Below are 127706 nucleotides of genomic sequence, written 5' to 3' on the forward strand. Positions count from 1 at the left end.
TACTGGGGTGGCATAGGGTGGCAACTGCCACCCCTAGAAGATGCCTTGCCACCCCGGCTGCCACCCCAGTTCTGAACGATCTAATTCAAAAATATGTATATGAAAGGTTGTAGCCGGCCGTAATGAGCGAAAGTCCAGGAAAGACGAATAACGAGTGAAATTCCGATGTCCGAGTGCTTTCGAATGCACCATGTAGACGTAACGTCCGGTACAGTCTATGCTGCTACAGATACGAGGTGACACGCCCCCCCGAGGGAGCTGCTTTTAGACCTCACTCATGTGGATGACAGCTGGACTTCGGTGTGGCCGGCAAAACGTGACAGTGTGGTGATTTAGGTCATAATTCACCCAATGACAGTGGGTCAGGGCAGGGGGGAACCTTTGTGTGTCATGGGGACAGTCTATGAGGTTACACAGTTGTGTTACATGTTAATTGGCCGGTTTTGTTCGCTGGATTAATGGAGAATAAAGTTTGGGCTTCTGTGTTAAACACGCCACCTCCGACTCCCATTCTTCGGCTCTACAACAGTAAGACACTAGTTAGACTGGGTTAGACTACATGCTAATATAACTGTTCACAATGTATTTAATGCTAATAGTGTCTAAATTCACATAAAGTGTTTGCTTGTGTGACCGGCTGATGAGCCATCATGCCATACAGCTGTGAGGGAACTAATGATTGGTATGGCCGTTGCAGCAGGGGGTTCAAATTGATTGACGGACATAGCTCCAGTATACGCCTGAACACTCTTGGACAGGTACGTGCTGTGCAGCACGCGAAACACTGGTAAGCTTTAGATTTTGTGTTAATATTATTTCTTCTTTTAAGACCAGTCTTCTGTGGCTGCAGTGCAGAGTCCGCCGACGGTGTCTCGGTTTAGCGGCGGCGTCATGCGCGTGTAGGGTCGGACAGCCGAGGTTTGTTTGTTTATTTATGCTTGTTATCGTTCTGTTGCTTGATTGTTGTTAAACATTTCTTTGTTTCATTACAGTTTTGCCTCTGTTGCCTTGTCTTTTTGCTTGTTTATTTTGTTGTTTCTTTCTTTTAGTTTGTAGTTGTTTTGCCTAGTTCTGTATTTGTTTGGTTTGAGTTTAGTTTCGTTTCTCCCTGTGTGTGTGTTTATCTTTAGGTTGTTGTGGCTGTGTTCTCTGGCTCAGTAATCAGGTTTCTCCCCTCCATAGCTGCATAGGGCCTGTGTGACTGTCAGTTTTAATAACTGCATTTATAGTAACATTAGTGTGTGTGTGCTGAACATATTTTTGTACCAGAATAAAAATTGTATTAATATTTTCCATACACGCCTCTGTATTCATTTGTGCACGTACCTGTGTTTAGTAGGGGAAGCCCTCTGTTGAGAGGCAGGATTTTTATTTTTTTTCCCCTTCTTTATTGAGTTTATTGAGTTAAACATAAGCATATAAAATCAATACATTGTTTCTCAAAGAGAGCGAAATAAAAGTTCAAAGAACTTATCGAGTCCACTCCCCAGTAATTGAAGATACAATTATTCCTTACATTTTAACTCGGTAATGCTAGTTATATTCACATAATCATAGTCAGCATTGTTAGGGTGAAAGTCCCTAGGTGGCATTGTTGGTTCTGTGTTAAAAGAAACCAGAAGACCCTCACCAGTCCTAACTTGGTTACACTTGCGAGACGAGCCACGGTTTCCAGTGAGTCTGGGCCTTGCTAATTTTTACTTCTGTAGCTCGCTAATGTTGGACAACAGCCACAGAAGGATGGTGGGGGATTGTCTGTGGAAGTTTTTCTTTTCTTATTGATGATTACAACCTGTGGTTCAGACTGTAAGTCAAAAGAAATCACACATTTACTCAGACTTTACATGACATTAAAGTGTAATCAAACCCCCAGTCACAGCAGGTTTTCATGCACTTTCTGAAAACTACATCCTGCTTGTTTAATGCTGTTTTTTTTTTTTTTTTTTTAAATAATTTTGGTATCACGGTCATAATAACACCAACATTGATGTGTTTCATCATAGTACAATCGTATCATTTAGTTCACAGCTGAAAAAACGTTAACATGTTAAGTATCTCTTTAAAGGTTTAAATTGTACAAATCAGATTGTATCATAGTTAATAATGAAAATTATTAAAGGAAAAACATAGTTCAGTCAGTGTGATTCTTGTAGGAGACGGTAAAGAATGAAGAGGAAGGGAACCACCAGCAGCTTTTCCCAGCTTAAAAGAAGAGAGGAGGAAGAGCATCCCAGAGAGGAGATGGAGGAGGAAGAGTTCAGAGAGAGAGAAAGAAATGAAGGCATGGAGAGCTCAGACAGCGAAAGGTAAATCAGACTATCTCTGGTCCAGCTGGTCCACATGCTATGAATATTGCTTTCGTATTATATGTCTGAATAAGAGGTACACCTGTCACAATAATTACCTTTTTGGAGAAATTATCTGATGAAGTTAGTCTTTTAATTTTAAGATAAGTAGATCCTTAATTCTTAAGAATATCCAAATATTGGAATTATAGAATTATTGTAAGAAATGTCTCAAATAAAGAGCATCAAAAAAATAAAACCACAAATCTAAGACAATAAATAAAATTATCTGGACTCTGACTCTGTTCAGGATGAATTGATAATGTAATCATTATGGCAGGTCTAACATAAGCATAGATCACACAAATGCAGATTTCCCAAAACAGTGCATAAGAGAGACATTGTCTAGTCTCAATCTAATTTGTTGCTAAATTTAAGAAACATTTTTTTAACATATCTAGCATTTGGTTTCTTCAAAGTGTATAAGGTTGACTTTATTTCAGTTTAAATCTTTTCCCCTTTCTGCTAGACATATCAAATCACATATTGTGATTGACAGCTAATAAGAACAACTCATATTTAGGATTGGCTGACAAATACAAATGATATTTACTCATTTAACAAACTTATTTCAGCAGTATTTGTGTCAATTTGATAATTCCTGCTGGTTGGTTTCATCCAAATCTGTCATTCCATTTTTGAGTGATGTTGCTAACAGACAGACGGACAAACCAATGCCAATCATCACATAACTCTACCAAGGCTCCGCCTCCTTGGCAGAGTGTATATATATATATATATATATATATATATATATATATATATATATATATATATATATATATATATATATATAAAAACCCTCATATATATATACACATATATATGTATATATATATGTGTGTGTGTGTGTGTGTGTATATATATATATATATATATATATATATATATATATATATATATATATATATATATATATATATATATATGCCACCCCCTAAAATGTATCTGCAACCCCTTTGTCACCCTATTAATTTTTCTAGATCTGCCCCTGTGCGTTAGTGAACACAAAAGGAACTGCAGCTTCAGCTCATGGCACAGTATAACTTGCTACTAGCATAAACTAAACATTTTTCCACTCCTGTATGTGCTGTTGATTTCCCAAGACTCCCTTGCTTGCCCCTGAGCATCATGGGTAGTGAAGTCCCAAAGTTCAACTGCCTCATTACTTCTGTGAAATACTCAAATGAAAATGCACTCTTCTTTAACTTATGCGTTTCTCACATTAACTGTGTTATATGAATTATCAGCTCTGTAAATAAACATAACTTTATCAAATAAAGTCACAACGGATGCCTCCAGAAAGTTTGCATAGGGATGGCAAGATGGCAACACAAAAAGTCTTGGGATGGCACATCAAAACCAAAACCAAAAGACAGTGGACTTGTGGCAATTCTTTAATGCTGTTGAAGTATAAATGCTAGCTGAAATTGTTAGAAATACCCGAACATGAAACACACATCTAGTATATTTATGATTGACCAAGTCCCCCATTTGCCACCCACTTTGAGGCACCTCTGCTTTAAGATGTATTACAACACTACATGTCAGACAGCGCCCTACTGGAGCTACTGAAGGTTCGTGACCGCCTACATAACATTAAAATACAGCTTGGATGCAATTTTTGTCTTAATTGCAGAGCTATTCAGTTGTCAAGCATATACGCTGGATCGATTTTAATAACTTTAATGTACTTGAAGTGTGTTGTATCTGGAGAAGTGGTATTGTGTTGGAATTAGGTATCAACAGATACTAAATAATAAATGACTTGGATCAGATCAGGGCTAAAAAAATTTGATCGAGACTCTTCCTGTTTTTCAGCTTTTAGTGTTTTATGGTTAAAAACTGAAGGTGATTGTCAAATGGATATATTGTTCTGTTTCTTTGGAGTGGACTATAAGTGTACCTATCTGTAGAAGGCCTTCAGCACGACCACATCAATCATCTAACACCTACAACAACATGTTGCCATCAGAAAATATTTTCAATAATGAAAATATTGAAGGGAATAAAATATTTCTTTTAAAAAATAATGAAATGCCTGTCCTTCTCCAATTCAAATGTATTCAACCAATCTGTGTCTGACTGATTGAAATGACAAAGTTACTAGAAAACTTTTTATCTGAGGAGAGTTTTGTCATATATTTCCACAAAGTCCTTGAAATAAATCATTCTCTGTGAGAGCAAAAAGAGAGAAGAAGCACTTTGAAGGATACAAAGCTTATTTAAGCCTCAGATCAACAGAAATAAAACCATAATTCTTTCTTGCGTATGTGGATACGTATTACTCATGTTGGGGGGGATCTAAAGCTATTAGCTTAGTCACATTTTCGCAAGTATAAACAGCAAGTCCCCGTAAAGTAAATGAGTGAATATTAAGATGAACACGTGTTTTAAGTCTGGAGTCCAGCTAGGTTTAGGGAAGTAGAAGCCATTTCATGTCTTACGGACATGAAAATAAGTCACTGTAATGTCCTCTGAAGTCATGGATCCACAATTGTGTGTGTGCTTATGTTGTCACCAGTGACCACTTCTTTTCATCCAATGGCCACCCGGTCCACACAAGCCTAACCATATCTTTATCTGTATCAGCTAAACAGGAAGGAGCTACCTGTGCATGTGCATGTATAGTGACCACCCAAACCTTTAAAACCACTGGGAGATGAAGTAAATACCATTAATTGTCTCATTATAAGGATATTTGTCAAGGGCTTGGACATATCAGGCAACAAGCGAACAGTTAGTTTGAGAAGTTGGTGCTTCGGAAGAAGGAAGATTCTGAGTAAGTTTGACAAGGACCAAATTGTGATGACTCGATGACTAGATCTGAGCATGTTTAAAACAGCAGGTGTTGTGGGGTGTTCCCAATATGCAGTGGTTGAAACCGACCAAGTGAACCAAGGAAGGATCACTGGTGAACCAGCCATGGATGGCTTAGACTCAATGTTTCTGGGAAACCAGGGAATCTGGTGAAAACCTTAATGCTGGCAGACATAGAATGCCAAAACAGACAAACATCAGGCCACGCAGAGTGAAGTTCTATGCTAAACCCTGTCCACCTCTGAAAGCCCCTACACTTAACACATGAGCATCCGAACTGTACCATGAAGCAAAGAAAGAAGGTGGCCTGGTCTGATGATCCACATTTTGGTTGGCCAGGTATGTGTGCTGTTTACCTGGACAAGATATTGCAGCAGAGTGCACTATGGAAAGAAGACGAGCTGGTGGAACAAGTGTGAAACTGTGGGCAATGTTTTTCTGGGAAACCTTGGGTCCTGTCATTCATGTGGATGTAGTACCTAACTAAAGAGTGCTATAGACTTCCTATACCCTTTTGTGGCTATTACCTGATAAGACTGGTCTCTGTCAGCTGGATATTGCTATCTGTCACACAGCAGACATGGTTCAGGAATGGTTTGAGGAACATGACAAAGAGATCAAGGTGTTGATTCTGCCTCCAAATTTCTCAGATCTCAAACTGATTGAACATCTGTGTTCGATCCATAAAGGTCACACCTCACAGTTTCTCAAAATTTAAGGGTCTGCTGCTAACGTCTTAGAGCCTGAAACCACAGGACACCTTCAGGGGTCTGTGGAGTCCAAGTCCGGCTGCGTCAGAGCTGTTTTGATAGGTACATGTTGACCTACACAATATCAAGCAGATAATTTTAATGTCCTATTTCTATACACATTTTCCAACATGGCACTTTACACTTTATTGTTCTTTCACATGGCACACTATCTTTGTTCTTTAGTGGTGTCATATCAGATTACTCTTTTGAAAAAACCTATTGTGACAGATTAAAATTTGAAGTCTAATTATTGTAGTTTGAAATGTGGGATTTCATAAATCTACTCACTATTTTAAATTATCTTATGATCTTCTACTTGTGCTACAAGTAACTCTGACTTTGCAGTTCAATTTCAGATGTACTGCAGTAGATACAAGACTTCCTATATAACAGAATAATTTCATTGTATGAACATAATTACAACTGCTTTTTCTTTTTAAACTTCTGCAGTAAATTGGAGCACAGACAGTGCTATGTGATCAGTGGTAGGACTGTCCTTCTTCCTTACTTATTAGATATTAATATTATTAAATATTATTAAATCTCCAGCTGATTGTGGTCTTTTTCTGAATGTGAGCTCAAAATGTGACTCAAGAAATGTCAAAACATGGATGGCCACAAGATAAAATGGCTAACGAAAGGGCTCTAAATACAGCTTGGGGGCACTGTATGTATTTTCGTTGCTACAAATAGCAAACTTACTTGAACCAGATTTCTTAATGTCACTAGAAGCTGAGTTACGATAAAAGGCCACAATTCAGTAACCAGTCTACTGACTATGTATGTACCCATTCTTATGATGGTCTTTGCAAACAACAGCAAGCCTGTTCACAGATTGTACAGAACAAGATGATGCTTTATATGATTGATTATAATGAAATCACCTAAGGACATTTTAAATTCCAGCGTTGCTAACAGGACACAGTAAGAGAAGCATCTTGTGAATGAATTCATAATTGGTGACCAGACTATGCACAATGATTTGAATGTACATGAAACTAGCCTAGATGATGTTGTTGAGCACTGACACACACACACACACACACACACACACACACACACACACACACACACACACATACATATCTGACACACACCAAAGGCCTTTATAGTTATATTGGAAGGTCAGAGGGATAATTGTGCCATTGACTTGAGTTTTTCACACACACACACACACACACACACACACACACACACACACACACACATACATATCTGACACACACCAAAGGCCTTTATAGTTATATTGGAAGGTCAGAGGGATAATTGTGCCATTGACTTGAGTTTTTGGTTTCTGAATTTGCTTTATTTTTGTATTTTTTTCCAGTGTTTTTCCTCTGTGTTTCCTGTGTCTCTGTTTTTTGTCCATCTATGCATAGATTTCATGTCTCTTCTAACTTTCCTTCCTGTTTTATTTTGAAACTGCCTTTTCTCATGTGTCACTTGTGTTTTTACTTCTCTTCTTTGTCCCTCTTTTCCCTCCCTTTTGATTGCCCTGATTAATTTCAACTGTGTCTTGTCTCCCCAGTCAGTTCTCAGCGTTTAAACAGTCTTGTCTGTGCCTTTGTTTTTCTCAGTTTGTCCTGTTTACCTCCCTCATGTCAGACCTCCTGCTCCCCTTTCTGAATTCTTCCCTGTCTTCACCTGGCTCTGGTTTGTACTTTCAGTTTTTGGAACCATTTTGTGCTTCTGTATTGCTACTGACTTTTTTGCTTCTGTTCATGCCATGCTATTGCTACTGTTTTAGATTTATGATTATTTTTTGCCAGCTCCTCTACTTTGATTTATTTTGGACTGTGGTTTGTTTTTTGTTGCAGCTTTTTGATTAAAGTTCATTTTGGTTCCTTTGTGTCATTACTGTCTGGATTTGAGTCCTTAGACACTGTGACATTCCAAGTTCCCCTTCAAAGACTACATTAATCAGGCACAACATTAAAAAAAACTCTTGGTTGGGGGGTCCCTCATGCCTCCAGGACACCTCTAAACCATCAGAGGCCTGGACACAGGACTTCTGGGAGTAACCTGTGATGTTGGGTTTTGGGATTTTGGCAGCTGAACCTGTGGGACCTCTGTGGACTGGGGTTGTTGTCTCGTGGATGCTTGATAAACTGAGATTTGGGGTGTGGGTGCTCACACAAGGTGTGTGTCAAAGCAACAGGACCCAAGCCTACCAAGCACCATCATGAAATGACCAATGTTATACAGCCGTGTAACATAAACACAGTTGTTTGTGACATAAATGTAACAAAGAAAAAACCTGCTGCAGCTAAAATTGCTAAGCTTTTAACTTGTGTTTGCATTCTGTTGCAGCTGCCGATACACAAAGATAACATGATAACTAATTGATAGGTCTGCAACGGGCTATAGTTAAATGGACTGATTCTGTTGATGTCTGCCTCTCATCCAACCCAGAGTCTTCCTGGCTAACTATAGCACACTTTTAGACCAATCAATTATTTATTTCATGTTTTTATTTTGCGTATCTTTGGACTTTTATAGTTGTTTTGATACTGCAAAAGTGGACTATGTCTGGCCCTGATCTCGCTGTGCCATTTGAGAAACAGCAATTCAAATAATTTTACCACAAGATGGACTTGTGAATTTCAGATATTTAAAATAGATCGTACGATATGTAAATGTAGTAACTATAGAAGTCAGCTTCTTCTAAAAGTGGTCTACCTAGCGTACCTAATGATGTAAGCTGTTTTGGAGCTTTACAGTTTCTGAAAACAACTCTAACATTAATATAAACGTACAAATTATATATTTTGAGCAATACTGGACCTATTATCATGAATTGTGCATAACTTTCAGTACATAATGGGGCAGGGGCACAATAAGTTTTTGTTGTTAATATGTTGGGAAGGCCAAGACCCCTGGGGAAACTTAACTGTATGCTCCTGCAGATTGGAGATGCCGTTGGAGGCGGTGCTGCTGCTGTGATGACCAGATGCGAGCAGGGGTCGAGAGGTACAGGATGCCACGGTTGGTTTCCTGTGCAGCTGCAAAGGAGCTGTGCTGCTGTGTGCAATCATCGGAGCTGTCCAGATACACATGCATAGTGAAGCATGACAGGCGAGTTCCCCACTGACCCATGATGCTAAACAGACAAATGTAGGGTGAGGCTACAAATGACACAAGATATAAAAGATGCAGCCAAAATAAATAGAAAATGAACACTTGGGTTATTTCAGTGTTGCCTAGATAATTGATTGAAAATAGGAACACCCCAAATGGTTTAGACATGGCATTCCAAGGTTAGATGTTCATTTTATTAAAAATCAAATGCCTTTTAGGTTTGTTTAAAATGTCTGATAGTCTTTTTTGTTATCTATGGAATACAGAGTGTCTGTTATGTGGTGTTATCATTCTTATCAGCCAAACACTTCTGTTGAAGGTGTAAAAAAAAATCTAATTTGTTTGAATGTTATGCCATCAATCATTTTGCCAAAGCACCAGTGTCACCTTCCTTTGTTGAATACTGGAAGCCTTTCAAACCCGTACAAGCATAAAAGCCTCCGACAAGAAATTCTTGACAAAAACGAAACAATTTGTCGACACATGGTCCCAATAAATGACTTGTTTGTTCTTCTTCTTCCATTTTCATGTGACAGATTGCACTTGAAACTTAACCTTTTAAGTTTTAGCCACAGTAAACAGTCACATGCAGAAAAGGTCATGTGGTGGTGGAACAAATGAAGAGAAGGAAATGTCCGTGTCCTGGCCAACAGATAGCAGGGGAGGATGGCGAGGAAAAAGGATCAGACAGAGAAGAGACAGGATGCTGCAGGTCTCCTCTGAGTCTCTTCAAAAACACTGTAAATCACTTAGACGGGCCCACTTTATCATTTCACGCCAGACTTTGTCACATTGGGAGGAAAATTGTTTGGGATGTGACTGGTTTACATAAACAGATGGACTACATGGTAGCAATGAGAACAATGGATAAAATAGAATATTTTCGCAGGTACTGTGAAAAACAGCTCTTTTATGGGCTGCATTACTGAATACTTACTGTTGAAGTGGAGTTAATATACTTTAGAGATAATGCTTGTCTAGTGAGGCATGAAGGCTCAGAAGGGAAAGTACAGAATCTTGGTCTGTGTGAGCTCTTTATGAAGAGAAATTTGCCTTTGGGAAGATTGCAGTGACTTCAGGAAAGCACAGAATTATTACTTTCTTTATTGTTTTGACATCATCTGCAGACAAGAAAGACTTAAAATGGCATTAAAAAGATGTTCCATTAGTTTCAACAGAGGTGTCCAGAGGTGTATTAAGCTATGCAAGCAAACTTAAAAATTACGAGCCAGCTGCCTCAAAATAACAAGCTCAAAAATTGTTGGATTTAGTCAGTAAGCCCTTGCTTGCTAAAGCAACAGCAGTGTCAAACTAGATGACTTCTAAAGACGTTTAAAGTGTGCCAATACAGCAGCTGCCCTTTGATAAGTGCGGCTATATTTACATCGAACGTGTATTTAGATCTTATTCACAAAAGCCTGCTTATGCCACACACTGCGAGTTCCTTTAAACTTGTCTGAGCTTTCGTTTTGAAAGAGTAGTATACATCACAGAATCCTGGGGATTTCCTGTAGCTACCTAGGGATATTTATTTTAAAAATCTGTCCAACTGAGCTTCTTCCAAAAACCCACCCAGGTATGTAATGAAATTACACGTATTATATGTATATATATGTGTATGTATTAATACACACATACACCGATCAGGCATAATATTATGACCAAATGCCTAATATTGTGGTGGCCCACCTTTTGCTGCCAAAATAGCCCTGATCCATCAAGGCAAGGACTGCACTAGACCCCTGAAGGTGTGCTGTGGTATCTGGCACCAAGATGTTAGCAGCAGATCCTTTAAGTCCTGGAAGTTGTGAGGTGGGGCCTCCATGGATCGGACTTGTTTGTGCAGCATGTCCCACAGATACCTGATTGGATTGAGATGTGGAGAGTTTGGAGGCCAAGTCAACACCTCAAACTAGTTGTTGTGCTCTTCAAGCCATTCCTGAACAATTTTTGCTATGTGGTGCATTATCCTGCTGAAAGAGGTCAGAGCCATCAGGGAATATTGTTTCCATGAAAGTTTGTAACAGTGCTTAGGTAGGTGGTACGTGCCACAGTTAGATTCACATGGATGGCAGGAACCAAGGTTTCCCAGCAGAACATTGCCCAAAGCATCACACTGCCTCTGCCAGCTTGCCTTCTTCCCATAGTGCATCCTGGTGCCATGTGTTCCCCAGGTAACACACGTGCACATGGCCATTCACGTGATGTAAAAGAAAACATGATTCATCAGACCAGGCAACCTTCTTCCATTCCTCTGTGGTTCAGTTCTGATGCTCACACACCCATCGTTGTTGCTTTCAGCGGCGCACAGGGGTCAGCATGGACACCCTGACTGGTCTGCGGCCATGGAGTCCCATACGCAACAAACTGCGATGCACTGTGTATTCTGACACCTTTCTATCAGAACCAGCATTAACTTCTTCAGCAATCTGAACAACAGCAGCTCATCTGTTGAGCCTTGGCCTCCCATTACCCTGTCGCTGGTTCACCACTGTTCCTTCCTTGGACCACTTTTGATAGATACTGACCACTTCAGACCAGGAACACCCCACATGAGCTGCAGTTATGGAGATGCTCTGATATCTTGGCCATTGTCAAACTCGCTGAAATCCTTCCTCTTGCCCATTTATCTGCTTCTCACACATCAACTTTGAGAACAAAATGTTCACTTGCTGTCTAATATATCCAACCAACTAACAGGTGCCATGATGAAGAGATAATTAGTGTTATTCACTTCACCTGTCAGTGGTCATAATGTTATGCCTGGTTGGTGTATACATTCCCAAATCCTGGCAATTTTCCCTTAACATCTCTGAGATTTCCTTCTGTATTATATCGTACCTCAAGAAACCGTGGTAACTCACTGTATCTGTTATGATTGAGACTTGACAATGACTTTATAAAATCTTTAATGTGTGAGAGGAATAGATTTTTTTTTCTGTCAGCTTTGTGATGCAGTTGAGCTGTACAATGTTATATTGAGAAGTGTTTTTTAATATTTCGTCCATTCTCATGTAAAACAGCAGAGGGACAAACAAGATGACATCAAACAAACCCAACCTTGCCAAGGGTAACATGTAATACAGAGCTGTTATAGGAAACTACATTCAGTTTATCTAAATCTACTTCACAAACTGGGAAGTACAAATAGGGCTAAGTATTATTGATATTAAAATGGATTTGCCTACATTTAGCATACATACCTGCTGTTTGTATTCAAATGACAATGTTTTCATGGTCACTTTATTCATTGGAGAGGTCACATTCATATGTAGAATAAAGTCACTGCTACAAAGGTTCTGCTGTAGAAGTGAAAAAAAAAAATGAAATAATAATGTTGATATATTTAGACATTTAGTGAATGCATCAAATCTTCACAGTAAAATATTATGGAGCTTTGCTGAGCTCAAGACTCAGCTGCGTAACTAATAATTTAACTGCAGCTGATGAGCCGTGACTGTGACAGCTCACCTGTCTGAGGCGAAGAAAAGAGCACGGTGTCATTTACTATTAGATCCTGACTTGATGTCAGTTATGATTTATTATAAGTACTTAATGAAGTTACCGCTGTGTTGAGATGTGTGCTTAAAAGCGTGCACCACTCCCTCTTTAGAGACGTTCTGTCCTGATGCTACAGGTACTTATTAAACTCAGAGGAAAGACAAACGGAACTAAACTTTTACTGGTAACATGCAACCAGTCAGATTGTGCTGTGGGCAGGACATTGCTTGAGACCACAAAGTGTGTCCAGACAGGGAGAGCCTGCTATATCAGAGCTAAAGTATCACATTTTTAAAAATTTAATTTGTTCCTAAAATTACCAATATTGAGGAAAAATGCCAAATATCAGCCTCAATAATTGGTTAGGCCCCTATTGCATCCCTATTTCATATACACCCTGCTTGCTGTTATCAGAGCAGTACTATGTGGAAAAGCAGTGTGAGTGACAGAGACAGAGATTAAGTGTGCTTGCGTCCTGCCCCAGTTCTGCAGTGGGTGTTCTGAATGTGTTTGAAGATCCATATTTTCTGTTTTTTTTTACTGCATGCCCTCAGTGATACAAATGGGCTGCTGATGTGTGTGGGCGCTGCGGCGGAAACATTTCATCACTTGACGATCATCCCTCCTCCTGTTTCAAAACATTCCTCTTAGCTATCTTAGATTTTTAGTTTTTTTTTTAACATTCATTTGCTTGTCTAGTTGTTACTATTCTTCTACATACTGTATATCTTCTGCCGTCCATCCCTTTGTCTTTTCTCTCTATATTGTCCAAAGTGTTGTCTATATTGAAAGCTACAACGGTTTGCTAAAAGTGTGTCAAGTTCTCCTCTTAAACAGGGTGTAACTTTTCTAGTACATTCAGACAGTTATTACAACTATTTTGCAAAACTGCAACAAAGCACAAATGGCACAGAAGCATATTTCATACACAGGATTTAACGTCAAAGCTGGTTGAAACAGAAAATACAGTCCCAATGCTAACTCACAGCTAAGCTTGCTATCAACTGATGAGTTTTTCTAAATGTCTGTCATCAAATAGAAATATAGCAACCACATTTCTCCAATTTATAAAAAGACAATAAACAAAATACTTAGCGACAAATTTTCTTGAAAGCAACAACGCTGTTACACAAATTGCAACAAGAGAAGCAGCAGTTTATATAAATGATATGAATCTATGAATGATAGATCTTTAGGGCTAGCTCAGATGTTTAATAACTGTATGTGAGTGCATAATCAGCATAAATCATGCTTGTGGAAACTTTTGTAAAGTATTCCATAAAACATACAAAGTTAACCTCAGGTTGAGCTTTGAGTTCTACGTCTATAAGCCACATTTACAATGCTCCTTGGTCTTCGAATTAAAATTTAATCATCCGACCGGCATAAGAGGCTTTTAATATTCAATAGTTGCTTGGTAATTTTGAGGGAAGCATTGTTGTCACAACAAAATTAGGTGACTAACCTGGAAGAAGAGAATCAAACTGTATTTTTTTTGTGGTAATAGAACAATATAATACCATAAAGCTGTTGTTACTCCAGTAAGGAACGCCAGAGTTTGTGACGACTGGTGTACATTTGTCTCTCTCCTAGCAACATTGCTCAAAAACGGACTTGGATGAAATTTTCAGGGAAGGTCAGAAATGACGCAAGGACCAACTGATTAGATTTTGGCAATGATGTGGCTTATAGTCTGGCTCCACGGATTTGTTAAAGATTTCCGTATCATAGCGAGATAGCAGCACGGTGTCACTGTAACTATGACAAGTGAACACTACGTCAGCTGCCTGCTGACAATCACATGATTGCAGTCCTACTACGAATCAACCAGTGCGGACTTATTGGGATTTATCCATTGGAAATCATACAAGGAACAATTGATTAAATTGTGGGGTTGTTTCCGAGTCCCATCAGTTCCTGCCACCTGCTACATATGTAGCTCATGCAATTCAGTATCCATACATAATGTACAACACATGCCTGTGTTTAGCGCAAGGACATTTTGTTTGTGGGTGCATCTATATTAAATGGATACATTCTATAGTGCCGTGATTTCTGCCACAAATTTTTTCAAGATTTCAGCCATCAGAAATAATATGACTGAGCAGCCTTGGCAGAGTACTGCGCTCTGGGAGTGCTTTTCTTTTTAGATATGTCTTGGTGGTTGAGCACACAATGACATTATACGTAATCCATGTCTGTTAGTTGACTGAAGAAGCACCCAATTAGCCAATTATGTGCTGAGTCACTGATTGCTATGATTCCTGCTTTTTAGTGGAGTACTGGGGTCGGGGGAGTATGCACACAGTTTGAGACCAGTTAAAAGGGTGAAGAGAAGAAGTGGTGATCATCAGATAATAAAATGTTTCCGCCACAACACACACACATCAGCATCCCATTTGTTTCAGCATGTAGGACAAGTTTGTGAACAAAGAGTTATCACTGTGAAGGTCTCAGCCAAAGGCGTGACATCTTCCTAAACCTAACCACATAGTTTTGGAGCCTAAACCTAGTTTGATTTGCTAGATGTTGACTTCAGTTATAAGCCTGTCATTTTGCATGTCCTCTTCCTTCCCCTTCGCTACAGAAAACATTACCAGCAACCTCCGAGCAACAACCTACGCACTTGGACTTGGAGAGTGCAACTCTGCAGCTCTGCTTGGCTCTTTCAGTAGACTGTTATGATTTATAAAGTTTACAACATTTCTTGTCTAATGGGGACATTTGCCTACCAGTTTTGGATAAAGTTTCATTTTCCAAGCATGGCTGATTGTCTGGGTAGACTAAGACAGGTGGGATAGTAGCGTCTCCATTGGTAAACACCTAGCTGAAAACATGTCTGCAGCATAGATCCATACAACTGTTCCACCAAAACAGGTTCCACCCTGACACTATTTTGAAGGGGTATGTTGCTACCTCCTGACCTCTTACACCCTGCAAAGACAATTGTGATTAGTTAACAAGCCAGAGCATTTTTCTACCTGTACCAGGGTGATAATGAGGCACAGTCAGACCATTCTTCAGTGCTGACAGTGTTTTGGAGAAAGATCTGGTAATTAAAGACGAGGCTAAACCTAAGTGAACAATAGTTTTCAAACTACATAAATCAGAAATGAACTGTTTAAGATGCAGGTGAGGTCTGGGCTACTTAGATTCATTCATGTCTGTGGTTGAAGGGTTTTTGCACAAGGGTTTTTAATAATCCTCTCAGCTGACCCTCGCACTGGGTGCTCCTGAAGGACTTAAAGATAAGTTACCAGGCAGTAGATGTGGACTTTTCTACACTACCTAATTAAAATCTGATTCTTCTCAGATACAAAAACTCTTTCACCCTCTCATATACAGTTGCCATACCCTGCATATAAAAAATGGATGTGGGCCTGAAACGATAAGCCAGCTGGGAAGTGCCTTATACCTGCAATATTTCTGTAGTCTATGGTTGACTCCACAGGTTACAAATAGATTGAGAAAATACCCCTGCTTCTCACTTGATTTGTAACCTCAGTAAAGATTTTTTTTTTTTTTTAAGACTTCCACATCTGAAATATGAAAAAAAAATGTGTTTTAATTAAAGTTATGCACTTGGTCGATTAAAAACTTCTCCTGTCAGGCATGCTCTTTTAGTTTGATGGCCTTTAAACTTAATTTCTATTTCATAGAGTGTGTTTCTGACACTCTTTTAAGCCAATTTGAAGACTCTGCAGTGCCCTTAAGTATGAATGTGAGCGTGTGTCTATTTGGTTAGTTGTTGAGTGGACTACCTGTCTGTGTTTCCCTGCCTTCCACCTAGAGCGTGCTGGGATAAAAAGCTTTGCCCGTGGGAAGGGAGAAGAAGTGAATGAAATAATTATGATCTTTCCTATTTAAAAACATCACTGGAAGCAGCATATTCCAGAAACCATGCAGCATCCCTTGCTTCACATCAAGTATTCCTCTTGTCTTTGATTAGCAACCTGCAGCTACCAGCAGATGCCAATAGAATTCTTAAAAGCCCATCTGACGGATCTGCCATAAATTATCCATCAGCTCTAATTTTCGGAAACCTTGACCAAAACTGACCAGGAGCCGAGACGAGGAAAAGAGATTAAAAGTGGAATAACACAGCGGATGATTTGTGACCGGGATTTGTGTAGTTTCAGCTGTTTCTGTTGTCCGCAGTGCGTACGCTGTCCTGCCAAGTGGATGTTTGCCTGGAGCCAAAGAAATCCTGCTTCCACAGAGTCATAAACAGATAGCTAGTTTACCCAACAGTATTGTTTAGATGCAGTAATTGCTCTCTGCTTGGACAAAAGAACTGAACTTCTGTGGGTTTCAGTAACGTTTTAATGGTTAATCCTTTCAAAGAGAGTTAGAAAAACATGTTCAGTACATTCCTATTCTCTCAACTGGTCAGTCACAGCATTAAATGAGGGACTGTATTGGAAAGTTGCTGATAATGGGAGACTATCCAATGTCAAAAAGGTGTTGAGGCAAGGGTTATAGATGCTATCCGACCTGCAGTTTGGACAAAATCCACTTTAGGTTGTTATGTAAAGACTTAAACACTTCAGACTTTAAAAGTCACAGTGGGTACCTTGACATTTCCAGACCTTGTGTCTCTCAGAGGTTAGAATCCAAAAAAGGTCACCGTGGTGGGCATCTGATCTGATCTGGATACTCTGAGATGAATGAGCCTAAAGCAACAAATAGACCGTATCAGTATTCACCAGAATTGACCTTTTTTTTCCTGCAAGCAAAGCCTCACTCTTTCAGAATAGTTGAAGTAAACTGAGTCTAAAATACATCATTCATCCTTGAAGGGGCAATTTGAGGTGAGCAAGTTAACAAACATACAAGTCATTCACACACAAAACAATATCTGTGTAGCTGGCAACACTAAAAGGTCACAGTATGTAAAAAGTATGAAGCGTGTAAGTGCATTTATTAAACTATACAGATCACTTCATGTACTGACAGTATGCAGACACAGATAAATGAAATATACAAAATCAGATGGTATAAATCATCCGAAAGTACATTCATCTGTTTGCTCTACCTGCTTTATCCTGCAGAGGGTTGCAGGGGGCTGGAGCCTGGACAAGACGTAGCAGGCACAGGGAGACCAGGAAACATTTCAGCAGCTTCTACATAAAGTAACCCTCCTGTTGTCCTCATTTATGGGCTCTAAAAAAATATTGTTTCATTGTCTGAAAAACAATCAAAAATTCCACAAAAAATTCCACAAATTTTTGAAAATTTGCAAAATCTTCAGGAAGAAAATTCCAATAATTCCTTCAAAGTTTCCCTTAAAGTTTTATTTTTAAAAAAAATCCCCCAAATTTGGCAAGAAAATTCCTGTAAATATTTTCAAAAAATGAGTAAAAATCTTCCAAAAAAATCCTAAAAATATCTAAAGTGATTACGTATATATATCAGTAAAACTTCAAATATTTTCTCTATTTTTAACATTTCTTTTTTCCACGAAAAAATGTTCAAAGATTTCCCAAAAATGTTAAAAATGTGGACACTGTGAATATATATATATATATATATATATATATATATATATATATATATATATATATATATATATATATATATATATATATATATATATATATATATATATATATATATATAAAAATTAATTAATTAATTAATTAATTAATTAATTAATTTTTTTTTCCCTCCATATTTTCAAACTTTAAATTGGGTCAATTTTGACCCACAGGACAACCCGAGCGTTAAGAGTTTCTCTAATATAGATTGTGATGAAAAGCAGATCACTGTGTAAATGCACACAATCACAGACTAATTGTGTTATGGGGCGCAATTTGGGATTCAGTGTCTTTCATAATATCCCTTCAGCATGTAAAAGTACTGGAAGTGGAACTGCTAATCTACACACTGTAAAATATAAATAAATTTATTGATTTTTTTATGCTTTCTTAAAATACACATCACACCTGGTGAAATCACTGAGAAAAAGTATTGATTTAAAAGCTAACCCTAAAAAAATTAACAAAAACAGGCAAAAAATGTAATTTAATGCCCACTTCAAACGTTTTTGTCACATTTAAATCATCATCATCATTATTTTATAGATATTTGTTGTAATTAGAAATAAAAATATGTATGTTAAGGAGTGGAAAATGGTAAATAATTTTCTAAGTGTTTAACAATTGTGCAGACTTTCAGTATTTTCTGAAATCACAGATAATGCCTAGTAAAATCACAAAAACATACTATTTTACATGTTGACTGCAAACCCCCCAAAACAAAACAAAAGCAAAAATAATAGACCAAAGCTGTACATAATGTCATGTTTTTACAAATAGTAATTCAGCTTTCTACAGTGTGTGACCATTAACTCAGCAGTTTTATTGTATTTAAATCAGCTAAAAATACGATTATTTTCTAGATATTTTTTGTCATTTTCACAATTTTACATTTATTTACATATAATTTTAATTTTTAGCATGTTTTTTCATTGTCGTGCAGTGGATTAGTACATCCCGTTCTGATACCTGAGTCCAGCTGCCCCAGATAATAAAAAAGAATAATTATAATATCACATCTCAAAAGGCATCCAGGATACACTCTATAAAAAGGAAGTTTGAGTCGTTGCTATTTTAACCAGCAGCACTTCGTCATGTGTGTGTGCTTACTCAGCCTGTTTGGATGATTAAATTGTGAACAGAGAACTGGCGCCCAGCATCATCCTATTTGAATCCTGACATCTGATTGGTCATGAATATGCATCACTGCTGTGCTTTCTGCATTTATTTAACATCCATGTGTCTGATTTCCTTTCCTCCAAGGCCAGTCATCATCTCTTTACAACCGAGCCCATCATTTGTCAGCCTTCTGAAGAGCCATTGTTGTTTCCCACTGCTGAAGATGGAGATATTTCATTATTAAACAGACTCCGTGGCTTTGAAGTAGTTCTGATTGATTTGTCCACTTGCAACTGAAACAATCCTATGTGTGTTAAGAAGAGGTTCAAAGCAGACATCAATAGATGAATACATGACGCATCGTGCACGCGGACCAGATCAGCTTCGACGACTTAAATCACTCTTAACCTTGGAGTTTTTCCACATGTTTGTCTGAAAACCTCAACAACACTTTTATGTTTCGCGGACAATCAGACTCCAGCAGCATCTCATGCAATTCTCTCAGTGAAGATGTCTTAATGATGCAACCATGGGAAAAAATACGAATTATACAGACGAGTTACCAGTGACTCCTGAATCAAGGAGTCCAAAAACCCAACAAGATTGTATTAGTATGAAAGTGAAGTGGATTGTGAGTCTTACAGTACAGAAATCTCAATCTCTAGGCCACCAACATGCTTACTAACACTATATGTTGTTTTTTTCCCTTAATATATGCATATAAAAATTCTACAGAGCAATTAACAAGGTGTTGTTAAGCTGCTAGGCCCCTTCAAACCCACATTTCCTGCCCCTTTCTGTGCAAAGACTGTACAGTTTGTCTAAGTTTTACCTGACCCCAAACTGAAAAAGTTATTACTTCTTGCAATTAATTTCATGTCACTGTATAGAAATGAGAACTACTTGTATAACTAATTACATCACTTTCCAAATTGTATCCATCACAAAGCATTTCTGTGAATATTTCGGATTTACAAACCAAAAGTAACTAATCAAGTTATTGTAAGGGGTCACTAAAGAGCCGGATGATTTTGTTTTTTTTTTTTTAGATTTTTTGCCAAACCTATTGTGACAGTGGTCACTAACTGTGGACACTTTGGTGGATTGGAAACACTGGTTTCACCTCGAAATTAATGTAACATCATAATTAGTGTAAAAAGTCAAACTATTTGCTTTTATTGTAATGCTTTCCATTAAAATGAACTGCTTGCTGGCGCTGCTAAATCACAATGCTTAAAAGATGCTAAAGTGGGAATTTAATGACATGGAAATCACAAAACAGAAATATATGATTATCTTACATCTAGATTTTGACACAGAGACCCACAACGGCATGTCGGGATTAGACAACAGGATGAATTAAAATGTTTGGTTTTGTGCTTTAAAACCTTTAGGTGTGGTGGAGTATGACTTGCTGCATGTTTAAAAAAAGTTGTATGAAACACTTTGTGAGTCCTGCAGTTGGATACATTTTCACAAGTGATGTTACTTAAGTTGTTTGGTGCAAATGGCAAGAAACGTGGATTGTGGAGTCAGAACCAAGTGAGCTTAGGAATCTCCTCGTCTCTGCTTTGGTCTAGCAGATAGAAGCATCGGTGGTTAAGTTGTGGGGAATGTAGGCACCAGGTTTTGACAAGGACACATCATGAAAGCCAGTAGTCTAATATTTTATGTGTCACCCTTGTGCCGCCAAAACCACTCTGACCTTTTGAACCATTGACATGTGACCTCTGACTTTTGAAGGTGACCTGAACCAGGACACTGGCAGAGGATCCTTTGGGTCTCTGGGTAGGTCCTCCATTGATCAGGCTTGTTCTGACATATCCTGCAGATGCTTGATCAAACGGTTTTGAGGACTTTGTAGGCCGCCTTGGGCTTTTTGTTGTGCACGTTGAGCCCTTGAACATTTTATTCCATTTCTCATTGTCCTTCCATGCAGGGGCTGTTGGGGTGTCCTTGGTGTGCAACAATGCTTAGGTGGGTGGTATGTGTCAAAGTAGCATCCATGTGAATGCGGGGACCCAAGGTTTCCCAGCAGAACATTGTATTGTAACAAGAAGATCAATGTTATTCACTTCACCTGTCAGTTTTTTCCATGTTCAGGCTGATTAATGGATTACAGGATGCCTCTGTTTCTGCTAAATCGATCATTTGTGCAATGCCAGTTCAAAGCACTGAGGTAGAGCCGCTATTTGAATGACGCAATAATATCACATGATACTGCACTTTATCGGAATAAAATATCTCAAACCTGCCGACAAAAATCGGCTTTTTGGGCCACTTCTGATCTTCTCCCGCCTTGGAACTACATTACAGCTAGAGTGCTTAAGGCGCCTGGCTGGTTGCAGTGACCTTGTATGTTCATCAAGTCTTCTGGCAATGTTACACTAATGCTGCAATAAGCAGCTACATTCTCCTTCTGAACATATTACAGCACTAAAGCCCCGCTTTTGTAAGAAACTGACAGCGATTAATCAAATCAGTAACAGCAAACCTCTCATCAGTGATTAATTATATCAAACTCAGCTTGCCTCTCAAAATAATACCTTGTTAATTTAGCAGGCACAATGGGGGAACTGATACCTCCTTATTATTGCTTTTCACGGGCGAGCTCCCATTAATTTTTTTCTTTGTTTACAACAGTGGGTGGCTCAGTATGGAGGACTAAAAGTGCCAAAATTAAATAAATAAATACATCATTAAATAATTAATTAAATATGTCATTAATTAATTAAAATTGGAATTAAATATTTCATTAATTAATTAAAATTGGAATTAAATATGTCATTAATTAATTAAAATTGGAATTAAATACTTAAATGTGTTATTAAATAAATATATCATTAAATAATTAAATATGTCATTAATTAGTTAAAATTGGAATTAAATATGTCATTAATTAATTAAAATTGGAATTAAATACATAAATGTGTTATTAAATATGTCATTAATTTATTAAAATAACAATTAATTTAAGTAAAAAACATATTTCATTATTTCACGATTTAATTAATTATTTCATGGTCCTTGTGTTGCAGTGGATCATGAATTAAATTTTATCTGTCAACCTCGCCCGTCAAAGTCCTGTGGGCGGGACTAACGTGAATCTAGTCTAATCCACTGCTTTTGTCTGCCTTGAAACCGGAAGTAGAAGTCTTTCTAAACATGGAGGCAGTGTAGAGGGAGAGTCGCTGTGAACTTTCTAGAGAGTTGGTGAGAGATATTTTTAGGACCTTGCAGAGTATGTGGAAGCAGGACCTGCTGACCGCGAGCATGTAGCGTGTAAAGCAGAGGAATTTATTGAAGTTGTTGAAGTTATTTCCGCACTTTCCGACCAAGATGTTGACCGTAGAGTGACTGCAAATTTAGAGGAAGTACTCCGCCGGTTTTCTGGTACCAGGGTGCAACAGGAGCACACACAGGGACCAGGGCGTTTGGCATACCGAGGGAAGTTCTGGAACATCACGTTCTTTGTGGATTACCAGCCTGTCAAATTGCAGCGATGCTCGGGAGTGTCGAGCGCTTTTCCTTTAGGACCTACTCGGCGCGGCACGGCTCCGCTCGTCTTTGTTTAGCCGCGATTCCACAAGCATCTACTCGGCACGGTACGGCTCGTCTCATCTTTGTTAGCGAGCGTTTCCATACGGACTAATTTTCAGCACCTTCTCGGCTGAGGTTCCCAGCGAGCTGAGATGAGCCGATAATGTGGCGTTTACATAGTGCAGGCCACTGATTGGGCAGGGAGTGACGACACAGAACAACTTCAGCACGAAAACAAAATCCTGCATTAAAAAATGACTGTAAACAGCGACGGTGTGCATTGCTCTTCACGAAACTCTCTGTTCTTCATAATTTTAATGTGACAGCCAGACCTGTACCGTGGGTGAATGAAGAGGTCGAGACTTTGTCTTTGGTGGTGGACCAAAGAATACAGAGAGAGCTGGACGGAGAAAGTTTATCAGGAGGGTCTCTGAGCGGATGGCCCGCTCACATATACAGTAGACTGTATATAAAGAGGACAGAAGCAGTGTAGGGAGAAGCTGAAAAAGCTCAAAAGTGACTATCGGTCCACCCAGGACCACAACGGCCCGGCGTGGGTCAACCAGGAGGTGTTGGAAGAGGTTTAATGGACGCTATTTACTGGCACCGCACCGGCGAGCAACAGGAGGGAGACTCAGCCGCTGCATTGTTGGAGACGTTCGAGACGGTGAGTGTTTTGTGACTTCAAGAAACTTATACATCATTTATTCCATTGGTGGCAAGCTTCTTTTAAGCAAACAAGTATTTTTAGAAAGTAACGTCGTTGTCTCCTGGACTGATAGCACAGACAATAAGATAGCTAGTTAGCCATCGGCGCTAACTCCGTGCTCTGCTTGTATTTCGTGCTGCTGTTTCTAACGTTTAGCTCTCAGAAGCTAATACTTCAGTCAGCATGCCGTGTTTTTCTTGTACTTAGAGTGAGTGTTTATTTCTGTTCAAGAATCCCTTTCCACATGCGAAGCCTACTCCACCTCCGTCGCGGAGCCCCCTGCCCTGTCTCCTCTCCACCACCAGCAGCAGCTCCTCGCACACCGACACCTGTCAACAGCACGTCTTATCACCGGTAAGACACGGTAAACAGAGAGCATGGTTGATTTTCGCATTATTATTATTACTACAGGTGTAAATGCCTGCAAGCATGATCAGAACAGTGAGACCACGACCAGAATTGAGGCAGGTGTAAATGCAAACTGTGCAAGCATGCCCAGCTCCAGACACGCCCTCTGATGAAAGGCTACATGTAGATGCAGGAGTGCAGATGACACATAAACAGAACCACATGGCAAGCTGCATTTATTTTCCATTGAGCTTAACCAAGTAAGTCCACTCTAATTAATCTTACTTCTACTGGTGCAGTGTAGTATTGCAAACCATTCTTCTTATAGTCACTAGGTAGCTGTGAAACTGAATGAAATATACATAAAAATGAGAAAACACAGCTCTTCTTAGCAACTCCAAAATGTGCACAGGATGAAATGAAGTTCCACACCACGTCGTTTTTGTTTGTGGTGGAGGAGTTACTCGCTTGTGCTTTTGGTTAAAGCGAAGAGTGCCCAGAAGTTTATTAAAGTATCAAAGACATGATCATGATTGAAAATGGATGAGGCGGGTGGCCTAAACACATCACATCATAGCTGTGGAGTCCTTCCAGCTCCTGGGGAACTACAATCTCTCAGGTACCTCCTGAAAAAGGCTCAGCAGAGGATGTATTTCCTACAACAGCTGAGGAGACATGGCCTGCCACATGAGCTGTTGATCCAGTTCTACACTGCAGTCATCCGATAATCTGTCCTGTGCACCTCTGGATTCAACCACACAGCAGGAAAGAAACAGACTACAGCCCATAGTAACGGACTGCAGAAAACATCACAGAGACCCCACTCACCCTGGACAATTTGGACTACAGAGCCCTGTACACAAAAATCACCACTACTGTGTTCTATAGCAATTACCATTTTGCTAATGTGTTAATACATTCCAGTCTAGCTGTACATTTCTGTTTATATTGTGTTCTATTTTACTATTTCTTTTTCCTCCCTGTTCCTTTCTATTGTTTATTTTTTATTATTCTCTTCCATATTCCTAGGATGACACCAACAGCCGAAACCAAATTCCGTGTATATTGTGTACTTACTTGGCCATTAAAGCTGACTCTGATCACTTTTCTGTCTTTGGTCTAGGCAAGAGGAAAGAGGGCCACAGAAAACTGGACCTTCCTAGCGTACTTGTGGAGATGCAGGCTGAGGAGGAGTGGAGTCATGCCCAGCATGATGAGAACATCTGGTTGCTCCTCAGCGAGGCAAGAGAGAATGAAGCGGCCTTGCAGCGGGAGGAGATGGCCCAGAATACTGCCTTCAACCAGTCATTCCTGGGTGTGCTGGGGTAGCTGGGTAGGCAGTGGGCAGCCGGCGAGTGTGAGCGAGTCCACCTCCCATAGACTTGAGATTTACAAGTGCTGGTCATATAATTAGAATATCATGAAAAAGCTCGTCTTTTGGACAACTGTCAGGTCAGCAGTCTTCCCCATGATTGTGTAGCCTACAGAACTAGGCTGAGAGACCATATAAAGGCCTTTGCAGGTGTTTTGAGTTTATTAGCTGATTAGAGGTGTCTTCAATATTGAACCTTTCTACAATATTCTAATTTTCAGAGATACCAAATTTGAGATTTTTGTTAGTATTCAGGTATAATCATCAAAGTTAAGAGAAATAAACATTTGAAATATATCAGTCTGTGTAATGAATGAGTATAATATACAAGTTTCACTTTTTGAATGGAATTACTGAAATAATAAACAACTTTTTTCATGATATTCTAATTATATGACCAGCACCTGTAGTTGTATATAGTTTTACTTTTAGTCCTCCACTGTAGGAGAGGCCCACCACAGTTTGTACTTTGCACATTGTAAATAGTTTTGATTTTGCTGCTGACTAATAAACTATTTTGTGACTTATGTGACTGCATCATAACTTCTCATTTTGTCTGTTAAGACACTGGTAGAAAAAGAGTCAACAGTCTGAACCAAACAATTCTATATTCCCTAATAATGTATTTGTGTTTAATGGGATTTAACATGTTTTAACACAAATTCCTTTATGGTTCATAATTCTGGTGACTGAATTACACCAAAGCAATACTGATTTATCAAACTGGAATTTTCTTAAAACAGCTGTTTTAATGTTTTGGCGTTTAATTTTTTATTTAATCTTGCTAACCTTCACAAACAAACAATAGTATAGACACATCTACAAAAGTTTATTGTCAGAATTGCATTAAAGAAAACAATAGCGGTCCGGGGACCGAAAAACAGAAGTATAACAAGAAGAATGTCTAACTTCTGCATGACACGTAGTGCATCAGTGCATCCTGTACATCTCTGCCCTCCTCCTCTACACCTTGTGCCACTGCAGGCTCATGTGCTGCTGCTTCAGGTAAATCCCATGAAGTCTCATCAGAGAGCATCTGAAACACATACACAGCATACATATTTTAATACCTAATAGCGACAAACTGCAGCCATTACAGGGTCGTTCACAGGACTGATACACGATAGCTAGCGAACTAGCATTAGCTTACCCTCATATGTCGTCTAGTTCATATCCTCTTGTCTTCGGCTTGATACTGCTGCATCGCCTCCCAAACTCTCCTGTGTGTCTCCTCAGTGTTTCGACTCGTCGCTCTCAGCTTTCTCCGACTCTTCTATTACTCTGAATCTGACAGAAAGCCACAGACCGAGCAGCAGGCGTACTATCGCCTCCATGTACATTGTTGCATTGCGTTTGTGTCGCACAGAAATGACGGTAAGGGACTTTCGGACCGCCGTGCTATGACGACTCCACCCACGATGAGGTGGTTCTCAATGTAATGGAAAAACAACTAAACCGAGACGAGCCGTGGCGCGCCGAGTAGATGCTAAAGGAAACGCTAAAGGAAAATTTGTCTTGCACCGCATGTATCAACATTTGGGAAAGAGGACCGAGTCTTTAGCGGTTGCTAATAAAGTTTTGTTTTATTGAGTATCCAAACCAACGTAGAGGTGAATAGCGCCACCCAGTGTATCGGAATGTGTTCACAAGCTCTGCGTCAATCCATTATCTGGAATCGATTTGCCTTGACTTGATGTGCAGGGTAACCAATCAGGTGTTAGGATCCGCCCACCGACTTTGACGGGCGAGGTTGACAGATAAAATTAATTCATGATCCACTGCAACACAAGGACCATGAAATAATTAATTAAATCGTGAAATAATGAAATATGTTTTTTACTTAAAATAATTGTTATTTTAATAAATTAATGACATATTTAATAACACATTTATGTATTTAATTCCAATTTTAATTAATTAATGACATATTTAATTCCAATTTTAACTAATTAATGACATATTTAATTATTTAATGATATATTTATTTAATAACACATTTAAGTATTTAATTCCAATTTTAATTAATTAATGACATATTTAATTCCAATTTTAATTAATTAATGAAATATTTAATTCCAATTTTAATTAATTAATGACATATTTAATTAATTATTTAATGATGTATTTATTTATTTAATTTTGGCACTTTTAGTCCTCCATAGCTCAGGGGCACGCTGCCCTTTGCGCTAATAAATCCCATCATCTCTGTATGTAAAGGTGAGGGACGTTAAGGCTGCGAGCAGCTGACTAAATGATGAAATCAAAGGGTTTGTGCCATCCTGACGACACTGCGAGAAAGAAGAGCAACTCCTCAGATGTAGCTGCTTGGGGGCTTTAAATATTTTATTAAAGGAGGGAAATGTGCCTCAGAATGAAACATCTTCACCAACAAACACATGTCGGTGGGTGTGTATGTGTCACATTTTTGCATGACACACATGAATGCGGCTGCTGGTGGAAACAATAAAGGATTATGTCACCCTGTTGGCATCTTTTCCTGCATGCTTATTTAGACGTGAGTACTTGTTGACAGAGAGGGACGTGCTTCTGTTTCTTTTTCTTCTTTACAGGACTGACACGAGCGCTGATTGGTTTTACGCATTCCCCGCTGAACGCACGGACAGTACGCGTGTGTGTGTGCGCGCGTCTTCCACCCTCCTGCCTTCTCTGCATCTGACAGTGTCCCTCCCTCTTTCTCTCTCTCTCCTCCTCGCTCTCTCATTAGGCTTTACACCGGCAAAACACCGACGCACTCTCTTTCCCTTAACCCGGAGAATAAACACGGAGCGGCGGCTGGAGCAGTATTGACCTCCCCCCCCCCCCTCCTCCCGGTGCGCACCATCCATGGTCCTCCACTGGATGTCTGTCTGTCTGACAGGACGGTATGTTGAAATATTCATTATTTCCTCTGCTAGGTTGCTCATACAGCACAGTCGTGTGCGTTTTTATTTCACTATCGGGCTTGATTTCCTTGTATTTGTCCCCCTTTTTACGTGTAATTCGCCAACGATTACGCCGCTTTGTTCCAGTCTCGCAGTGCTGCAGTGGGGGGAAAAAGGCATTTATTCAAGCTGCAGCTGCTCCATAGAGCAGATCATTTCAGAACGAGCATGGACTTTACCCGCTTGCTTTGCTGTTCTCTGCCTTGGGATGAATAACATTGTGGGAACGAAGCAGAAGCTGGGGCAAGTTCTAGCGTCGTTTTGTGCCCACTGGCCCAGTCAGTGTTGATATGACAGCTGCAAAACCCCCTCCTTCACCCTTTCACCCTCCACCACTTTCTACTGATGTTCTCATCCACAGCTCAGCTTTGATTTTCTCCGTGGATCCTTTAAAGTTGTTGCTTTGAAAGCTTCAAGAAATCAGCTGTTCAGTTTGGCCCATCAGGACAAACTGGATCTGCTGTTGGTTCAGCCTGTGTATGCTCCAACACACCCAGCACCAATTATGCAACAGCCACTTTGACACATACACACTGATGTTTCCATTGTCACACCCTGTCATCACCACCCCTGGTTTGAATGTACAAAGTGGTTCTGTTCCGCTTCTAAAAAAAAAAAAAAAAAAAAGTAAAGTGCATTTGTAGTTCATGGGTTTGTTCTGCTTTAGCTCACAATGAATGAATGAATGAATCTGTCAGTGATGTGATGTGACTTCAGCTGAGTACTGTGGAGCCTGTAGGCTACAGCTGTGAAGCAACACTGTGCCTGCCTGCATGCTGAGGCAGGTCCATGTGAGGAAATAGCTTCACCTTTGCCCCTATGGCTTTCACCTGTTTTGTGGAATCACATGCAGCATTGAAGAAACAAGCCTTCCGGATGCTTTAGGAGGTCTGTTTTGTTTTACTGTATTTCTACATTCAGTGCATCTATGTCTCTGTCGTTTCATTATTAATTTTGGACTCTATTGCAATGCTAGTGAGGCAAAATGACATTTCCAGATGTTAAGGTTGAAACCTCTCCGGGCTGTTAAAAGTGCTTATGTCTTGCCCTTGCAATTTTTGCAAGTCAGACCGATTGGGTGGCTCCGTTTCCTCTGCAGTGTTCTGGTCTGCTCCCTGCTGCTGTACAGGTGGGCTCAAAATACTTCGTCAAACTCTTCCTCCGGGCCACACAGGCGCTGTCAGCCTCAGCTGGCAGACCTGCTGTCACACCGCATCCATGTCGTTAACATCAGACACACTCCTGCGCCTGCTGTGTCAGCCTTGCCTAGTCAGCCTGCCAGGCAGCCTCCCTTTGAGGCATCACCTGATGCTTCTTCTTCTTCTCACCCCCCCTCGTCTAACTGCTGGCGAGCCATTACCTCATCTCAGCACCCGTTTCCACACCGTTTGTTTGTCAGCACGTTCACATGAATTTGTGATGATATGAAGTTTAGAAACAGTGAATCAAGCTCAAAGATTCTCTATGGCTTCTTCTCCTTCTTCTTCTTTTTTTTTTTTTTTTACTGTAGCATGCGTGTACAAAAAGTCTTGCTACCAGTGTGTAGATGTCAGTGTTTGTGTGAGTTCAGATGCCCAAGGGTGCTGCTGGGATTTCACAGCCCAGCATGCTGCCTAACACCATTTGCAATTCAAATGAGCATGTATGAGGCATCTGAAGCAGCCCTCTTCTCCTCTGTGTCTCTTTGGAGGCAATCATTCCACGCACTTGCAAGTTAACTCAACCATTTCTTACTTCAGCGTTAACCTGCATCTCTGCTGGAAAACGGGGGCAGTTTGTGGTTTCTCAGGAATATTTTCATGTGGCCACCTTGCTTGAGCCATAGTTTATTTTATATGACCTGTAGTGTTTGGTGCAGACAAGGAATGCTGCATAATTGTGTTTGGGTCACCCTGATGTTACCAACAGTGATGACAAGGCGTGCCACAGATTATGTTTGTGTGTGTGTGTGTTTTCTGCACTTGGCTGTCATTGCTGTTGGCCCACCTGAATGTTCTGTGACCCGTCCTGTTTTTGTAGCTTGGTGAGTGTGGTCACGTCTCTTCCTGCCTCCTGAACTCCAGTGACCAATCAGACACACACTAACACACACATGCGTTTATACTTTTGTGTTTGTGAGGACTCTACTACCTTCAACCCTCAAATCCATTTGTAACCCTCTGTGTTATAATCACTCCAATTGTGAATCTATATTGAACACCAATGTGATATTATTTATATTTATGGGTGGCATTTTCTATTTGTTGTGTTTGCGTTCTCTAGCTGTTCCTCTGTGGAGTTGTTTTCACTGATAATGTGGCTGCATTCCAATTGCATGCCTACACACAGAGGGAAACAGTGCATGTATGTACAAGACGTGATGTGGAAGGCAAAAGCTGGTGTATCCATATATTGCGGATTTAATCAAAACGTATAGATAACATGATTTTCTTCTCATAAACCAAAATTAAAATGTAAAAGGGCATCTCCTGTGATATAATGTTACAAAACCATAAAGCATGGGAAAAAATGTTCAAACATGGCTCAGACTTATAGCTGGGTTGCCTGCAAGTCAAACTTTAAAAACCTTGGCTCCTACTTTTCCCATAATGCAACCCAACAGCATTTTTTTTTTTTTACACCTACCATGCCTCCTGAACCAGCCTCATTTTACAGACTCCATGCCAACAGTGTGTCACACAGGTTTTCTGCTAAATATCTGAACTTGGCGTGTTCTGATAACATCATCAGGGTTATTATCTCAGAAATAAGAAACCTCCTCCACAGATCCAGGAGACTTAATATAGATGTTTTCACAGCTGAGTAGCACTATCTCCACTACACCAACCTTTATGTGTTAAGTCAGTGGAATACTCCTTTATGAAATACCGTTTTAACCCTAAAAAGTCTTTATTCTTGGTCTCACTCCAGGACTGACTACACATACTGCAAGTGGATGATGTCTGCATGTGCAATCGCATTCCACACATGCACATTAGAAAACATGATGATGACTTGATAGCTAGAGAAAGCAGCTACTGTATTTCCACTGGCTGAACATCAGGAAAAAAAAAAACAACAAAAAACAAGAGAGACAATATTACGTGCGACTGCTTAAACAGAACAAGTACAATACAAACATGCAGTGCATGAAAAGCTGACTTTTCCAGAGCGTGCACAGGTGATACGAACAAACAAGAGCTAATTTACATCATGCAGACATGTGAAAACAATGACTCAGCCTCGAAAAGTCAAAGCTGGAATGTCCTCATTATCCTCGAATGTCTTCGTATTAGTCTGAAAGCGTTCAATAAATACATGTTGAGAGGTTTTATCAGGGACAACATGTTGAAGAAGAACAGACTCTTTAGATGGATAAAATGTGTTAAAGGTATACTGTATATAAAGATGGACGATGCTTCACCACTTTCTTTCAGTGTGCAAAAATGAAGCCAATATATTGCAGAAATGTACGCTGCCTTGTTGCTGCTGACATCATTTGCAGCCAGTCTGAGCAGTTGTGTCCAGGAGTGGAGATGCGATTCTGACTGCCAAGCAGAAATTTAAGCACACCCTTTTGTACTTGGTGTAGCCCAGATGTCACAATCTTTTTTTGTCTTGGATGCTCACTGTACGCTGCTGGTTTGAATTATTTATCCAGAAAAACTCCGTCATGTAGTAGTTGCTTCTCCCCTCCATAGATTGGTTGTGCTCTTTGCTGACTAACAATAGCATCAACTCAGCTTTCTAGCATACTAATAAGGTAGCATAATTTCCTCCAGATCCCTCAGAATATCTGTTAGTACCGTTACCTGCAGAGCAACTCTTTTTGTGGATCTTCTTTTGCACAATTCCTGAACATTACATACGTACATAATTTTCATCATCTACTCAGACACTGACTCAACATGCATCAACGTGCTAACAGGTCCTTAGAATGACAGAAGCCTTGTTAAAAAATACATGATTTGTGGTGCAGTTTTTTCAGTTTGGCTCATGTGTCCGCTAACATGAAGGAGGCGGAGTGAGGCTAGCAGGAGCCGATCCAGGTGATTTGACTTCTATCATGCCGTTCATTCTCAAATACAGTCTAAAGTTGAAGTAAATATTTACTACATTTATCTGCAAATCAAACATTGTTTACACGCCATGTCAGTGATACCTGATAAGAGATGAGTAGCTCTGTGTTATTGATTGTCAGCTGATACAGCAGCTGGATCTGTAGTACCACTGTACAGCAGCTCTGTGTTTGTTTACACAATATGCACAGAGACTTAATCTTTTTCTGATTTACATGCTCTTTTGTCAGCTTTATATGGAACAAGCAAAAGAGGATAACAGGACATTACCGCCGCTGAGTCCGGCAGCACAATCGCAGCGGTTGTGTGCTTTTGTTTTATGCGAATTGAATTAAGCCTCATCAGAATGCTGCATCCACTGCAGTCCTGTTGAAATCTTGTTAGGGGGCAGACTCTAACATCGCATTGTTGAAAAGTGTCTCTGGGGGTTGCCAGCAGCAGTGTCCGCACTTATTCTGTCCTCCCTATTGTGTCTTTTGAGGGTCTTTCTTTTCTCCCACCTGCCAGTTGTGTTGCTGTTTGTCTGATCAGAGCTTTATTTTTAGTTTTCGGTCACACGGCTCGCTTTGGGTGAGTTATTGCCTTTTTCAGATTGCATCATTCCATCTGCACTCAGATGTGAGAATAGAGAAAGAGGAGCTATTTCATGCTATGAGACAGTTTTATTTCACCATTCTGTTTCCCACCTTGGGTCATATGGCTCTTCACAGCGGCCGAGAAGCATCACTTTGTCCTTCTGAAGGAGAAGCAGGAAGCTTTACCCTGAGCAGCAGCGGCTCGGCTCGCTTGATTACAGTGAGTCAGCAGGTTCTCTGTTTTTTTTTTTCCTTTTTCCTTTGCATACCTACACTTGTCTCCCTTGTTCCCTCTTCATCGCCGCTGTCTTTGAACAAATCCCCATCCGCTCAAGGATGAGACTCATCATGTTGTTGTGTGACTTTGATGTGGTGCACCAGTACTGGTAATGCTGCTCTTTTTATTCGCCTCTCCACAATAAAACACAATTCATATTTCTGGCAAAGTTGTTTCTTGTGGGGAAAGGGAGCAGCTGCCATTTCTTTATAGGCAGTTTATTCTTTCCCTTTATGAGGTCTTACTGTAGAAATACTTTTTCTCCAGCTATTTTGGCCTCTTCCAACAAACCAAGCCAGCAGCCATTGTTTTCTTTTGGCCACTTCACACTTGGCAGTCAATGATTAGAGTATTTGCATTCAACAGCTGTGGTGGAAGGCTTAATTCTATTGTTCGTCTGTGTTCATTTCTGCGCCGTGTGATTGCCTGAGTGAATCGAGGAAGTTCTAAGGTCGATCTCGGTGCAAAATATTTAAAAAAAACACATAAAAACAAGACATGAAAAACAGGATTAGGTGAGGTTAGAGTTGCAAAAAATCAAAACAATGCCCTGCTTACTGCTGCTGAGGAAAACACAGGTGACTTGACTATTATTACAGCATTGATTAAGTTGCATGTTGCAGGAAAAATCGAGCTGAATTTGGCCCATCTTAGCTGCTCGGTGATTAAAATTTGCTTCTGCGTAGTTAACGAGATGTGCGGCTCAGCTAAGGACCGTAGGTACACTCTGACCTCTACATTATATTTCACTGGTAATTAGACTGAGAGATGATTGCGTACCAAATGCCCAGCGAAGCTGGTGGGTGTAGTCGACATGCAGGCTGGCTGGAGAGCATTCAGTGTTTTCTCATTGATGAGAAACGTGTTTGTGAAGAGTTGTGCTGCCTGTTTGTTGCAGTGGTCTGTAGTAGATCCACAGACTTCTCCCAGTGACTCTGGGCCCCGTCGTCTAAACTGGTCGGACAGGTTGGAAGGCAGAGCCACAGTCATTACTCCACAGTTTGTACACTCACAGTCAGAGAATGTGCATTTACACCACGTCTTGTGTGTTTTTCTCTGTTTACTGCACCAACTTGCTGTATTTTCAGCCTTGTGAAGGATCAACTGTACGGTACACACACACACACACACACACACACACACACACACACACACACGCAGGCAATCTGGACTTAGCTGCAAAACATACAAGTTGTGTACACACTCATTCTTCCATTAAATCTCCTTCAAGACTTAATGTTATTAGGGCATCTGTGAGGAATATCTTCAGATCCTCTTTATGTGGTGCCTTCTGTCAGAAGTCAAGCAGTCATGTTGACCCTTTCATACTTGGCTGTAGTGTGTCATGCTGTGGTTCACCATAAGACCCATCTAACAGCTATTTGGACTGAGCCACATGATCCTATTTCCAAATGGTGTTATGGGGAGATTTTTTGCGACAACTTCTTTTTGAACTTTCAGTCAAAACATTCAACTTTAAACCAACATGGACAGAAAAATTCCTGAGAATAATCTAAATGTAACAACTAAGAATGCTGTGTGATATAATGCAACAGCTCCTAAACAACTAAACAGACCTTCTGATGATTGTTTTCTGGCATTATTTGGCACTTTATTTGACATAAATAAATGGACATCTCTAGTTATTTACATATTACTAATTTCACAGTTCTTATTTGATTTATATTTTTCTGCCTACTTGCACACCATCTACAGTTTTTAGCTTTAGTATATACACTACCAGTCAAATGCTTGGACACACTTTCTCATTCAAATGAATAAGAAAGTATGTCCAAATGTTTGACTGGTAGTGTACATTCTGCACATAATTATGCCTTTATCTTTTTTTATATCTCTATATCCCCTGTCCCTCTGCTCTTATATCTTAAATCTGTATATTCTATGTGTTTAATATGCTGCTGGTTTCTTGAATTTCACTCAGGACCAGTAAAGTTCCTACCTATATACCTTATTTAGTGACTTTACTACAATATACTGTACATTTATATTTCATATACAGTGTTTTAACTAACCGAATGTAAAAGTCACATCTTCCAGGCAGCCCCGAGCCTTACAGTTATGTATGCACAGAATAAAATCAGCTTGTCTTGACTAAAAACCTTTGTCCAGATAGATGATCCATCACAGTGAATATTGCAAATATGTGCAATTTTGTCATGGTTACTAAAAGTATGACTGCATCATTTCCTGCAGTGGGAATAAATCATCACATTATTGCAATACTGGCCGCATTGTGAAGATGTATTAATGTATGAGGCTGACAGGTAGTAGTGATAAAAGACAAGTGTGCTATTGCAGTTAGTTGGCTATTAGAAAAGTCATTTTTCAGATTTGATGCTGCATTTATGCATAATGGGGAAGCCTTCAAATTAGAGTCTGTAAAGATGCATTTTTAATGGAACAATCTGTCAACACAAAACAGAGCATGTCAAAAATTCAGTAGATATCTCATTCAAGAGGACTTCATCAGGCTTTTCATGCAGCTACTGAGAATTAGTATGCAGTCATGTGAAACTGTTTTCAACATATCTGAATAAGCAAGCTTTAGATCCTCTTAGTAAAGGTTAAATATGCAAACAAATGATATCTAAAATGAACACATTTTCATATTTTAAAGAAACAGATCAGCCACAAGAAAAAATGTATTGCACCTTCATATTGACACCCTCTTAAATTAATGACCTAAGTCATTTTTGCTGTTTTTTTCAGAAAACACAAATATCATATTATATAATATTATATTACAGAGGTAGAATCACATGATCTGTTCAACTGAGGATGTAGGTGAGTTTATCAGAGGTGGCCAGCATCATGAGGAGATGATTTAGGCAAAAAAAAAAAAATCATTTTTGTCAAAAAATGACATGCTATTATTTTAGGAATGAGACGATATTGAAGGTGAAAATTAGAATCTGCAGTTCCAGATTAGGTGCCAATGATTAGAATGTCCTTCAGCTGTAACAAGGTTGGAGTTTATTTAAACCTCTGCTGTTCTCTTTGCTACTGAAATCTGTGGTGCCATCATGCCAAGATCTAAAGAGCTCTCTAAGTCCTCAGAAAAAGAAAAAAATGTTGCGGATGTCTGCGAGTCTGGCAAGGGTTTTAAAAGATCTCCAAATGATCTCAAATAAATCATTTTTATTGTGAGGACAGTCATCTACGAGTGGCACAGATTTCAAGCCAGTTTGTCCAAGACTGGCCACTCAATTAAATTCAGCCCAAGAGCAGAGTGAGTGTTTGATGCAAAAAGACCCTCAGCATTTGCAGCTGTTGGTGTCAAAATGTTGAATCTACAATCAGAAAGAGATGCACAAATGTGACCTGCATGGGAGGCGTGCTAATAAAAAATCCTTTCCTGCCCATCGGGTATATTAGAGCGAAACTACAGTTTGCAAATGAACCCAGAAGCAAACACGAGGCCTCTTGTGCCCCGGACAGATGAATCAGAGATGGAGTTGTTTGTCGAGGTGGGCGACCAGACGATCTCATATCATGATGATCTTAATTTGATCTGTTTTTCAGAGGAATTATACAGATTGCATAGTTAAATAAACAAACAGCAGCTCATCAAACCTTCCTACTTTGCCTAAACTCAGCAAAATCCTGACTGGTTGCGACACGATTACCACTCACTGCTTGTTTTGGAGACGTAACTTATTTTGTAAACAGAAGGCAGCATTTCCAATGAAGAATAGTGGCACATGGACCAACACCCTGAATTCTTCTTATCAGATACTGTGAATGTAAATAGTTACTGTTTACATTTGAGTAGATTAATAACGTAACCTCTGTGTCCTTTGATTCACTCTATTTGGCAGTTGACTGTGCAAAAATCTGACATTATGTGCTCTTTTTAAACTGTTTCTCTGGTTAGTAATGGTCTGTTTTAAGGTTTTTTTCACTTCATCTGTTGCTAAAGTTGATAACTAATTTAACTCGCTGTACAATGTAATACATTTTATGCCGTTTTCCTTGCTAGTCTATTATTATAGCAGTGTGTGGGGTTGGTTGAGGCTGCATATTTGAAGGTAGTAATTTAGTAATTGAGTAATTTACTGCTCTGGCAGCAGGCTGTCAGAGATTTTATGTATATCCATAAATGTTGTAACGTAAGCTCAGGCAGTTCTCATGCTCTCATAAGCACGTCCGGTTTTAATTTTCAGGATAAAAACGGAGCAAAAACAGGTCGCAGAGATTATGAGACTAGCATTAAGTCAAATAAACAGGCTCTGTATCCAGATAGCCAAATGGCTTCATCTAAATCTAAGGGGAAAATTGTAATTCAGGCTATAGATTGTGATTCTGCACCAAAAGATCATCATATAATCTTGATCAGATCGTACACCTCAGTATTGTTTGTCCCCAGTAACAGTTTGGGGATCTGAAATGGGCAGCACTTGCAAGGAAACTCTCATAACATCAGCTGCTGAAGGGATTTTGCCATAAATGTTGTAACTTAACCTAACACAGTTCTCATGTTCCTTTTATAAGCATCTACACGGTGCAGATAACCACCTCCAGTTATAATTTTCAGGATAAAATCAGAGCAAAAACAGGTGACAGGGATTATGAGACTTGCTTTAAGTCAAATTAACAGGCTCTGTATCCAGACAGCCAAACGGGTTCAACTAAATCTGAGAGGAGAATTGAAATTAAGGACCTGGATTGTGATTCTATCCCAGAAGATCATCATATAATCTTTTGGGCAGATTGTCCAACCCCTCGTTGTTTGGACCCAGTAAAAGTTTGGGGATCTAAAACAGGCAATACTTGCAAAAACCCCTCAAACATCAGCAACAGAAGGAGTTTTGCAGGAACAGTGGTCAAAAATATTCAGCAAACCAATGTCAAACACCGGTGGACAGTCATGCAAAAGGCTACAAGAGTTTATTTCTGATAAACACAAACTTTCAAAGTCAACCATGTACTTATTCTATCCACAGAGGAATCTTAGATTTTATACTTTTGCTGAATAAATAATTCAAAAGGCAATTTTTCCTTCCAGTGTTGTTAAAGTACACCACTTTTTTCTGAGGAACAAATGTTTGATTTTCCAAATATGACAAAAAAGCTTACAGTTTCTATGAGATATTCCTATTTTTTACTCAACTATATGCAGCCGTATTTGCAGTCATTGTGCGAAAGGCCAGATGAAGGTCATTTGAGTGAAATGTAGCTGCTGAATAAATCCATTGTAAGTGTTGATGGGGTTCACTTTGAACCATTGTTTGTTCTCCTACGCACCAGCCTGTATAGGTGTGGAAAATACAGCTTTTCTACCCATTATGTGCAAATCTGTTCACAGCATCCTTTGTATAACCACCATCTTTACTTGTTTTCTGTTTTATATTCTCAACACGCTGCTTAGTTGTTGCTTAATTCAGTCCTGATGTTGGGACTTACCACCTTTTGCAGCGAACTTTACACTGGATTGTTATGCAACCAAAGCAGAAATAGGATTTTAGTATAAAGCTGAAGCCTTCAAAATGGAAAAAAAACCCTCACTTTTGTTGTACTTAAAACTGTAGAAATACACATTTAGTTATAAATAGGCACAAAAATGACACAGGCATCCGTGTGATTTTTAGTATTTAAGAACATAGAGCCATTTTTAGCTCACAGTGAGTTAACTGTAAATACTCTACTACTATGTATATCCATCATAGCTGAATCAGCTGCATGCTCTGCTGTTCCTCTTTACTATCTTGTTCCTCAGTGTGCCAATATGAGTCTTCTCGCTTCATTAATGAGGCTGTTGATTTATAATCAGCAGGTGCTCTCGTCTGCAGCAGGCTTGCCTGTGAAAATATTCAGCGAGTTCGCAGCAGAAATGTGAGGTGTCCTTGTGTGTTAATACTAAACCCACAGTACAGCTGACAACAATATCCCAGAGTCATTGTGTTCAGCAGACTGCACCGGCGTAGGGAGGTATTTTAAGGTGGTCCGACCTGCTTAAAATTGTGTTGCTTTTATTGATCATACTTGTGTTTTTGTTGTTATCTTGCCCCACACTTACCCTTTTTCCCCAGTCTGCACTCAAAAAGTTGTAAGGTTTCTCTCGGTGACGGAAACCACTCATTGTTTTGGTATCAGCTGCTCCCTCTGTGATAGTCCAATGTTTTCTTTTTTCTTTTTTAAAAAAAAAACAAAAACTGAAGGCTTTCTCTAATTGTTCCATGGTTTTTATAGCCTCCTTTGCTGGCCGACATAAAGTGTTTCACTCCACACATACTGATCGTTCATGGATTCTCTGACATGCATTGATTTTATTTTTTTTTTTCCTTCTCTCTTTTGTTTTTATGTTGGCAGTGATAATGAGAGGCTCCTTTATAATTCATGCCATGATTGATGTCCCTCTGGTAGCAGTTTTCATGCTGCAATCTCACCAGACACTTTTATGCCAACAACAGATGTACCACTGCCAAAAACTCCGGTTTCCAGATTAAGACGATCGGTGTTGGCTTTCAGCTGCCATTTAGCAAAACCACACTCTGTTGTCTGCGCAATTGTAGCGCTTGGCAAATGAATGATTCTGCCCACAAAAGTTTAAAAGACGACTCTAAAATGCCTCGGTCTCTGTGCCTGTCCCTGCCTATACGTAAACAAATAGCACTGAGTGCCTTGTTCAGCATCTTTGCAAATCCTCTGACACTGACACCAATAACACAGAGAGCTCCTGTAGCTTCCTTTCAGCCCCAGCACTGATCCTAATAAGGAGATGAATGGCTCTGTACAAACAGTGGAGTTGAGCTGGGGACTGGAGGCGTGCCCACTGCCTCTCTCTTTGTGCTCTCAGGGTGAAATGCCTGTTTCAGTCCCCTATGATCTGCTTTTGATCCTCCGTCGAACTGGACGCTGGTCAGTTCAAGTGTAGAAAGAAGAGAACAGCTCCCACAGCTCCTGCACTGGGCAAAGGTAATAGTTTGGTTAAATGGACAGGCTGAAAGGTGCACGTGGTATGTGGAGTGTCACCTCAGATGACCTTATTGCAATGTCATCACTGTGAATAGGCTAGTTCAGGTATGATTAGAGATGAGGCTGGTTTTGTTCAGTGATCCTCTTCTTCATTCACAGGCCAAACACAAGACAACAACTTGTTTTCTGATTCTATAACAGGCTTGTTAAGTTCAGTTCAATTGAATTTAGTTCAGTTCAATTCATTTTCGTTCAGTTAAATTCAGTTCATTCAATTCACTTCAATCCAGTTCAATTCAGATCAGTTCAGTTCCATTGAGGTCATTGTAACTTAGCGTCTGGTTTCCCAAATATGGCAAATTTCCATGCAGCGTGTCATTTCAAAATATCAGATTGTTCAAATTGTTAGACCATGATCTTCTGAAATTGTTTTGCCCGCTGATATCAATACAACTCTGGCTCACAGCAAGCTTCTGTGACCTACAATGTAATGGGGTCGTCAAGTGTGATTGTAGATGGTGAATGAGGTCAACAGGTTTTCCCAAATATCTGAAACATATATGCAGGAAGAGCCACTAATATGTTGACATAAGAAAGGGATGCTGAGACAAGAACACATGAGAATAAACATCTAACAGATATACAGCTTGTAAAAAGCCTGAAGAACACAGACGATTCTGAGAGCTCATGTTTTATTTGCTATGGCTGTTCACACAGATTTCCAAGCGGTTTTGTCCATGTCAGACCGAACATGACCATTTATAGAGTATGTAGTGGCTTTGATATGATGACTGCACAAAGAAGTACTATTGAGGCACTTTTGTAAACAACCAAGATGGCTGCTACAAATGTTGAATGGTCTGTTCAATCTGCAGGTCAGTATTAAAAGAAGAGCATCGCAGATTTTCTCCAAAAGACGAACAAACATCCGGGCTTCAAACTTGTTTCCATTTTTGCACCACTTAGCATGATAGCAGGGGCTGGAACTAAACTATTAGCAACCATTATTGGGATTTGATGTGTATTTGATGCAAAATTGGAAATACTGCTGTTTAGAATAGCACAAACTGTACATTACATTTTAATGACATTTATATTCAATTAAAAGGGAACACTTTCACATTTATTCTTTAGTGCTGATTGGCTGTTACTTGTAACATTTAACCAGTCAGGTAGTGCTGTGGGCGGGACATTGGTCCAGACTAAAGAGGGGTGAGTATAGAGGGAGCCAAAATAGCACATTTTAAAATGTATTTAAGAGTGTCAGGTGTGTTGTGTGATAAAAGAGTATCAGCAAGAATGAAAAGACAAGTAAAAAAAACCAGTGGTGAATACAGAGATGTTGTATGATTTAGAGACAGTGGCATTGAGGAAAAGACAGGAGGCAGAGCTGAAGGTAGCAGAGATTAAAATGTTGAGGTTCACTTTGGGAGTGACCAGGATAGATAGGATCAGGAATGAGTACATCAGAGGGACAGCACATGTTAGATACTTTGGAGATACAGCCAGAGAGGTCAGACTGAGATGGTTTGGACATGTACAGAGGAGGGGTAGTGAATATATCGGTAGAAGGATGCTGAGTTGTGGATTGTCAGGCAGGAAGCCTAGAAGAAGACCAAAGAGGAGATTTATGGATGCAGTGAAAGAGGACATGAAGGTAGTTGGCGTGAGAAAAGAGGATGCAGAGAATAGGGTTAGATGGAAGTAGAGGATTCACTGTGGCGACCCCTGAAGGGAAAAGCCAAAATGAAAAGAACAAGAAGAAGTAAAAATGGTGAACATTGGGTCTGATAATTGGCCAGGCCCAAAATCACATTTGATTGGTTGTGGGTCTGTTCAGCTGCGTCCCGAGCCATTTTGTTCTGCGCCTGTTGATAACGCTCACTGGAAATTGACCTGAGAGAAATTAACTGAGAGGTTCCAGACTAATTTGTTTGGTGATGCCAGGCTAGGACAGAGGTGAACCATCTGGATTTGGCATTTGGGGCTTTGTGCACCAGTATTGGATTGGTGCTATAAAATTGCTGTCGAAATGATGGTCACATAACGCGGAGGAAGGCGAAACTGGAAAGAAAAACAAAGGTTTAACACTGGGAAATGAGGGCTTTTACACCCACAGTGTCAGTTTGATGTTAGCATGGCTGTCCTCAAGTTGATTTCAGTGCTATTTTAGGAACCACTATTATTTTAGAAATGGATGAAAAATGCCATTAAATATTGCCAGAAAGTCTAAAAGCATTTATGTCATTCAGTAATGAAACAGATATGTTGATTTTATGGAAATTATTCCATCCTTTTATCTGCATTCTATAAAAAGAGACAGTGAGAGAAACCACAGTGCTGGATTCTTCGACTAAATTCTGTGATACTCCTTTGGATTTAAGTTGCATTGGGCAGAAAAAGAACAGTGTTTTCCAGTTAGCATAGTGAGACATGTTTTTTGCAAAGGTTGGCTGGTGTTGCATTCAGAGTTTGTACTTGCTTGGAAATATAAAAGATGAGAAGAGCATTGTTGGAAATTATTTCTGTAGAGGAAAATGAAATCCATAAACAATGAAAGCCTCAAGAAATCTTCAAGTTATTGTCTCTGCTCTTATTTATTTCTCTTGTGTTCTCACCATAAAAGCCTCCCTTGTAAAGTGGTTTGCATTTGCCCATGTTGCGTAACAGATGTGGGAGTGCACTGTCACAACATCGCTGTGGATTATATATATTTCTGTTGTTTTTTGGTAGCAGGCAGTAGTGCTTTTTAACCGGCATATCCACACATTCAGCCCTTTAGTTGCACGCAAAAAAGGATAAATCACGCCTGACTTTTTTTTCCCCACAAAATATTAAATAACTCTTTCCCACAGGGCAGGGTTTAACACAGAATGAAACTCCTGGGAGCTGGATTGGGATATACCAGTGACAAAACTAAATCAAGTGTTTTAATTCAATTAGACCCTCCTATTAACTGCGGCTTTCACACTTAACAAAGCAGCCGGACTAGTGTTTGTTTAGAGATTTGGACTGCGTTTAAGGATGGATAAGTCGGTGCTTCAGGCCACTTGCTGCTTAGTCTAAGAGCAAACTGGATGAAAGAAATTTTCCTTTGCTTGTTAGAAGTGTCTTATTGTAGCCACTAAGATGGTGGATTGTACCTTTAATGTTGTTTCCCAAGAAGCCAACCATGAATTTCTGGTAGAGGTTGCCCCAAACTCTGGAATGAGATTGAAGAGCCGCCCCCTGGATTTTTTCAACAGTTTGACATATTGGGAAGTAACCTTATCTGCTTTCCTTCCACCCACATGACATGCACTCCTTTCTGGTAATCTGAGGGCATCTCAACATGTTGGCTTGTTGTCTGAACCGGTCTGCTGGCTTTCCTGTTAAAGTTGTGATGGCAATCTTAGTAGATTGGACATAGTAGACATTTGCATACCTGCAGCATCCAGGAGTAATTTCAGAAATTACTCATAATTATTATGAAAAAATCCCAACATGGAGACAGGATAGATTAGGATCTAATGGCACATCATACTGTGTACTTTTCCTCATCTACCTCGGAGTATACACTGCAGTTAAATCATCTGTTACATAGCTTAATATACTGTCCAGTCTCATGTCATGTCTTCATGTATGACAAATATCTTGGCTTTCTTCAGGGTTCTGTCTAAATGAAGCAGGAACATCAACATTAAACGTACCTGTCTAAGTGACAGAAAGTTCTTACCTTAACAGATAGATGAAGACAGTAATGTTACATATCCCATGTATGAAAAGAGCTTTTTTTGTCATTCAGTTTCCTGTTTTACTGCAGAGAGGAGAAGTAGCATCAGACAAAAACATCAGATGCGCCTATCAGGCTTTTGTATGGAGCAACATGGAAACTCAATTTAATGCAAGAAACCAACAGAAATGCCAGACATCCGTCATGTTTTCCATGTGGTTATTGCAGCAGCCGGAGTGGGAGGAATGCTCTGCTGTGATTGGTCAAATTTAGCACCAACAATTCATCGTTTCCATTCGGTGATCTTCAATTAGATCATCTTGTTCTTCTTTCACTGTGGACGAATGGCACTCGCTGGAGAATTAACACCACCAGCTGTTCATCTTAATCGTGTCAGTGAATGCAAATCTGCATTATTTTGCATTTTGTTTGGATTTTCTGGAAATTTGGTAAAACTTTGTATCACATTTGGATGGAAATGCGATGACTTGTGTTAAAAGACTGATAGGAAGTCTCACTTTTCATGTTTCCATTTGTTTTGTGCTATGCTAAGCTAAGGGTTTTTGTGAACAGGTGGTATCAGTCTCAGTCTTGGAACAAATAAACATACTTTACAAACTGAAATAGTCACATCACTTTAAAAATATTGTGTCCAGGAGCATGGGAGCCATCTATTTTAACAACATGCTAAGCAGTGTCTATCACATACTTTTATTGAAACAAAGACTGCACTTGTAGTTGGGCTTTTAGAATGCTTGGTAAACAAGACAGATGTGTTTATTAGATGCAGTTTTAGACTGTGAATGGATAAATGCTTGTTATTGCAAAATGTAATCAGCAGTGCAGACTTTGTCCAGTTGCTCTTCCGTCCACCTCCACATAACTTCAGCTGAGGTGACATGCTCGATGCCATTACAGTTTTCCAATAGATAAAAAGTACAAAAACATAGAAAACTAGAACTGTCTTCATGACATTTGACATTTCCTTGAGATCGATACGCCCTCACTGTGGTTACATCCCCATGAGCACAATAACAAACGTCCATGGTTAGCTGGTTCAGGCTAGGACCAGCATCATTCATTTCTCTGCGTTGTTTTGTGCCATTACTTAATCCCTCAACACTCTGCTAGACAACCATATTCATAATTCATACTTATTACGTTCACATTTTTAATATTTCATGTTGGAGCGGCCAAAATTGAAGCAATCCTTCTCTGTTTGAAGTGTTCATGTTTAATTTCTCTGTGTTGTGAGGCATCAAGCAGAATGTACCCATGGAGAAGCTGGGTAAAACAGAGACGGAACTCATCAGGAAGTCCCACGATTCAAGGATCAATGTTTATGTAACCCTAATTCATATTCACATCCAATTTTTAGACTGGCCTGTAGACTGGAAATAGACACACTTCTGCAGAGCATGAGCAGCAAGCAAACTACCAATCGAACATTCAGTGTGGCCACAGTGATCTTGTACTGTGTGCTTGTCTTCACCTCCCACAAATCGTCCTATTCTCTAGTGCTGCTGGTTGCCTGTGGGTACCTTTTTTAGATTCACAACTTCGGCAGTGGTGTGAAAGGTTAATAGAGCTGCACCCCTGTAACTCCAGTCCATTGTCCTGCACCATCATTCGAGCTCTCTTCCCTCCAGGAAACAAGACATTGCTCCACCTGGTGTTACCCACTCTCTTCTTTTTCCCTTTTTACAGGCCAAACCACTGTGGCATTGCTCTCTATTAAAGTTCATTAAAGGTGCAGGCGAATTTGCACTGCACATTTCATTAAACTGCGCAACCTGTATGTGTTTAGCTCGTAATTCACCAGCAGCAGCTCATTACACAGTCAGTACCTGGGACTGTGCTTCAAGACTAAATCTCTGCGTGAAGGACAGAACAGCAGCAGCCCCGGTTCAGAGATAGGATTTGTCTGTGATTAACGAGCTCAGAAAAGTAATGATAATGCAGAGGAGGCACGCTGATGAAGTAATGAGATTCGAGGGAGAAACACCGCTGCCGGTTCAGCAGAAGAAGGAGCTCGGAGCAGGGCAGGGCAGGTGGAGGGTGGAGGTGATGTTCATACGGCTGATATCTCACTGGAACACTGAGTTAAATGCATTCAAATGAAAAACTGTGAATGTCTCGCCAAAAGGGAGCATTTGCAAACCTATATAGTGGCTTCAACCAAGTTAAAGGTCCAGTGTGTAAGATTTGAGGACTTAATTAGCAGACAGAGGATATTTTTTTCTTCTGGGTGCCATTTAGTTTAAGTTTAAGCATGTTCTTTACAAAAAGTTGATGACCCTAAGTTGAGTGGTTTTCCTTGACAGTGTGGGTAGGTAATAAAATAATGCATTTTATTTTCTTCTGTTCCCATTTGCAAGCTAGCTTGTTTATGCCCATCATGTTCCTTTTATCTCTGTTTTGATCTCAAGCAACGTGTGAGGAAAATATCGAGCTGCTAAATGCATCATTGTGTTCACCATCTTGTCTCTAACCGGTGGGCAGGTAGTGCACAGTAGGCCATTCAGAGCTTTTTCATTAGAACTAATTGGAAACGGTGATGAGCGCAGTGAGACTCGATCACAATAGTAAAGGGCTCTGAGCCAAAACAATGAGTTAAATGGTGCTAACTTAAAGGCTGATATAACTGTGACAGACCAGTCCTGGCAGATAATATTAGTAAGACTCTCGACTGTAGTATATAGAGGATTCCATTGGACTAGAAAGGCGGGAGTTAGGAGAAATTGCCGCTGAATGAAGGAGACCAAATAGGATTTTATAACATTTGATTATTTCTTAGTGTGGTTGAGAGTAGAGCTGTTGTAATTCTATTAATTCTTGGCAGAGATATGGCCCTATGCATGCAGATTGCACTTCACACACCAGGCAGTCTAACCTTTTGGGCTGACAATTAGCGCGTAGGAACTCAGGCTCAGTGAAGTGTCAGAAATGGGGTGCAAAATAATAGATATTCAGTTTTCCCTCACTCTCTCCTCTCGCCTGCTTTTTCCACTGTAGTGTAGCAAAACTCAATGTGCCATCACTTCTAAAAAGTTTGCAGAAGTTACACTTACCTCAATCGTTTTTAAATGATCTGCTTCTCCTTAATGAGACGCAACTCTCCATGCCAAATCAATTGTCATTGCCTTAATGGAATTAAAATATTTTTCAGTTTAATGCTGATCTATGCTTATGCACTTAGTTTGGCTGTCTGTGGAGAACAAATGGACACTCTGTGACTTGGACAGACCCAACAAGCTTTGTGCTGATGGCTCTCTGTAGCCTTTGGCTGATAATTTACTGTATAACTGCCACATAGTCGCGGCCTCATTCAAGATGGCAACATCATGTCATCGGGATTTTGAACAACAAATGAAATGGCTCCCAGTCTAATATTTATAGGCTCTGTGGCATTTCACTTGGATTAATGCAGCCTTACTGGAGCCACATGACTGGTGACTCTTTTCAATGTGGAAGATGAATGAGCTCAGCAGGGCATCCACCTCTCTGTGTGCTGGCTCATGTACATCATGTATTCCTTTATCATTGCTCGTCATGCCAACATGAATAATTCACTCACATTATACTTTCAGATTTTTCATATTTGATGGTTAAGGGCGATTATCCATTTTTCAACAACTGCTGTCCAGTGCAGGTTTGTTGTGCTTGCATGAATATTTAATGTCTGAAGATGGAAACAACATGGCTCCAGCACATTAAATGTTGTCATTCAAATGATTGGTGATAGTGAAGAAACTGCAGCAGTTTATTAGTGATGATGTGTTCTGTTCCTGCCTTTGAGCAGTCGTCAGTGCAAAATTAAGGACGAACCATTCATCTAATTCAAATAATTATATCTGTGAATTTGTTGCTTCAGAAGTTCGGCAGATTGCTGCAGTGTGTGTGAGTGTGTGTGTTGTGTGTGTGTTGCTGCAAGCATGGACTGTCAAAGGCTATTGTTCCCCAAAATTGTTTTTCTTTCCCAATTTTGGAAGAACCAAAATTGCCTTGCTTTCAGATTGACAACTCTGCAAATGAAAAAATATAGAATTGATTTAAAAGTCATTTTCTAAAACGTAAGAGCAAGTAATGGGCCATGCAAGCTTTTCAATTCTGTTAATAAGTCAAGTGTAAAACGGAATACGCTCGAGTTTGAGTTACTAGGTTTCCATGCGGCAACAGAACAGATGCGCTACAGTGACAGGAGGACAAGATTTGCATGTTTTAATAACTCATAAATCAACCCTTACAAAAGCACACTCATTTTCTATTAATGGAGTAGTGTCCAGCATTGGTGGACCAACAGTGCTCCTTATGCCTATAATTCTGTCTTGCAGTATGCATCCTGTCTGACAGGTTTGCAGAAAAGGAAAGGTGACTGAAACTGAACTTGACAGACCTTGACAGACTGTGAACCTCCCCAATACTCAATATAACGTATATTTTTTGGACACATTCACACCATGACACTTTATGTGAAAATGTTACATTTACAGTAAATGCTCTACTTAAAAATTAGATTACTTGCATTAAAGGTACACTTTGGTCATAACATGTTGCATTGGGAAAGTCAAGGCACTACAATGTACACAATACATATTTTCAGTCAAAAACATTTCTGGATACATTGGTTGTCTTGAGACAAGATTCAGTTAAACAACAAAACACATCATTACTAACTGCCCAATGAAATGTCATATTCAAGATTTTACTTATCGGTTTATTGCCTCTTATCTGATCAGCTAGAGGCTACTGTTTATCTGTGCCTTCAAATCACTGTAGAAAAGAAACCAACTTTATAATGTGACAGCACTGCGATTAAGATTTGGTTTGCTGCAGGCACAAAAACGTGATTTGGGCTAAAATGACTGTTTATATATACTATATATACTATATATGTATACTATTAAAGTTATGGGGCACCCTCAATGTCATAATTGGGACGATAAATACTTAGATTCAGCAAGACCATTGTTGTAATTTGAAAAAAACAAAACAATGCTGAATATCTGTCCGAAACAGGAAACAGATGCTTTTCTTCCCTATACAAGTCTGAAGTCTTGTTGACCCATCGTTCGACCCAGACCTCCTCCCTGCAATGACTTTGAAGCTTTGTGCTGTAATAGTGTAACCTTACTTGCCCTGTCATTACTATTGCTGCTATAGAGGACTTTGTCATTTGAACAGGCACTTGGTGAAACAGTGCTGTTATTTTTCCTGGAAATTCTCTTAAAATAATTATTGTGATTCTAGATGGCAGCTAGCTCTGGTTATCTTGTAATGTACCAAACAGCCGTATCCATTTTATAGCTATAGTGGCAAATCAAAAGTCATGTTGGGCAACAGTGGGGAGAATAAACTGGCATAATAATTTATGGAGAGGTGAAAGTAGAGGAGAGGTGCATTGAGGGAGGTCCCTGAGCTGTGCAGGCCTATAGCTGCATAAATAAGGGATGGTTCAGGGTCAACTGAGCCAGCCTTAACTGTATGGTCTATGAAAAGTTTTATGAAAAAGTTTTTGGTAAAGAGAGTGCATCTGCCTCCTGAACACAGACTGGAAGCTGGATGGAGAATAGAGTAGAGGAGCCTGATAGCTGAAGGTTCTGCCTCTCGTTCAGCTTTGTGAAACTTTAGAAGCCACAAGTAAGCCTGCACTCTGAGAGCAAGGTGCTCTGTTGGAAGCAAATGATACTATGAGGCCTTCAAGACAGGATGGAGCTTGGCCATTAAGAGCTTTGCATGTAATGAGAAGGATTTTAAACTTGATTCCGGATTTTACTGGAACTAGTGAAGAGAAGCTAATGTGGGAGAAATGAAATGTGATCTCTTTTGATAGTCCCTGTCAGGACTTTACTGCAGCTGAAGAATCATCATTGACCATGAACAAACTGTAATCTATCTGATAAAGATGATTTAAACCAGCCTTGTGTGCTTCCTTTGATCCCGATGACATGCTCCAGGCTTTGTAGCAAGATGCCAATGAGAAGGTCACACAGATCGTGTCTGATTTGATTTAAGGTGAACCCAAGTACGCAGACTAAAGTAGTGTGCAAGCTGTATTTCACTGTGTCCTTATCTGCTCTGTCGCTAACGTTAGCCTGCTAGTTGTCTGCAGAAATCAGGTTGGTGAAATCCAAACAGATGAACTAGTGAGCTGACTCCTTAAAATAGTTGTGGAAGTAAATGAATTTCACCATTTTGAAACATTTCATAATGGTACTCGGTATAAACAGTGGACAAATCAAACACTCAGTCCTTGTCAGCTTTCCATGGTAGCGCATTTTGGTTTACAGTTTTGTAAGTGGCAAATGTGTACTTGCAATTTCATAATCTAAATAAAGCAGCAGTTCTGCTTCCTCGTGGTGGAAGAAGAAATTCAAGTTCCCAGGTTAAAGTAAGTTATGCAGAATTGCAGTCAATTGAATCACCAAAAATCACGTTAAAGAATTCAGTACATCAATGTCAATATCCAGCTCTACAATATATGAAAAATGAATTTTAAAAGAGCCCTTAAAGTGAAGATTTTTCCCTTAAATAAGGGCTACCACCCTTTGGACACTTGCTGTATTTGAAGCAGTCCAAGCGAGTTGCACTTGATTTGTCTCGAGAATGCTCCATCCAGCCACTTTCTCTCTCTCAGTATTCATCCAGCCCCTCTCATTTTTCCACCTTATGCCCTCCCGGGGCAGCATTCCACTTCAGTCACCCCTCCAACCTTCACTGATTCTTGTATTGATGTAACGTGGGTATCTTGGCCAGACTTAGAGGGAACATTGATTAAACAGGGCGACAGGTTATTAGCCATCTCTTTTGTTTACCCAACTGAACAGTCTTCGGCAGAAGTCGAGAGCAGGAAGCGGAGCGCAGATCAATGTCAGATTTGGAGTGAGTCTGTTTGATCACGCTGCATCAATCAGAGGTGTCTGCCACTGAGTCATCCTTCATACTTTTTTGATAGAATCTCAATTTAGCCATCTTCTCAGAGTTATTACAATAGCTCTTCAACAGCCCGGGGGTGGGGCGGAATTCGAGTCAAAATCTAAAAACTGCAGCGGTGCCATCTTTCATGTCAACGCAGGTTTGTTGAGGTCGGGCAGAGTGAACTGAAATCGTCAGTTGTTATTTGCAACTCGGAAAAAGTTAACTTACATTAAGTGACCCCGTGGGTGAATTTGCCCTTTGCATTTGGCCCATTCTGACTTCATAGGAGCACAGGTCAGCCGTTCCGCTCTGCCAGGCAGTCGAGCCGAAGTCAGAGAAAACCCACAAAGATATCTCAAGATCGTGTCGATTCCTCATGGGAGCAGGTCTGAAATTTTAACCTAGGTCTCTCTCTAACAAGTAACCACTCCACCAACGTGCTGCCAAGTTAATACATCTATTCTCATTTTCTCTACATCTTACAATTTCCACACCGCAAAGATGACAGGAATGATGCAAGGAGATGTAATATCATCATTTCAACACTGATAACAGCAGAAACTCTAAGGTCTAAAATGTGGTTTTCTGTGGAACAACATCACAAAGCAGCAAGGAAATTTTGCATTATAAATTCGGTCTCAGCGCCGGCCTCACCTTGAAAGTTATAGAGCGGCTAATACTGAAGCTGCTCAATTAATTTAATATTAATCAGGATTTTGGCTGCCCACAGTGAAATTACCATAATCAACTGTGGTATTCAGCAAATATAGAAAACTTTGGTAAATCTGACACCTTATTTCAGTCTTTTCAAAGAGGTTTTAGTCCACACACTTGTCAGAGTTGCTGCAGAGTGGGGACTAGAGGCTTCTCTGTGCACAGCTGCCCAGCTAGCTTCTTCTGTAACCTGCATGTGAGGTGTTCAGGGCCCATTGATAAATTGTTGAGTCTATCATTACAGTTTTATTTAATATTTTGTGCTTATGAGGTGCACTGAATTCAGCTGTAGAAAATTGTATTATGATGCAGATTTGTACATATGCACGAATGTAGCACAACATGGAAGTGAAAGCAGCCCTCAGTCTAAATGTAAAAGTGTCACAAAATGATTTTGGCCCTAAATTCAATAACAAATATTGACGTGATTCTTGTGGAAAATCTGTTTGCTGTATTTCTAAGAGAGGAGCCGAGAGTTTTTCAGTTAATTTCAGTGCAGTTAGGGTGTTTTTGCTTCAACACTGCTTGATGGTTGTTAACATTTGTGCTAACAAGGGAGCAAATAAATGAACACAAGTGGATCACACTTACCTATCAGACTGTCTCCATTAAACCTCTCAGTTTCTCTGATATTCGAACTGGTTGTTCACAGTTGTTGACTTTGTATACAGTGAAATGCATACAGTACTTTGCATCTCTAATCCGTTTGTTAACCAGTTTTGAATTGGACTTTAGTTCACGCTTTGGTGGACAATTATTGAGGCTTGTTTTCAGCTCCTTGCCTTTCTTTGCACTCAGCATCTTCTTGAAATCCTTCATGACATCTTCTTTAACTCTTCCAGTCTGCACACATTTCTCATAAGGCCTTGAGGTGTGGCAGTGAAATTAAACTTAAGCTTGCCAAGCACTATTTGGTACCAGATTAAACGTGAAAGTCAATACTGCAATGGGTTTTTCACTTTGCTGCTTAAGTAGTATTGAAATCGTGGTAGTTGCTTAATGAGGATTCTGGGTTTTAATCCAATTATTATTCTTACTGGTAAAATTTTTAGACCATTATGTGGAGCTACAACTAATAGAACCTAATTCCTTTAATAGTTTGGCAGCCCTTTAAGTTGGACCTGGAAAGGTTTCTTTGCACATTTGACAGACTTCTAGCCTTTCAGCCAGATGGAATCCCTTCATATAGAATTATAATAATGTCTCTGATCAGTCAGAGTGATACTGGATATAACATAAACATAATATTTGGGTATAAATTTGAGCTAATCGTTCATTAGTGCATTGAATTGACTGAAGATTGATTGTATTAGCTCAGCAAGAAAAAGCTGACATGATAAGAGATTTAATTTTGAAAGGAAAACAGCAGCTCTGCGCTGGCACACTGTTGTGTTTAACACTAATTCATATCCCAGTCATGCAGCTTAGACTCTTATTAATCACTGTGGCAGACATAGCCGGAAGAAAGGTCTGTTAAAATACATGGTTTACTGGAAAATGTCCACTTAGGTTATTATACTTCTCTTAGGTAATATTATTTCTCTCAGCCAGCCACTGCAAATGCTCAAGGACTTCTGTGTTGTTTTGTCTGTACTGGAGTTTGTGATTGTGTGTGTCAGAAAGAGTGAGAGTGTCCACTAGCATTCAATCCCTCCACGGACAAGGCTGACAGGACAGATAGCCATTTACCTGCAGAGTGCTGGTTCAGCACATCCAGCCTCTCTTATTTCAGGGTGGCAGCCTGCCAGCTTTCCCATGAAAGGTAGAAGGAGAGGACTGAAAGGTGTTTTTGTTTTGGTGTGCTGCTGCCTTTTCCTCCCTGTATGAGTTCTGCTACGTCCAGCTGACTTACACTCAGCTGTTGTTCACTGATGTCCTGCCTGCTGTATGTTTGAGTGGCTGATAGAGATGAGTCCTTAAAACTGAACACTGAACACATGTCCACAGACTGACCCAGAATTCACGTGTTCTCCTCCAGGTAGCACGTTGTCCTCTGATTCTGCTTGTTGGACATATTTTCATCAGCATGTCATAAATGTTTTCAATACTGTATGTGCAATCGGGCCGACTTTCATGCACCACTTTACCCCTGCTAGTGCAATATTAATAAGAACATTGGCTGACAATGGAGCCTGGGGGTGAGTGGTATTGATGACGTCAGAAATCCAATCGCCTGCAAATGAATCTTGTCCCTGACTGCTGACAAAGCCTCCAACACAAACCTGTTATTCCCACAATGAACGAAGTGAAATTTCTGGACTTGCTTTGAAAAGCAGCCTCTCATTTCTGATTACACACAGCACGTTGCCGAGGTCTTTTATCCTATTCTCTGTGAAGAATAAAGGTTTTTTTTTTTCAATTCTTGGACTTGGACCCTTGTGTTTAAATGTGGACAGTTGTCAGTTTTGTGACTACAGTGAACCTTCAGTTTTACCTGAAAGACACAGGGTTGGCTGTTATTTGTCCCCCAAAATGGCCTTGGGATCCAGCAAATCTTACCATTAAACCTCTAATCCTGTAGAAAACTGCTGCACGGTGCTTATTAGCATTTCCATCGATAGTCGTCCATCTCCAATGACTTTTTTAATATTTAATTTATATTTATGAATGATATTACTGATGTCTTATTTGAAAGAGAGAAAGTTATTCTGTATTAATGTTACCTAAACTTATGTTAATACAGTCAGGAAAAAGTATAAAAATGGCTTGTGTGCCTGTTTTAGATTACTTAGATTTGTGTTGTTGCTGTGTTCATTTGGAAGCAGCTTTTTACTGTTGTAGGTGATTGAGATGGACTTTTTGTGAAAAACTCAGTTTTATATCAGGCTACAACTAATTATTTTCATTATAGATTAACCAGTTAACCTCCTGATTACATTCTAGATGGACTGTTTACATTTTTTGCATGAAAAATGGCTTAATTTAAATTGATTTTGAATAACTGATGCAGCTTACTGTTGGGTAGTTTAATCTACAACAAATATACACTCTTAACTGCAGTGGAGTAGTGCACAGAAACTAAAGCTTACTACTCAAAGTACCTGAAATTTAAGCATAATAACTGAGTACATGAGCTTAGTTGCTTGTGAGCAAAATCAATACAAGCATGCATTTGACCTTTTTGCTGTTGTTACTTCATGCGTGCTGCGCATCAGATATGATTTATGTTTCGTTCTAAAGATCATCCGTCGCCCAAGCAATCAGAAACGATTGAGAGTTCTTTAAAAGCTATATCTGCTGTGTGTCTGCAGGCGGTTGTGAAATGTAAGTCATAAAAGTGTAGCATTAGTTGAATTTCTTCCTCGAGAGGTGTCACAGGGCAGCTCGTCAAGCCTTAAAGACGCCACAGAAGTTGCCTTTAAGTAGAGAAATGCATTATTCAAGATGGTGCACGCGAGAATTCGGAGGGGAATCATAACCCGCTATGAAGCTGCTGATGTGAATATCCTCTGATAGCTCCTAATAAACAGAGGCCAACACCAGCATGAATGTAGGACATCGCTGCACACATAAGGGATTATACCATGGACAAGTCACATCCCATGATAAGTAGCTGCTTGTGCCGTCGAGTATTCTCGTAGATAATTTAGAGGGTTTGATGATCGGGAGGAATTATGGGTAGCTCGAGGCTCTCAGACCCCCACCACTCCTCTCAAATTATTCATCCACTCAGGTTTTCAGGTCAGCCCTTGTTTAGCACAGATTGATAGATTTTATAACTGGCAGGTTTTTACTAAAGGTTCCAATTATGCCCCCCGGCTCAAGACAAGCATATTAAACAGGAGATTATGTGTAATGCTTTCTGCTATTGATCTGTGAAGGTCTCTGATGTGACAAACAGCGTCGCAGAGGAACAGTAAGAAACACACAGGAACATACATGCAATGATGTCAGGCTAAGATTTAGATGGAGGGTGTTGGTTTGTGGTAAAATAAAGGCAGAGCAACAATTCAGCAGCAGCCATAGCCGGAGGTAATGTTTTCAGGTTGTCCCTTCCATTCACGTGGATGTGAGATGTCTTCAGTGCCTGGAGGGAATCTCTTCAAATGTGGTCCAAATGTTCACTTGGACTTAATAATGAAGTGGTTAGAAGCACAACTTTATAAAGCATTTGTTTGATCACAATTCAAGAATTCATACAAATTTTCTCCCTTATTAAATGTTGAAGATATCCAAAAGGTCAAAGGTCAACCTCAGTTTCATCATAATGTTCCAAAGAACAAACAAATAAACAACAACAACAAAAAAAAAACACTGAACATTGAACATTATTCAACACTGTACGGAAGAAGAGAAGGAGAGATTGTGACCACATTTCACATTTGATGAAATACTGAACTGGTGACCCTAATCTTTGGTCTCCAGCTTTAAACTGTGGTGATTGTATAGTGGCAATAGACCGGATATTTGGCACTTTTTATTGTCATCAGTATTTTTGTTGACCAATTACTGATAAATTAAAAACTTCAGGTCTGATGCAGACTCCTCTCTCTGTCTGTCGTCACTCTGTGGACTCAGAAATGTCTCACAAGCAGAAACTGAACAAGAAACGGAAGTCGTCACAAACCAGGCGATTAGTTATTCCCACAGTGGATAAGGCTGTGCTAACAGCTAGCGGCTAAGTTAGAACGCAGCCACAGATTAACCTGAAACAGTCTGGAGAACAGTAATTAATGAAGCTTTAAGATCCGGACCTTAGTAGGTAATAAAAGTGATAAAACAATGGAAGATTAAGAAAACAAAAGAACAGCAGACGTAACTGCAGGAGGCAAACTGATCATAAACAGCAGAGAGTGTGAAAATTTAATCACTTCTGTTTCTATTTTACATATTCCGTTGTAGTCACCCGTATTAATGAAGAAGCCTAGTTATGAATGACAGGTTCTCTGCTATCACACGCTGTTAAAGATTGCATTTAATGCGTATTGGCTCCAGATATCGGCCTTTCTTGATCACTAATAATCAGCATTGATATCAGCCCTGAAAATCAAAACAAAGCAATCCCTCAATCAAATTTTATTTCTATAGCCCTTTACAACAATCCAAAGGGTGACCAAAGTGCTTCACAGTGAAAAACAAGAGAATACCTTAAAAACAATATAGTAACTTAAAAGAAAACAAAAAAAAAAGGTAATGGTTGATCTGTATTGTATAGATCTTCTTTGCTGACAATTTGAAGATATGCTTGAAACATCCACATTTTTTATTTGTGGCTTTTTTGCATCAACATTTATATTTAAGGCATTGCCTTTTGACATGGCTACAACTTTCAATTCTAACAGAATTGACTTTACTGGCCAAACAAAACTATTTTAATGACTTTTATAAACAAGATAAGTTGGAGATTATGCTTGGGACAGACTTATGACTTATCCTAATTATGTTGACGGGGGTTTAATTTACAGAAAATAATTGCAGTTCAGATTGATTTCAGTTTGATTTATGCAGCACCAGTTCACAACATAAGTCACCTCAGGGCACTTCACTTCAGTAAGGTGAAGATTTTGCAGTATTATGTTATAGAGAGAAAACCAAATTTGAGCAAACAGTTAGTGACAATCACAGTATTAGTTGAGACAATCACAATGACAAATTTCCCTCAAAGTCTTCGCTCTTATTACGTCTGTCGCCGCAGTTTTATGACATTTGGTTAATGTGCTTTAAGGTTTGTCGGGTTTTATACGCCGGGTTTCTCTGAGTTTATTTCATTACAAGCTTTGATATCACACTTGTCACTCGTTGCTTGGCACATCAGGGAGGAAGACGGGGCTGTTTTACAAGAAACACACACTGCTGCCCCACTCCCCTCCAACACAGACACACTCAGGCTGATGCTTCCTGTGCCGCAGTGGCTCCTGGCATGAACTTAGTGGGAGGATATCAGAGGCTGGATGAGCATTCGTGCCTTCATATAAACACCGTGCGGTAGCTGATGTGTGAGTTTCTGTTTGGCTGTGTGCATAATCTGCAGCAACAAGGTCGAGTCGGTCCAAATGTGTAGGCCAACACTCGTGTGCGTTTGTTTCCCAGGTTGCTACAGCTTCTTACCCTGCTTGAGCTGGATATGTTTTATTTTGTGTAACTCCCTCATGTCATTCCCCACTAGCATGTTCACAGAAGCAGTAAAGACTCTGCCGGGCGTCCCAGCATGAACTCCAGTCAGATTCTGGAGTAACTTCACATTGCATAACTGTGTCAGCACACACACTGTTTCTCCCCCCCGGGTTTAAACTTGGAATGTTGTTTATCTCCCTCCTGAGACTTCAGAGTGTGTCACAATAGAGCTCCAAAGCATACGCATAATGACACATGGCAGGAGGAGAGTGAAATATGGTTTAAATAGGACAAGATTATTTGGAAAGAGGCTTGCTGGCACTTTGGCAAAAGTATGCGCTGGGCCCGTCTCAGCAGCGAATGCAGAAAAGAGACTTAAGGCGGCTCTGAGATCATTCATAAAGGGATTGGTATGTGAATTCGAGAGGAATTTTGCCCGTTCCGTCTTAACTTGTCAGACTGTAACACTTGCTGTGTGAACACTACAGATCATAAGAGTCAACAAAAGAGGGACTCACTTATCTTACTAAACGTCTCCGGCTTGCCGAAGGATGCCTCTCTCAACTGGAACTGCTGCAACAAACGGAAGGTTTATTTGTGGAATTCAAGGATGCTTTGGGCCTGAAGCAAAACAAAATAAGACTCAAGTGCCAGCCAAAAAGTGTTTTCATTGATTCCTCAATTGAATTCGGGTGCAGTGTTGTATTTCATTTGCCGGGGTGAAATTGGCGCATGAACCTTTTAAATATATTTTAAGATGTTTTGAGCCACAGGTTGTTTGATTTTAATATTTTAAGTCGGAAAGCAAATTCACCCACTGGAACAATATCAAATCAAAATGGCAAAGTGCGGACATTTTTTTTTCTTTTGAGAGGTTTAGATTTTCAGACTCAATAAAGTAGAAGAAAACCGTTTGTTTTTTCACAAGCATTGGCACATTTTGTGTTTACTTCCAGGTCATTTAAGGCAATATTCCCTATTGTGTTGTGTATCTTTCTCTACTTTGATTCCAACATTTATGAATATTGGCTCTGATAATGGTCCGTCTTCATAGTCCACATACCTGACTAGCTTTTGTCAAAAATGAACTTTTAACTGCAAGTAACCGCTTTTTTTATGAGTGAAATCCTGTTTGAAATCTGCTCTGAGGTCAGTGTAGTCGTAAATCTGAAGCCGAGATATGAAAATATTAACTCTAGAAACTGCAGGAAGTCTGTTTATTAGGAAGGAGCGAAAACACTTCTTCACTGTCATAACAACAGCCCTGCCTTGCCTTTTCCCTTCCCATCCCCTCTATTAGCCACACGTCTCTTGTACTGTATATATTTAACACATGCCTGATAAATACCATCTAAATGTGCAAGCTGGAAGAGGTGGATTTGTGTGTAAGCAGACTGTCTTAAAATATGAAACCCTGTTATAAATCCCTCTTCAAAAGACTTTAACAAGACAAAAAAATCCTCCTTATCAGTGCACTTTGCTGTCTGTTTGTCTTAATGTAAATAAGCTCTTTGAGTATTTTAGACTTTGTTTAAGTCTTAATTTGGGCACTTGCAGCTAAGTGAGACTCCAGCTTTCACATCTTGATTAAGATACATCAAGTCAGTAGAAGGCTGACTGCAGTGATAGTGGCTTTAATTTGTATTTGAGAGGAAACAAAACAGCCTCGGTCCTTCTCCTTTTACATCCAGGCTGAATATTTGGAGAGGAAAATAAATGAATTTTCTTGTCAATCTCATCTTCAATTTGTATTTTTGACTGGTGAAGCAAAAATGATGAGATGTGAGGAAGCATCTTAATGAGATGTGGAACCGTCTTCTGGGTGCCCTTCTATACAATACCCATTGTTTTGTACCTAAGAGGTGGTGCAGAGAAAATCCCAAAATATGCAGGTCAGTCAGCCATGAAACACAACAAGAACCACATTTGCTGTTTGTCTGCTGCAGGACAAAATGAACTGAGTGAAAATTTTGCTAATCGATTAATTGTTTCAGTCGTTCATCAAGCAAAAAATACCAAATATTTGCGTCTTGACTGCTTCTTACAAATGAGGATTTTCAGCTTTCCTTTTCTTTTGTCGTTGTTTTCGAAGTCGATTTTGGAAATAATACAGGATTAGCAGCTAATAGCCATATAATGGGACATGTTTGCTTCCTTCGAAATAATGTATTTATGTTTTTCTTAGCTTCTGTTCTTTGTCTGCTCCAAATGACTCATGTCAGCCAAATCTTGTCACCTCCTCTATGTTTGCTCACAATGATTATACTCCCAAATGTAAAAATGCAGATTAAATGTCACTTTATAAAAGTCAAACAGATCATTTTACATTTGTCATAAAGAGAGAATTCTTGAGAGGGAGAGTGTCCTCTGATTTTGGTGTAACCTTGTGGCGTAAATGTTCAGCCCCCGCTTGCAGATTGTGCTACACATGTTGACCAGGGCTGCGAGTCGCCCAGAGCCCAACTCTGTGCGTTGCTTTTTGAGCAGCAGAGGACATTTCGAGGAGGACAGATCGATGGCAACGAGGCGCGTGCTGTGGCAAATCTCATATCAGAGACGGTAAACAGAAAGTCAGCCCGTCAGCCATCCGTGCAGGAGCAAACACATGGAAACACGTCTTTGCAAAAGCTGTCAATTTATCTGAATTCATCTGCATGTCATCACATCTACTAGTCCCTCTTCTTCTGCTGTGTGTTTGCTGAAGAACCATATGTTTCTGGATGAAGTTTGATTAGAGTTTGGATGCAACTTTCTCATTTTTACTTATCCTGGATGACTCTTACACAGCAGAATTCAGCAGATGATAAGATGCTTTCATGTTGGCCAGCTGCTTCATGTTTCAGTGGGATTTGCAGGGTTGGCAACAACAAAGCAGGGCTGAATAAAAAGTTGTACTATACATCAACTTTTTACTGATGCATATTTTGTAAATGCAGATGATGGGTTAAAATTTACTTTGCATCTACATTTTTAAGTCTCTGTTTCCAAAATCTACTGAATTTCCCTGCTATACCAATGAACGAATATATAATAACCATCATTCTGATTGTTCAGGACAGTTTAGAAGATTTAAAGACAACACAGAGAGAGATGGATGCAAAAGCCCCATAAATTTATAGAATCTGTCTGTTTTGGTATATCTTAAGTGTTTTAAGATGGCGATCCCTAAGTTATTAGACTTTAGCAACACCTTGCTTTGCAGTTTAATGTTTTTCAGTGTAAAACAGCAGTAGTAGGAAGTCCTGTTGACACTGGAAACTGTTTAATCCAGCTCTGATAGTGTCTTTGACAGTGAAGCTGATGATTGTAAGCAGTAAAACTGGATTACATGTAGCTTTTGCATCTTTTGTCCCCCATATTTACTATGAGTGGTAGACTTTGCACCAATGGAAACTACTACATAGAAGTCACTGACTGTAAACACACTGATTGGCTATTGCAGGAGAATGCTGATCATAAATAATATCTGTAATGAATGATCGTAAAAATCTTCAAAAAGACAAAATAAAAAAACATACGAATGATCTAACAGCCACCACGGCTGGGCTCCCAGCAGAGCAGGTGGAGCGTGGAGATGTTGTTGATACGGAGAACGTTTCACTAAATGCAGCCCGATTCAAACTGTAAAGGTCTTATCTTTCGAGTGCAGTCATAGTTTGTAGTGATTTCACAGTTCACTGAGCCTTAGGATTAATTTTCATGAACACAAACAAGAATAGCCTGGCCCCTGTTTGTTTGCTTTTGTGAAATTTTCAGACATTGAGTAGCCACTTTGCTGTAATTATTAATTTTTAGTTTACTGATTCAGTGCAGCTCTCTATCGTTTGTCTGCTGACAGTAAAATTTCCATGAAAGATCTGGAAATTAAATGCGAAACATCTGTGCTTGAAAACTTTGGAAAACACTTTGCACATCTGATGAGTTTGCAGTTAAAATTATATATTTAAAAATCTGCTACAACTTTGTGTAAAGCGGCAATAAATACGTGTTCTGAATTTGTTGCCCAAGAAAAAAGGGTGTTACTAACCACCTAGCCAAATTTAAATGATTTAAAAAAAATCACCACAAATGTAAAATTACGTTTTAAAATTGTGGGGAAAAAAAGCAATATTTGCTAGTCGTGGTGAAACCAGAACAAATCACAGGTTTGGTGCAGCCTTTCTTGGTTTTCAAGTACCACAAAGTACTGAGAAATAGATGCTTCAGCCTGCTGCTTAATTGGACTTAAGCATGTTGGTGAAAGCAAACCAACAGCATCAGAGTCAAGACACGCTTTCTGAGGCCATCCTGCTTTGTTTGTTTGGCCTGCAGCAGGGTTCGATTGACCGCTTTCACACCAGCCTAGAGGGCCTAAGTTTGTTTTAACCAAACAGTTTAAGTATAAAATCCCAGTGTGCACTATAGATACAGAGGATTTTCCCCACTTTATGGCTGTTGCTCTGGTAACATCTTTTTTTTTTTTAACGAAACCCTTTCAAAAGCTACTTGTCAGTACACAACAAGAACTGTTTCCCTGCTGCAGGACAAAATGAACTAAGTGACAATTTTGCTAATCGATTAATTCTTTCAGGCGTTCATCAAGCAAAAACTGCCAAACATTTGCATCTTGACTGCTTCTCACAAGTGAGGATTTTTTAACTTTCCTCGTCTTTTGTTATTGTTTTCGAAGTCAATTTTTGGGAATAATGCAGGATTAGCAGCTAATAGCCACATAATGGGGCATTACTGATTCCTTCAAAATAATGTATTTATGTTGTTTCAGTCGTTTCTGTTCTTTGTCTGCTCAAAATGACTCATGTCAGCCAAATCTTGCAACCTCCACTATGTTTGCTCACAATGATTATACTAATAAATGTAAAAATACATCTTTAAATATCATTTCATGAAACTCATAAACAGATCATTTTACATGTGTCATAAATTGAGAATGTTACTCCTGTAACATCATTTTTTTGTATTTTTACAAAACCTTCTCAAAAGCTACTTGCCAGTGTGGCTGGAAGGTTTGTTAATTCTAACGTTACATGTCAAGCTAAACATTTTTTGGTGATATATTAATTTGACGCCGTCCTGGGAAGGTGAGGCATCTCTCGGTCTATATTTGCCATTACCCACGAATGTGGAATCCCTGTTTTCATACAATTCATTGCCACATTTGTATCAACCCACATAAACGATTACGTAAGAGTTTGCTGTGCATTTTCCAGCGATTCATCTCAGGCAATGTGGTCAATACAATGGAAATGATGCAAGGCTACACCATGCACAATCCCATTTACAAAACTTAGTAGAGTTAGTGTGGCATTGGTGGTCATGTTGGGTTGATAATGTTGGTGAAATGGGAAGATAAATACAACATAGCCAGCTTCATTCTTCATTAAGCTTCTTATCCTTCAATCTCAGTTGTCTCTGAAGGAACTTGTGTTGTGTCAGTGTTGGTCCTCGGCTCTTCGATAGCGAGGCGTTTCACAAAATCAGTCTTCCTCTTCTTCATGTCGCCTTTCTTTGGAAATGCGAATGAGGAGACTGAGCTGCTCTGCAAAATCTAGCATTCAAGGAACATGGATGAAGGCAAAGCTAGCCAGCAAATTGTAGGTTGTATTATACATCGTAAGTGGGAGAAACACTGATGCTAATCTGCTATGTTTGTATAATGTTATAGTGTTAGGGGTAGAGATCATGCAAAGTGTTCCTCCAGACTACAAAAATGATGAAAAATTGTTCAATAGCCAAACTTCGTATTTCAGTGCTACATAATTTACAGTTTTTTTTCTCATTTCATGCAGTTATTTTCTATTATCTATAATGTGTTTAGAAACAAGTGTTTTTTTTTTTACACAGATTTTAACATTGTTTTAAACATAAAATTTGCCAGATACGTTTATCTTTTCATTTTTAATTGGGAAATGATCATAGCTTGCGCTGTATGTGTGTTTGTAAAGCCTTATGTAAACCCTTAAAAAATGATTGCACCTATTGCACTTTGCCTCACAGCTTCATTCATGGTTTGTTTTATTACATAACGATATACAAAGTGGAATTCATGTCCTTAAGTCAATCTGTGGCTGTGTGTGTGTGTGTGTGTGTGTGTGTGTGTGTGTGTGTGTGTGTGTGTGTGTGTGTGTGTGTGTGTGTGTGTGAGTGTGTGAGTGTGTGAGTGTGTGTGAGGGTAAATGGCATCCAGTTGGACCGGATGACAACACAGCCACCCACCATCTAGTGAATGCCTTATCAGTGCAGCCTTAGTATCAGTGCTAAGCACACTGGAGCTAATTTCAGGACCTGACGTTCTGATTTCATTTTTTTCCCAAAAGCTCGTCTCACATGATAATTACGTGTCACTGTGATGCCTTCTGCCGTTATTGCAGTGCACTGTGGCTGGGTTGCACCTGCTGAGATCTATGCGGCTTTATCTGCATGCCGTAATGGAGCTGTTAGCAGATAACACACTAACTGCTTATTATTCCAGGCCCATCAGATCACAAAGGGCATCAGGGGAGAAACAGGAAGAGAGAGAGAAATGGAGATGCCTCCAACACGCCTCCTTCCAGACCCTGTGTCTTAATCTGCATTCAAGATCATGAGTCACCATCTGTTCTGCATGTAATGTGGGCTGCAGTTTTGCTCGTTTGAGTGGCCTGGCAAAGGTTTTTTGTGGTGAAGGGTCACTGGCCTGGTTATGAAGAAAATCTCCTGGATCACAAAGACCTTAATTAGTCCAGTGAACAGTATCCCTACTTTCACAGCTCAGCTCTCCTGCAGAGTGCTGCACTCGCCACATAGGATACCATATGGCATGGCCTTGTTCCACCTTCTCCATAGGCACCGGGTACAAGGCTTCAAATGGGCCATGACAGGGACAGTGGGTGATGCTGCAGGCTCTGTAGCTACAATGGTTTGTGTGAAACACTCTTTGGTTATGGATCTGTTTGGTTATTTGCTATAGAGGCTCCGCACACATCGTCTTCTCTCCCTTTTTTCCTGTATGTCCTCTCCTCACACTGTCGGAGCACTGCGGCATTTTGCACGCATGTGGAAGAGCCTTAGATAGCCATGCCATTGCTTCATTCTCTGCATCCTGGCATGGAAAATGTGAATCGGCCTGCAGCCAAGATATTTTGGAGTGTGCGCTGCTCTCAGATGATGGAAAAGCTCGGGCCCAGGATGCGTATGTCCGTGTGTGTGTAGAAACAGTGGGGAGGAACGTAGGCAAGCAAACAAACACTCACACACTGACTCATGCACTCCAGCCGCTGCCTCTTTGTGTGGCGACGGTCTGCACCTGCAGCATGCCAGCCATGCTGATGGACAGGCCCACAGTCGCTCTGCCCCCTCGCACTTTAAGCAGCCCATAAGCCAGCAGCAGCTGAGTGCTGCTCTTGCTAGCAGGATGTGTTCAGCTGGCAGTGAGTGCTGCCACTGGAGGCTGGTGGGAGGCCCATTTGTGCCAAAATAGCATGCATCCAGCAACCCTCTTAAGTTTTGTAAACTGTTCCCGTCGGACCACTCTGCACTGTTGCTGTGATGAGGTTTTTTTTTTTGTTTGTTTTTTTACGTAAGTCTGCTGCCATTATGGAAATGGCGTAGAGAAACTTTCCAAAGATGAAAATAGTAACTTTTATCTTTCTAGTGCAGCAAAGTTGAGATGCTTCCTTGCAATAATTCATTTACCTGTGAAAGGGCCACATAAAATGAATTCAACATGTCTGTGAAAAATGATTAAAGACTCTGCATGTGGAATACAGTGTAGTTTTAGGAAATTCCAGAAATCGGAATCCCAAATTGAGTGTGATTGAAAAAAACACTCCAGACTTCCCTCATTGGAATCCCTACAATGCCTCCTGTGTATTGCCTGGTGATCCATGTTGATCCCCTGGGATAAATACAGTAAAAGTGCACGACTATAATTCAAGGTGACCTGTGAAGAGATGAGTCCTGCTGTGAGGGCTCCTGACACCCACCATTTTCCTGTTGATTTATGGCCTTCTTGATGACTTCTAAGGGTGAAAGGAAATTGGAAAAACCTCCTTCGAGGTGACTGCTGTGTGTGTAAATGGCAGCTCAGTGTTAGGAGGCAGTTAGTTGTGTCCTTCAGTAGATAACTGAGGCTTGTGGCTGTGTTGCTCTCTCTGGATTTATTCCCACAGAGGCTGGCTCTTTCTGACAAACTCTGTTACAAGGGCATGTGCTTGCAAAATGCAGTTGGGCATGACCATTACCATAATACTATGCATATGCAGGTTGACGCAAAGCTTCACTGTCACTTTTGTGCAGGACAGACACAGCAAGGAAATCTTCTCTGACTAAAAGTCACATTTTTGACTTTACTTGAGGAAATGGGGACTTTGATTGACCCTGAATTCATCAAAAATGCATGAAAAAAGCATCACAAAAGATGAATGTGTACTGTTTTTTCCCTAGAAGCTTGCTGTGCTGAAACAGTCATTGGAAATTGACCAAAATGGGTGTCTCATTCCAAGCTGAGTACTTTTTAGAGAAACCATGTCTGCAGATCAATTTTCCACTAAAAAAGAAAACTAATCTGAGCCTTGTGCTAGCCGGGCAACACTGTGGAAAACAAAGCAGGTATTGTGTCAGCGCTTACAACAGGATCATGAGGCAAGACTTGCAACTTCCTGGTTTGAAGGGATGGATTTCACAACAGACTTGGCTATTTATCTCACTTTTATTTATATATATATACAGTATCTCACAAAAGTGAGTCCACCCCTTGCATTTCTCCAAATATTTAATGATATCTATTCATGGGACAACACTGACGAAATGAAACTTTCATACAATGTAAAGTAGTCACCGTACAGCTTGGATAACAGTGTACATTTTATCTTCCCATCAAAATAACTAAAACACAGCCATTAATGTCTAAACTGCTGGCAACAAAAGTGAGTACACCCTGAACTGAAAATGTCCAAATTGGGCCCAAGTGCACATTTTCCATCCCCAGTTTCATGTGACTTGTTAGCGTTAAAAGGTCTCAGGTGTGAAAGGTGAGCAGGTGTGTTTAATTTGGTAATATCACTCTCACACATCTCACATTGGTCACTGGAAGTTCAACATGGTACCTCATGGCAAAGAACTCTCTGAGGATCTGAGAAAAAGGATTGTTGCTCTACATAACGATGGCTTAGGCTATAAGAAGATTGCCATCACCCTGAAATTGAGCTGCAGCACGGTGGCCAAGAGCATCCAGCGGTTTAAGAGGACCGGTTCCACTCAGAACAGGCCTCGCCATGGTCGACCAAAGAAGTTGAGTGCACGTGCTCGGCGTCGAATCCACAGGTTGTCTTTGGGAAATAGGCGTAGGAGTGCTGCCAGCATTGCTGCAGAGGTTGGAGGGGTGGGGGGGTCAGCCTGTCAGTGCTCAGACCATACGCCACACACTGCATCAAATTGGCCTCTATGGCTGTCGTCCCAGAAGAAAGCCTCTTCTAAAGATGATGCACAATGAAGCCCGCAAACAGTTTGCTGAAGACAAGCAGACTAAGGATATGGATTACTGGAACCATGTCCTGTGGTCTGATGAGACCAAGATAAACTTATTTGGTTCAGATGGTGTCAAGCGTGTGTGGCGGCAGCCAGGTGAGGAGTACAAAGACAAGTGTGTCTTGCCTACAGTCAAGCATGGTGGTGGGAGTGTCATGGTCTGGGGCTGTATGAGTGCTGCCGGCACTGGAAAATTACAGTTTATTGAGGGAAGCATGAATGCCAAAATGTACTGTGACATACTGAAGCAGAGCATGATCCCCTCCCTTAAGAAGCTGGGCCGCAGGGCATTATTTCAACATGATAATGACCCCAAACACACCTCCAAGATGACCACTGCCTTGCTAGAGAAGCTGAGAGTAAAGGTGATGGACTGGCCAAGCATGTCTCCAGACCTAAACCCAATTGAGCATCTGTGGGGCATCCTTAAACGGAAGGTGGAGGAGCGTAAGGTCTCTAACATCCACCAGCTCCGTGATGTCATCATGGAGGAGTGGGAGATGATTCCAGTGGCAACCTGTGAAGCTCTGGTGAACTCCATGCCCAGGAGGGTGAAGGCAGTGCTGGAAAATAATGGTGGCCACACAAAATATTGACACTTGGGCCCAATTTGGACATTTTCAGTTAGGGGTGTACTCACTTTTGTTGCCAGCAGTTTAGACATTAATGGCTGTGTTTTAGTTATTTTGATGGGAAGATAAAATGTACACTGTTATCCAAGCTGTACGGTGACTACTTTACATTGTATGAAAGTTTCATTTCGTCAGTGTTGTCCCATGAATAGATATCATTAAATATTTGGAGAAATGCAAGGGGTGGACTCACTTTTGTGAGATACTGTATATATATATATATATATATATATATATATATATATATATATATATATACACACACACACATACACATACACACACACACACACACACACACACACACACACACACACACACACACACACACACACACACACACACACACACACACACACACCACACACACACACACACACATATATATATATGAATCACTTAGACTACAGGTGATATAAATATGTTGTAGTCTAGGAGAACTAGGAAGGACTGTGCTGTGTATTATCCTGTTTTAATAACTGAGGTGGCAAAATATATTTATCTGATCACCACTCAGTTTCACAAAGCATAAATAAAGAGCAACACAAGCTGAAATTTCCATTAGTCCTTCTCAGACATGGGATATGTAATATAACTGGCTTCATCTGTCTGTTTTTGTAATTTAGACATACAGTTTTTCCAATAAATTAATGTTTGGTGGTATGGTTTTATTAAGAAAGGGCTGCAGCGTTTGTGAGATAGTTGGCACCACTGCTAAACAAGAGAGGTGTGCTGGAAAATACTGATATAAAATCTGTATTAAATGCTGTTCCATTAAAGCAGCACCATTCAATGTTGTTTTAAAAAACTGAAAGCAAATGCGTGTGTGTAATGTGAAAAGGGTTTCTTATCGACTTAGAATTATCACTTGTCTCTGCAGAATGCCACACCTCTTAGTACACATGAATGACAAAACAACGGCAACATTAGCAACGATAAAAACTTGTATCATTTCCGACAACTGAAATGTTGAAAAAATTTGTGGCTGAAATCACAGCACCATGGAATGTTTAATAGAGATGTACCCACAAACAAAATGACCTTGCGCTGAGCACAGGAGTGTGTTATGCATGTGTATGTTACGTAGAGATACCGAATCATGTGACCTAAATATGTAGTGAGCGGCGGGAATTGATGAACTCAGAAACACCCCCACAATTTAATCAATTGTTCCTTGTACCTTTTCCGATGAATAAGTCCCATTAAGTCCGCAACGGTCAATTTGTAGTAGGATCGCAATCATGTGATCGTCAGCAGACAGCTGGCATAGTGTTTACTTGTTGTCATAGCTACAGTGATGCTGTGTCGCTATCTTGCAATGATACGGAAATCTTTAACAAATCTGTGGATCCAGACTATAAACCACATCACTGCCAAAATCTAATCAGTTGGTCCTTGTGTCATTTCTGACCTTCCCTGAAGATTTCATCCAAATCCGTTAGTCTGTTTATGAATAATGTTGCTAGCAGACAGACAGACGGACAAACAGACAGACAAACGTACGCTGATCGTCACATAACTCCGGCTGTCCTTGGCGGAGTGATAAGGAAATTGTTCAGTAGAATGTTTGAGAGTTTCACTTGATCTAAATGCACCAGATGTAAACTGATATGGAAGCATATGTGGAAGAACGATGTTTTGAGAGACCACACCCTAAAGTGTGTTGTCTTCTTGACTCATAAATAGCCTATCATATCTTTTGATAGTGGAGTGTGCTACAAGTGACAAACAAACACCCAATCATTTAAACTGCTGTGCTGCTTGGTTGCATCATCAGCATAATAATCCATTTTTATTTGTAATTTACTTTTCATTTAAGAAAAATCTCAAAGTGCTAATGCGACACACAAACAGAAAAAGTACATGTTAATGTTAAATCAGTTTACCTCAAAGCTGATTCTGCTTTCTTTCTTTCTTTTTTATATGCGTATCAAGTCGAGGTTGCTCCTTTATCCTTTTAAAAAAAAATCTTTGTGTGAATTTTTATCTATTTGTGCGTGTGGTTTGGCTTTACGTTAACGTTAAAATTAAGGATGCAAATGTCAAAAAAATTCTCTTATCTAAATGCTGGTAATATTATCACTTAATGTTTGAGAAATTGTGAAAATGAGTTAACAAAATTGTCCTCATTCCATTAGCCACGTGGTTACAGGAACTTTAGATTGTCTGCATATGGCACTGCCTAGAAGCCACTAATCGCTACAGAAGTCTCTGTCACGGTGGCCAGTTGCTAGCTTAACCCACTCAATGTTCTCAGCCACAGAAACATAAAAAATAAAACACAAAAACAAACCTTACCAAACTACATCAATCAAAATTTAAAGTAAACACAACTGAAATAAAAATCACGCAACTATTAATTTTACAATTTTAATATCAACATTAGCATTCTTATTGTTCTTTATTCTTGCAAACACAGAGCTTGCTATAGATAAACACGTACATTTTTTTGATTGATTAACTATTAATTACATCCTTAATTAGTTATTATTTCTGTGCTTTGACAAATACATATGACTTTAAGAAATTTAAGTATTTGATTTTTTTTATGTAAAAGATATCACTATATATTATAAAACTTTACTGTCTACATTATAAAACTTTTTTTGTTCATTCTCGCCAGCTTTCAACAGTGTAGTTTTTAGCGGTTTTCACTGAAAAATCGAATAAATTCATCGCACACTGCTTGCCTAGCACAAAAACATAGACAAAGTTAGAGAGTGGCTAGTTATGCTAGTGCAGCCTTTACCAACTGCAGTGCCAGATATTTCTTTCAGAAGTTGGTGGAGACGAAAACGTGGCCAAAAGGAGAGTAAATATTGGGCTGAAATGTGTTGCGTGTTTAAACCCTGAATGAATGCTAATGTTGCCACATTTCTGATGGATGTGAACACAACTCTTATCTAACATAGTAAAACCATTTTTACTTTTAGAAGGTGAGATGTGCTGCAAAGATTTAATACACACACAGAGAGTAATGTAAGTGTATCAATGTGGTATATTTATGCAGTGCTGAAATATGTATTCAAATGTTACCACAATAGTTTTTCTAGTGAGGCAGCTGCTATGACTTTTAAATGTACTTTTGAACAGTAAATCAGATGTTATTTAGGCATGGGCTTGTCATCACGTCCAGGTGTGTGCATGAAAGTGGCTGAAATTGTGGCTACTGTTATTAACAAATGCTCCTGCAATCATTGCTGTCGAACTGATTGCAAAGGCAAGTTGATTAATTTCTGTATAAAAATATATATATACATGACGAGAGGACAGAATGTACCGTGAAAAACAGTGAAGGTGAGATTAGAAAGACTGGAGGCTTATTTACAAAAAAATGAAATTGAAAAAAAGCCACACAATAAATATGAATTTTAATTCATTGGAACAAAAAGAAAAATAAATTAACAGCCATCTAATGCAGAAAGTGAAATCAAAGGGAAAGTGAGAGTGTGTTGCGTGGGAGGGTGTGTGTGCATGTGTGCGTGTGTGTTTGTGTATTTCTTCAAAGGGAAAGGCGAAATGAGGGTGAGACTGTGTGTGCAATGCTGAGGCAAAACTTCAAGCAGTTTGGGTCGTCACACGAGTCCTGTTTGAAATTGTCGAGAGATGTGGATTTATTGGCAACGTGACTTGAACTGTGGGACAGTCAAGCTCGTCTTCAGCTAACGCCGCACAGACAGCGGTTTGTAGAGAATCTGGTGAGTTGCAGGTTACAGTAGTGTGTTGTGTTTGGAAAATAGTAAACCTTGTATGTATGCAAAGGAATCACCTCATCAGTCTGCCTGCTGACAAACACTAAACCAACAGGTAATACGTTAATACTGTCAGCAATTTAACAATGCTTATCTTTGTTTGGGATCAAATTACCCTTAACCCCGCAAAACTAAACAGTAAAAAACGCCTGCGAGTACAGTTTCATCCAAACTGCACTGACCCGTTTGGTTTTTTTTTTTTGTCTGCATCGCTTCACCAACAGCCACAAAACAGCTGTAATTGTGGTTCTAAGCAACAGGAAATAATTTTCGCCCGTTCACAGTGCTGGAGAATCTGCTTTGGGAAGTGCAGCATTTGTGGCAGTATCTCATTAAGTGGAGCACAGCGGAGGTTTCCTGCCGTGACAATTACACACTGGCCGTTGAGAATGTGACAGCACAGCAGAGCGACTGATGAAGCAGGAGCCCGCATCTAAATACACACATCTGAAAGATTAATTTGTGCTTTACATATTGTATGCATCTGATGGGACGAAAGCGGAGCAGTTTTCGCTCATTACTAATAGAAAAATGTCATCAGAATATTTGCATTTAGTGAGGAGATTTGAGGTTTGAAATATTACGCATTGAGACATAAAGTGAGTGGAGCTGAAAGACTTGTTTTGGAAAGGACTCTGGCAGCTGTAGCCTGAACACTCATAAGAGACAAAAGGGAATATCTCAAAAACAGGCATTGAAAGGATAATTCTTCTAAGTTGCATTGATCCATGTGTCATATTTGTAGCTTTTAGAATTTAGCACAGCTTTGACAGTGCACTTACAAGACAACAAGCCTCGTCCTGCCACCATGTGTCTCCCTGCCCTCCAGGTTTATGTTGATGCCTCCTCAGCCGCCCATGTGCTCCCACACCCATGCCCTCATTTGCCTGCACTAAACTCCCATTAGCTTGCTCGCAAACTGCTAGGTTTCACTTTAGCTATGCTGCTTTCGCTCATCTATCACAGTATCAGCTGCGAGAGTAAGGACAGATAGAGGAGGTTTCAAGGGGGGAAAAAAACCCAAAGCTCTAGTCCCTGCAGTGTCTGGAATCTTCAGACAGATCTGTCAGAGGTGAGGCGTCTGTCCTCGAGTATGCACTAGTGCTCTCCGGCACAACATGAGAAAGGTCAGCTTCCATTAGATACACTGTGACGGAGTGTCTCTGCAGCAATTTACGCTCAACCCTCTGCTGGTCTTCTTGGTAATTCTGCTCTCTCTCCTTTAACTTTGTGTGTTGATATACATCTAAGAGCTGACTGATGTCTAGAATTAGATATGTAGTCTGCTGAGAGGAAGCACGTGTTGTTGCTACAGCTGCTGAGAGGACATGTGGCTTGTTTTTCCTCTCAGAGCAATTCCAGAAGTACTGCAGGAATGTGAAGCTTTGTGTAGTTGTTGTTGTTGTGCTGTCATTCCAATGAGGCCTCATCTGTCATCGAGCCCTGGCATAGGATCACCCAGGAAACTTAGCTGAGTAATGAGAGGGCACTCCAGCTTCAGGAGGTGCAAAGGCTGCAATGCCGTCTTTATAAGAATGCTATTAGAAAAACACACTGCTTCTCTTTGCTCTAAGTGCTTTGGTAAAATAGAAAACAAAAATGCTCTTGGCAATGCCTGAGAGGCTTCCATCAGTGTTGCCGCTTGTTGTCAGGGTGTATGACAGGCAGTGTGTTTATGTGCGACGCTGGTGAATGAGAGCAGTGTCCTTGAGCCGTCCATCCTTCTCGCTGAGCGACTGTTTGAACTGACATGTAGCAGGGCAGACAGAAGCACCGCTGCTTTCTAGGAGGAAGCCCTGGAGTTGTTGACGACATGATGAGGTGTTGCCCAGTAAAGTAGCAGGTGTCCAGTGGCCACTGAATGTGGACAGTAAGAAACACTTAATGCACAAACACATACAGTGTTGTTTCTCTTTTGGAGAAATGTTGGTCGACCGGCCACTCCTGGGAAGGTTCACCACTGTTCCATGTTTTCTCCATTTGTGGATAATGTCTCTCACTGTGGTTCTCTGGAGTCCTCAGCAATGGCTTTGTAATCCTCCAGACTGATAAATGTCAATGACTTTGTTTCACATCTGTTCTTGAATCCCTTCAGAACATGGCTTCATGTGCTGCTTTTTGAGATCCTTTGGCTACTTCACAATGACCGACAGGTTCTATTTGAGTGATATTTAGATTCAAGAAGCCTGGCAGAAATCGTATGTGGGTGTGGCTGGTGAAATAACCAATTTGGTAATTTGGTGGATTGGTAGCTAAGGGGGCAGCTACTTTTTTATATAAAGGGCAAGATGGGGCTGGACACTATTTTTCCTTCAAAATATAAAATCATCATCTAAAAACTGAATTTTGTGTTTTCATGGGTTATCTTCGTCTCATTAAATTTTGTTTGATGATCTGAAACATTTATGTGTGACAAATATGGAAAATAGAAGATTTCTGTAGGGGGGGCAAATACTTTTTCACAGCACTGTTTACAGCCAGTATTGTGCAGTTCTAAACCGGGAAGAGCTGCTGGTTAAATAACATTTCCATCAGTTTGATTCGGCGGTTGGCACTAATTTACCTCTCAGACTCTGATGCTGGAGGGAAGAAACAAGTCAGCAGCATGAATCAGAGCTGTAGGCAGTGGGAACAAAACACAGCTCTGACGGATGAATTGCAGTGACCTAGAATCCCAAACAGAACTGACAAAAACAGAATGAATCAATAAATGAGTAAAAATATTGTCAGCCCTGTACAAAGAATAACTCACCGTAACAGTACAAATATTTGAATTTTCGGGCGTATGGTTGATGTTTTGTGCCAAAATGCTTCTTGGGAGTCATAGCTGACTTTTGTTGACTCATGTTTTTATGAGTTGTCAAACCAGAAAAAGAGCAAGACATCATTTGATTGTCGTTGCTAATCTTTGAGGTAGGTGTGGGCTGTGTTTGAAATCACTTACTTTTTACTAGATATTGCACTTGTTACTATCTACCATTGTATTTGAAAGCTTGAGTTCTGTGTGTGTAATTTTATCTACTAACATCCTGTCGATTGCATGTGCGTGTTTTTTCTGCAAACAATATCACAAAGCAATGCGCCACACCTTATATTTGCCCAAATTGCCATTGTGCAAGGAAAAAGCTGATAGTAAAATGGATAATAATTAATAACTGTAGATTACTGTTCACTTTTAAATGTCTTTTGTCTTTGGAATAGTAAACGTGGCTTCATATTCACCCAAACATTCCAATCACTTGATAATGATTTGCAGAAATATAACAGGACTGTTCATGCTGATTTGCCCCTGTATTTGAACTTCAGCCTTGAATTAGGATTCAGACACTGTACCTATTTTGTAATATATCCCTTTCATCTGCATGCTATATATTATTTCTGCTACATCATCATCATCAAACACTAATACCTTTATTTTTGTGTATGTTTCAGCCTGGCTGCATTTATCTGTTCCCAACACTATCTAAAGCTAGCATGTATCCAATTGCAGTAGCTATCGTCTTTTTCTTCTATTTTCCAAATGTGCTCGATGCAATTACTCAACTGCATGGCACTCTCAGTGCTTGCTAATGGACAAATGCGATTAAGATCACAGAGCCATGGATTGTACAATGAGATTATAGGGCGTGCTGGCCAAATAGTGATGACCATGCACTCTCAGTCCCCTGATCAGGAGCTGGTTGTGTTTGCTGGTAGATAGCAGAGGGAGTTTAGCAGCAGTAGTGGCGGCCTGCATCTCTGCCTCAGCCTTCCCACCGTCCCTGTGTGCGGCTTCTCCAACGCTAACCAGAGGGAAGGCTGCTTGACATTTCCTTTGAGTCGTGATGCCACATCAGCTTATTTCCGTCCCTCTTGTCATTTCTTATCTTTTCCGTTTGTCCTTGATCCTCCTGTCTTTCTTCCCGCCTCATCTTTTGGCCTCTCGTCTTCCCCTCCTTGTTCGGGATGGTTTTTCTGTTTTTCTGTCGCTCCTTTTATGGCGAGAGAAACAGAGAGAGAGACGATTGGGTGCGAAAAAAAAATAAAAAGAGTTACTCTATGCTGTTACCATGGCAACTGCATCTCGGAGCCGAGCCAGTACTCTTCCACAGATATGCATGCTCCCTCTCTTATTCTCCCTTCACTTGCCCAGCTTAGATTAAAGCTTACCTCTGATGAGAATGAAAGAGAGAGAGAGAGAGAAGCAGGAGAAACAAGGGAATAGGCTGCTCTTGTTAGGGAAGAGTAGCGTTTCACAACCCTCCACGGAAACAATATGCTTTCCTCTGTGATGAATTATTATTGCTGATGGCAGATATCAAAGACAGACCTTGTCAGTCAACTGCAGGTAGTGTACAACAAAGGAGACATGTAGTACACTTTGCACTGTAACATTCTTTCTTCTCCGCTGCAGAGGTCTCAGTCATTGGGCTGATGGAGGCAATTGTGGGTAATGGTGTGTTACAGGAAATTAATGCATTCGCGGGGCTCCACTGCCTCACTCACTCACTCACTCCATGACATCAATCTGTGTTAATTTGGTAATTAATCTGATTTCATGAGAAGACGTCTCAATAAGGGACCCCATTTACTACAAACTAACTTTGGATTATGGGATTTGTACTCTCTGTTATGTGTATCTGCTGGCATGCGATGTGTCCTTGAAGGGCGGTGCAATTATTGGCAGACATGAATCGAACAAATCTTTTATGACCACTTCAAAGTAACAGTAACTATCGACTGGGGTGCCGTTATGAAATGAGTCACGGTCGGCTGTGTTGCTTGTTAATATGTTCACAACAAAAGTGAAGAATGTCCACAGTGGGAAGCAGAGATGGTTGGACTGAGCACAACTATAGACAGCTATATCCACACAAATGGCTGTAGATGAATGCATTGTGCCATGTAGCCCAGATGGATGTTAAGTGATTGGGGACGTCGACTTCTGTTTCTCTTGGACGGGATGAGAAAGAGCACACCTGTAATGCACACAGGGGAGGCTCTCGTTATTTTCAGCTTGACTGAATCGGACCTGGAGGCGATAACAGTACGATATTTCGCGCGCTGTGTGTTTGCTTCCTTTCCCCCCCATCAGAACGCGATAACTGAAAGAGTTTTTTCCTCTGCAATCAGGGAGTTTACTTGGCAGTCATATCCGCGATTCAGCCAATGTCTGGAAATTGATTTAGCAACTTATAGCTCAGTGCCCAGCTGGATGAAACAGCGAGGGGGGGAAATGAGGCCCTGAGCGGACATAGCTCTCCAAGCTTCACTTTTGTCCCCAAGGAGAGGAATTCATTTCTGTCAAATCACTGTGATTGTAAGTAATGGAGCGGCTGTGATAGCAGAGCAGAGGAGGAGGAGGAGAAGCAGAGGAGGGGCTTCACACTCCTTTAGCCACTCGCAGTATGTCAAGACCTTCCCTGGTTTGGAGTCAGAAGGGGGCTGTGTCTCCTCTGAACCAGCGTGAACCGGCTGTGCTCTCGTCGTTGTCGTCAGCCGCAATCGCCCACAATCCCAGAGTGCATTATGCTGATGTGATTTGCTGCTCATAGGGCAGAGAGACCACCAGGGTCACATAGAGCCTGGATTATATACAGTACAAGGCCCTGGAGTCTCTCTGGGGACCTCTATAATACATTGCATCATTCCTATATGCTGTGTTGAGCAGATCCCATTGAGGATATGTTCACATATTATGTGCCTTGCCTCCATTTGATAAGAGGTCATGGAAGAACGTGTTCCAGGGTCATGAGCATCGTATTCGTCTTGTGGGAAATCTACTGAGCAGTTAAAGAAGATTCAACCCTGTCCACAGGGTTACCTTGTGTTTCTGGTGGGGATGAGCAGCTTCTGTATTTTTCCCAGTTGAATTAACCCCATGACGCCTGAATTTATTTAAATTTAATAAAAAAAAACTTTTTTTGTGTGTTTTTGCTTTCCAGCTGATGCTAAAAAAAAAGTGGAGATTGTTAATTTATCTATTACACATAGAACAGATATATAATAACAACAATAACAGATATATAATAATTAGGTCCCACTCCGACCGGTCCTACGAGAAACCAGTGCTTTCAAAAGGTTCTGAGGTACGTATTGAATATGCACAGACCAGCATTGGGGGAATGGATACACTATCTCAGCTGCAGTCTGAATGAAAGTGGTATGTTGCGAATTCGCGACAATAGGCGTCAAGGGGTTAAACAAAAAAAAAGACGATCTTGTCTCAATAATGGCGTTTAAAGGCAGGTTGTCTTTACAAATGTGTTTTTGTATCATTCAAAGTAAGGTGTCAGGTTTTTCTTTCTTCAAAGGCATCATTTTTAATTCTCCACTCTTTACTAATATTCAAAAATCACACAGAGAAATCCGTTGTGGGGGAGGCAGAGCTGTCGGTTTCTCCTTAATAAACGACAAAGGAATGCACACAGTGTGAATTTTATTTTTGCATCATGCACTCAACAGTACCCAACCCATTAGGGCTTCCAAGACATCAAATATACAGTTGCAGTGGTGAAACACGACTCCTTAGAAGAGAACATAAATTATTACACAAAAATCTACAATGTGAACAAAATGCTTTTCCTGCGTTGGATTTTCCAAGCTCTGACACAAAAAAAGGTTCCATTCTTAAAACTCAAGTCTTTCATTATGGTGAAGTAGAATACATCTGCATAGATTTACAGCAGTTTCTTGAGGAGCAGAGTCTTTAAATTATCATATGAAGCACAGTAAAAATACAAAATCCCTAAAAGGATGTCATTGTTAAGCCTGCCGGTTTGTACGCCTGGAATAGTGCACAAAACTATCTTTGACTATTCTCCTTAACAGAAGTATATGATAGTTATTTTATATGAAGCAATGCATGTGTGTAATTTAAACGTGCTCCTTTTATTGCACATACTATGGCTATTACTCTGTGTTCTGAATATTCTGACATTCTACTCACAAAGAATGCAAAACGGGTTCAAACAGGCCGTCTGGTTCTACGTACAAGTTCTAAAGCTCACTAATTACCACTCCAAGATGTTACTAGGTCAAGAAATAGTGCACACATAGACCTTGTTCACCTGCAGCTCGATACTTTTACTGCTCTTGTTTTCATATTAAACCAGTGAACATAGTGTGTCAGTTTGAGAGCTTTAGACATGAATCTGATTGCAAAACTAGCCATTTCTCCCCGTTTTTACTCTTTATCCTATGCTAAGCTAACCGTTTCCTGAAAGTGGATGGTAGTAGGTTTGTAACATTTTGAAGTAGTTGTACATTACTTTCATATTTATTTACACTAGTTTATACTTGTTCTACTCCTCTACATTTTAGAAGGAAGTATTCTACTTTACTCATACCTACATGTATTTGAATGTTATAGTTTCTAGCTACTTCACAATATATTAAGATTTGAGATAAGATCAGATAATATTTCTAAGCTTTTTTGATCCCACACTGGGGAAATTCATGTTACAGCAGCTGGAAACAGATGAGGCATGAAAGAAGCAGCAGGACAAGAAATTACAAAAGTACAATAGGACTAAAAAATAGAGATATAATAAATACATGTGGATAAGTACAGATATCATCAGCAACAGTAACGTGCTTAAAAATAGTAGATTGATGATTAAAATCCAAAAATGTTCCATCTGTTATTCTGAAATATGCCATTCTGCAGCATAAGTCCTATTACTTTTTGATCACAAAGTATATTTTTCTGCTAATGCTTTTAATTAAAAACTTTCTTGAGTTTGGAATGTTTGATTTTTACTTGTTAAAGAGCATTTCTGCACTGTGATACTGCTTCTAGCAGTCCAGATTCCATCTTAAGATCCTGTTTAGACGTGTCCTCAGTCCACACCTCTCCAAATTGACGAGACTGGCTGCTCTCCACTTTTACTTAACTTGTGGTTATTGTTTCATCCATCCACACCTATGACTTATAACTGAAAACAGGCTCCAACTGGGAAATTGGCACTTTATCACAAAACATTGATGATGCATAATAAAGTTACATAACGAAACAAAGCAGCTGCTCTATACTGGAATCATCTTTGTGTCTTTGATTTATTTCATAGCATATGGTCTTCATTTGATTAAAAATGGATGATACTATGACCTGAATTTAGTATGGTTTCAAGCTCTATGTTTCTTTCTTCTTTTTTATTTTTTTAGTGTTGGAGGTTGTCTTGCTTAAATAGATGATCATTATCTGGCTCAGTGAGGGATTTTATAATTAAGGTGAATGTCCTTGATGGCAAGGTGAATTACGCCTGAACAGTTTTCAGAATTTGAAACGAAGTTGTAATTCGGGCTCCTTTTGAATTGAATGCATTCATGTTTGGAATTTTTCACTGCTGTTTCTTCAGATATTCTAACAGTAAGCATACACGAATGGTTTTGGTGTAGCATTTTGAAGCAAAGACTCTACTTGTTATATATAATATATACTCCTGTGTGTTGTCAGGTTGGTGTCACGTTGCTGAAGCGACAGAGGAAGGCCCGGAGGTGAAGAGAACAAGCTAGGGGTCCTCCCAGACAGCAGGGGGCAGCAGCAGGCATGCAGGACTCCGCCTCTGACAGCAAGATGGCAAAACAGGTTAGCACGATGCTAATTGGACTGTTAAAAAGTTGCTGAAATCACAGAATTACCAATGTTTGGGTAAAGTAAAAAAAAAAAAAAACACAATATACAGAGTGTTAGCTTTTATTTTTTAAGTTATTTAAGTGGTTGCAGCTGTGTAAACAAGAAATCACCATATCATCAAAACTTGCACACATTGTAAATAATACAACTGCCAAAAATGACAGTTTAAGGGAGGGAAGTGATCAATTGATAGTAATTAATTGTTTCCTTGTAAATATAACTGTGACTGTGTCATTTAAATCCAAAAATATCTAAATGTATGTGAATAAAATTATTCAATCAGACGTGCCAACACAATAGATGCAATTTATGATGTTAGCATAGCATTTTCCAATTGAAGTTCCATTATTTTATGTATAAAATTAAAGATTTTTGAAGGTTTCTTCACTGTTAAAAAGTATTTTTTGAAGTTTCAGGTCAGATATATCAACCACATTTCATATTTCCTCTTCGCCAGTCTAAACAATCAACTGTATCAATTGTTTATCATAGAAGCTAATGTTAGCATGGCAGTTGTGTTTCTTTTTTTTTTTTTAGCTAGCAGGAGTTACTGGTTGTTAAGAACTAATGCTACTTTGAATCTGTCATGTTGTGTGTTTGCTGCAACATATTTTAACTGTAGAATATTTTGTAGTGTTAAAACTTGCTTAAAAATAAGCCGTTTTCAGCTAATTTTAACCTGCACAAAACCAGTGTGAATCACAAGCCTCGTCTTTTAGTGATCTAAGAATATCATTGCTCTGCAGTTATATTAATATACTGGGTTCGTCAAAACAGGCCTTTGGGTCTTTTATATAATGATGATAACAATGATTATGATGAAGTTTCATCTGGAGTAATTAACTCACAATATTTCTTGATATTGCAACAGTTTTCCCTGGTTCAAAATGATGTTGTTAAGCAGTTATGTTTTATTTCTGGTTTCTTTTTTGGCTTGTTTACTGAGTAACCTGCTAGGGATGTCAAAATACCAGAAATGTAATTTTCTCTAACAATACAACTTAAATTTTGATTTTTACAGCAACAACAACATGAAACAAACAAAACAAAACAAAGAAATAAATCTATTTTAGCATGAACTGTTCAGTTAAAAAATTGGAATGAAGCCTTTACATTGTAATTAAAAAGACATTACTATTTAAAAAAGAGAAAAAACAGCACTTTCTATGGTGGGATAGTATTTCCACTACAGTGTCCAGCTGAATAATATTTAAAAAAAGAATGTGAAGAAAAAAAATCAAAAATAGGCCAGTTGTAAATGAATATATGAAAAAATGTTATCATTATAATAAACTGCGAAATGTAGGCTTTAATACAAAAAACACTGTGTTTAGAAAGTCAGTCATCTACTTTACTTGTAAAGACTTTGATATGGGTTTATGTCATATTTTCTGAGTCACTGAAAAGCTTCCAATATACTTGACGATGTGTGTGTTGGTCTAATCTGCGTCTGTCTGCAACATCCTCCTAATGCTCATATTATGGAAAGACCATTAGACATGCATGCTTTCTGCTATATGTTGACAGGCTGAATCGTAATATGAGTAACATACACTGTAGCCGGACTGAGTCACTGAGACGTCATCCATTGGTTTGTGGATTATCGTTTTGAAGCCTTAAGTTTGGAATTTAGCTTCATCCCAACAGACAGAATTTGATTTTATTGTCTATTTTACTGTAAATGGGACCATAATTTACAAAATAAACATTATGCTATATTTAATAAGTCTTGAAACTAATGATTGAAACCATAAACTCTTTAGGAAAACGTTTATTGCAATAAAAATTCAAGTAAGAAGTAGGGTTATGTTCTCATAGATGTATATACTGTTTCACTTTGCAACCTGAAAACCAGCAGGAGACCTTTTCAGACCTAGAGGCTACGTCCATCTTTTATATAGAATCTATAACAAACTAATGCTGTCAACAGCAGGTAGCTCACATTGTAATCTACCTGCCACAAGTCATAGCAAACCCGCGGCTCTGCCTGCACTTGCCGATGCCATTTACAATCTCCAGTAGGCGAACTATGACAGCTGCTGTACTTTTGGTACCTTTAGAATCATACAAAAAAAAGCATCATCACGAATTCTGTTATAAAACTGGTTCCTGATTATCGCTTCTAGCGGCATCCGTAGTGATGACTTCAATTACTAGGACACTTATGGCAGATGTTTCAGTATTTCAGTATACTGCACAAAATCCAGTATCTATTAAAGCCACAATGCTGACTTTGTACTGTCAGCTTTTGCTCTACTCCCTGCATCCTTTGTGATGTTTGCCCAGGAGGGATAATAGAATGTGAGACTAATAGTATTTTAATTAAAGAAGAGGATTTAAAATGTAAAAACGTGCTCTTATCTCAAGGTCCTGACTGGTGAGTTTTAACAGATGTATCTACAAATGTGTATTGAATTGACTGTCCTTGCTTTTTTTGATTCTTTATATATAAAGGAACAGAACTCCAAGCACCTCGATGAGCACAGAGAAACAGATGACATGTCTGAGAAAACATCACCAAACAAGAACCTCAAGTCTCCCCAAAAGGGCTCCAAACGACTTAAAACTGCCCCCTTCAAAGTGACCCTGCTGGATTCCTCCGAGTTCGAAGGAGAAGTTGAGGTAAGCACAATAGAAAGCAATTTGCATTAAGACATTTTCTGGAATTAGGCTTTACACGCTTTGAGCAAACCGCTGAAAAAAGTGCCATTATTCTTTTGCTTTTGTTGTTATTTTCCTATGTGGGTATTTGTGTGTGTTGTGTGGTGCTGCACAGAGCGGATAAAAGGGGCAGAGAGAATAAAAGAGAGGGTGCCGTGCTGAGAGCTCACCAGGGGGGTGAAAGCCAAAGAACTGTTACATATTTCTGTAATACACACAGTGGAACAAAAAAAAAATGGTGCAGCATAAAAGTCTTCATTCCACTCAAGGTATCTGCTGTCATTACTCCAGCAGTGTGAAATAGGGCATTTCCCACTTGCTGAGAAAGGAATCTGCATGCATAAGAGAAGAGAAAAAAGATAGATGTAGGTACATTTCCTTAAATAAATGCACAGCATCAAGTCGAAGTTTTTGCAGGTTTTATGCATAGCAGCAGGATACACCTCTGGCAGAGCAGATTTGTCTTTTTTATTCTGAAATCTTTGTACAGAATTGTGAAGGAAAGAATTTATACCCACTTACTTGACTATACAGAGATAGAAGTTATTTTGTTGCAAGTCCAACTTTTAATTTCACTAAGAGAATCTATCTAGAAAAACACATAAATTCAGCACATCGTGTAACTAACATATAGTTAACTTAGCTTGTTTGTTTCTGAGAGATAGACAGACTGCTGAAAACCTTAATATAAGAGCAATTTGAGATCATATAAGACAGAAATCGAACTAATATGAATTTGTGCAGCAATCGCAAGTGATCAGTTCTGTGCAAATACCAGTGTGGCCTGCTTTAGGTACAATTTTCATTCACCAAATAGCTGCTAATGGTACTTTATTGTTGCCTAAAACGACCAGTAAAGTGCCAATTTTATATTAAACTCTTTAAAAGTGATGGAAAAGCTTTCATTGTCAACATTAGAATTAACTAGGTTTGGTTAAAGCGATTAACATCTGCCTGTATTTAACTCTGCATACAAGAAAAATAGTTTAATGTAGTAAAGAAAAAGAAAAAACACATGTAAAAACAATAGCTGTGTTTTTACAGGGGCTATGTACAGTCATTCTTTTTACTCTGTGGTTTGGATTAGGTAAGTGAGATACAACATGTTAATCACTGATACTATACTATATATATACTGTATATTTATATACAGTATATCATCGTAGATCTTGGAGTGCAATTTCAAACTAATCATAATTGAATAAGGGTTAATCATATTAATGTTCTCCACAGTAAGTTGTTTTGGTATCAGTACTGGTTTTATATTAGCATTATTAGTAGAAAACCCTCTGAATATGTTCTACTGATTGGTCCCTTGTCCCCAAAAACAGGCCTCAGCACAGGCTGCTAAATGGATGTTAAGAAATCCATAGTTATTACATGATTGCAAGCCAGGTGCAGTCAAGGAGCAAATAGAAGAGCAATGTTATTACGAACCAGCCCCTAGGATAGTTGCAGAGTGCATACGTGCATGGACCTTTGTGTGTGTCTGTGATAACGGGGGAAGGTGCTTTTTATTTGCAAGTGTGTGTGTGTGTGTGTGTGTGTGTGTGTGTGTGTGTGTGTGTGTGTGTGTGTGTGTGTGTGTGTGTGTGTGTGTGTGTGTGTGTGTGTGTGTGTGTGTGTGTGTGTGTGTGTGTGTGTGTGTGTGTGTGTGTGTGTGTGTGTGTGAGAGGTAAGACCATCAGGAACTTTTTTTTCAGTGCTGTGAAAACATTCTGGAATGCACTTGGGCCTTTTCCACATCGTAACAATAGTTTGCCTTATAGTTACAAAAGCTTTTGTGTCTGAAGTGCGCTTCCTGTATATTCACCCGCCCTTGCAGCAATGACAGTCATTGCCAGGGAAGGATGTACAAAGCAAGAGTTTGGCGAGAGACTCAGACCTCCAGGTCATGGACAGGTTTGTTGCTGCTTCCTGTTGGTAATTGGTGGGGTGGAACTTCATGCCTGCCATATCTGAACCTCCCTTATGCTTCCAGGAGTTGGTAATAATAGTGTTGTGAGAAAACAGGCCACACTCTGGGAGGGTTTTCCCTGGAGGAGGTGCCGTATTCACGGGTTAATTAAGTCTCTTGTCATGGATGCATGGCTGAGCGTCCCCGCGGTCCTGGAACACCACGCCTTTACCCAGTTCTCTCCTCCAGCCTCCTCCCCTCTGAAACATGGTCAAGCCTGGCTGGGCCCTTGTGTTGAACAGAACTATTTTGGGTGGAACTGAGTTTTGCGTACTGTTTAGTTGTCTTTTTACATTGCCAAAATACGATCTGGGGGTTTCCCGTGTCCATTCAGGTGGTAAAACTGAGATTATTATTTTGCACCTGACTGTTTAATTGCTCCAGAGCAGAAAGCTAATAGGCTGGATCATCTTGGTCAAGGCTTGTTAAGACTCCAAATGCTGATTTGCTTATTTAAATCTGCCTCTGATATCACACAGCGTTCTGTTGCTGTACATTATAAGTGCTCCACAAGTGTTGCCCCACCATTCACTCACACACACTGGCAAAAAAAGAAAAACATTTTCAAGCTCTATCCTTGAGATATTAAGAAACAAGACAGCAGAGGGATAATACTGCATCCGTTTCCCTGGCAACTGCTTGCTCCAACTCCCTGTCACTTCACAAAGTAGGCTCAAGGGGAGGAGGTACGACAAGTAAGAGTATAAAACTGTATATATGTGGTTAAGTGTTAGGTTTAAACAGTAAGGATGAAGTGAAGTGTTTAACCTTGGTACAGTCCGTATGTTATGCTAGACGACGTAGATGATGACAATAGATGCAGACAGCCAGGGTTTAATACATAACGAACCTCAGGAACCAATCCTATCAACCTGTGGAGTACGTGAAGTTGGCCTTTCAGTTTCACAGGAGAGCCAGAAAAAAGGCACATGTTGTTTTTGGTTGCAAAGTTGGAAAGGTAAAATTGTCAGCAATCTTTATCCAACATAAACAACACATTGTGAGCTGTCTGATAAAGTAGTAAAAGTGAAAGTTCATCTATTCCTGTTACATCAGGAACACATGAAATATGACAGTACTTCAAAATGTTCTTTGATGCCACGTGGAAACAAGGGGCACAACTCCCATTTGGGGGCATAGCTGTATATTATAAAGCCTTATATCACTGTCCACAAAAACTCAACTGTTGGAAGCAATAAAAGAAAAAAAGGAGAGGAACGCTTTAAGCCGGCTGCTGTTGCTACCAAGACAATGCGTCAATCCACTTAGCACAGGTGGCAGATGCAATGAAATGTGGCTTTCAAGTGTTGCAACCATGAATCTTTCTCCCCCAACCTGCACCATCTGACTTCTATCTGTTTCCCAAACTGAAATCCCACTTGTGTGTTTGCCATTTTCATGCTATTAAGGATTATCCAGAGCCTCAAGATGTGACCTTCTTGTGCAAAGAGATAATTATGCCTGAACATCGGTGGACTAAGTGCATTCAAGTGACAGGAGACTATTTTGAAAAATAACGCAAGAACAGTCTTTCTCCTGTGATGTTTTCTGGTGAGGCAGAGAACCGTTTGAAGAGCCCTCGTCGTTTACCATTCTGGCACATCCACTTGCAGGCCACCCTGTGCAATTTGCTCTTGTTGTTGTTCTTCTTTTTCTTTGGAATCAGCGTCCTGTTTGAACATGTGTGGCCTAATTTCTCAACTGTTAGAACATGAAACTGGTTGGTAGTGACAGAAGTGGGGACTCATTTACATACTCTAAGACCCACACATAGTAAAGGCAGAAATAGTATAAAATTACACCTAAGCCATTTTAAGTCATGAAGGGATTACTTCATGGAAAATACAGTAATTTTTATAAGTCAGAGATGAGTTTTTGGGGTTTAATGAATGCCAGGAGAAGAACTTTAACATAGTTCTACTGTGTTCTATATTTAACAGTGGCATATGAGCCATGCATAAATTGATTATGTTGCCTCAACAACATAATCAATTTATAGGCTGCACCGCACAGCCTTATGAATACTCTATATAGACTAGGCATGTTTGAAACATATACAGTCTATGGTTTGGAGTCAAACCAAATGGGTTTAGAACCTGCAACCTTGAAGTTGGGAGGATTGAATGCTGAACCAACATGACAACTTAATTGGTTGCTACCATTTCAGCTTTGAATGGTGAGTCCACCTTAATTTGGATGAGTTGCAGTGACATTCTGTATAAACATTCATTTTCAGCAGATGATTCATCCCAGTGATTTTTGTCATCACCAGACTTTTCCTCTAGTACCACCATTAGATTGACAGTTTTTAGTAAAATATTTTGCCGTCCTCTGTATTGATTGCTACTAAATGTAGTACAGACAGTGGCTTATTTTAATATCTACTGGATGGATTCGAATAAAATTTGGTACGCACTTTCCCAGAGGAAAGGTGCTTTAGTGGGTCTCAGACTTTTCTTGTACTGTTACCAGAAAGTTGCATTTTTCAGTTCCATTTATTCCATCAGGGCTGCGTGGTGACTCAGTTGTTAGCACCGTAGCCTCACAGCTTCACTGGTTTGCATCCTGGTCTGGACCTGGGATGTTTCTGTGTGGAGGTTTTTATTTATTTTATTTTATTATCCCTTATTAATCCCACGAGGGGAAATTCTGATTTTCGCGTATCTCCCCAATTGGGAGAGTCAGAGCGACAGGTCAGCCATGGTACAGCGCCCCTGGTTAAGGGCCTTGCTCAAAGGCCCAACAGTGGCCACATCGGGGCTTGAACCTCTGACCTTCTGATCAGTAGTCCAGAGACTAAACCGTTGCGCCACCACTGGCCCTGGTTTTCATCGGGTTCTCCGGTTTCATCCCACAGTCCAAAGACATGCTGAGATTAATTGGTAATCCTACGTTGTCCATAGCTGTGAATGTGAGTGTGTTTGGTTGTCTGTCTCTGTGTGTGGCCCTGTGATAGACTGGTGACCTGTCCAGGGTGAACCCTGCCTTTGCCCTTAGTCGGTTTGGATAGGCTTCAGTCTCACCGCAACCCTACAGAGGATTAAGCGGTATATAGATAATGGATGGATGGATCTGTTCCATCAGCATTGTATTTTATGTTTGATACTATTAGAAGATGTTAGCATGCTGGTTTTCTGAGCTAATTTGGTAACCATTACCTGTTTACAGTGTTAGCATGCTGATGTTAGCATTTAGCTCAAAGCACTGCTTGGACATGAGTAGCTCAGACTCTTAGTGGTCATGTCCAAGTGTTTCTTTCAGCTCTAAGATGGTTTGGTTGCTTTGACTTGAAATAGTCACAGAAAGTGAAATGTTCCTCCAGACATTATTTTTAATATTAATATTGTGATAGATTGTAGGATTTCATACAAATACTCAGAGACTAGTGGAGTTCAGGAACTTGTCACCTGAAGGTGAAAGGAAGTATCTGTTGAATGCTCACCTTACTTTCTGTCAATAGTAGAATAAATCTCTGCCCACAGTGGCAAAGACCAATTTTCCACAGCATTTCATTCTACTTTCACTATCAAGTGTTTGATGCAGAGTGACTGTGACACAACACTGAAAGACTGTGTTCAAAGCCAGAGAAGCTTGAAAGGCCCAGATGTCTAATGGAGTCTGATAGTGTATTGGTGAGGCACTTCTTGCTCAATAAAACCTAACTGTAGCAGTAATAGATACTTATGTATGTATGGTATTTTAGTAACAGAAAAAAATCTTTCCTGTTTTTTTTTCCATGTTCAACTTTTGTGTCATGTACACTTGTCTTTTCAGAAACATTCCAAAGGACAGACTCTGATGGATATGGTGTGTGAGCATCTTAACCTGTTGGAGAAGGACTACTTTGGTCTGACCTTTGCCGACACAGACAGCCAGAAGGTCAGTGAATTGTGTACCGCAATAACCTCCTGAGAAAATTTAGTGCATAAACACATTGCTCACTGAACAATCTGTATTCCTCTCACTTGTTGGTTTGGTCGGCTCTCTCAGGGGCACACTATCCATCATTCAAAAGATGAATGGAAAATGGAAATTTCCATGCTCACACTGGGCCAGGACAAAAGCCATTTGAATAACTTGTGCAGCTGAAGATGAAAAAATGCCTACTCTACTCATTGCAAGATGCATATATGAAATTTTCTTCAAGAAATATTCTTTAGAGGCAGAAATAATTTCATGGGGTTGTTAAACCTTAATGGACTGAAGCCAAGAGCCACAGTTTAGGAAAATTTGAAGACCTAAGAAGAAATGTTAGGTCATAATGACTTCACTGGTTTCTCCATCTTTCTCTCATAACCATGGTATGTTAAAGGGTGAGCAGGCTAGGAAACTAATAGCACATAGCTAAATGTGCCAAATGTGCTTTCATTTGTAATGAAAGTGTTGAAAGTGAAAAGGAGAATGAAAGCTACTTAGCCCTTAGTGGCATAGCCAGGTTTTGAGATGCGCATTTTGCAGTATGTTTTTTATGGTGCTTGCAGCTCTCACGTGTTACATTTTACACCTGTATAATTGATTTTTGGCTACTTCAGGGATAGCATAGCATGCTATCAACACAAGATTGACATCTTTGGACTGTATAAAGATAATATTCTGAACACTTCAGCAAACAGCTTCCCATTTACACATCTATGAGACACAACATCAGTCAATCCACCTTAATTCACCAAATTTTAAAAAAAAAATCTGCCTCTTAGGATATATGTTTTATTATTGATGGAATATCAGAGTAGACAGAAACATTGACTTTTTTGACCACATTTACACCATCATATAACTGATATGATATGACATCACCCCTCTTTAGGAATTTTTTACTCAAAAACTAATGTTATCCATGACCCTAGACTTTACAAATGTTAGCCCAATCAGTCACCACTTACAAAAAACAATCTGTTAAATTGGAGATGGCCGGGTGTGGGGCGTTTTGTGATTTGAGGCGGAATGACCCATCAGTGCTAATTTGGGATTGCATTTTTTAAGGTATTTAACCAATTAAGGTCTAAAATTCACTCTCCAGCTAGCTCTGGCCTGTTAAAAGCTAATTGCTGTTTGCTCACTAGCTAGTTCCTGGCTTGTCTACCTTTTGGTGGCATACATTAGGTTTATGACTGCTGTTTTGTTGAAATTAGCTGCCTCTTGTGACCGGAAACAAGGCTGATGAGTGTGCAGAGAGAACCTAAACAATAAAGTTGTGCAATGTAAAACCAAACCAACTGCAGAATTCTCTGTTGGTTTATCTTCATGAGCAGTGCCTTTGACATTACCTGTAATTATTTTCTCCATTGTTAATATAAAAGTATTGCTTAGTGTAGCATTAATGTCTTGATAGCTCATCTCAGAGAGCTCATGCCCCATGCAGCCCCACTACAGCAGCCTGCGCTCGACCCCTGCACCGTCAGACATTGCCACAACACAACACAAAAGACATATTGACTCCATAATTGTTGTCCAAAAATATTGCTGAAAAAATAAATGTAGAGAAAAATGACTTAATAGAACACTGCAGAAGAAAAAGGCCTCCATGAAAACTGTTAACAGCTCTGTACAAAATCTCAAAGTCTTGGAACATAAAAGCATAACAGTTTGCATGGCTAAACACTGCTCGAGAAAGAGAAAACATGTTTTTTTGTTTGGTGATCTGACCCTTTAAGCTTCATTGTCTTCCTCTTTTTTCACCCCAGGTGTGTGTTCCTAGACTTCTGTTTGACTTTTCTTTTTTGCAGACACGCCGAGTCTTTGATTCTTTAGTTCTGTCAGCTGAGGCTTGGTTGTTTATGTTCCTAATAAATGTGTTCCAACATTAAACTCTTAGCAACTCACAAATCATCTTGACATTTTACAGTGAGGGGCTGAATATTGTTTGTAGCTGATTGTTGTTGCTGTATTAAGGTGAACAGACCAGGCTTATTAACATATAATCATGTAATGACACTGAACTGATGGGTTCTAGCTGTCAGCTCACATGAGAGCTCTTTGTGTGATGTGTGATGTGGGTTTTGGGTTTTGATTGAAGTGAGCCTCCCTAAGGGCAGGTATGTTATTGCACAACAGGCTACAGAGGAACCCCTACTCTTTTGAAGACATGAAAGATGACAAGACTAAGTCCCTTTAAACATCTGGAGCATATTGTCTGTCTTCATCATTAGCTTGTGGATGCTTTGTCAGCTCACCTGCCGTCACTTGATGTCTTTAAGATGGCAGGAGCTGTGGACGGAGTGTGACCTCGACCTACACGGACAGGTTAACTGAGGTAACCTGAAGGCCTGAAGTTCAAATATTTTCCTCTCTCTGGGTGTAGGTGAGGCTACAGCTTAGATCAATATGACAGTCTCATCAAAGACAGGCTTATTGGGGTGCAGGTTGAGCCTTCTGTCTGGAGAAGTTGCTGATTGGTTCACCAAACAAGCCCGAGAATTGAAATGCCATTTCAGATGCCCTTTCTCCGTCTCAGTCGGGGGAGACGGGAATTAATTAATGATTTGCTCTCCAGTAGAACATTTATTCTGTGTGATTGCTTTATGAACGAAGGTTCCAAAAGCAAGAGTGAAGCCTTGGAATGGCCAGTGATTAAAAGTTCTTCCTGCTTTTTCTGCAGAGAAAAGCAAATCAGCGGAGAGCACCTTATTAATTGAGTGCTCCTTGCCCTCGCTGATATAAGACAGATTCGGGGGGACGATAAATGCCTGCGGCTCTTTAAAGTCTTTAGCAGCCTGATTAACCACTGGAGGAAGAGTGTGTGTTTCTGCTTGTGTATGTGAGTGAAGATAAATTGTCAGAGAGGCTTGCATTTTGCCCATCATGGCCACAGGATTGTGCTGTGCTGCATAAACCCTTCATGCTCCTGGTTCCATTCTGACTGCTGTAACACCAGCTGCCAAAAAGACTGTCAGCATTAATAAGCAGCTGCTGTGTGGTATTTAGCTTAGCTCTCTGCACCACAGGAAGCTCTCAGAAATATGTTGCATGCAGAAAACACGTGCGTTTGTGTGTAGAAGTGGTGTCACAAAGAATTACATCTCTTGATTTTAGATTTGTTGATAGAAACACTAAAATGGTACCACAACAAAAAACTGAAACATTCAGAAAAGTATTGGACTTAAAGATGACAGAATATGGTCAGTAAGGTACGGTGTGATGTGAAAAGAAGCCATAAAACAACAGGAATGAATTAATGCACCACAATGAGCTCATGCATATGAACATCAAACTAGAAGTGGAGGAATGTTCACATCTCTCTACCTTCACATCTCAAACTGCTGCTAATAAATGTGTAAATCCTCTCAAAGATAAGTGACAACTAAAGCTGGTCCTCAATATTCAACCATTCAGATATTCATTCTTCAATATTCATTCTTCAATTTTGGTATCCAGATATTCATATTTGTCTGCTTTGTCTTTCTGCACATTCTTCTATTATGTGTGTACTTTTTTATTACACTTTTAAAATGTGAAAGAAACAGTTGTTCAACCACTGTGACAATGATTTTCTCATTTTCATCGTCTTCTTTTGTGGTTCTTGGTGGAGCAACACTGTGTTTTCTTCTCTAGCTTGTAACATTGACTATTTTTACTGATTCCAAACCAGTTAGCAACTACTCTCTTCTTTAATCCTCTCTGTTAAGCACCAAGATGGCTGTCTTCTTCTACTCTCACAGTTCTCTTCTTTAAGGCATTATAGATTGATAATTTGGTTTATCTGTTGACTTGATATAATTATGCAGGTTATGCACAAAATAAAGGCACCACAGAAATAGTTTTGGGTAATCTAGTGTGAATTTTTAAATGCTTTTAGCTTCAATACATCGTTTTTGTGAACGTGATTGTATGTATGTATTGAATTCTTAGAGTTTTTCATGTTCTCGAGAAGATACTGTGAATATTTAACTATAATGCTAAAATTCTGAACAAAATTATCAATGATTAACATCAGAAAACAACAGGTGATCTATTGTATGTTGATTATATTGATTTATTTATGTTTAATAACCAGTTTAAAACTGTATTTGTCACAAAATTTCGTATCGTGCACATTATAAGTACAAGGCCATTTTAGGTAACAGAGTGAAACAAACACGAACAAGTGCAATAAGTGGAGTGACAGGCAGTGAAAGATTGCATGAAACCTGCTGAATTTAAGACTGATGAACATTTAAAAAATTGCAAAGCCCCATTGGAACCAAAATTTCTCCTGTCTACTACTATTTTAAGTGGTAAGAATATGAGATATGTCAATGCTCGAGTTAAATCTACTCTGCATGTTTGAGCACCTCAGCAGGAAAAGGCTCTTTTTTTCTTTCTTTTTTAAAAAATTTACCATATGGAGAGGCTTTCATTAGGAACACTGATGGCAATTAGAGCAAAATGTGACACTGTGGTGCACATTAGCCTTGTTTCCAGTTTGCACTGTGTGAATTCTGCCTTCTGTCTTACAGAACTGGTTGGACCCCTCCAAGGAGATCAAGAAGCAGATGCGCAGTGAGTGGTTTTTCTAAGTAGCTTTAGTAGATGAATGTTTTAAAATTCAATTAGCACAGACATAAAATTGGGTTTGCTCGAAAATTCAACTGCAAGTTTTGTGTTAACCTGTTAGGTACAATTTCAAAACTGTCTTCTAATTAGCATTTTTCTATTACACTGTATATATTTAGGCTTCCAGCTCTCATTATAATCTCTCTGCAGATGCTCCGTGGCACTTTGCCTTCTCTGTCAAGTTCTACCCTCCAGACCCCTCCCAGCTCACAGAGGATATTACCAGGTAGCAGACACACACACACATTTCTACAATATGAACAGCTGTAACTCCTCTAGCTGTGCTGTCAGATACTCTTCACAGTTAATCAAAGAAGAAATTGCTTACACATGTCAGCTCGGCAGCTGATTTCCCTTTTTTATTTTCCCAGTGATGTGTGTTTACATGAAAGTATTGTAACAGTTCTCATGGCATATTTGTCCTGGTGTCAAAGCAAACCAAATCCCTCTCTCCTTTTCAAGGATTAGCTCTGGAATGGTACTAACTACCATGGATTAAGTACGCTGAATACTTGTTGGAGCTTGCTTTGGCTCAGGCCTGTTTGACTGCCAACACTCCCTCCTTTCCTTCCTTTGTCTCATCTGACAGATACTACCTGTGTCTGCAGCTGAGGGATGACATGCTGTCAGGTCGGCTGCCATGCTCGTTCGTCACTCACGCCCTCCTGGGCTCCTACACGGTTCAAGCCGAGTTGGGAGACTATGACCAAGACGACCACGGCTCCGACTACGTCAGCGATTTCCGCTTTGCTCCCAATCAGACTCGTGAGCTGGAGGAGAGAGTGATGGAGCTCCATCGAAACTACAAGTACTGGACATGCTGTTTTTTAAATCAGACTTTCATGTAGCCACAAATCTCTTAGGATGAGTTTTCTGTTGTGTCGAAACACTCCGTCATGCATATGGCTCATAGATGCCATCACATTACCATACCATCTGTCATTGAGATGCACACAGTATGAGCCAATGTGAGAACACTTTCTCAGCTAGAAGGTCTGATTTGGCATTGCTTTTTGGCACACGTCCAAACATAATGGATAGACGAGAGGAATTTTGAAGTGCATATAACAAGCATTAAGCATATCACCAAAATAATTCTGCTTTTACTCAATATTTTGGGTTTGTTATTCAAAAAAGCCTGTTTTTGTTGGTTATGGATATTATTATTATTTTGCCCTTAGGGGGATGACTCCAGCAGAAGCTGAGATTAACTTCTTGGAGAATGCGAAGAAGTTGTCCATGTATGGAGTAGACCTGCATCACGCCAAGGTCGGCTGTTTCCAAAGTGATTTGATGAAAGTAGGTTTCAAGAATGAATACAGTGTTTCTTATGAATAATTTTGACCTGTGTCTGCTGCAGGATTCTGAAGGGATTGAAATAATGCTGGGCGTTTGTGCCAATGGCCTGCTGATTTACCGTGATAGGCTGAGGATCAACCGCTTTGCATGGCCAAAGATCCTCAAGATTTCATATAAAAGGAGCAACTTCTATATCAAGATAAGACCTGGGGAGGTAAGTATAGTGATGGAGAATAATTAAAAGGGCATGCTATCTATTTTACACATAAAGCTTATTAGTGAAGGTTAATGACTGTGGTGTTAGAATGATGTGCAATGTGAGGAAAGGTCTAACAAAGAGATCTGATAGAGTTGCATTATGGGAAATTCAGAGCTCTTTTGGGGCTTAAATGACTCTCAGATTTAAATTTCTGATCTATGAATGTCCGGGCCTCTTCTGCTTAGATTTTGACTGTTTTTATTGAAGTGCCATATAAATTACCAAAGAATATTAAAAGATATGCATCTTCATTTTGTTCCTGAGAGTTAGATGGAAAGATTGATATGACTTTCATGTCTGTACATTAAATATGATGTTTCAGCCAGCAGTGGGTTAGTTTGGCTTCATACAAAGACTGGAAGTGTGGAAATGACAGATTGTGGTTATATATAATTCTGTCTCTGTCTGGATAACATGTAATTCCCCGTGAAGCCATAATGTTTTGTTTGTACATTTGTAGCATGTAGAGATACAACATGTTCATTACTGAGGTGCTAGTAGGTGGATCAAGTTCAAGGCATGCTAGTCATTTCTCCTCTTCCCCAGAATCACTTACATATGTAGCTTACACTTTCTAGAAGATGATTAAACATATGTCAACATATTACTAAAACATCAGAAAATAAAAGCTCATATTCTGTTACAGCTTTCACTGTTGAATGCTACAGCAGAAATGATTGGGTAATCAGTTGTGCTACAAACTGCTTGCACAGATTCTCTTCCTTATTCCTCCCCAGCTTTGCTCTTTTGCGTGGTCAGGGTGTATATTTTGACTCTGCTCATTGTGATGTGCGGTGCTGCAGCTTATCCTCCATGCTGAGCCTCGGTGTGTCAGGCCGTCTGGGCAGGACTCAGTCAAGTGACAGAGCCGCACAGTGAGCCTGTGATCGAGCCAAATAAAGAACCCCTTTAACAGAGCTGCTGCAGCTGCAGCCACAGCCAGAACAGAGGGATAAAGAGTATAAATATAGAGCCATGAAATGGTTTTCCCCCCATTTGCTCCCAGCATCTGAACATCGGATATTGTCTTTACTAGTTCTGATCTGCTGTTTCTGTCCAGTTGGCAAAACCTATGTTTAAATGCATTTTCTTATATATTGACATTTTGTAGCAATAGTGTTTATGCAAGCACAAAGCAACAACTGTTTGTATTGATTGAGTTCAGTGTTCATGTATGTAGGTACAAGATGTTCCATATGTATGGATTTTTATAAATGAGTGTATTATGTTGGCCTAAATCTTAGTCTGCTACAAAGTAGCCTTCAGTACAACAGAGTAAAAACACTGGTGCCGTACCCAACCCTCAACTTCTTCACAATTTTCTCTGTCTCCCTGTTTTATCTCCCCTTCAGTATGAACAGTTTGAAAGTACGATTGGTTTTAAGCTTCCCAACCACAGAGCTGCCAAGAGGCTTTGGAAGGTCTGCATCGAACATCACACCTTCTTCCGGTACGAATCGATCCGCTCTCATGGTTGGAGAATTTATCGTTCCATGGCCCATCAAGACAAACCAAACAGTTCCATGTGCACAGCTTCATTACGTGCAGCCACCCTCAGGCTACAATCATAACTACCTTGGCTTTGCTAGTGATCTTATGATGAATACGGATTTAACGTTACATGAGTGTGTAGGAGCTAAGAGCTCACACAAACAAGGACTGAGAAGTAACATTATCTATTTAACCAGCATAGAAATGGCACTTATATGAATAGATCTTTATGCTATGTTAAATAGTCAGCTGGTCAAAGATGCTTGTAATGTGGTTTTCTTGTGACAGCAGATACTCATGCAGAAAAATGATCAGTAATGATTTCTAGGATCCACAATGTGACAATTAGAAAATTAACTCTCAAACACAAAGTGCATTTGTGGACTAAATATTGTGAAGCAAGAAAAATGTGTGAATAGTTGTAAATAAATCAATGAACAAATAACTTCAGACATTGAGATGCACAAGAAGCTTTTCCAACTTGTGTCTGAAATGTACTGTATGTTTAGAACACTGACATTTTTTCAAGTTTGGCTGTATTTGTAAAATTTATTTTACAGTTGCTCAAATTGATTTGTATTTATTTGTATATTGAAAATGCCTGTATTGCTCCTACTGTCTTTGCTTGGATGTGGATGAAAACATTTGCTAATTACAGTTTTTGTCTTTGCAGGTTGGTTTCTCCAGAACCTCCTCCGAAGGGCTTCTTGGTGATGGGTTCAAAGTTTCGATACAGCGGAAGGACTCAAGCTCAGACCAGGCAGGCCAGCGCTCTCATAGACCGGCCAGCTCCTCACTTTGAGCGTTCTACCAGCAAGAGGTACCTTCTGTCCAGGAGTTTGGATGGAGGTGAGAACAACAGTACTGGATCTGTTTATGAAATGTCTGAACATGTTGTGCTTGGAGGTAGACCTTTACAGAAATAGTTAGATGTAACCAGGAGATAAAAGCACTTAACTTAGCGTGGAGACTGGAAGAAGCAGGGGAAAAAAAGCTAACAAAAATCCAACGATCAGCCCCACTGATTGGTAAAATCTGTACAAAAACTGAAATGGAAAATGATAAATTGCAGTTGCAGAGGGTTTTGTGTGCTGGATTGTTTCTTAGCAAGATGCAATGACTCTTGTGAAGGCACCAGGAGGTCACTGCTCCTTATCTTTTGCTTTTATGTTTGTACAGAGCCTCTAGTCTATATGTAAAGCTAAGTGTTTATCTCAAGCACAGACACGAGATTGGTATTGATTGTGTCATCTTAGTCTCGGCAAGAAACCAAATAAGCGTCTTTTACCATTTTAATTGAACTCTTCTGGCTTGTCTCTGATAATAATTTACATCTTTGACCAACAGAGTTCTCACGGCCTATGTCAGCCATGTGTGAGAACCACGACGGCCTGTCCCATCGCAGCATCAGCGAACAGCGACGCCTCCACAGCCCCTCTGTGGACGAGCAAGAGACGGAGCTGGAGCCCAGTTTGGAGCAGGATGAAGAGGACAAGGACCAAGAGCAGAGCCAGGACATGGAGCAGGACCACGACGGCAATGTGACTCCAAGCAAAAAGAAAGAGATCATGGTAGTAAAGATTTCCTGATGGACTGTGACATTTAATGAGTTTCTGTTGAGATAAAGGTGATTATATTTAAATGACAGAAGGTCCGAATGCAGGGAGTTTTAGTCAATATGTCGACAGCTCTGGCTTTGGTGCAGAGAGATGGCAGGGACTGCTGAGGTAATGATGTAAATAGGTGCAGTGCAAGCTTGTCAGAGCAATTGAGGTTTATCCAGCATGGGCATAATGTGGTGGCTTTAGTGGATTTAGCATTTACTAACTCTTCTCCTTTCACTCCTATTCGCTCAGGCTTACATGCCCAGGCTTACACTCTGCACTGCTCATAAATCCCACTAACAGTTTTACAGTTTTAACCTTTTCTCATTATCCTGAGAAGTACAAACTCAAGCCTAGCCTATTAGTGCTAACATGCCTTTTCTGTTTTTTTTTAACCCTTTGCTGGCATTAAGGAGGAGGCTGGGTCACCAGTTGACAGTAAACAGGAGGTATTTGGTGTCTACCAATTTGGTCTGTCTGTCTTTCTGCCGTACTGTCTTTATCAACCCATTGTGATTTCTTCCTCTGAGTGTATCTGTCCAGTTGTACCTCACCCTCTCTGCCTGTCTTCCACCGGGTTTGTCTCTGTAACCGTGGCTGTCATTTTGCAGTCATCATAGAAAAAACTATGCTGCATTGCACCACATAAACAAGTGATGCTGCAAAGGTTGTGTCTAGACCTGTTTGTCATTGTTAAGCATCCCAGCAAACATTTGACAGACAGTGAATGGTACAGTGGGGACACAGTTCACCTGGAGTACAGAAATCCCACAATATGGTATTATGTGGGAAAAAACGATCTTTAGAAATGGGGTTTGAGGTAGCAAATACAAGCGCTTCCATGTTTCTACTTCAAAATGTTTACTGGGATGTTTTCTCAAATAATATCTCAAATTTGTCTCGGCATGGTATCAAGTGGTCAATCTGTCCCTTCAGTCTGTATGTCTGTCTGTCCTCTTATTGACTTTCCCACCTTGTCTCTGCATCTGACCTTGTTCCTGCACTCTCTGACCCTGCACTCTTCACCTCTGACCCTTCTGTCGCTTGCCCATTCTCCTGCCCCAACTCAGCTCTCTCAGTTGGACCAGGAGGCCACTCCTCGGCACAAACAGGAGGTACAGGTTCCTGTATTCAGCTTTTGTGCTTCTTCTTTTTTTTTGTCGTGTATGCTGCTGTTCCTCTGCATCTGTGGTCCTCAGAGGATTTTAGAGATTTGCCTCCATTCGCTTCCTTTTCAATGCTACTGTTGCAGATAGAAATGAATCATTGTCCTTCCTTAGGGTGCCCGTAAACCATGAGTACTTTCTTTTCTGTGGGGTGGAGGGAGAAGTATTCAAATCCTTTACTGAAGTGAAAATCCTGACACGATACTGTAAAAAATTTCACCGTTTTAAAGCAAATTACAGCAAGAGGAGTAACATCTACAAAAATATCAACAGCAAAAATGATTGTTCTTTGGTACAACTTGACATCGCAAAATACTACTGAACAGCAGTATTCACAATATCTGCTACAAACTTTCTGTTTATGGCAACAATGAGAATGTCAGTCCAATTTTCTTTCGCAATTTCCATTATTTTCATTTTATTCCTATACTTGAGACAACTTGCTTTAATGTAACTTACATAATTGCATTATTAAAACTGATGCTTGTATTTTACTGTTACGCCAACAGGTTGAGGTTAGCTAGCTACAACTACTTTATGATCTACTGGTCTTCTAGTGGAAGGATTGGTAGACTGAAAGACTTTTCTAAGGGCTTTAAGAATTAATACTAAAAAACATATTGTACACAATACAGTATGTTTTTGAAATATAGTCTCATAAATTGTGGCTTAAAAAACTGTCCAAGACACCATTTCAAGAGATCCTTTCTTAATGTATTTTCAGTGTACTGATAGGGGATGAAACCCATAGTCTCCATTACGTGCAAGTTTCAAAATAGTGTGTATCATTAGTTAATTTGACTCTGAATCAAGTGGCTATTTTTCAGAGTTATTCTTTGTAGTATATGAAATTCATCCTTTGTGTTTCATTGAATAGTGTTTCCCTGTTTAGTTTTAGTGGAGAGATAATAACACAGCGAGGGAATTTAGCACTAAAAAGGCTATAACTTAGGAAGATACCAACTTGGCATGAATAACTGCTGAAGCCTCATGTGAACCTCAGATGAACTCGGGGGTGTATTTTTACACCGAAAAAATGTAAATGGATTGTGTCCCAGTATAACTACAGCAAGTAAAACCTATCTCAGTGTACATACTGGCACTTGACTATTGTTTAAGGACATACTTGAAACTGTGTGTGAACGTGTCCTTGAATGTTTAAAGTAACTATGGTGCTGTCGTGTAAATGAAATTGAATACGGAAGTAGTTTCCATCTAAAATGTAGTAAAAATCTAAAGTATCAGGCATTGTCAGTATTCAAAACTGTATGAGGATGCAGTACTTATGTAAATGCCTTCCACCACTGACTCTGTCATCATCCCAAAGAACAAACAAATTAAATGTGGAATTTTAATTAGCGAACAAAGTTAATAGGTGTTCCATATTCATTTCTTCATTCATTGAATTTTGCAGTGAGTGCCTCAATTGTCATGTTCATTTGTGTCTTAAATTCTAATTCGGTTGTAACTGCAATTGTTTTTGTTTTCCCTCTGAGCTTCAATGGCATCTTGAATGTGACTTCTCTCCTCAGACGGCACAAAAAAGTGAAACACATCACAGTGTTCACATGGCATCTTCTCCAGTGTATCTGCAGTAACACCGCAGCCCCCTCAGTCATGCATATCAGATGTGTTGATGCAAGTGCTGCTGTTGAAAAGCATCTTGACGTCCTACTAATGCATGCCGTTTTCTCTTTCTGTCGTCATTTTCCTTCCTGCTCTCCTTCAGTTTCTGGATAAGTCGCAGGACGTCTTGCTGAAGCACCAGGCCAGCATCAATGAGCTGAAGAGAGCCCTGAGGGAGCCCAACAGCAAGCTGATGAACCGGGAGAAGCGTCTGTCAGCCACCTCTCCAACTGGCACACCAGAGAAGAAGGCTGTGAGTAGAGGCTGATGGTGGAGGGGTAGGGCTCCGGTCTGAGAGCTTTTAAGCCCATTATGGTCAATATCTCATATCCAGGGACCTCTGATGCTTGACATTCCATTAAAGACCATTGATGTTACCGTCAGGGCACTGTCATGTTCAATTCCTCTTTTTGCTGCTTGACTCTTGGCAAAACAGGTCATATATTTGTCACAATGTATTGTAAGTTTATCACCTGTTTTTTGTTTGTTTACCTGAAGATATACTGTACTGGTATGCGACTGTGAAAAAAACAGAATAAATGAGCAGGATTAGTCATGGTACTTGTGTTTTTCCCTACAGGCATTTCAAAAAGGTAACTCCTGTGCAAAGATATTACCGCTCACTGGAACAAACATTAAAATCTGAAGCTTATTTTAAGACGTGTGTATAATGAAGCGCAGCCTGTCTTTCTCTGGAGTACCGGGATAATTCTGACAATATCTCAGAGGTACTTGAGGATGACTGACAAGTAGCGCAGAAGCATCTTGATGAGATTAGATTCAAGATGTTTTTTTGAGATTTACTCAATGTGAGGTACTTGAGAAATAATCAGGGTTTTTTTTGTCTTGATTGCCTTACAGTGACACAGTTTTCCTTATAAAATATCTTAAGCTTTGATCACATTTTGGTAATTGGGCTTTTGAAGAAAAATCTCTTCAGATAGGATAGTTCTGTCTTTGCCGGTGTCTAAGTTGCTTTCAGACAATCTCTCATCTGCTGTCTGGCACAATCAGATTATGCCCATAGAATGTCAAATGTTGTCTGCGGCAGAAAATGTAATCTGCTATGTGCCTCATTCCAGAGAAAGGGGTGGTATGGCATTATTCTCTCTGACTGACAGTCAGGCTGACAAAGTATCGCAGCATTTGACTGTTTCCAAGAGATTCAATCAAACTCAGCTCTTTGATGTAGTTACAGAAAAAAAACTATTTGCATTGCAAATGCCTTCTGATTTGGTTATGTGGATTTGGTGTCTGTTAGGTACATTGGATTCCCTGTTTTTAGTTTGAAGTTCATTAAAAAGTTTCTAAGGAATAACTCAGTGAATTCCTATTAGCTCTGATTCTGTCTTCCTTTTCCATTTTCGCTCCCCTGCATGAAATTGTGCATCTTACTAATTCACGCCCTCATTTTCAGTCTGACCTCTAATGGCTGCTCTTCCTTCTCTTTTTAAATCTCTCCTCTGCCTCCTGTCGGCCAGTTGGTGGGCCGAGCAGTGGGAAAGGACCCTGTTAACAGCCTGTCTGTTGAGGGTTTCGTCCAGAAGACTCTGGTGACTTCACCTGAGGTTCACTCTTTCTCTTTAATTAAACAGTTCACTCTTTATAGCATTTGTGGGCTAGCGTAATGCACGTTCTACCATCCGCTACTATTACTTGTTCGTCTATTGTTTAAGAACCACATATTGAACAGTTAATAACTATGTGTCCCCAAACTTCAATATGAACCAGGTTTACATTTTGTCCTCTTTTCTGTGGTTGAAATCATTGTGTAGATTTTGTTATTTGCAGCAGCTATGCTTAGAATGTCTAACTGTGTTTAATCTATACCAACATGTAGGGCTCTGAGGAGTGGGTATTGATTGAAAAACAAGAACCTTATCAACAAGACCATGACTGGAAGGCAGAAGAAAAGAACAAATGTCTCACATCTGATTCCTCGTGGGAGAAAAAGGAGCTGGAAAAAGAGATAGACGTAACCAAGATGATACATAAAGAGGTAACAGGGTATGACAGGAAAGAAACGAAAAGCCATATTGATGAATTTCCATCAACAAAATCGTTCAGAGAGGCAGACATATGCTCTGAGCCTTCGCGTTTTGTGATTCAATTATCTGAGAATGCAGACTCGTTTCAAGACAAATCTCTAAGTAAGCCATCTCAAGCCTCAGACCCTGAGGCGAACAATGATGTGGCCCCAGGCTCGCGCCAGATAAAGGAGCGCACCGCTTCAAAACCAAGGAAAAAGAGGAGACCCCAGAGCTTAAACCTGGGGATGCCTGCAGAGCTCATCTACAGGAAAGGTGGCAGCGATTCTACCGGGGAAGAAAACGAGGGCTCAGACTCGGACAACAGTCCAGAAAAAATGTCCAAAAGAGGAAATCATTGTGAGTCGCCCCCAGTGGTGATGATGAAAGATGATCAGGGATTAGGAAAGGATCAGTCGGTCAGGGTCTATAAAGACAGCAAACAAGAGGATGTATCGGTTGGAGAAAACAGGGATGTCTCCACTCAAGGAGCAGAACAGGTAAAGAAAAAAGTGAGCCAGGGTGGGACAGCAGATATTGATTCAAGCTCAGTGAACGGACCTGGAAAGATAGAGCATGATAGTTCATTATCAGGTGTTAAAGGAGAGTGTGCGATAAAGGTGCGAGGGAAGAGCCTTATTGACAACAAAGAGCTAGCAGAGGTGAAACTCCGACAGGTCAGGACACATGAGAGAAAGATCAGTAGCTCTGGAGGAGAAGATGTTGAGGGTTTCCTGGGTGACAGAGGTCAGAGGACGTCCTTCCACCGACTGTCAGGAAGCAGCTATCAGTCGGAAATCACCAGGATTGTTCCTCTCAAGCCAGAGCGGTCAAAGAGCATAGCATGTAAGGATGAAAGGGACTGGACGGGGCAGGATGAGCCCACACGAGTCAGAAGAGAATACCGCTGGTCGGTCGGCTCTCCAGAGGGATCCTCAGACCTCAACTGGACCGACGTCTCCACCTTCCATCCGGCATTCGCGGCAGATCTGGAAGGTAAAACAGATCATCCTGATGATAGCTTTCAGTCTGGCGGAGGATCTACAGAGACGCAGCTATTTGGCTCAAAGATTTCAGCGCTTCCCAAAATGGCTCCTCCAGCCCCGCCGGTGAAAACGCAGAAGGCCAGGGAGTCTGGACTAATACTGCGGAACAGCCGAAATGCCGGCAGGGAGCCGATCCTGGATGCTGCCAAGAAGAGACACTCGGTAACTCTGCTTGGCATCTGCTATTCAATCATTGGAAATAAAGCATCGCATGAGCTTCAGACAGACTCGCACGCCATTTTTCTTTTTTTCTACGTTTTCAGTGACTGAAACACTCATCCATCTTACCTGTTCGTGCCTGTTTGAAGAGCAGGCGGAGCGGTACTTGTGCTCCGTCGTGTCGCAAAATATCTGTCAAAAAGTTTGGACATTTTCCCACATGCCAATCCAATCTATCCCCTCCCATTGTCCTCAACATACACCACACTATCTGGCAAATCTGTACAGCTCAACACTGGCTGTGAAAGTTTAAAAAAAATATCAACATCTCATATTTTGGTTGTTGGTTTGTCTTCGTCTTTATAACTTCTGAGCCTCAAATTTTCTTCCAGCTCACGTCGTTCTCTTTCAGAGGGCAGCAGCGAAAGACAGGCTCACATATTGTTATTGCTCTGATGATTTCTGCACATCTCCATGCCATTTTCAAACTGAAAATACAAAACTATTTATTGCATATAAATGTTACAAATTGAATCACTCAATTGAGAAAGAAAAGGTAAAATGCGCTGTCATCCGTTACTTTGTTAGAGAGCTATTATCTATTTATTTGAGATAAATGGAGTATAGAATTGATTTGTGCACAAGCGATTGAGAAACTACATTAAACCGTTAATGCTGAAGAAAATGCATTTACACAATCTCCCCTGATCTTTTGCATGGGTGATAATAAATCATAAATCAGGTGCATTATTTCCTTCAATCCCACCTGGATAGGAAGTCAAGTGGTGTTACAAACACACTGGTTCCTCCAACTGTGAAACCCCAGCAGGCAGTGAGCAGCCAGACACCACAGCTCAGTGCCTGACACAGTCAGATTTGCTGCTTTCATTTCACTGTTGGTATCATTGGGAGCTTGCACGCATTTGGCACTGGAATGAAAGGAATTTGAAGTGAATAGACATGACAGCTTTCATCATTTCCCACCTTTTCATCTGAGTCAAGCTCTTGCATATATTGGATTAAACAGGCATGAGAAGAGGTGTTGCGTAGCTCTCAGTATGTGAACAGACCTCACTGGCGAGTGACAATCATATCAAGATCTGATTGAACTCGGGGAGTGTGGGAAAATATTAGGTGCTCCTCCAAACATGTGGATCCAGTCATTTTTGACAGGCTTTGAGATACATCCCAGCACCTTTTATTGGACATTTAACAATATTATTTGACAGTATTTGAACACTCTCTCGCTGAAATTCAAGGTGTTGCAACGCTTTCTCAGTTGGTTGATGAGTGGCTGCCGTTATGCTGAAAACCTGCTCACAAACTGCATGATTTTCTTGTCCTGCCTCTACTAATTACAACAAATGGCTGTGGATGTTGTATTTGTTGCAGTAAGCTCACCTCTTTTCTGTCCTCTGGTCTGTACTATCCGTATGCTTTGTTATTGTAGAATAGTGCTTGAAATTTGTGCCTGAATCCATTTGGACCTGACTGGATCTGAAAGGAGCCAGTTGGCTTAGACTGGATCTGGCTGAATTTCTCACCTAAACTTGGGTTTGAGTTATTAAGACATTAAAAATACTGATTTATTTTCACCAGTAATTCATTTAGAATTGTTGGCATTGTCTACATTTGGACTCTCAGCAGGACACCAGCATCCCAGTTTAGGTTTGCACTGAAGCATTCTGTGCTGGGAACACTCTGAGCTCGTATTTTCTGGCCCCAGTCGAGTGCTGCCGTTAGGATTTCTGTGTGTGCTGGCCTGTCAGTCCACTGTCCACTTCAGCTTGTGCTAACCTCCGGATGCTTTCTCTGGTCTTTCCTCTGCTTCCCCCTGCAGGAGCCTGTCTCCACTCCTGCCATCTACGAAGAGCCGTTTGCTGATTTCAAGGTTGTCAATTTTGTATTTTAATCCACCTTCATGTGCTCGGCTCATCCTGTCTTTTACTCTCATCGTCCCTCATAGCTGCACATCCTAACCATCCCAGTTTCCTTGCAAAAGCTGTAACCGATGAATGAAGTGCTACTTTTCGCAGGCTGCTCTGCTGCTCTCATCCGTTGCTGATATAAGATATTGAATTGTATGTGTGGGTTGGAAACAGAACCCCTTGTGACTGGCTAATGCTTGCATGTTCCAGTTTATATGGTGATTTAATATGGAAGTGCACTTGCAATTAAAGTCAGTGATATAACTTCAGGTCAGCTGTCACAAGAGCTGTAGTTCACTGAGTCCAAAAGTCCTACAAATCCCATGTCTGTTTAATCGGAATTATTGGTGCCTGGTGTCCACAAAAGCAGACTATAGAATTACTATAGAAGCAGTGAACTTGATAACAAATAAGTTTGAAATTTTTAAATTAATCTGCATCATTATTTGAGTTTTATTCGGGTTATTTTTACTCAACAAATCATGTCATAGAACCTTCATATAACCTAAAACTGGAGGCACTGCACTGACTTTAGATAAACTACATATTACAGCATTTACAAACAACATATTCTTTCACCTCTTTCAACTACTTTAGCTAGTTTGTTGATGAATACAATTTTAATTTGCAGCCCCCTTTTTGCTCAAGGTGTAACTATATCTACTACTGCAAAGTACAATACAATCAGTGTTATCATTATAAGTTTAAATACTCTAGATTTGTGATATAGCTTTACAACATCACATTAAGTTAATTGCATTTAGTGTGGGACACAACCTAACACAGTCTGGCCTTTGCCTCTATAATTTAGAAAAATATACTTTTTGGCTACACATCAGCACTCAAGATTATTTTTCTAGGACCTACCTTCAGTGAGATGTTACCTCATTATTAGGGTTAACTGTAGCAGACAGATGGTTATTATGAAACCTGCCAGAAAAGTCAGTTTAAAAGTAATTGGCAAATAGTAGATAGGTCTATGATGATTGAAAATCACACATTTAGGCCTACAGTTAACAAGAGTGTAGCTCCTTCATAGTAAGAGTTAAAGCTGGCCAACTTGTGGAATAACAACATCAAGAGGTGGTTTTATTAAGGTGAATGTTTTTAAGATGTTCTAAAAAAAAAAATACTAATATCCATTTTTAGCTCTAACTAGGGCTTGCAATAATAATCTCACTTGCCAATTTTTCCCTACAGCTGCTTTGTCTGTAGCTGTCTTTGTTGCTGTGTGGTGAAGGGTTGTCAGTGCAGCGGCTTTCAGATGTAAGAAATTCCCAAGTGTAGTTGCCGTGTCTTGGTTTTTATCTTTTACTGCAAATTTAAAAAGCTTTTGCGTGCTTGACATGAAATATGCATTTGTATAGTCTGGTAGTAAAATAGGAATCTGTAAGCATTAAGGTCAGATTCAGATTGTGACTCAGTTTTGAAAACCTACGTCAGTACTGCATTTCTTGTTGGAGATGTACAGTATTTTTCTGGTGTCATTCAAATGATGTTCTTGACATACAGTCACTCTTTGTGTCTGATGTAACTGCATGCCTTATTTTTTTTTATTTTTGCTTGTGCTGTACATTCAGAACGCATTACATATACGAAGGCTTTGATTTTGGATTCTCTATCAGTCCCAGTACACAATCCAGCTGCAAACATAAGGATGATGCTCTCATCCCATTCCATGTCATGTCCATCATCCAAATGATTGTATTTTCAAAGCGGTGATCCTGTGTCTGTACCTGCATCAGAAGGAGCTCGGAGAGAGGAGGCCTCAGCCGAGCGTAGCCTCGGAGGAGGAGCAGGAAAGAGACACGGTGGCCGGCATGAGGGAAACTCACCTGGGCATCGAGCGCAAGTGCTCCAGCATGACGGTGAGCTCCACGTCCAGCCTGGAGGCCGAGGTGGACTTCACCGTCATCACGGATCTCCACTCCGGCATGGAGGACTTCTCTAAGGGCATGTCAGAGCTGGGAGTGAGGGAGCGACAGCCAGATGTGGGCCGGGAGGACTTTGAGGAAACCTCCAGGTTCTACTCTGCACGTCTAATGGGCTCCCGTGACAAATCTCCAATAGAGGAGAAGTTTCCCGAGGAGGCAACGCATCATGAGGTAGACAGATGCATGTTTTCGTCCTTCATCATCATCTTCACCCTCTGGATTCACCCTGCCTGGCTGGACTTGGTTCAGTAACCACCCGCTGTGTTTTGTTTTTGTTCTTCTTTTGTTGGAGCAAGTTTTGCTACATTTTCTTTGATTTGGTGCAAAACTTTATTTTCTTCTCTATGTTGATGTATTCTTTTCTGAATTGTTTCCCCCTTTTTTACGTTAAGTCAGTTTCTTTGAATCCCCCTGCCATTGCATCATCACTTACATGTTGTCAAGCGGTCTAATAAAAATGTATTTCACAGTTTGTTCCCTGAAGTTAACAGTTTTCAATTGCTTTGTTCTGAAAAAAAATTATGCCGCTCACAAAGAATGGGTCAAAAGTGTTTCGGAGCACTTGCTGTGAAATAATCCCCTGCTGCTGTTTGACTTTAGTGTGCTGTTTGTGTTACATGCAGCCTCCTGTGGCAAAGAAAGACCCCAGCGCTGTGAGTGTCGCCCACAAGCTGAAGAGGGCCGACACCAAGACAGAGACACACACAAACGGATCAGAAGTCCACCCCAACAACATGAACGTCTCACCACAGGTAAACCAGCAACAGCTGTATACGGTCAATGTAAGCTTTACTGTCATGTGCAATATGTTGCAGCACATCTGCTCTCTTTGGTTTTTCATTTCTTTTTGTGTTGTTTTGTACATATATTATGAGGCTGAAATGCTAAATACATATGTTTTTTTGTTTTGCGAACACAAGTATTCATTGGGCTCAGGCGGTCGAGCAGGTTGTCTGCTAATTGTAGGTTTGGTGGTAAAGGTCCTGCCTCCTCCTACACACATGCCAAAGTGTCCTCAGACAATACACTGAACCACACATTGCTCCCAATGGCAGGCATTTTGGGAAATGCATACGCTTTGATGAGTTAAGTGAGAATAATCAATACAGCTCTCATATCTGTCCTTTCATATAAAGCTACAATCAGCTGTCAGTTAGCTAGCATGAAGACTGAACCTTCCAAAAGTAACAAAATCCACTTATTTTATTTCTTTTATCAGGACATAAATATAAACAGAAAAAAATGTTATTTATGATGTTACAGATCAGACAACCCTGCAGTTTAGATTTACTGTAGTGAAAATACAGGAACTTAATGCAGCATAAGTCAACGTACCTTTAATTTCTAAGATTAAAATCTTTTAATTTTTCAGTATTTCATATGTTCTCCTTAACATTTGATGACACACTCAAACATTCTGGCTATGGAGACACACTTGGCCAAGTCACAATTTTCCCTTTTAAAATCTTTTTAAAAACTTTTGTATGATTTGTGGCAGTGTGCTTTAGATTGTTATCACATTTGAATAATCCTCTTCTGCTAAGGTTCTGCAGACTGGGAGTCATCTTGTCAGCCATTATGTTTGTGTATCCACAGACATTCATTGCTCCATCTGTAAACGTCATCTCTTTTACACCTTTTTATACTCATGCAGCTCCATATCATCAAAGATCTACTTCAGTGCATCATTGTCAGGACCATACATTCACCGTGGCCAGGTTTATGGCACACATGTTCGACCCAGAATAAACCAAACAAACTGATCTTAATCTCATCTGCCCAAAGATTACACCTCCAGTAATGAGGCTTTATATCATGTTCCTGAGCAAAGTTAATCTTGCAGCAAACAAGGGATTTTTTCTTTGAAGAAGTCCTTAGAAGTTGACATTATGTGCCATCTTCCACACAGTCTGGGCTGTCTGTACAACCCTGACTCCCACTGATAACCTCTATGCCAAGTCTTAAGCACTTGTCGGTCTGTTTTTTTAAGCTAGATTGTGCAAGAAGTGCACTGTCTGTTGTGTCACTCCAGGAGGACGACTACTGCAGCTCTGATTAGTGGTACTATGAGCTATAGCTCCATCTGTATCTCCTGATTACTGCTGCAACAGCTGTGTTTCTGTGGGCATCTTTAGTTAGTCACCGATCTCCCTGTATCATTATGTCTTTGTAAAGTCTCACAATTAGATTTTACATTTTTCTGACAATACTTGGAACCATGTGGAACCATGATGAATGCATGAGAAAAGACGCAGCCTATTGGTTTAACACTGAGCAAGTTCTGGTGCTTTCAGGTCATTTTACAAGTATGTTGATGCAGTTAAGACTAATGGGAAATTACAGGTTTAACCAAATTTGTTTTGGTTACCACAGGTTTTCTAACTTGTGTGTCAGTGATTTCAGGTTTATTCACTTTTGTCGCACTGAGTTTCTGCTTTGCTGCCTGTATTTTCAATATAGTGTTTCCAGAGTATTTATTTTTAGTTGTTAATGTGAGAAAATGCTCCATTGTTCACCTTAGAAACAATGCATTTATTGAGAGCGTACACAGTTTTGAATCATGTGGCTTTTTATTGATATGCAAAGGAGCGTATCGATTAATGTTGTTTACTGTATCTTTCATAGTTTAGATTTTTTTCCCAGTGTTGGATTTATCATGTATCATGTACATACATGCCTTGCTTTGTACATGAATGCTGATATACAGCTACAGCGCTTGTATACAGAGCAGGTGAAGATCACAGGAGCCATTCCATCTGTTACCCATCAAATAGACTTTCAATGAAGAGTTTCATTTTTTTTACAGTGCTCTGGAGTCTAGATTAGAGGAAGAAGCATTTTCTTTGGGCTTCAGTGGCATGGCGGTCATATTCCCTCGACTCGTATGACATAATAGCATCATTACAGAGTGCTTAAAGTATTGACAGTTTATTAATGAGGATGATGAAAGCAGGTGTGAGTCCCATTCATCTCCGGAGGCAGAGATTTGAGTGCTGGCTGGCTGTCCCACAGGTGCCTTATTAAAATGTAATCATCGCTGGGCTTTTTAGCCATTCAGCTAATGGTGTGGATGAACTCAGGCGATGATGTAGAGGGGGTGCCTTTGAAGTGTCACATCAGTGTTAAGTCAAATTTTCAAAGATGTCAGAGTAAGTCCCGGTAGAGAGAGAGAGAGCGAGAGTGTGTGTGTGCGTGCGTGCGTGCGTGCGTGCGTGCGTGCGTGCGTGCGTGCGTGCGTGCGTGCGTGCGTGTGCAGGAAATGGAGGATGACGTCATGTGTAGGCAGATAAAGATCTTCAGCAAGGATGTTGCAGCCAGCAGAGGGAGACAAGTCATGTCTGTTGAGTTTCTAAACAGCAGCACAAAGGCTCTGCTGCTGTTCTGGGCCAATTATTTGCATGCTAATTACAAGATTAGAGGTTGGGTAGCAGTGCCACCTGATTGTTGTAGAATTTGCTTTGCTTTCACAACCAATTCAAGTACAGTCATATGATAGAGCGAGTATCAAATCCCTAAAATCAGAATTCCAACTAAGGTGAAACCTTATTAAACCTCTGACATTCTCTTTGTCATTTGATACAAAAAGAAGCTTCCGAGAACGCCCAAATTTCATCTCAGGATCTGTCCATGTGTCAACAATCAGAAAAAAGATTGCATAAATTTGACCGGCATCGGAGGCGTAAGGAAAAAGGTTTTGTTGTTCAAAAATAACACAAGTTCAACAGTGAATCTACAGGCAAAGAGCAAGCCATTTGAAGTAATGTGCTCTGGTCTGATGAATCAAAGATAGAGATGTTTGTCCACAGTAACAGCAGTCATGTTTGGTGCAGCCTTCAACAGAATAATGCTCCTAAGCACACCAACAAATCCACCAAGGAGTAGCTCAGGAAGAAGAAATGGATTGTTAGGGAATGGCCTAGTTAAAGCACAGATTTCAGTCCCACTGAAATGTTGTTGGGAGATTTGAAATGTACAGTACTTGCGAAAACATCTTGCAGCTAAAGAAAAACTGCATGAAAATAAGGTCAGAGATTTTAGCAAGCTGATATCAGAGACTGGTGGACAATTATGCAAAACGCCTACAAGCAATTATTACTGCTAGAGGAGGCAATAATAGCCTCTGAGGCCACAGAACAATATACAGAACAATATTCCATCCATTAATACTTTAGGTCAACAAATTATTTAAAAGCTACTTTTAAGTTTGTCTGTAGACACTGCTTCAAAGAGAATCAAATGTTTGCTTGTCTAAATATGTCAAAAAAGTCAGTAATTTCAATGACAAGTGATTATTTTTTTCCACATGACAGTTTACACGTGCATTGTGAAGTGAAACATGTCGTCAATACAAAACTTGCAAGTCGTTTTACATAAATATAAAGACATTATGTTACATTTAATTCTAACATAATGTAATGCAATTAATGGCATTGAAATTCAACTAGGCAAGTAGATTTTGATTCAGTAGATAAAATGCTATTCATTAGAACTAATCACTCATGTCCATTCAGTTCATTTAAAGTGAGAGTGGCATTTGAAATGATAAAATAACTCAACTTCTTATTAAATAGTTTATTTTAGAAGCGATAAAATACATTTCAATCAGTGCTGTGCTGTTGATGCAGCCAGGTCAGACTGCTGACTGGATGACTCACAGGCGACTATTTAGCTTTTTTTTTCCATAAAATTAAACATGTAAAAAGGACTTAACCTCACCAGCAGATATGCTTGTTATACGTCGAGACAGACTGTCAGCAGGTCATCATTAAAGATTGACCTTTGATTTGTCAAAGCAGGAAAAGAACAGGTGAAACTCATTTCATTAATGGTGACGATCCATCCATCAAGCGTCCCGGCAGCCGTGACAGTGAGCCAGCATGTAACCCTCCAGGATGCCTGAACTGGCTCACCTGAATAGAGGGTGGTAGTTATGTTATGTGTTGCTATGACATGCTAAAAGTATCCACTGTGAAAAAGGTTCAGCCCAGAGAATGCAACAAATGACTAAAGTGCAGGATTTTTTAAATACATCTATTATTTTCCTGCTGTGACATGTCGGCCTGCGTCCCAGTTCCACACCACATGCTGATTCCAGCCAAGCTGTGAGCATGCAGTGCACTTACAAAAACAATTTCACTCAAGGCAGACATATTATGTGTGGTCACTTTTTGAGTGCGCTGTTGCGTCACATTATTCTCCCATAATGCAGTGTGCAAATCAAATGGGAGGAGCTGCTCATAAAATTACAAGTGGTGGGAAGAGGGTTCCAAAAAGAGTACATATTTTATTATTTACTGACAATGTATAGTGGTGACGTGTGCCAAAACACTACAGTATTACTATTAGTATATAGTTTAGAATGTATAGAGGTGCTATTAGTGTAGATGTGAGGCACAGCTTTGCCTTCAGTCATGATTTTTACTGAGAAACTGAACTGATCCAATATTTTAAACTGAAATCATGGTGTCATGTGCCAACCGCAATCAATTCTAGAAAGCATTTTATATTTTTTTGGCTCATTGTTTTGTAGCTTACAACACACTGCTTTCATCACTGCTTTCATCAGCCTCATTTCTGTCAGTTTTTATTCAAAGAAATTGTCTGATTGCTGATTAGTTGTTGAACATAGAAGAGCATTTGGCAGCCAACACCCAGAAGTTTCCCCCAGTAGAGGCCAAAGTGAAATTTTTGTCTGTATTTTTAATATGCTGTAATTCTGCTTTGTATGTTGACCTGTTTTAGGAAGTTATTAAGAACTGTTTCTGTCCCCCTCTTCAGAACTTTGGAGCCATCAGCCCACAGGAGGCTCCTGCTGCCCTTAAAGAAAATGGCTCCCCTGTAAGTTTCTTTATTGAGGAAATATCACAGTGACTGTGAGTTAGTGTGTGTGTGTGTGTGTGTGTGTGTGTGTGTGTGTGTGTGTGTGTGTGTGTGTGTGTGTGTGTGTGTGTGTGTGTGGTGGCACAATAAGACAGTCATTGTTCAGCTGCTTTCTTCATTTTCTAGCCCTGACCTTTACTTTGTGTCCTCCTGAATAAGTGAAGGAACAAATAATGTCACACGAGCAAAATGATCCCAGGACTCCTTTGCCACAATGCTCCTATTTGATGGCACAACAATGACTCATTCTCATGAAACAAAGAATGCAGATGCAGTTTTTTTTTTTTTTTTTTTAGATAAATGCATGCAATAACTGTTTTTTTGGTAAATTCTCATTCTGTTTCTGTGCAGATGCTTTTTTTAAAAAAAACATTTGCACATACAGAAAAGGCTACATTACAAACCTGTTAATTTGCTGGTTTAAAGATGTAGGCAAGTACTAGTGGAGAATAACCTAAAATAAGATATGATACATTGTAGGAAATGCAATTCAACAAACAGGACTGATCAAAATTAAAGTGTGTAAATGCTGTATATTGACTATCTATCCATCCATCCATCCATCCATCCATCCATCCATCCATCCATCCATCCATCTATCTATCTATCTTTTTAAAAAAATCAGTTTCTTTTGAACCTCTCAGTTTGATGAAATGCTGGACTTTAAAAGATGGAAGCATCTGTTTCTCTGATGTTTATCTGTTCTTGATGTAAAGGAAGATAGAGAGTGTTTGACAATCATCATACTGACTACTTACTGTATTAGACGGTTCTGGCCTCTTACCAGCACTCAGGAGAAGTTAGCTATTACACATATTACAGTTCCAGTCTGGATTCATCGTGATGCTCCACGCATCATCATGGCTGTATGCTCATTATGTAGTCAGTGATCAAAAGAAATGTTAAATTCTGAAGAACATCATCACACTAGCGTAATTTAATTCTTCGTAAACTCGTTCAAATCATTAGCTCAGTCACAGCAGTGTGGATTCGAGTCAGTCACGACTTCAGCCTGTGTCATTTCAAACTGATGCTGATAAAGTGTGAAATGAGCTTTGTGGTCCAGAGCCTCTGGTGGACACAAACCCTGATAACAGTTCGCTCAGATTTAAGAGCTTTACAGATTAGCACGCACATTTCAGATGTGTGATATTTACCCCGGGCCAGCCCCCGACCCCAGCTGTTTGGCAGAACAGGACATGTTGTGTATGAACATGTTGTGTTCCTCTGTGTTTATGTGACTGCCCACTCATTAATGTGCTTTAGGGAAAAGCCAGCACCCAGGGGAGGGAGTCTGTTGTGTCCCCACTGACCATCACAGCTGAAAGCGTCACCTCAGCAACCACAACACAAGTTACCAAGGTAACACCACATCCGTTCCCATGGCTACGGTTTAATGACCAGAGTCAGCACCACTACATCTGGATTATGGTGCACTCTTAAATACAGTATGTCACCTTCCATGTCAACACACTAGAGTAGATTGGCCAAACAAAACAAAGAGATACAACAAATTAGACTTTCTAAAATGATCTATAAAGAATAACATTTTTTTTCACACATTGTAATGTAGCAATGTCATAAACTGATAGGATTTGCATCAACGCTAATAAGATTTTTCATGATTTCCTCAATCTCTGCTTCTTTGTTAGGAGTTATACAATGTTAAACAATAGGGATTCAATCTATTTCCACTTCATGAAGACTTCTGTATTTGTTGTTGCAGCCAGTAAGTATCTGGCACACAATAGCTGAATGTGTTTATGGATACAAACAAATGTGCAACACAGTGCTGAGTTTTTTTTTTCTGTCAAAATAAAGATGAGGATAAAAATGCAATAAAAATGCAACATTGATACCTTTGGTTACTGCTTTTTTTTGGTCCATCCAATGGATTTTTTTTTTTTTTGAGAATAGGCTGATGATTCATCCAATTTATTTCTTTCTATATGCTTTCTACAGACTGTGAAAGGAGGCTACTCAGAGACCAGAATCGAGAAAAGGATTATAATCACAGGAGACGACGATGTGGATCAACATCAGGTGAGGAGGTGTATCACCGCAACACTTCAGTACAGTCACAAAGCCGTGGGAGCTTATATGTGAGGTTTATGACCTGTGTGTTGGTGTTTTATGTCCCCAGGCGCTCGCCATGGCGATCCAAGAGGCCAAACAGCAGCATCCCGACATGTTGGTGACAAAAGCAGTGGTTATCAGGGAAACAGAGTCTCCCACTGAGGAGATACAGCAGAAAACAGAGGTACATAACAATCCGATGGTGTGATCAGAATACAGATTACAAGATTTTTTAAGAATGAACTGAATGCTTAATGTGCCTAAATGAATACAAAAACACTGGACATGACTTTAAAAGATTATAAAATTACTACAAAGCAATGCAAAATGAACATAGAAACTTGCAAAACAAACACAGAGATGGAAAATGACTGGGAAGAGACATAAAGCAACTACAAAGGGATGCAAAATGACCAAAGATACAAAGTGTATGTAGTAGTGCAGAGTACGGACAGATGCAAAATGAATACGTAGAGACATTAGCCAATTATAGAGGGATGCAAAATGTCTACAACGTGAGGTAAAATGACCACAAAGGGACACAAAATGAGCACAAAGAGATGCAAAATGATGGCAAGGAGCTGCAAAATGCAAAATGATAGAGGGAGACCAGGAGACCTTTAAAAGATGTTGAATAACCTCAAAGAGACAGGAAAGAAATTCAAAAATAAGTAGAGAGATACAAAATGAATACACAGAAATGCTAAATGACTGCAGGGAGACATAGTATGAACACATGAACACAGAGATGCAAAATGACTGTAAATAGACATAAAATGATTACAAAGGGAAACAAAATGACGCGAACACAGAGATGCAAAATTAATACAGTCATAGAAAAGCAATGCATAGAGCAACAAATTGATTAGAGGGATACCAAATGATTACATAGACATGTAATACAACTAGGAACATGAAAATAACACGAAAAGCTATGCAAAATGGTTCAACCAGGTTGCAGAAGGACAAAAAGGGATGAAAAATGAACACAAAGAGATGCTAAATGATTATAAAGAGACGAAGCGATTAGAAAGGGACACCAAATAAACTTTAAAAGTTACAAAACAAATACGAAGGGACACAATAGAAATGCAAAAGTAAGTAGAGAGATAAAAAATGAATATACAGAGATGCTAATGGCTACAGAGAGACATAAAGTGAAAACAGAGATGACCAGTGATTGTAAAGAGATATAAAATGACTACAAAGTGACACAAAATAAATACAGACATACAAAATGAATAGAGATAGAAAATTATTACACAGAGACACAAAATAATTACATAGTGATGTAATGCGACTACAAAGCAATATGAAGATAACACAAAGAAATGTGTCATGATTACAAGATACAAAAGGACAAAAAAGGGATGCAAAATTGTCACAAAGATTATATAAACGCATAAAATGGCCACAAAGAGATGCAAAACAGGGACAAAGGGGCCCAAAATGACTAAAGAGATTGAACACATACCACAAAGATAAAGAAAATTCGGTCCACGGTAATGTTGTTGACGGATCTGTGCGTTGTGATTCTGTTGCAGTCCTGATTGGACATGGTGGCTCCTGAGACAGGGGGACAGGAGAGGATCCTCCAGCCCTGTGCCTCCTTTCCGCCCTGCAGTACGCCACCAACCTTTAAGAGGACTCTCTACCCCACTGTGTACACACCGACACGAGAACAGACTGCGTTCCATAAAGCAGTAGACCCCCACTCCTGTCCCTTTAGACGAACCAACTGTGACTCGGCCTCTAACCCGACCCTGCCTCCCGTCCTGTCCCAGCCTGTCCCAGCCAAGCCCTCCACCATCTTATGGAAAGAACATCTTCTATTGGACCATTCAACACTTTTTCAAACTTTATTATTTAACGTTTTGGCTCATCTGAACCAATGAGTTTCCTCCTTCCTTCGTACGAATTACTACTTTCTATTTAAAGGTCTCGCACATCTGCCCTGTGCTACTGTCATGTATGACATGATAATATAAGAGTGAAGGAGGGTTGGGGGAAAGTGTGGGGACAATGCTGATGTATGGGTGGGTTGGGGAGGTGCCAAGGGGCAGCGTTTTTGCTTGTTGTTGCCACCTCCTCGCCCTGACACCTTCAGTATAATCAACTGCTGTCTTATTAGCTTTTTACATTTTTATCTATAGAGGATCTAATTTATGTTCAGTGTTTGCTTGTTTATGAAATATGTATAATATCAGATGATTATAATCTGCATGATTCAATTAAAAAACAGCAGAGGGAATGAAAAAAAAATCTTACACCGACATGTCCACATTTGAAACCCATGAGAAGCTCTGTGATGATGGGACTGAGCACCTGTGGAGAAAGTGTATAAAACACTGAGCCAATAAGCAGTGGACTCATACTAATGCTGACAGACTGTACTAAAGAGTATAAAGACACTATAGTGGACAATTGGAACTGGTCTCAGTCTCCAATATACAAACATCAGTGTCCTCGTCCCACTTCACCTGTTCCTGTTTCATTTTGATGTCAGCTCGCCTCCAACATAAACAGATGCTGGTCACACGTTTTGGGCACAGTTTTAGGATTTTTAGAGAAATTTTAATATAAATAATGTTTCACAAATGTGATATGTTTTTACTTTTTTCTTACTTTACTGACTTCCATCGTGAAACAGTTTATTTGGTTTTCTTGTGTTTTTGGACATTTCAGTTGTCATGTGTGAACATCCTGTAACCTGGTTCTTTTCTCTGTTATGTTTCACAGAGATCTGACAAAGATAATCAGATGGATTCCACTCAAAACTACTAGGAACTAGTTTGCAAGATTGTGAGGCTGTAAAAAGATGGAAGATGTGGGCCTGTAATAGATCCATATCTGCATCATAACCTGTCCTTGGAGACCCTATAATTTCCTTTTTAGGCCATTTGGGGGCAGTACAACACATGGTAAACACAACATTAAGCTATTATCACCTCCTAAAGTTTTGATATGATAAATTTGTTTGCATTTATTTAAATATCCGGCCAATATGGAGCAAAAGTGATTTGGAGTAGGGATGTCTGTATCAAGTTTTCTGCTCCTGATTCAAACTAGATCATATATAGTATCTGCCTATATGGAGTCCCAAAACCAATACTATTTCCTAGATACAAAAATCAAATATCGTAGATTAGCTGTAGTACATGTTTGGGCAGCTGGAGCCCCATGGTGTTTATTACTGTAGCAACCAGAGGAGACGGACAGAAAAACATTGTTTTCCTTGCCACTGTCGCCTTGGGGCTTGCTCTGGGGGTCAGCCATATGGGTTCTATAAAGCGTCTTGAGACAATTTAACTGTAATTGGCGCTATATAAATAAAATTGAATTGAATTGAATTAAATTGTAGGGGTTTAGGTAGTAAAGGAGCACCGTGACAAAGTCTGCTGTGTATCTTAGTACAGCAATATCAGCATGGGACAATTATCACATTTGCTGTGTTTGAATTACAACTTATTCAAATATTGATCGATAATGCACCATTTAAGAACAAAATTATTCAAATATAATCAAGTTATAAGGCTTAGATTCATGTGGATGCCAATGAGTTAAATATTGCCTTGATTGGCATCGTTATTTGGAGTCTAGTCTTTTAAACTCTGATGTGATCTCTTGAGGGGAAGATGTGATTGTGAAACTTGTATGTGTTTTAGCTGCAAACATCTTTATTATGGTAACTTTATGTGCAGTTTGGTACTGAGCAAGTAGCACACAGGAGGTTTATCCTGATTTTTTTTGCTGAAAACTGCTAATTGCGGTTGGAAACGAGGCTGATTGGAGTTGGGAGATTGAAATGAAATGGTAAAGTTGAGGGGCTGCTAAACCAAGACAGTTAGCTGAAAGAGGCTAACACGCTAAAGAAAGTGCAGAGTTGGGTGATAATTTGTGACTGTGAGCAACATCTTTCACGCTACACACAGTCATTTTTCATACAAAAATATTAGAAGTACACATCAGAGAGTTTATGTTTACCAGAGGTTCCAGTTTTGACGCATGTTTACACACTGCCTGAAAGTTTCAAAACCACAAGATTAACCTGGTTACTTTATTTGTTTTCTGTGGGATTAACCCTGCTACATTATGCTGTACGAGTTTGTACTTATATTTATAGGAGTGGTGAATGTGAACGCCTCCCTGTTTCCCCTTAAAGGCAGAGCCGAGACCACATTGTGTGACAAACATGAAGCATCCACAGAGCGTGTTGGCTGTCACATATATTAATATATCCTGGGTGACCTTTAATACTATACTATGCATCACTTATCAAACATAAGAATCCCTCTGATGGAGCCTGACCCATGTTAGCCGTGTTACCGTCATTGTTGACTTTGTGCTACCGTTAACCAAAGCAGTGAAGCGCACTGCTTGTGAGATTTGCAATAAGCAACCATTATTCTTATCCTCTGTCCTCTAAAGGGAGAAAACTGTGAACTCTCATGTGTAACCAAAACATACAGAATAAGAGTTTTAGAATGATATTCGAAGGAGCTTTTCCAACACTTGTGACCATGGCTTTGTCGCCCTCGTTGTCTAATCCTCCCCCTTCGACTTGAACCCGTCGACCTGCTGTTGATGTGTCTGTGGAAACAAGACATTCACAAACTGATGATTTGTATATTCTATTTTGCTCTGTTTTGTTTTATCTGGTCATATGACACTGGACTGTTGTGAAGGCACTTGCTTTGCAATGATGGCAGCACATGTACTGTAAACTGCTAGGAAAAACAACCTGTCTGCTGTAGAATAGGACACACTACTGATGGAAGGTGACGTCTGTAGAGATCAGGAGAGAAGCTGCGTGCTGCGGGTGAAGTGGTGAGTTGAAGGATGGAGGGCCTGTATTTATATATAAATATCCATATTTCTGTGTATTATCCTGTACACTATGTAGAAACTGTCAGGAGCAGAGATGAGTTTTAGGTTTAGGGGACGAGGCAGTAAGTGGAATCTGAAGGACAGCGGTGCAATAGAAACGTCACATGAATGGGTGCCTTATGTTTGGAGTCACGGTTATCAGTGCTCAGCTGAAAGTGCTCTTAATCACCACAAGGCAGATGGAGAATCAACCTCTCCATCCAAGGTGAGGAGGAGCTGTCTTGAAAAGTGAATTACTGTCTTGTAAAAGAATATGACATTGAAAGCAGTGGGTAAACGAAGTCCCTTTGAATCTGGACTGTGAGTACTCAACGAGATGAAAATATTTATTGGCCCCATTAACTTAAGAAAAACCAGCACAGTGCAGATTATGTATATGAGGATTTTTCTCTGTGAAGACCATCAAACCGCTCTGCTGTTTAGCCTCCACCTTCAATTCACCACTGCCTTTTGCTCTACATTCCCCTAGTGCTTGGTGGTGTGCATTTGCTGTATTTGCATTCAGTCTAAATGGAAAACATACCTGCATAAATAAATGTCTCAGTATGATTCAAACACCGTGTCTGGTTCTGAATCGAGGGGAGAGGGACAAGAAGAGGAGCTTTGTGTCAGATGAACATATTCAGACATTAATAATTTAGCAATAATGAAATAAAGGGCTTCTTTTGGCATTTTAGAGTAATGAAGGATTATTCTAGAGAAACACAAGGGAAAATACATTGCTTTACATTGCCATCTTGTGGCCAAATTCAGTCAATGGGCTGCAGTATCAAGTTATTTCTTGCCTCCTAGTGCCATCTAGTGCAATTGTGCAACCACACAACTTGTGCAAAAACATATCAAAATATTAGAATTAAATAGCATTAAGCTCAACAAAGACATGGTGTTTTGTTATGGCAGTTGTAGAATCCAGTGTTTTTTTGGAACGTGGGGACTGAAACTCAGTATATCTCAACCACTGCTGCTGTGAAAAAACAATTAGGTCATAATCTGCTTCCTTTTCCCTACCCTGTGATGTTTTATACCAGTTTTAATATAGTTTAATATCACCAGCTGGCATCCACATAAAAGGTATAATGAAGAAGTGATGTCCTGCTGTTTCATGTGAATTGTAAGATAACGTGTTTTTTGGAATTGAATTCATATCAGAGACATATAATAAAGAGGTGTTCATATAGATGAACACCTCTTATATCCTATGATTCTTTTAGACTTTTCCTGTCTTAGAAAAAAAAACAACACAAAAACAAATGTAATGCCAGAAGACAACATAAGATTATGGCAAGAAAGTGCATCAAGAAGGAAGAAGGAAGCACATGGAGCCACCGTTATCCAGTCCTGTGCAAGAATAAGCACTGTTACGTCACTAACCACAGAAGATGGGCTTGTAAGAATTTCATTTTATTTATTTATTTATTTATTTCTTGCAATATCTGAGAAGAAGTGGAGCTGCCACCTCAATGTGAGTAGTGGTCTCAGCCAGATCACCCTTATAAAACTGTCTGTTCTATTGTACCTGAGTTATACTGAAGACAATATGGATAAAAGAACAAGAGTTTAGTCCCAAAACTAAACCCAAAATAAGGCAGAAAGCAGTAGCGTAGTATTTTCTGCAGTGCTAAACAAAAAATAAAGCATTTAAACTGGGAGGAAGGAACATTTCCAGCATGATTTACAACAAACAATATCGGGGAGAATATTAAGACGAGCAAATGAGACGTGCTGGAGGACGTAGCTCAACTTAATTGGGAACACAACTCGAGTAGAAGAGGTGCAGGGCATGATTTAGAGGACGGACAAGCACAGGAGGGAACGTGGAAACGTGCCATATGATGAAATAATGTAAAGTAGGCCGTGAAAAACACTCCAGAAAGGTTTTCTTTGAAAAAAAAATCATTATGAATTTTGGCGCAAAAAAACGCCTTACTATACTATGTTGAAAAAAAAATGTGATTTTTCAACATGTTGTAAAAATGTGCCATATGATGAAATAATTTAAAGGAGGCCATGAAAAACACTTCAGAAAGATTTCATTTAAAAAAAATCATCATGAATTTTGGCGCAAAAAAACGCCAGACCTACACCTGTCAAACGGTAATGCAGGTGTTCTAAGGCAAGCTCAGGGAGGACAGAAACCTCCCGTGGAGCAGAAGGGCAAAAGCTCGCTTGATCTTGATTTTCAGTATGAATACAGACCGTGAAAGCGGGGCCTCACGATCAATGTTCCCTGTAATTTTTCATGAGTCTGAGCAAACACACAAACTCCCTGAGCGTCCCTTGGACCACTGTGAGCAACATCAGACGTGTGCACTGTGGTCACACCAGCATCACATCCATTCAAGTTACATGGTTCATTAAAAGAATCAAATTACAGCATTTACATTTCTGTTAAAACACTTTGTCAACAGGAGCCAGTTGAAGGCTGCAGTGATTTTAGTGACACTACAATGTATAAGAGTGAAGTTATTGAATATTTGTCTCTCTTTACTGTTGCAGCGGTTTTGCAAATTGCAGACGGACCCTGTTCACTCCATAGACACCAATGTTATTCCTGTAGCTTGAAAGACAGCTACTTTTGATAAAACTGGGCTTGTAGCACATTGTCTGCCTTGCAACAATGGGAAAGAGGCACCGTTTATGTTTTGACAACCTATATCTAATGAGTTATTGATGCTGGAAGCCCGAATCTGTGAATATCTTTCCAACTTTACTGAACTTGGGGCCACTACCACCTAAGGAGTGATATATTTAATTTTGAGAAAAAGCATTTAGCCATACTTAAAGCTTTAAGTGCTTTATTAACACGGAACTAAAAATTTTGTATTGTTTTATTATCACAGGTTCTGTCTGAAAAGAGGTGGCATCATTTTAAACAGTAAAATTAAACTAACAAAATGACCAACCAGTGAGCAATACTGGATTCTGCAAAGACATAAACAACTTTTTTAAAAATCTAAATCTTAACACAGTTAATGTATTAACTTATTTTTGTGTGTATGCATGTATTTATTGATTTATTTAGTACTGTTAACATATCAGAGTTCTGAGTGAATTTTTCTTAAGATAGGCAAAGGCCATTTATTGATTACATATAGGCTGTTAAATGTTTATTAAAAACTAAAAAGCATTTTAAAAAAACAACTTAGGCATTTATTGAGTCGCTAAAATACTGTAGAGTACAGACCACATCAGCATGATTATAAGCATCCTCTGGTAAATTAACAACCAGATACTGATGTCTCTCACCATATGGACTTCAGGAGATGACTGGGGGATGATAAACTGTGACCTACTGGTTGGGTTCTCTCTGTTCTCATGTTTCTTACATGTTTGTCCCCTGACAGCCAGGTCCTAATGTTTTTTGAGCAACACACCATACTATGACGTTTTTACAATGATGGTTCTACTATGGAACCAGTTTGACATGTTCAGGTGTTCTTTGTGTGAAAACTCAGAGATTTCAGGGATCAGAAGGTGGTTTTCAACTTTCATTGTTAACTTTCTGCTTCAACTTTAAATTAAATTTCCTTCACTAACCCAGCCCTCTGGACTTCCAGTAAGCTGTGTTCCTATTGGCTGTCCAGGTGGCTGCTTGGTGTTATCAGGAACACCTGAGCAGCTCACTGTCTTCCTGCTTTATTTAGCTGCAGACAAACATTTCCTCTGCTTCTCTTCACCAGTGAACTGGGTTTGGCTCCATTGCTTTAGTTTCTTCTTTAGGTGTTGGCTTGCAGCTTCCAGCAGTAAAATAGTCTTTAATGTGTTTCTTGGTGTGTTTTAGGGCTTTGTACTGGATAGTTGTCTTGGTAAATGTGGTTCTTTAGCCACAGTTAGCACATGGTGCTGATGTGTGCAGTGATTAGTGGATTTGGTTCAGCTGAGTTGTGTCTTTATCTTGGCTGTAGTGAGTCTTTAGAGGTTTTTGGTCAGACACATTCTGTATTCTTGTTTGTGAACCAGCGTTGGTTGTCCAGAAGGTAAGAGTTCCTGTCCTGATTCTCTGTTCTCAGAGGTTCTCTGGTAGGCTGCAGGAGACTTTAGCGTTTGGGTTGTGCTAGTTTGGTTTTTGTATGGTTTCATTTGGACGACTATCTTGAGGCCCCTCCATGTGGTTTAGTGAGGTTTTCTGGAACAGTTCTACAAAGCAACCTGCAGCAGAAGAGACTTTGAGAGTTTTTAGGAAGTTCTGGAGACCAGACTTTAGAGCAGCAGAAACATTTGTCAGCAGTTTGAGCAGGAGAAGGTGAGCTTCAGAGTAGAAATGAGACAGAAACCTTCTTGACCCGTGTGGTGAGGTCCTGTACCAAGAGTTTGAGCAGGTTGTGAAGAGTCTGTAGTTCTTTGGTCTGAAAGCACAAGAAGAGTCGACTCATTAAAGGAGAAAACAGGAGATATTGTTGCTTCTTCTGTTGCTCTGCAGTTTCCTTAGACTGAATATCAAGTTTATATTTTAAATGATTTACCATGTGAGCCCAAGAAGACTTCAATAAACTCCCTCCCTCCCCTGGACACGTTTTATTATGATGTTCAATCTTTTTTTTTTTGTTTGTTTTTGAGTTTTAATCATAGCTTTAGCATAGTTTTTTCTCTTTGCTTGTTTAGTTTTGCAATCTGTGTGAAAGGTGCTAAACAAATAAAGCTGAATTGATAAACTGAATAATTGACTAACTCATGATTGTGACAACAGAAGTATTTTCATTGTGATTTAAGGGTTTATTTCATTTTTAAGGTTGGGGTTAAAATCTTGACAGAAAAAAAGATTAAAGAAATAAACTACAGTAAAAAAGCAATTAAATCAAAGGAAAAAAACATTTAATATAATAAAACTTTTAAAAAGAAAATTAAACATTAAATACAATTAAATTATATTAGACAAAATATTTAATTAGACAATTAAACAGAAGATACAAAGCATGTAATTATGAAATTAAACAAAATTTTTTAAACAAAAATATTAAACATTAAAGATGAAATATTTTAGATAATTAAACATTTAAAAAATACAATTAAACAAGAATATTACACATTTAGAAAAATACAAAACATTTAATTAGATTATTAAACCTTTAAAAGTCAAAACATTTAATTAAAAAATTAAATGTTTAATTAGAAAATTAAATCTTAAAGACAATAAAACTTTAAATAGGAATTAAACAGAAAATACAATGAAGTATTAAAAAAGAAAATTAACCATTAAAAGATGGTAAAACATTTAAAAAGAAAAACCTTAAAGATTTAATTGAAAAATTAAACATTGGGAAAGAAAAGGAAATTTTTCAAACAAGCCGATAAAACATTTGAAAAAACAACAATTAAACATTAAAAAGACAAAATATTTTGAAATCAGATCAGACAGAACAGAGTAAAAGGTGACAAAAGAGCAAAACTAAACATTTAAGAAGAATCAAACTAAAGATAAAACCTTTGAAAGGACACCAGTTAAACTTTAGAAGATCAAATTAAACAGAAGAAACAAAATGATCAAAAGAGCAAAAACAGATAAAGGCATTAAAGTGTTTTCTAGTCTGAAATGAAAAGATCAAGTTGTTTCTTCAAACATTTCCTCTTTCTATGTTCTTGGTTTGATTGTGGACAGATTTACTAAGAACTCATTTCAGAAAACTGATTTCCAGATAAAGTCTACTAGAGGTTGAAGGCATTGATCAAACTAATGTTACCTTCTGATCTCCACAAACTTTACTGTTCAGTGAAGAGAATCAAAGTTTGTTCAGGATTTCTAAAAAACCCACAGGTGAAGGTCTGAGAAGAACTCAGATGGATGGTCTAAATGTGAAATCAAGACTCATGGTCACAAGTTTTAAGGCTTCTGTTAACTAGAAAGTTCAAACTAACAGAGAAGTACTGAGAAACTTCTAAGATTTCAGTCCTCAGACTGTCCGAAGGTTCAAACTAACAGAGAACTACTCAAGAACTTTTAGGTTTTCAGGCCTCAGACTGTCGAAAGGTTCAAACTAACAGAGAACTACTCAGGAACTTAGAAGATATCAGTCCTTGGGCTGTCTGAAAGTTAAATCTAACAGAGAACTACTGTGGGACTTAGAAAATTTCAGCCCTCAGACTGTGTGAAAGCTCAGGTCCTGAGGACTCGGGAGGTGTGGAGGGTTTGGAAAGTCTTGGAACTGAGGGTTCAACCCTCCAGCACAAAGGCTGAAGTCCAACCTCCTGAGAAAAACGGTCGAGACGAGACTCGAATTAAAAAAAATCTCGAAAACGACAAAAAATAGATGATAAATGCGCAAAAAAAAGAAGAATTAGTATCTGAGCGAATAGCTCAGGGGGTTAGAAGACAGACTACCAAGTGGAAGGTAGCCGGTTCAAGACCCACCACCGGCATTTTCTTTCTTTGTCTTTGTCAGGATTTTGAGAAAAACTTAAGAAGGACTGGTCTTGAACCAGCGACCTGCAGCTCCATAGGCAAATCCTTAACTCACTGAGCTACAGATCAGATGAAAAGAAATAATTTCGTCGTCCCTTTGGCATCGTAGTTCCTGAAGTGACCACATGGGCAGAGCAAAGGCGGAGTCTGGGTGGAGTCAGGGCGGAGAGTAGGCGGGGAAGTGGGTGGCGGCCTCCCCCCTCTACTCCCCCACCTCCCCCCACCGCCCACCACACCTTCCCCCGCCCGACGAGTTCTTCGAGTCTCGATGAGTTCCTCGAGTCTCGACAGGTTTCCCCGAGTTTCTTGAGTTTCCACGAGGTCGGAGGCAGAACAAGTTGTCATGAAAAGGTGTTGAAGTCGGCCGGGTAGAGTGACTTTTTACAGCGACTACAAGGAAGACAACTAGAAGAGCAGGTCTTTAACCACCATCCATAAAATCCATGGAGTCGCTCCAGAGAAATGAAGGGAGGTCAACTTTTATCAACCTCCATCCAGATGCTCAACTTGATATCTTTGAGATTTTTAGCACCACAAACCTTTAGTATCAGACTTTCATGGAATCCACCAGCAGATTTAGTTTTTGTTGACAAACTTTATTCTTGTTGTCGTGGGACTGCATTATTTAAAACTGTTCCTTCTATTTGACCTCATGTTTATTAGTTTTAGTGGAGAAAATTTGAATTGTCAATTAGTCTCTTAAAAACTAAATAATAAATTGGATTAGTCACGAGGTTTAAATTTCTTACTTTGTCATATTTTAAATATGACAAAAAAGTATAAAAATAAAGCATCTTGAGACAATTTGACCTGTAATTGGCGTTATATAAATAAAATTGAATTAAAATTGTATGTATTTTATAATGGAGTAATTCAGCCATATATGTTAGAAAACACATTTTCTTTGTCCATTAATCTGTCGTTTTCTCCAGTAATTCATTTCTTGTTTTGGTTTATAAAATGTC

At 39.7% G+C, this 127706-nt stretch overlaps 1 protein-coding gene and 2 long non-coding RNA genes across 14 annotated transcripts in view; 1 reads left to right on the forward strand and 2 right to left on the reverse strand.

The window, feature by feature from the left end:
• Positions 1–25931: 25931 nt before the first annotated feature.
• On the reverse strand, positions 25932–27117 carry LOC129348912 (uncharacterized). Its single transcript, XR_008601665.1, has 2 exons — positions 26272–27117; positions 25932–26157 (listed from the first exon to the last, which is right to left on the reverse strand). It is a non-coding gene; the product is annotated as an uncharacterized LOC129348912 (long non-coding RNA).
• Positions 27118–27783: 666 nt separating this feature from the next.
• Positions 27784–120899, forward strand: LOC111562651 (protein 4.1-like). Of its 12 annotated transcripts, none has more exons than XM_035943988.2 (25): positions 27787–28003; positions 79633–79764; positions 82267–82434; positions 88205–88309; positions 92866–92908; positions 93113–93188; positions 93552–93770; positions 94144–94231; positions 94323–94475; positions 95873–95970; positions 96685–96860; positions 97359–97582; positions 98029–98064; positions 98686–98730; positions 100511–100660; positions 101889–101975; positions 102248–103642; positions 105480–105530; positions 107316–107672; positions 108125–108253; positions 113280–113339; positions 114648–114743; positions 115344–115424; positions 115525–115641; positions 117002–120899. In XM_035943988.2, the coding sequence occupies exons 2-25, from the start codon at positions 79726–79728 to the stop codon at positions 117005–117007; spliced, it is 3999 nt and encodes a 1332-aa protein (XP_035799881.2). In that variant the 5' UTR covers positions 27787–28003; positions 79633–79725; the 3' UTR covers positions 117008–120899. The 12 variants fall into 12 exon arrangements, with proteins under 12 accessions (XP_054866571.1, XP_035799881.2, XP_035799879.2 ...); XM_035943986.2 differs by having other exon boundaries at positions 27788–28003; positions 107313–107672; XM_055010597.1 differs by having other exon boundaries at positions 27795–28003; positions 102248–102406.
• A 2581-nt stretch (positions 120900–123480) lies between these two features.
• LOC129348904 (uncharacterized) overlaps positions 123481–127706 on the reverse strand; it is a 7507-nt gene continuing 3281 nt past the window's right edge. Inside the window, exon 3 of the long non-coding RNA XR_008601647.1 lies at positions 123481–124690. This is a non-coding gene — a long non-coding RNA (uncharacterized LOC129348904). The remainder of the gene's footprint in view (positions 124691–127706) is intronic.

The sequence above is a fragment of the Amphiprion ocellaris genome, chromosome 5 (assembly GCF_022539595.1).
Source record: "Amphiprion ocellaris isolate individual 3 ecotype Okinawa chromosome 5, ASM2253959v1, whole genome shotgun sequence".
NCBI classification, from domain to species: domain Eukaryota; kingdom Metazoa; phylum Chordata; class Actinopteri; family Pomacentridae; genus Amphiprion; species Amphiprion ocellaris.

Bases quoted from the DNA above. Each gene is read 5' to 3' on its own strand.
- LOC111562651 (XM_035943986.2), top strand. From the start codon at position 79,726: ATGCAGGACTCCGCCTCTGACAGCAAGATGGCAAAACAG. The intron at 108,254-113,279 runs GTAAACCAGCAA...CCCCCTCTTCAG, and splicing joins ACATGAACGTCTCACCACAG to AACTTTGGAGCCATCAGCCC. The intron at 113,340-114,647 runs GTAAGTTTCTTT...AATGTGCTTTAG, and splicing joins TTAAAGAAAATGGCTCCCCT to GGAAAAGCCAGCACCCAGGG.